Source organism: Arctopsyche grandis, chromosome 6, assembly GCF_051622035.1.
Source record: "Arctopsyche grandis isolate Sample6627 chromosome 6, ASM5162203v2, whole genome shotgun sequence".
NCBI lineage: Eukaryota > Metazoa > Arthropoda > Insecta > Trichoptera > Hydropsychidae > Arctopsyche > Arctopsyche grandis.
In genome coordinates, this window is record NC_135360.1 from 12,303,646 (window position 1) to 12,440,689 (window position 137,044).

General features: G+C 34.0%; 10 protein-coding genes across 15 annotated transcripts; 5 read left to right on the forward strand and 5 right to left on the reverse strand.

The window, feature by feature from the left end:
• Positions 1-26,363: 26,363 nt before the first annotated feature.
• LOC143913789 (bifunctional purine biosynthesis protein ATIC) lies at positions 26,364-38,308 on the reverse strand. Of its 4 annotated transcripts, none has more exons than XM_077433786.1 (11): positions 30,539-30,609; positions 29,928-29,987; positions 29,634-29,850; positions 29,285-29,560; positions 29,097-29,209; positions 28,455-28,678; positions 28,132-28,380; positions 27,833-28,054; positions 27,567-27,744; positions 27,322-27,482; positions 26,364-27,239 (listed from the first exon to the last, which is right to left on the reverse strand). In XM_077433786.1, exons 2-11 carry the CDS (start codon positions 29,941-29,943, stop codon positions 27,120-27,122), a joined length of 1,776 nt encoding a protein of 591 aa, XP_077289912.1. In that variant the 5' UTR covers positions 29,944-29,987; positions 30,539-30,609; the 3' UTR covers positions 26,364-27,119. The 4 variants fall into 4 exon arrangements, with proteins under 4 accessions (XP_077289912.1, XP_077289914.1, XP_077289913.1 ...); XM_077433788.1 differs by having other exon boundaries at positions 26,918-27,239; positions 30,398-30,585; XM_077433787.1 differs by having other exon boundaries at positions 26,918-27,239; positions 30,339-30,580.
• LOC143913787 (gamma-tubulin complex component 3-like) lies at positions 35,381-41,578 on the reverse strand. 2 transcript variants are annotated; one of them, XM_077433784.1, is made up of 18 exons: positions 41,452-41,578; positions 40,394-40,484; positions 40,149-40,324; positions 39,889-40,074; positions 39,678-39,810; positions 39,410-39,601; positions 39,253-39,335; positions 39,055-39,181; positions 38,853-38,984; positions 38,684-38,774; positions 38,434-38,585; positions 38,163-38,355; positions 37,928-38,073; positions 37,654-37,848; positions 37,359-37,576; positions 37,138-37,279; positions 36,941-37,055; positions 35,381-36,865 (listed from the first exon to the last, which is right to left on the reverse strand). In XM_077433784.1, exons 2-18 carry the CDS (start codon positions 40,476-40,478, stop codon positions 36,601-36,603), a joined length of 2,631 nt encoding a protein of 876 aa, XP_077289910.1. In that variant the 5' UTR covers positions 40,479-40,484; positions 41,452-41,578; the 3' UTR covers positions 35,381-36,600. The 2 variants fall into 2 exon arrangements, with proteins under 2 accessions (XP_077289910.1, XP_077289911.1); XM_077433785.1 differs by having other exon boundaries at positions 41,434-41,578.
• Positions 41,579-43,050: 1,472 nt separating this feature from the next.
• Positions 43,051-44,502, reverse strand: LOC143912927 (uncharacterized). The gene is made up of 5 exons (XM_077432388.1): positions 44,395-44,502; positions 44,117-44,225; positions 43,896-44,013; positions 43,680-43,811; positions 43,051-43,601 (listed from the first exon to the last, which is right to left on the reverse strand). The coding sequence occupies exons 2-5, from the start codon at positions 44,212-44,214 to the stop codon at positions 43,194-43,196; spliced, it is 756 nt and encodes a 251-aa protein (XP_077288514.1). The 5' UTR covers positions 44,215-44,225; positions 44,395-44,502; the 3' UTR covers positions 43,051-43,193.
• A 667-nt stretch (positions 44,503-45,169) lies between these two features.
• On the forward strand, positions 45,170-48,604 carry MetRS-m (Methionyl-tRNA synthetase, mitochondrial). The gene is made up of 9 exons (XM_077433790.1): positions 45,170-45,318; positions 45,875-46,155; positions 46,229-46,348; positions 46,426-46,531; positions 46,615-46,730; positions 46,811-46,959; positions 47,046-47,251; positions 47,318-47,512; positions 47,593-48,604. The coding sequence occupies exons 1-9, from the start codon at positions 45,249-45,251 to the stop codon at positions 47,985-47,987; spliced, it is 1,638 nt and encodes a 545-aa protein (XP_077289916.1). The 5' UTR covers positions 45,170-45,248; the 3' UTR covers positions 47,988-48,604.
• Adi1 (acireductone dioxygenase 1) lies at positions 48,187-49,520 on the reverse strand. The gene is made up of 3 exons (XM_077433791.1): positions 49,288-49,520; positions 48,861-49,160; positions 48,187-48,792 (listed from the first exon to the last, which is right to left on the reverse strand). Exons 1-3 carry the CDS (start codon positions 49,414-49,416, stop codon positions 48,670-48,672), a joined length of 552 nt encoding a protein of 183 aa, XP_077289917.1. The 5' UTR covers positions 49,417-49,520; the 3' UTR covers positions 48,187-48,669.
• A 4,900-nt stretch (positions 49,521-54,420) lies between these two features.
• LOC143912594 (filamin-B-like) lies at positions 54,421-74,536 on the forward strand. The gene is made up of 19 exons (XM_077431886.1): positions 54,421-54,661; positions 66,699-67,035; positions 67,950-68,133; positions 70,408-70,507; positions 70,586-70,728; positions 70,810-71,033; positions 71,108-71,249; positions 71,329-71,492; positions 71,572-71,860; positions 71,938-72,101; positions 72,174-72,416; positions 72,494-72,620; positions 72,696-73,083; positions 73,162-73,334; positions 73,405-73,522; positions 73,594-73,828; positions 73,903-74,093; positions 74,164-74,267; positions 74,352-74,536. The coding sequence occupies exons 2-19, from the start codon at positions 66,811-66,813 to the stop codon at positions 74,534-74,536; spliced, it is 3,399 nt and encodes a 1,132-aa protein (XP_077288012.1). The 5' UTR covers positions 54,421-54,661; positions 66,699-66,810.
• On the forward strand, positions 74,170-100,284 carry jbug (filamin-type immunoglobulin domains fbug). Its single transcript, XM_077433792.1, has 31 exons — positions 74,170-74,267; positions 74,352-74,519; positions 89,244-89,410; positions 89,664-89,789; positions 90,169-90,289; positions 90,367-90,597; positions 90,669-90,877; positions 91,136-91,336; positions 91,408-91,482; positions 91,559-91,715; positions 93,965-94,113; positions 94,190-94,262; positions 94,335-94,502; positions 94,577-94,848; positions 94,928-95,069; positions 95,149-95,661; positions 95,735-96,037; positions 96,119-96,376; positions 96,447-96,801; positions 96,881-96,951; positions 97,037-97,165; positions 97,255-97,416; positions 97,506-97,672; positions 97,756-97,938; positions 98,012-98,162; positions 98,250-98,483; positions 98,551-98,727; positions 98,808-98,963; positions 99,043-99,215; positions 99,294-99,473; positions 99,545-100,284. The coding sequence occupies exons 3-31, from the start codon at positions 89,267-89,269 to the stop codon at positions 99,686-99,688; spliced, it is 5,424 nt and encodes a 1,807-aa protein (XP_077289918.1). The 5' UTR covers positions 74,170-74,267; positions 74,352-74,519; positions 89,244-89,266; the 3' UTR covers positions 99,689-100,284.
• Positions 100,285-100,355: 71 nt separating this feature from the next.
• On the reverse strand, positions 100,356-107,037 carry Gen (XPG-like endonuclease). The gene is made up of 11 exons (XM_077431887.1): positions 106,914-107,037; positions 106,738-106,832; positions 106,440-106,635; positions 106,277-106,366; positions 105,999-106,152; positions 105,797-105,932; positions 105,558-105,725; positions 105,307-105,475; positions 105,042-105,234; positions 104,876-104,953; positions 100,356-101,386 (listed from the first exon to the last, which is right to left on the reverse strand). The coding sequence occupies exons 1-11, from the start codon at positions 106,974-106,976 to the stop codon at positions 100,356-100,358; spliced, it is 2,373 nt and encodes a 790-aa protein (XP_077288013.1). The 5' UTR covers positions 106,977-107,037.
• A 1,107-nt stretch (positions 107,038-108,144) lies between these two features.
• Positions 108,145-109,895, forward strand: LOC143912783 (decapping and exoribonuclease protein-like). Of its 2 annotated transcripts, none has more exons than XM_077432157.1 (5): positions 108,145-108,191; positions 108,311-108,851; positions 108,950-109,211; positions 109,290-109,428; positions 109,508-109,895. In XM_077432157.1, the coding sequence occupies exons 2-5, from the start codon at positions 108,362-108,364 to the stop codon at positions 109,766-109,768; spliced, it is 1,152 nt and encodes a 383-aa protein (XP_077288283.1). In that variant the 5' UTR covers positions 108,145-108,191; positions 108,311-108,361; the 3' UTR covers positions 109,769-109,895. The 2 variants fall into 2 exon arrangements, with proteins under 2 accessions (XP_077288283.1, XP_077288282.1); XM_077432156.1 differs by having other exon boundaries at positions 108,172-108,231.
• Positions 109,896-120,822: 10,927 nt separating this feature from the next.
• LOC143912596 (protein Wnt-11b-like) lies at positions 120,823-123,920 on the forward strand. Its single transcript, XM_077431888.1, has 3 exons — positions 120,823-121,090; positions 121,757-122,304; positions 123,648-123,920. Exons 1-3 carry the CDS (start codon positions 120,823-120,825, stop codon positions 123,918-123,920), a joined length of 1,089 nt encoding a protein of 362 aa, XP_077288014.1.
• Positions 123,921-137,044: the final 13,124 nt, after the last annotated feature.

The following is a 137,044-nucleotide window of genomic DNA, read 5'->3' on the forward strand; positions in this document are numbered from 1 at the left end:
CCTCCCCTCCCCCCGTCCACCCCACAGGACCGGACCCCGCGTGCAAAAGTCACCGCAATGTATTATCATAACGAGTTTCCACGGACGCCAACAGGTATCATAGTGGGCCCTGCGGCCAACATTTATCAAGAGGGAGGTGGTAGGTCCGTCTGGGTAGGTCATCTGGCGAGGGCCGAGCGAATGAAACGGCAACGTAAGGGATGCGAAAAGAAGCAAAGTAAACAAAGCTCAATCAAAAATTAGTTTTAGTATTTCTTTAATAATTTTAATACATAAAAATCAATTGTTGTCTTTCTGTCACGTATGCGTTCCTATACCATTCAACCGATTGCGATGAAACTTACATGAGTTATTGTGTGCATGCCCGCGATGGTTTCTGTAAAAAAATCGCCCAAAACCGGGAACGGGAATGGGAAAACAGGAATGAGTGGCATTGCAACGCAATAATTTGAAATGTTTTCGCGTCGCCACCTGCGTTGTTAGGGTAAAATAAAAAAAGTATTAATTTGAAACTGAAACATTCACTTATCGAAACACATCGAGAAACGGGAACGGGAACGGACACAGGAACGGGATCGGGAACGGGAATTGCATGTTTTATTGTGTCATTGCAACGCATGCCGGGTTCAGCTAGTTTTAATATAAAAATGATGGATATAAACAAATTGATAGAAATCTTACTATTTAATAATTATAAGTTTAATAATTAAAGTTTATAAAATTTCACTTCTAATATTTAAATCCCCTCAACAGGATCCTTCAAATTATCGAAAATCTCAAACAAGCCCGCAAAAACTATTTTTGGCCGACCCCAAACTACTTAAATCTAGAATTATATATAATTGGCAAAAAAAGCCAAGAGAGAGTAATGGGCAGGATGACGCGATCCGGCGTATATAGTGAACACGGCGAGCCAGTCTGACATGTTGCTACTTCAGCTCGAAGGTGAGGCTTATCCCTCGGAGCCAATTGTATCGCTTCAAATTAGACGCAATACCTCGTGAGGGACGAAGGTTCACCCTCCACCACCCACCACCTCCTCGTCGGCAAAAAACCCCGTGCAGATTACCAAGGTAAGGGACAGATGAGATAAAAACGGTCTCAGTGACGGCGAGCGCAGTAATCCCCTTTGTTATCTTCTTGTTTGTAAGGATATAAGGATACGAGTACTACCACCACCACCCCCACCACCCACTATTGGCCCCATCCTGCTCACCGCGTAAAACTATCCACGTGAAGGTCCGGAAGGAAGCCACTGCTGCGCTCGCAGGAAATTCGGAAATATTTATTGCCGAAAGCAGATTCCACTAAAAATAACGACTTTGCGTCGACAATTCGACATGTGATTGTGTGTTGGAAAAATTGGCGACTTTTGTGCGTATGACGTGTGACGTATTGTTGTTGATTATAAGTTCTCTTCTGGGTATGTGCCTGGGGGTGAAAAACACCCTGACAAAACCATTACACACACGAAATATGTCGGACTGGACTCTCTCTCTCACCGGCCAGGGGAATTAATCTCTCGGCCGGAACACGGAAGGCCCCCAGCTGCCATTGATCCGGGGGCCCTAATTGGAGAGATGCCTCGACATGATGCACTCACGACTATTGTGCACTTTCGCATTCGAAAAGTACTAACACCTTACTTCGCACAAGACCATCAAAATATGTATTTACCCAACCTTTATAACACATTCAAATTTAATTATAATAGTCAGAAATAAAATAGAAATCTTAACAAATATGTACATATCAGTAAGTGACAACTTTTTTTTTCACAAAAGTTTTTTGCTATAGTGAAAAATACAACACAAAATATCATAATAAATAATACTTATTCTTTTACATAAAGCGTTACTATTATATCTGTAACACTTCACTCACAATCAATAAGTAGAAAAAGGAGAATTGGAAACCAGCGTACTGGATTAGAAGCAATCAAAACTTACCCTCACAGTTTTTCCTATACATTACGTTCATTCACGGAAGATTAACAATCGATCCCGAACGGAGTGACAGCCGTAAAGCCCCAAACAAAACAACGGAAATAAATGTAAACAATCACATTTATACCTGAATCGAAAAACAAAATTAAATTCGATCCAATTACATACAAAGAGTTTCCTTATCGAGGACATACCTACACTATTCCCAGTCGTTCAGATTACATCCTGATATATTATATGTATATGTATATGTACATACATACGAACGGACAAAAACGGAAATGGAGAGGCAACGGCGTGCGTCTGCACGGGAATATAACGTTGGCAGACAGGTAACGTTGTTGGCCGACGCTTAACGGCTTGGCAGCCGATTGCCACCGGTGTAAACGAACCTACGTGATCGGAAACCGAGAAAAATTTAGTTCTCCCCTCTATGCAACTATACTGGTATTCTTTGCCAAACCCATAGCGGCACATAGTGCATGACATCAATCCGAACAGAAAATGTAAATATGTCGTACAAAAATAATATAAACATAATCAATACATATAGTGTGTATATCATATTGTAAACTTAAATGTAAAAAACTATGTATATTTCCATAAAATCTGCAATTTTCAGTAAGTATATTTACACGAAGTCCACAATTTTTTCTGTAAAAGAAACGCATGCGGCTCCAAAGCCACAGATTCTCGATCGTTGACGTAGACGTATGTACATATGTATGTATGCACTCCCCAAGAGACCATACCAGTATTGCAATGTACTGAATACATAGGTGTGTACATTGCACGTGTACGTATATAAAGTGTCAGACATCACAAAGCGGTCACAAGAGAGCCGGCCGTAGGTGTAAAGTTTAATTTAATCTCGGGGAGCAATTCCCACTCTGGACGAGCACTTCAGGTGAACCCCACCACACCCGCCCCCCCTACAATTCAGGGTTTTCAGCAGTGCGTGAAAATATTTGCCTGCCTCAGGGTTGACCGAAATCTATGATCATATAACTCATAATTAATAATTTCATAAAGTATTATTTTTTTTATATGTACGTACTAATAAGTTAGGTCACTTGAAACTGTTGAAAATTCACCCTAATGCGTGGTGGTGGTGGAGGAGGTAGTCACAATGGGGTGGAGATACGTAGCGGAACAATTACGGGGGACAAACGGGTAAGTTTTTGCTAGGTAAACTGGACCCGATGTATGTAAATGACATTCAAATCCAGACGAGCGCTTCGTTTGTGTGTTGATAATGCGAATTGCGTCTCCAGGTAGTTATGTAAATGGTTTTTGCGATTAAGTGTCTAACCCGAGGAGCAGCGACCAGGATAAAGGACCACGGTCCACCCGGGTCCCCCGTGGACGCAGGATTTCATTAGAAATTACTATTCGCACTCGTGTTTTCGCTCCGGGGATTTGAACCGGGACCAAATTGCACCGGGCGGTCTCCTTTTTAATTAAGTTTCGAGACGCAATGGTGGACGTCCATTAATACGAATAAATAATGCATAATTAACAGAATCTTATCAACGAAACACCAAAACGAGTCAAAAATAACGTACTTTAAATTTGACATTTCTTCATTTTTCTCAAATCTAACCCACTTACCTAGATTCTGATGAAAAAAACATATATCCAATCTATTTCGATTACAGTTACTTCCATGTCATGTTTTTACGAGTCATGTAATAAATACCGATGTGTAAATGTTTCCCTTTGCATTTTGGAAATTTTAATTAGATAAAATAAAATAATTAAGTTGATTTCTTATTATATTATAATAACGTGGTCTACATATGTATATGTATATATGTATATAATAATTATATATATATATATATATATATATATATATATATACATATATATATATATATATATATATATATATATATATATACACATATGTATATATGTATATATTTTTTTTTTCTTCTGTTTATGTATTTTTCATGTATTTATAATTCATGTATTTTCTCTTATGTTCTTAATCTGTTTAGAACACTCGTCGCTTTGGAGCAATCTGTTAGGTGAGTGTGCATGATTAATTGATATATTGTATAATAAAATAAAATAAATATGTATACATACATATATAATATATGTAATAGTTCCACGAAAATCCCTTCAGAACTAAACTGCCTAAAAGGGTAAATAAAAAGCATTGAAACGGAATTTCGGAACTAATGCATTCTTTCAAAATATAGAGACATAGCAGTGGTTGCGGTTAGCAATTTCACAAAGGAAATGACCCTCTGTGAGGGCGCGATTCACCTGCCCCGTAAAGGTAGACTCGCACGTAAGTACGGTGGGGACCTTCCAGCTCTTTTATGGGCCGTTGGCAATTCAAACAATAAGTTGACGGCAGGGACCTAAAGTTGCTTTATGGCCCCTACCATCGGGGTGGACGGACAACCTCACCCTCATCCCACCATACAGCTGAAATAAATCCCGACTGGGAAAATGGATGAGTGTGAGAGCATTGCACCATATTCCAGAATTTAATCCCAAATAATTAAATAGGACAAAATTCACACCACAGAATATAAAATGCAAACATACATACAGCAAAGTTCAAAATGAATGTCTATTCATTAGCGTTATGTTTATGCGTCGACTTTTCGGGGTTGGTTTCATTTTCCGAGATGGTTGGCGCGGTTTTTGCCGCTGATCAGGGGTCGAGTCCCACGGTCCCTAAGCGAATTTGAATCACACACGCTTTGCTTAGCACACTATAACCTTTTAACCGGGACCGGTTCCAAAATACACTTTATGGTCGTTCCGGCGAAAGGTACTCGAATTTTCCCGGTTATCATAAACAAATTTCAATACGTCCCATGAGAATCTAAAACTGAATTTTTTACCTACGTACGTACATACATACATATATAAAATACATAAATACACATATGTAAATTTATGTACGATATAAAACGCGTATATGTAATTCAAATGAAAAAATATACATAAATACATTAATATACTGACAAAAAAATCAAAGCGAGATTATATCGTCGAGTTGAATCGTAAGAATTCAAAGGGCTTTTCTTCTCCCTGACCGAGCTTTCTCTCTTGACGGAGAAGCTTTTCACCTTTAGGGGTCAGACACTCTATTCTATGAAAAATCGTAGGTGCACTTTCAAACGACAAACGTCAAACAATTCGTCTCAATATACTGCAGGTATATTGAGACGACTCATTTTGATTGCAAGAATACTTAACCCATTTTATTTAATATGAACTATTTTCTATATGTATGACAAACTAACCTTTGATATTGCAGCATTTAAGTCAATTTATTAACAAAAAATAAATTTGACATTTACCTGAAACAAAAAAGAAAAAATATTAATAATAGTAATAATTTAAATATTTCAGGTGGTACTGAATCAATCTGGGATGTACATATAATTAAAATTAAAAATTATTAAGTGTCCTAACATGCAATTTTAAGGATCAATATTTGAAGAAAGTATATGAGTTTTAACGTTTGCTGATACCTTCGGTTCCATTAAAAAAAATTAAGACGATTTTCCATCAAAAAATATCATTCATTACATGAAATAAATATTCTAATTTAAGCATTTGTGACAACTGACAATAAGTATCATCAAATAAACGAATTAATCGATTAATCATTTTTCCACAAAATCACATCACATATATGTACATACACATACATACATACAAACATACATATAACATACAAACCAGCATACAGTAGAGTACCATTTGAAAATCGTTTAATATCGGCAAACGTGGCACGGCTCTCTCTTCTCTCCTTCCCAATCCATTCATCCATAAATACCATAAATATCGCCTTTAAGAATACCTGACCGAGAACGGAGCCGAGGGTGAGGCCGAGGAGACCACCACCCTTAAGTCGCCCAAGCCGCACGACGTCTCCCCATATAAAAAACACGTTTGAATTACGAGATTGTGTTTTTATCGGCGGATTATATAGCGAACGCTGCATTATTCTTTTGTTGTTGTTGGAATTCGCGAGACAGCCTACTTGATTAATATGACCCTTTATACCTTTGAGCCCGTGATATAGTGGGAGAATTGCCTACGAGAGCGTCTCTGCAAAACCATACTCTTTTTTTTGTATATGCAACGCATATTTATATGACAAAATATCGCGGATACCTACGACAACGGGGGAGAAAGGGAGGGGGTGGGGTTGAAATGGATCGGTATCCGTAGTAGCGTCGATCTAGTGCAGTTTCTCAATAAATAAGCGCCGATTTCGAGAATAAGAAGATGATGTATACGTGTGATTGATTTATTGTGACGTTGATGGATCGCTTCGAGTTAACCTGCCCTCCTGCCTCGATAGTCGCCTACCCTTCTCTCGTTCCATTTTCGGCGGCAATGCTTCGGAAAATTACCTTCTCAGTCGATATAGGTGAGAAAGGAGAACATCGGTATGATCGAAAGACCCCGACAAGAGGAATATTGCCCCCCCTTTGCGATCGATAGCATTCGAATGGTGTAATATACAAAACAAATTATTATACTCGCATAGAATTATTATTCTTTCGTTCAATACGAACATTTCAAATTTCGTTTTGGACATGCTTGGGTAAAATTAATTCCCTTGAACTTCGGAGAAACTTCTCATTGATTCGTATTATTCTCCAGCTTTTTCGTGGTAATACGTCATGCCCTTCGTTGCTGGAACAGTTGAGACTATGTCCCTAATAATTATGTGCGTGGTAGACATCATCATTTGATGGTTATACCTCCTTCCCGCACAATCCGATTATTTAATGATATCGTTGATGCCGAGCCTGAATGTGATATTTTCAACCTCATTGAGCGTAGGTCATCGCTGATTATTTGTCTAGTAGCCTGCGATCATAATTATTTTCATAATTGGATATGATGTAAGAGTGAATTTTGATCTTCTCTCTCCCATTCGGGTCTCACGGGAATGTTTTGTATTCACGGCGGATTCTTCTACAATTTTTCAATTATTTAACTATTGTTTTGTGACTATTTCTATTATTGTTTTTTTATGTAGATATAGTAAATATCTTTTACTTTATTCCCATCGAATTGATGATATTAACAAATATGTAGTCATGAGAAGCATTTCATTTACATATAAAAAGATAATTTACTTCACAATGATAATACAAAAAATAGTTCATTTACATAACAAAATAAAAAGAAAGAAAACATTATTTTAAGAAATAATGAAGAAAAAGACAATTTATCAAATCAATCATTCATTTGTTTTTCGGTTTACCTTCATTAAAAATAGCAGATAAACGGTATTATGAAAGGTAATCAACCTTTAACATTCCATGGAACAAATCCTAATTTTTGTGTCCAGAAAATAATAATAATTAATGTGCATTTATTATGACGCATGGTATCATATAATAAATTATTTCAATAAACGGACTTCACAATAAAGCAGTAAATACAACAGTCGCTTAAGAAACAGAAGAAATATGAGGAATTTGAGACCACATATGTATGTATATACATATGTACGTATAGAATTTATAATACATAGATTTTTACCAGAACACATTAGTAGACATATTAAATATGTATAATATCAACAATTCGCAGACTAAAAATAAAACATCTCATACTCTAGAACAGGTCTGGGCAAATTTTGGTGCGGCCCGCGAGCGAAATTCAAAAAAAGTTTACTTTTTTCTGATCTAAAAAAAATTTGTCGATTTGTTAAATGTTTTATTATTTCTGACATAAGATACAATTCGAATTTGGGCCAAACTACATAGAACTTTAATGAGCAATTATCATCAATATTAAAATCGATCACACGGTACTCGATAGCTCTCGACGAAAGTAATGATCGAAAAGATACCGCACACTTATTAATTTTCATACGCGGATGTAACTCTAAATTTGAAATTATTGAAGAGCTTTTGTCATTGGAATCACTTAAAGATCAAACAACAGGAGCTGATATTTTTGAAAAAATTGTTAATTCATTTTAAAAATATAATTTAAAATGAAACAAATTGGTAAGCATAACAACTCACGGAGCACAAAGTTTGACCATTAAAAAAAATTCAGGATAAAATTTGCGAAAATTATCCTGATTACATTTTAATTATAATTCATTGTATTATACATCAACAAGTATTGTATGTACAAAAATGTGTTAAAAGTTGAACATGTGACATCTTATATTATTAAACTTGTAAATTTAATACGATCGAGTGGCTTGAAACACAGACAATTCATTGCTTTTCTTCAAGATATTGAATCTGAGTTCACAGATATTATTTATCATAATCATATTCGATGGCTTAGCCTAGGAAAAATACTTCGGCGAGTATGGGATACAAAGGAAGAAATCGTTCTATTTTTAAAAATGAAAAATATTATCGACTTTTCCGAATTAACTGATAATGACTGGCTGTGTGATTTTGAATTTACTTGGGACATCGTGACACATTTAAATACTTTCAACACAGTGTTCCAATGGGAAAATTTATATGTCCATGATATGGTGAAAAGTTTGAATGGATTTGAATTAAAACTACGACTGTTTCATCACCATTTATTTATTAAACGGGTAGACTACTTTTCAACCATGAAATTGCTGAAGATACCAGAAAATAAATTTGTAGAATATGGTGAAATTATCAACGATTTAAGTGGTGAGTTTCCATAAAGATTTGGCGACTTCCGAAAAATTGAGATTACACCGTTATGAAGAAATTTGAAAAATTTTACAAGGCCCTTAATACGGAAAAATTCGACAAACTTAGAGATTTTGCTCAAAAAATGCTGGTGGTTTTTTGATCAACCTACATACATATGTAAACAAGCATTTTCAATCATGAATATCAATAAAAATTCTCTACAATCAAGCATCAAAGATGAAAATTTACAAGCAGTATTAAGAAACTACAAAATTTTCTCCTGAAATTAAAAAAACTGTTAAAGATGTAAAACAGTTTCATTCGTCAAATAAAATTATTTTTTTGTATGAAATTTTAAAAAAAATTATGTTTTAATTCCTTTCACGATAGTAAATAATGTATATCTAAAATAGTATTTTACTTGCGGCCCGCCGCTCATTTTTAATTTCTAATGTGGCCCTTCATCCAATAAGTTTGCCCAGGCCTGCCCTAGAACCACACTCATATATGTATGTTCATTTGAAACGCTTTCAATCACCACAAACCATAAATCCAACATCCAAAAAAAAATAGCACCAGAAGAGTGCCAACGTTACATTGTCGTTCACACCTTCGCGAAGAGCGTCCCAGAAACGACAATGTGCAACAAGTTCCCTGCAAAATTTGCGGCTGCCAAGCGGTCAAGTCCGCAACGATCGAGACATCAAAGCGGCCACAGTTTGTCACCCGAACGATGATGATTTACAAGCGGGGCCATTCATCGCCGCAAGATACCCATCTAAATCCGGTGTCGCGCGAAACATACACACACACCCACCTGAAGATTGATGTGGGCTATACTCACCTCACCGTCGAACGGTCGGAGAGTCGCTTTGATCCCGAGTCGGCCTTTATTAATTATTGCGTCACGTAAGACACCTCGCCGCGAGCGATAATTGCGTCTGGCGTCAGCGTCAGGTGAGACCAATGAGACGAAAAGCGACTCGCTCGCTCTATTTGCACACTTCTCGGAATTCGCATTGAAATCTGATCGAAAGCCGATCGACGAATTCCGATCCATAAACATTTTTTTTCTTTCATATTAAACCGCATAATTTTAGAGGTCTCAATGTTATTACGTAATAAAGAAGTATGACTAATCAAAGTATCACCCACTGGATATATTAAAGAGACAAAGATCGACTAATAAATGTTTAAACCAATTCGCCGATTCGTCTTTTGAGATTACAACTCAATTTAAGTAGACCTTATTTGGTTATTTTTACATTCATACATATGTATGTGTACATACATATGTGCCATGATGGGAATTACCTCAAGGCGACACATTAATTGTTTTAACGTTTTAATTACATATTACATACAAATTTAATTACATATTACATACAAATTTAATTACATATTACATACAAATTTAATTACATACAAATTTAATTACATACAAATTTAATTACATAATAATTAATTTTGTACATTAATACGAACAATTTTTATTTATTTTATGTAGTTAGCGTTTATAAGATTCAACAAATTCGAGACGATAATAGCTCGAATTTACGAGAAACTGAGTGGGAGGATACCGATTTATTTGATACATCACAACAATTCAGCTAGAAAAATCGGGAAAATTCTAACAGGAGACAGTTGACCTGTGTTTTTTAATAACTACAAGACATAACCAGTAGCGAATTTGGCCGGGACTTGAACCCAGAACCTATCTACTGGTATGCAATAATACTACCAGTGCATAGCGCTGGTGGCTTATATTATACTTTTTGTACGGCGGGCATTATGCATTTTCCGCAAGACGGTATATACAGAAAGTGACAGATGTCACTTTCACAAAAAAAATCGTTTGATTGATACGATACTTCATGTACGTTTCCAATATTATATACAATAACGACAACCAGAACCATACCAAGGCATTGGCAACGGGACATTTGCCAAGGGCGAAAAATCTGAAGGGTGCTCGAAGCGTGAAGCAAAACTTTCTTAACGACGAAAAATACCATATGAACAATATATACATTAATGGTATACGCAATTATGTAAATTTTGCGCACATCCAATTGGATTTTCGTGCAAAAATGATCAATGATCTTGCAAATTGTTAAATTGAGATTTTTAAACAAACGTCAATCGAAATGATTTCGAACCCACATTATACATATATCACATTCATATATTGACAACATTCGGTATGAATGAACTTTGATAATCGCTTTCACTGCATTCGACAGACTACGAAAGACTTCTATTTTTTGTTCGGGAAAAGCTTAATTCATTATCAATATAAGAATTAGAAGAAAAGGGACATCTACTGTCGGTGGCATACCCAGAAATAGACAAAGTTACTAAATGAACTGAAATTTTTTAAATACCTAATAAAAAAAAATTAGAAAATAAAGATCCGAGCACTATTTATGTATAGGTATTATATGGATATTTTGAATGTACTGAGCGAGTGTAATTTACAAGAATCTTCTTCAAATATTATACTAGTTATGTATACGCATATTTCTAACAATGCCAGCGGCAATAGCCACGACCGAAAGAAGTTTCAGCAAATTAAAAATAATCTAAATCTAAAATTAATAATCTAAAATTATTTGAGATCTGTAAAGTAGTCAAGATCGCCTTTTATCAAAAGAACATAAATTAGTGAGTGATTTAAAATTTGACGAAATCATTAACGAGTAAAAAATAATAAAAGCGAGAAAAATAAAACCATAGATGCGTTCTTTTATCAAAATTTTAAGTATGAATAGTAACTATTCGTACTTAAAATTTAGATAAAAAAAAATTGTACCACAAATAAATATGTATAATGTTTTATTATAAATTTATGTTTTACATTTTTTATTGTTTTAAATAAAGCTTGATTTTGTATAATGTAATTAAAATAATACAGTAAATACTTTTCATAATAAAATTACTTCTTTAAGTATATTTTTGCCATTTACTTATTAAAAAACAGTCATAAAGGGGCGCTAATTTACCCAGGGCGCCAAAATCATTGGTTCAGCTCTGACGACAATACACATTTACACTTGAAATCTTACCAACAACCTACGTATTTATTATACATTAGATTTAAATATTTTTTCCGAATGTATTAAGGTATATTCGTATCGAAATCATACCCATATACAAAGTCTTCTATAGCCGATAGTAATTAATAAAATATTATAGGTATACAGATAGGTATGTAGTTGTACCGACCGAGAAAGTAATAACGATCGAACGTGTGTGATAATATTTTTATACGTGAGGGGATATATCGGGTGAAGTGGCCGTCTATTTCCGATATACGCAGACGGCGAATAAACACAATAGCGAAGAAGAAGTCAACGGTGCAAAGAGACGCTGACGATGACGATGACGACGACGACGACGACGACGACAACGCCGACGCGTCGCCTAGGTGACCGACGGTGTTAATAGAAAATTTCCCTGGACAATCGGCCAGCTCTCGCAGGAGGGCGGCGAGACGCCCCCGCACATATAAACTTAATTACTACATCGACATCATAACTCCCTCGCACATAATATATAAAACCTCAAATTGTATTATACATATACATACATATATAGGTACAAAGAAAAGGTATATAAACGAAATCCATCAAAACGAAAGATCACCCATTTAGACTTGTACAGTATCGGCCGAAGTGATCTCAAAAGCATTTGTGAATTTAAATGCGTATGGCTGGATTCAGATATGTATAATTACAATTTATCGACATAAAAGCGCTGATTGAATGGCCCAGTCGGTAACTTCAAACTACATACGTATAGGTTCTTTCCTTTCCTTTTACAAGAATTTTATTATTTTTAAATTTGCCTGTAAGCAGGCTAGCAGGTATCAAACAAGAACTCTCACCTAGCCCAAAATTTACGGCGATTAATAATATTACAACATGAAATATACAATATGCATGTGTACGAACTCGAACAAAACAAATACAGAGTGTGTCACGTTGAGCTCCAAGTCCACGTCGCCGTATAAACTTAATTACAAGAGGGCCATTTGCTCTAAATAGCCGGGGCTATTTTACCTCCGGACCTCTCACTCAAAATCCAATCCGACGCAGACTCCTCAGCCGCTATGTCCCCGAGATAATCAGGTGAGGGGGAGGTGTGAGTGTGTATTTATGCATGTGTGTGTGCGAATAGATACGAACATACATACTACCTATGTATTTATATACACAGTATGTATGTACCTACATGAGAGAGCGTCAGACATTGGCGTCAGGGCGGCGGGGTGGTCGCCTACCGAAAGGGGGGGGAAACGCCGCCCCTCACTCTTGAATCAACCGATGTGTTTATGTTTATCTTAATATGCTGGCGAAAAGGTATGTTTCCATTTACAGTATATTCACATAAACACGAGCACGAGATGTGCACATACACCTATAGATGTGTCGAACGTTTGTGAGTATATATTATATCTGATAGGATCAATTCTAGAATTAAGCGCATCGATCCTCCTGGGATAGTCGTGGCAAGTCTTGGACTTTCCATGGCAGGGGGACACAAGTACGTCCACTCTCTCCTTGGGTAATTGAATTACTGTAAAGATCACCGGCAGACATCTGCCATCAATACCTCGTCCGAATACAAACTTCAAAAGGGGAAATTCAAGGAATAATTTCTATATATGTATATAGTACAATTGTAACAAGAATTTATACTAAATTTTTTTTTTTTTGTAAATACTTAAATTCACACAATATTATGGTTATCAAAATATGTACAAGTCTTGTTGGTTGGATTCTTCATGCAAAGCGTCCATACAAAATTAAATTTATGTACCTACATATGTACATATTTACAAATATAGCTCACGTGAACGTTCATCAAATTCGAAACAAATGACTCGTATATACATACATATGAAGATTAATATAATATATTATAGCTGTTATGAAAGTTTATTTACCGTGCTACTATCAGACAATAGTATTATATTTATTGGAAAGATTATAAGTGAATGAGAACACTGATAGTTCTGCGATGATATATCAATTCCTTGGGAGAATGGAGGTGAATTGAATTATAGGAATAGTTCCCATTGTGATGATACCTGCCTCTAGCGACTTCTCCGCGGGGTGGTTATGAAGGGGGATCGTGTCCAGAGTGGTCAAGGCAAAAGAGAGGCGAAATTGTGTGGACGGGGAAAATCGGGGGGGGGGGAGAGTGGCGATAGAAGGGGAAAAACCGGTTCCGGAAGCGCGCCTACCACGTCGTTAGACTCCGGATAGAACCCCGGTCACCAAGACGCCGTTGTACCGACAAAGTCCTATACATAATGTTTGTGTAATACATATATTAGAAATAATATTGAATTTATTAAATTTAAAAAAAATATCTTCATATAAATAAACAAGTAAAAATTTAACAAACATTCAAACTTATACTTATCCATAAGGTACATTATATTAATATGTTCATACAACAATGTACAGGACTTGATATTGAGTACCTATACATTATATGAAATTAAATATCAGCAAAATCATCCCCTACCCACCCTTTTAGTAGAAACTCAATCCTAAACGGGGCAAACGTTACCCTCCATGATCTAGTCATTTTTATACAGCATCCATTTGAATTAACACTATTAACTACATGTGTACGTATTATAGAAAATTTAATAATAATAATCAATATTGTACAATGTAGTATAAGTTTGCATTGTATAAAAAAAGAATTACCAAGTAGCGCCAAATATTTTATTAAAATATTCATAAACTACTGAAAACATACATACTATTATTATTACACTATTTTTAGTATATATGTATGTATGTACATATGTATGTATGTGTGTGTGTGTGTGTATACCATAAATTAAAGCTTATTAGACATTTATATGTAATCAAAGACCCACTTCTGCCTACACTCTACAGCAAAGCTTATAAATTAATTATACGCAAAAAAAAATGAAAATCCCAGTTTACTTGCTTCGCCGAAAATATTTCGGCGACAACAAGCATCTGAAAAGGGCGGTAGAGGAACGTGACAACCCTGACGATTGAGGTTGGCGACCCTCCATCTCCGGTTCAACAGGAAATAGTCGTTTATCCAAGGTAAACTCGCGAAACATCAAACGCTAAACGCTGGCTTCGTGTCACACAATGTTGCCGAAGAGTTTCCTTGTTGTGAGCGTCTTACCAACAATTTTCTTATTAATAAACACAAACTCGAGCTATAAACTCTTCAACCTCACTCGACATTCCACACATACAAAATCGTTCGACAAAACAATATTTCAGATATACACACACACACACATACCATTTTATAAATTATATCGCACCTCTTATCAGGTGCATATCGCCAATCTCACACCGCACAAAAATAAGATATTGTGAACATAATTATTCATATTACAAGGTGTTCTTTGTTCGCAATGAAAGCGCGGGGGGCCTCGTACATTGTACATACATATGTATGTACATAGGTACAATTTCAAAAAGTGATTCTTTATTGAGGTTTGCGTCATCCAAACATTTTGCTCGAGTCTCCTGACGAATCAAAGTGTTAATAAACGAACTATACGATATCTCCAATTGAGGCAATGATTCAGCGCCTCATATTACAATAAACAATTGCTCGCCATAGGTGATAAATCGTCGTCGTGATAAGTATGTGGCACACCTACAGATGTATACACATAGTTGAAACTTTTTCTCATTTTGTCAGACGTTACATTGTCACAGGTACATTCATGTGCATATATTACATGTAAGTTTGTAGATCGTTCACTTAATGTTCTTGGAACTTTGCGAAGATGTTGCTCTAACTTCACACGTGTACTTACTTTTGCGCAACTAAAGTTGCAGTTGAAATGCAAAAGAGATGCACCGTTCTTGGAGCGTGCATTTGCAAGAGGTCGACTGCACACGCCGTCGTAATTATTTCATAAACACTCCAGGGTAATTAGGAAGAAAATTCCAGGGGACACTCGTTGCTGGAGTGAAAATTTAATTAATAAATAAAACAATAATTCTCAGTGGCTTCCATTTTTAAATATCACAGTGCAATATTGGCAAGTCTATAGAAATCAATCTCAATAAAAATCACGAAAATAATTGTACATATACTCAGATTTTTATCAAATATATTCATACATACATATGTACATCCGAAATTATTATATTTCAAATAAATCTTCTCCAAACACTTATGACAAAGTATAAGAATATGTGTCACGGTGATTTGACAATAATCACAATCAAATGTATGTATGTGTTTATGTATGTAGAATGTCAATTAACTATGCTTGAAATAAATATCGAGATTTCTTTATTGCCTACCGTCTCACGATCAACTATAAGAAGAAATATGACAACGATAGAAGGATATTCGACGATTTTATTATGAAATTGAGAGAGCGTAGCGTGGCGTACCACCACTGCTTTGAGCATTCGAGAATCACCTCACGGTGGGTGAAGAAGGTAAGAAGTGTCACTGGCAGCCTCCGGGCGAGGGAAACAAGGGAGGTTAGAGCAGAAGAAAGGATGGAAAAGCAGAACGAGGGAGAGGAGAGAACTGCCGTCGGCAAAAGACACTCAATTAATTACACTTTTAATTAGGCATACCACTCAGCTACACACATCGACCGGTAGCCATCGGGAAAAGCGAATCGTTTAATTTCACTTTTTTTATCATCGACGATAAACCCTGTGTTCGAAATTGCATTCGCAAGTATATTCTTCGCGTTATATGTACAGTAAAACTGATAACGACCGTGAATGTAAAAACGAACGATTCTCTAATTAGTCGATTATCATTTCTGCACATCGTATTCGTTGCGAGCGATAACCTTCCTCAACTGGAATGCGAGATTATGATTCTACAATATATGTACATATGTACGTAGGTATACTGCGTCAATCGGCCACCAATCGACAACCATGTGTTAACATCATGTTTTTATTTGATACATATTAGATTTGCATTAAACCAAATGAGTCTTCATTTTAAATGAAAAATTACATATGATCACTTCTGTATTTACTTGAGTATTACCCGATTTACAATTTCAAAATAGCACTAAGTATTTTTGCATGTTTTTCAAAGATCTTTGTTACCCTAAAAGTTTGTTAAAGATTTAACAAACCTTAGAATTAAAATTTTGGCAAAAACCGTGTATGTACACATGTATACAATATGTATATCAAGTCTGTCATCATCTTCCTGCCTTTTTTTATTATAGAGTAATCAGCGCCCTAAAATTATATCTTGAAACTATTGTACCTACATACATACATATGTATATATAAAAAAAATCCAATACGCTGACTAAAACTACATAAAGTTGGTCTTCCAAGTTGTCTATTAAACATACAGATATGTATAAAAAAATTCATCATAGATATGTATATACTTGATTCAATTAAAATTTATAACTATAATACTTGCAATACTGTTTTGCAGAAGTACATATTTTCATTTTTCCCCCAATTCATTGAATTTAAGTGCTTCAATTTTAATTAAATTGCGAACTATTCAAAGTTGATTGCGATTACAAAATTTCACTCATAAAAAATGATACATAAAAGATCCCGCATCGCTCTTTCGTGACCTGCTGTGCTCCGGCAACAGACAGTGGGTGGGGTGAACAACCTTTAATTAATGATTTCAACAAAGAAACCATTATATCCTTTGTTCGCCGGATGTGCAGCCAACTACTTACCACTAGCCACCTTTACTAGTATCCGTAAATCACTCAAAATTAAATATTTTCAAATGGGTACGTGTATAGTACAGCAATCAAATTTGTACATAAGTAAATTTTGTGAAACTTGATCAACACGTAAATTCTACCACTCAATGTAGAAATATTTTTTTTATTGAAATTAAACACCGTAATAATCCAACGAGAAGAACGTACGCGTTATCAAAGTCAAAACAATAAAGAATCGTTCCCTAGCTGCAAAGGAATGTGTTTGTTCCATTTATCTCATCAACAGGTACCAAAGAACTCACAACCCACTCGTGATATGCCACCAAGGTTGAACCAATCAAACTAAGTGGTCATCCGGTGACGGTAGAAGATCACCTGTACAATCTCACCAATCGAAAACATGATTGCGACGAAAATTCTCTCTTGATACACGCCTAAAAAATATACATACACACACACATACGTGTGTGTACATACATCCACCCAGTAGAATTCTTAGAATTTCACTGTTGATCGCTCTCAAGTGCTGCAATGAAGTTCACCTTTCTGTTTAGATAAATGTTCTCAAAGACGTCGAAAATCGCCATAAATCAAACATTAATGCCGTTTGCGGTGCGGAAGATACGCTCTTTGAGTCCAATTGAAACCGAACCAGTGGCAGAGAGGTGCCTTCAGGTCGGCCACAGACGTCATACGAAATAGCGCGCAATGAAAAAGTGAACCAAGTCTCCGAGAAAAATGTTACAGACAAAAATTGGCATCGACCAAACGACGACGAAATAATTAGCAATTCGCTCAATAAAAAGACGACTAACGAGAAAAGCGATCGTTTTAAGCGAGCGAAAATGTCCGCAGACCGGAAAATAAAACCGTTGACTTGAGAGGAGGGAAATTTTCAGGTTCGTTTTTAACGAGCCAGGTGTTCCGGACTAGGGGAACGGTGGGAGGTTACTCCTGCCGGACCGGGAACAGGGAATTTCGGGCCATAACCGTAAAAACCATGGCGGGAGTGTAGCATACCGTGGCAAATGCTTTCTAAAAATACCTGAGAATTATCAGGCAAATGCCCGGCACTGAAGAATTCCACAAGGGAGAACTGAAAAAAAAAATGAATGCCACTACGCAGATGCACCCACCGATCTACGCGGGTTCATTACATCTATACTCCACAAAGATATTCTATGCTAAAATATCATAAATACATATATGCAGTGGTGTAGTGCTAAATAAAAAACCAGGTCGGTGTTTAATTTTTTACGACAACCCCCCCACCCCAGCTTTTTCCTTACTAAAAAAATTTGTATCATAATATTGGTAGTTCAAATATTTTTTTAAAAAAACCAAATAATAATTAAAAAATATTCTTACTTGTTGAAATTATGATGTATTTTTTATATTTTATAAAAACTTCCATAATTCGTGTTTGTGTGTCAACAGTAACATTTGCTTTTAGCAATGCTAAAACCATGTATGTACATATTTATAGGTACATACATATATTGTACATACATACATATGTCAAAAAACTATCAAATTTTAACATGTGAATTAAGAGATGACTATTCATTTAAGCTGAGTTCCCTCATTTTATCTATCCTCAAGTGCATATGATAAATACGGGTCTACCTCACGGGCCGGAATGTGAAATTACCGAAAACGCAAATATCGGAAGGCAAAGATCGAAAATCGAAAGATCTTAAGTCGAAAGATAAAAAAGGGTGCATGGTAAACGGTAAATACTCACATAATTTGCGCGAGCAGGATACAACAGGAACAAGAGGAACAGGCTTTTCCTCCCGTATTCTGCGCGCGCATATTAATATCAATAAAAGTGCCAGTCTAGTAAAAGTGCTAGTTCAAAAAGAAGTACCAGGGCGGTGACCTGGCCCCACTACACCACTGCATATATATAAAAGACCTATAAAAGATTCCAAGTAACAAGTGAAAAACTTAATTTCAATCGATTTCCCCTTTTGTTATAAAAAGGTAAACAAGAAACTTGAAGCAATGATAAAATATTTATAAGATTGAAAATTAGCATCAATTTCATACGAGCAATAAATATTTCCATTAGCTTACATATGTATATGTACATAAATATGTATAATAGGTTAAGAAACATCCCATACCCATTAAGAAACTTCCCTGTTCCCGGTGACTCAGTTCGCCCCTGAAAAAACATACTCTTCTATGATATGACGAAGCGCAAAAACACAATTTATGTTTGACTTAATTCACAAATTGGGGTCCACCTTACGACACAAACTCCGAGTTAATGAAGACTCAAAAAACCTAATTAAAAAATCACCAATTCTCTCCATAAACTTTGATCATGAGCATGGCAAAGTGCTCAATCTGCCATAGCGAGAGTGGGCGAAAAGGACAAAAACGATCAAAACAGTGTGGACGATAGACGTCACCGTGAATGAAGATGCAGTATTTTCAAACGTGTCTATTACGATTATTTTTCACCATGGTAATGGCGGACGTCATTTCCACTTATATTGATGACCAAACCGAGCAAAATGGTAAAATTTGGAAACGTTCGGATAAGAACCCAAACTTCGTCAGACGACAAAGTCGATTCTGAACTAAGAAGAAGTTAGAAGTTAGCCAAATTTTTTAGTGAATTGTAATCGTAAGGCGAAATAAGACGAGGTATGTAAAAATGAACTCGTACCAAAGCACTCAAATTATTATCACTTCTTTCAAATTCAATATATCCAGAATCTCGAAAAGGCAGAATAAACGTATTACAGGCCACCAGTATTTTTAAATATTGTTTAACGCAAAATATTATATTGAATGTTTTTCAAAATATTTCTCGAAATGAAGAAAAGTGGACTGATGCCACTTTCAAATATAACGGCTCATATGTATGTACATTGTATATTATCATATATTATGTACCTGCCATATTCACAGATACCTAAAAGCACCAATTTGGAATTGTTTCAAATTCCGACTGGAAAAAATATCATAGATTACACAAATACCACAAAAAAGAAACAAATTGTCGTAACGTCCTGCCCTTGTCTGAGATGAGTTCATTGCGCAAAATAGCTCTAGGTACGCACGTACACGGCCATAATGGCTAAATTTACCTTCGCTAATGTGCTCAAGTGTCTCTGACACGGCTCAGTCGTAAACAACTGGCGGTCCCCGGACCGTTTCCGACTCACCTGCGACGTCGAACAAAAATAAATAAATGATAATGCAAACAAACGCAAGGCGCGAAGAAGCGAAAGTGGCGAGACGGACATACGGACGCGATGAAAAGTTAAAAGTTCCCGATTAAAAGGAGACCGACGCCCATAAATAATCGCCGAACTGAACCGCTCCGACAGAACGGCTTGTTTCGACCGATATTTCCGAGTACAAATAGTCATGCGTGTTGAGATATTTACGACCGATCCCCGTGAAAATTAATGCTTGCAAATGCGTAGGAAATGTATAATGTGCGTGTAATATTACGGGCAAATAGAGAGTTCGACGCTCGCCGGGTAATAATAAAATAAGACTGCGTGTGATATCTATTTGAAGAGTTAAAAATAATAATAATAAAAAAAGACTAAATACACACACGTGTAAATAAATAGCTCTGTGAGAGTCACTGGCGACCGTGACCGTGACAGCTTCCAGATGCATTCGAATTAGAAGGGAGACCCACTCGGTCGTCCGAGTAACGAAAGGGAGTGAAAAATTCGTAGAAACTTTTAAAAAAAAATAATAAAACCAACATTGCAACGAGTGCGATTTGCGTTTCGTTATTTATATAATTACATATTAAAATAAAAAAAATGCACATAAACATAGAACGATAATTGATATGCCATGACAGGAAACTTATTGGCGACGGTTCAAGTGGTCCGTGACCCAACCGCGAAATCCGGTCACGACACGTTGAAAACATTAGACGTAAACATTGCATACGTACATACATATGTACATATGTACATATGTGCGTGTGATTTATTTAATTAAATAAAACGTGTATAGAAAACATTATCATATTGTATAAGTACATCCTATACGATTGCAAACAAAACAATCACCTACACAAGTACTAAATACATACAGGGCTGACGAGTGGGGGGTGGGGGAAGCCGGGGTAAAGATCCAGGGCCCGGACTACTCTAGGGGCCCCGTATCGGGACATCCAACTGCCCGATCTGGATATTTTATATTATTATACATAAAAATACATGTATTTAATGATTGCTAAATATTTATTACTTTTCGATCCACGTATTTTTTGTGTCCATGAGAAATCGTACCTGTTTTATCATTTCTTATTCAATTATTTAAAAAAAAATAACAACCAACATATAGGTGTTTTTCTAATAGTTCTGATAGATTTTTCACATATGTATCAATAAGACATTTTTTTTTTGGTTTGCCATAGGGCCCGGAATTATTTTTTCCCAGGGCCCGAGATTCCCCTCGGCGGCCCTGCATATATAAATATGTATTTATGTACATATAATAGATGGTATAGATGAAAACTTACCAAATATGTTTTAAACAATCAATGAAAAAAAAAAAGCCCAAAAACTATGAAATATTTTTAATACCATTCAGATGGTACAAAGGAAGTACTCATAATATGCTTAGACATCTAAAATGTAAAAATTGCGCAAATATTTTTTCTAAAATTTCAAGTTCCGAATATAATTTACATACATATTATGGGTATATGTAATGAAAGAAAGCTTCAAAACGTCAAAAATCCTTTTATTGAGAAATCGATTTTTCCGAAAATCAAGAAGTTCGACGCTCTCTATTTTGTGACCTAAATCATTATTCATGTTTTGACTTCATTAATTAAAACATTAATTCAAAACATCCAATTTTGAATTAACGTTTTCTGCTAGTATACCGACGATATATGTATGTAAGTATATTCAGATCAAATGAAAATGTGATCGAATTTTCTCGCATTTACAAATGCCATTGATATTTCCAACATACGTACATAGATAAAAGTAATAAAAAAAAAACTGGACGCTTTTCAAACTTTCGGTGACTTCAAATCCCATACGCTATGATAATGCGTCACAAAACTTCCAATACATACGTAACATACTCGTATATACACACACACACACACACAAGCATTGCATCGTCGCAACGTCGCATCGTTAAAACGAAAACGTTCGAATTGAATCCATCATTCCTCCAAATATGTACTACATACATACATACGCGGACAATTTTCAAATTGTACAAAATGGGAAAATTCAAAACAACAACGTACATTGTAAATACATACACCTGAAAAGACACACACACACGCGTACACACGAGCAAAGAACGTTCAATGTGTACGATCGGGAAAAACAGAGGGAAAAGTCAGGCAGAGGCACACGTGGCGCCCGGGAAACGTCAAACGCGCGAGTGACGTCGACGTCGTTCCCACGTGGAATAAACGGGAAGACGGGTGGGTGGGCGGGGGAGGAGTGGCAGTGGGAGCACGTGGCAGTAGACGTCAAAGGTGTGTTGGGGTGATGGGGTGGTCACCTGATTTCCGCTGCGGCAGAGGCTGCTTCCGGCGCTGCAGTCGCTGATGGGTCCTCATGGCCCCGGCGTCGGTGGCGGCACTGACAGCTCCCGTCGCGGTCACAACAAAGCGGGGGGGGCGGAGCTTGGCTCCGCCCGGCCACCGCCATTGGTCACCTGCCCGCTTGCCACCTGCCCGCTCCTCGCGGCACTCCCACCTGTGCCGGCAGGTGGCCAAGCCCAGATCCTAAGGCACCCAAGCCACGTGACGATTTCCCGCCCGTTTTTCCGCTCGCAGGCTACCACTTTTCCCAAGTTGGAAAACTCCTCGATGACTTTTGCGCAAAATGGTAGCCCTCGTCGGGCTTTTGCCATCGTCCGCCATGTCGACGCCTTTCCGACCGCTTCAATCTTGCATTTAATTTGCGTAAACTTCTCTGCTCTGTCAACGTTGCCAAAACTTTTGTAAATATGCCCACTTTAAAACAAAATTTATGATTGTGTCGCGAGACGTGATTTTACAACATTCAACGCGCTGAGAATTTTTTTCTCTGATGGTGCAAATTTTGCAATAAATAATTCGTATTGAATAATGAAAAATTATTTTTTTAATTTTTGTAGTATAATATGTATGAATTATCAACAACATGCATCCAAAAAAAATTTCATTATGTTATGCTATAAATGTCCACTATACAAATCTACAGAATTTATTTTTGTACCACCATATTTGATATATATATATATCATCTAAAAACTATTATATATTAATTAATTAATTATTATGTACTATTGGTTTAACCCAGCTTCGCTCGGTATTTGTAATAAAAACCGCTGAAAAATGGCTAATCTAATGTTTTTTTATTAAATTTATTTAAATAAAAAATATATTTAACGACAATCAATCAGAGATTGCATACACAACGAATGGTTTTTTTTACATATATGGGAACCGGAACTGAAAAAATAGTCCTGAACCGGAATTTAAAACGAAATCCGGATCCGCAATTGAAACAGGAATCTGGATCCGGAACTGAAACAGGACTCCGGAACTGGAAATGAAAAATGAAACCGGATTCGGAACTGAAAAAGGAATCCGGATCTGAAAATTAAAAAGGAATCCAGAACTGTAACTGTAAAAGGAATCCGGAACCGGAACACAAAAAGAAATCCGTAACCGGAAATGAAAAATAATTCGGAAATAAATCCGTAACTGGAACTAAATAAGGAATACGGACTCGGAATTGAAATCAGAACCACGAGTCGGATCTGAAATCGGAAGCGGAACTGCAAAGAGAATCCGGATACGGAACTGCAAAGAGAATCCGGATACGGAACTGATCAAATAATCCCGAACAGGAGCTGAAACGGAACTCGAAATCGAAAACGGAATCAAAATTGATATCGATATCGTCGTCATATAAAATTAGTTTTTTTCGATAACGCCACGGATTCTACCAACCAAACCTTATATACATTAAACCTTACAAAGTCTCTTTCGAAATTATATATTAGATACTCAGACTGTAAAAGAAATTTCATGAAATTCGACAATAGACATACTCAGGACCGAGGAGAGGGGACGGTGAGACGGTATAAATTACCGGCTACTTTTAACCCTTTGCCTGCAGCAACTTTCGCGGTACTTGTTTAGCGAATTTTCAACCAAATATGTATGTCAATTTAAACTTGCAGTATTTTGTTAACACAGTAAATCACGCTATTCTCGCTGCTGGCATTTTACACATGACTTCTATAGCGGTCATCCGCGGGTAAAGGCTTAAGGGACTGGTCCGAAATGGTAAGCGATGTAAGCGAAACCTGCAAATTTCCGTCTGCCCAGCGTTGATGCATTCGGCGAAAAAGTTTGCCATTAACAATCAAATATTTATTTAAACCACATTTTTTTCTTTTTAATCACTTTATTTTGACACCCCACTAAATTTTCCCCCGGACCCGAATTTTCTCTCTTGTTTTGCATATGCATACTCCTATGCACTTATCCTGAAGTCTTTAAGCATAATTACACTCAGGGTTGGTTCATCCCACAGGCACAATCCGTGAAGACCCCCAATCCGTGAGGGCCTCCAAAAGACCCCAAAAACTATAGTAAATTCCTACAACTTTTTTTAATTTAGTAAATATCTTTGAATTTCAGAAAAAACATGACATTATCGATTTAAGGGGGGGGGGGGACAAAATAAAATTGCAGCTATGGCCCCCAATCGAGTTAATCCACTTCTGATTATACTGTAAAATACTATAAGTTTGAATTTAGCTGAGCGATCAGGAAAATAAGCCGAAACAAATTTAAAAGGAACACTGGCCCACAATTTGATAAATATAATGAAATAATCTATTCCTATATATAAACAGAATTTTGGTGCTCAAAAACTTGCAAATGTAAATTTTATATATTTTATTTAAATTTATAACAGTTGATTTAGTGAAACTTACATTTTACCCAGAATGGAAATTTTGGTCATTTTCACTTTAATTTTTGTCATAATTTTTAAGTCGTGACCTTGAGCTGTTAGAAAATAATCATCATCAACATTACAAACTGTTGACTGATTGACGAATAGTCATCATCATCATCATCCTTTAAGAAATTGCACAATTTTGTTAATACGTAACTATTAAACAGGTTACTTAATACGTAACTATTAAATGGTTTAATTGAATATTCAAAATAATAATACTAATTAAAAATTATTAAATTACCACATAATCTTTAAATTTAACGATATTACTTATTAATTTTTTAAACCATTCAAAAATTATATGAAACAAACGAAATGATTTCTTAATTTAATCAAGGAAAATATATTCAAAATTATATTTTTTTTGATCCAAAATTAAAAGTATTAAAAACTTATTTATATTTTGAAAAGCGTCAATATCAAGCAATAAAAATGTCATCAATTTGTCTCGCATAACGAACGACCGAAACATCATACTTAATAATTATTCGTATATAATATGTATGTATGTATATGTATGCAACTATTATGTAAGTAAACTTTTAGAAAAAATGTAATTTTTAGATATATATCTGAGTTCAAATTTAGACATCGGTCACTAGTTTAAAAATATAAATATATTCCTATAATCTTCAAACGATTTAAAAAAAACTTCTTTTGTTTAATTTTTTCTAACCAATATTTTCTACGTGGTATGAATTTTGAGTAAACACATATTTACATTTTGGCAGATAAGCACTCACGAATTGAAACTTGTATCGATGTTTAAATTGCACTTTTATTCACACTTTATTGCACTTTTAATTTGATTGCACTTTTAACTCACGACCGGAAGCGTATCGTAAAAAATATGGTAAGTATGTATATGCGTTTACAATTAATACCATATCGAATCACAAGAACACAACACTATTGAAAAGAATTTTCAAATTTCATTCCAATAATCACTGACTTTATGTACGTCTCTACAATATTAAACGAAAAACACAACCGAACGCGATCGACATTAAACTTGGCAAAAAACTGATAAATAAAAAAAAAGAAAAATTTTCACTGAATATTTTCTTTTGTTTTAAACTGAAAAACTTGATTATTTGAAAATAACACCTGTATTCAATTTATAATTTTATTATCAATGATAAATAGATATAAAGTACACCCTTACATACTCGTAACTAGATTTATGTACGTACATAAAATTGAAAAAAATATGGATCACTTATTAAATCTATAAACTAAAACATTCTCTATATAATATTAGTTCTAAATATTCTATAAATTGAGTTCTCATCTAACCAACAATATTCATATTCTGGTATTTCTTTATATAGACATCTATTGTTATTTTGTAATAGTTTTATAAAAAATATGTTTCAAGGTTTAAGTATGTGATATTTAAGCGCCAATATTGAAAAGTTTACTAGCATAATTTCTTCTTTCGACTTTCTTCGCAGAAGTGAAAATCTAATGAAAACGTTTCTAATTAGTAACTAAAAATATTAAGATCTGTTCCAAGAATATCCTGAATTCAAAAACTAAAATCCATTTGATTAGTGGCTGCATTACAAATTATGTAAATCTGACAATTTCAAAAATACTTATCTCTATCAACCTGTTTAACAACCTAAGTTGTTTAAAAAAACAATATGTGAGAAATTTTAAATGAGAACCATTTTAATATGAATATATTTATTAACAAAAATAAGGAATGATAATTCTAAAAAAATACTATAAATGTATAAAGTTACAAAAATTCATCATAAATTTAAACCAAATTGTACTTATACAGATCTATTTATAAATGTTATATCTGCCTATATAAAGTAAAAATAGATGCCAGAAATTCTTCATATTAATGATGGAATAATCTCAAATTGGTGAATGCCAATGTTATGTTATGTTCGTTGCAAGATTTAACAATGTCTTCATCGTTGTTTGATCCTGACGGACTTCCAATATACTCAACACCATACTATAAAATAAAAATTAAATATTTTTGTAAACATTTTTGAAGAAAGAAATATGTACATATATATTAATCTATTCATAATTACTTGAACGGCTCTATCGATATTGTCTCGGAAGGGGAAAAATGCATCAGATGCAAGTGCGACTTTATCCAACTTTGAAAGCCATTTCGAACGATCTTCATCAGTCATGAAAGGCGGTGGACTTTCGACTGAAGCTTCCCACTCTGATAAAGGCAAATCAGAACCTAAAATAATAAACCGTTACATTTTAATAAAACATAAAAGTATTTATCTAGTCAAAATTAATATTTATTACAAATTAAATTTACCAATCGTTCCGTTGACATAATTATCAATTATGTTCGATATATTTGCACGCATCACATTTGATTTAAATTTCATATTTTGTACATTGGGATGCTGACGAATCCACCAATTTTCGGCCTTTTTACCGGCTAATCTGGTGCAATGGATTCGCGATTGTTGGCCGGCACCGATACCTATAACCTAATAAAAATAAAATTTAATTTATATCTTAATACAAAAACTATAAAAAATTATAAAAACTTAAACAACCAATTTATGAGATTTGTACCTGCCCATCCCTGGCATAACAAACGGCATTACTCTGCGTATATTTCAAAGCAATGGTAGCAACAATTAAATCTCTGATTGCAGAATCGGGGAGGCTTTTATTTTTCGTTGCGACATTTTGAAATAATTTTGAATCAATAATGGCATCGTTCCTTTTCTGCTCCATAGTTATGCCGAACAAAGTTTTGCGCTCAGATTCAGTAGGCGTATAATCAGCTTCAATCTGTAATAAAAAATCAATACTCAATACTACAAATATATTAAAAATAATTAACTGTTGAATTAAAAATATTTTTATACCTGTATAATACAATATTTTCCTCCTTTCTTTTTCTTCAGTATGGCAAGAGCATCGGCAGAATATCCAGGCGCAATTATTCCATCTGAAACTTCCCTAGATATAATCTTTGCAGTGACAGCATCACATTCATCAGAGAGAGAAATGAAATCTCCAAAAGAACTCATCCTATCAGCTCCTCTAGCACGAGCGTATGCATTCGCTAATGGTGTCAGTTGTTTGTGCAAATCTGATACCATACAAAGGGATGCCTAAAATACATTAAAAACAATTATGCATTCTGTAAAATAAAGCTTACCATAAAAAAAAACTGTGATAAAATTACTTGAATTTCATTTAAAGGTAGACCGATGGCTGCACCTGCTGGTGAGACATGCTTGAAACTGGTTGCAGCAGGCAAACCTAAAGCCTGCTTCAATTCCTTAACCAACTGCCAACCGTTTAAGGCATCACAGAAATTTATGAAACCTGGTGATCCATTCAAAACTACGAATGGAAGCTTTGCTTCAGTTGTAAATACTTGCGCTGGATTTTGATGGGGATTAATACCTAAAAAAAAATCAATCACATACATAAAATATACAATTTATTAATCACGATGGCGGCCGCTGAATCATATTTGTATCATGTTGGGTGCACAACGCTTAGTGGCCGCTGTTACATATATGATTTACGACTGCGCGAACTGTATCAGTCCGCTGATATATTTTTGTATCACGTTTGCGTCAATCGTTTGTAGCCGATGATAAAATTTTGTATCACGTTTTAGTTTATGACGAAAACGAGATACAAATATATATCAGCGGACTGAAAACTATGTATATTCTGTACGAAAAATATATTCGCGCAGTCATGAATCATATATGTATCAGCGGCCAGTAAGCGTCGTGTACCCAACATGTTACAAATATGAGTCAGCGGCCACCATAATGTTAATATTAAATTCGTATTGTTTATCATAACATACCATATCTCAGAGTCAGTTGAGATTTTCCAGCCGAATACTGTTTCCGGAAATAATCTGATATGGCAAGATCATATTCCGATGTGTGTGTGAAAGCCTTCAAAGCAAGTTCTTGTCTAGAATTAATAATAAATAAAATTATAATCTTTTAAACTTTCATATAGCATATTAGGATAACATTGAATAAATACCTAGTTTCCTTAGAAACATCCTTATTTTTGGAATTACCCATTTCATTGATAATCTTATCATAATCATCAGGATCACACAATACAGTCACTCTTTCATGATTTTTAGCAGCAGCCCGTAGAAGTGTAACACCCCCGATATCAATATTTTCAACAGCCTCTTCGACCGTAACATTATCCTTCGATACAGTTTTAACAAACGGATAGAGATTACAGACGACTACGCTAACCATTGAGTAGTTTTGTTTGGACATGTCATTTTGATCTGATGGTGTGAGTCTGACAATCAATGTAGATATATATTTTAGAGAATTTTCAAGATTTGAAAAATTTACATTAAAAGATATTATACCTTGCTAAAATACCAGCATGTACAGCTGGATGCAAAGTTTTAACACGTCCTTGAAGCAGTTCAGGTGCTCCAGTTATATCTGATACATCTAAAATGGTAAGACCAGCTAGCCTTAAAGTCGATGCCGTTCCCCCGCTGCCGACTAACTTTAATCCGCATGCTGATAAATGTTTTGCCAACGGGATTAATCCTCTTTTATCAGACACGCTCAGTATTGCTGTTAAAAAAGTTGTACAAATTATTATAGAAATCAGAAAAAATTGTGAATAAATTTATTATATGCATGTAATATACCAAGATTTCCAGACATCGCTAGTAGTTTTATGATCTATGTTACTTCTTCGAAATGACAAACTGAAATAACAAATTTATCAATAAATTGAATGCATAAGAATTATAGAAAATATATCGATACATAAAATTAAGTGAACCAAATCGAAAGGTCAACATAATACTGATTAAAGCACACAATATGTTGTAAATATTTATATAAAATTAAAACAACTTGTTTACTTCAATAAGGAAAATAGTTTTTTACGACCATATATGGTAAGAATACAACACTTAATAATAATATGTAGTTAGAAATAACATGTTTATAGGTTGAGTATATGTACATGTCATTATCAACTGGTATCAAATGTGGGCAATTTCTGGTTGGAGATAATTCAAAGTTAATTTTTAATTCTAATAAGAAACCCATACTCGTGTAAAATTGGGAACAGTTATTTGACAGACGTTGATTGAGTACTTCCTGCACTAACTTTGTAAACTGATTCCACACTCTTAAATTCGATTAAGGATTCTTTTATTTTGTGGAAAAAACTACACAAATATAAATTCTTGATTAAGATCCATTGAAATGAGAAAACAAATAAAACTTATGTTAAATGATAATTTCTTACGAGCATTCACACATGGGACGACTCGCGCTACAGAACCATGTGGACCCAATTGTCATAACATGATAATTTCCAACCATTATCAAATGAATATGATACTTTGGTAAACGGACTATTTCGCACATTGCGATCGCGCGCAGGACAATCGTTGCCACAAAAATCGCGAATACGGAATATCTGACGTGTGCGAAATCACTTTTTGCGGAATTATCACCGAACCGATAATTTTTTTTTTTGCTTCAAACTAAATAATGCTGTCATATATACTTAATTTAAAATTGGAAATAATAAATTATAACATGTAGGCGGGGTACGATGTATTGACCGTATCCCGGCCTACATTGGTGACCCCGACGTGATCTACGCAACCTTCTGATCATCCAACAGCGCTGTCAACACACTTACCTACCCCGCCTACATTGGTGACCCCATCTTTGAACCACACAACAGTGTTTCGTTAGGCCGGGATACGGTCAACACATCGTACCCCGCCTACATTGGTGACCCCGACGTGATCTACGCAACCTTCTGATCATTCAACAGCGCTGTCAACACATCGCTACCCCGCCTACATTGGTGACCCCATCTTTGAACCACACAACAGTGTTTCGTTAGGCCGGGATACGGTCAATACATCGTACCCCGCCTACATTGGTGACCCCGACGTGATCTACGCAACCTTCTGATCATCCAACAGCGCTGTCAACACACTTACCTACCCCGCCTACATTGGTGACCCCATCTTTGAACCACACAACAGTGTTTCGTTAGGCCGGGATACGGTCAACACATCGTACCCCGCCTACATTGGTGACCCCATCTTTGAACTACGCAGCCTTCATAGCAGTCAACAGCGCAGTCAACACGGCAGCCCACAGTGCAGCCTCCACAACAACCAACAGCCGCCACGACAGCAGTCAACAGCGCAGCCTACATAGCAGCCCACATCGCAGCCTACATAGCAGCCCACAGCGCAGCCTACATAGCAGCCCACATCGCAGCCTACATAGCAGCCCACATCGCAGCCTACATAGCAGCCCACAGCGCAGCCTACAAAGCAGCCAACAAACGCCACGACAAGGCAACAGCCAGAAGCCTTCACGCAACCGCAAGCTTCGAACAACCAACGTTCTTCACGCAAGATCCGCTGTCGAGACAACTAACTCCAGCACAACCAACGAAGACCAGCACTCGACGCACTTCGTCAACCAACGTTCTTCACGCAAGATCCGCTGTCGAGACAACTAACTCCAGCACAACCAACGAAGACCAGCACTCAACGCACTTCGTCAACCAACGTTCTTCACGCAAGATCCGCTGTCGAGACAAATAACTCCAGCACAACCAACGAAGACCAGCACTCAACGCACTTCGTCAACCAACGTTCTTCACGCAAGATCCGCTGTCGAGACAACTAACTCCAGCACAACCAACGAAGACCAGCACTCAACGCACTTCGTCAACCAACGTTCTTCACGCAAGATCCGCTGTCGAGACAACTAACTCCAGCACAACCAACGAAGACCAGCACTCAACGCACTTCGTCAACCAACGTTCTTCACGCAAGATCCGCTGTCGAGACAACTAACTCCAGCACAACCAACGAAGACCAGCACTCAACGCACTTCGTAAACCAACGTTCTTCACGCAAGATCCGCTGTCGAGACAACTAACTCCAGCACAACCAACGAAGACCAGCACTCAATGCACTTCGTCAACCAACGTTCTTCACGCAAGATCCGCTGTCGAGACAACTAACTCCAGCACAACCAACGAAGACCAGCACTCAACGCACTTCGTCAACCAACGTTCTTCACGCAAGATCCGCTGTCGAGACAACTAACTCCAGCACAACCAACGAAGACCAGCACTCAACGCACTTCTTCAACCAACGTTCTTCACGCAAGACACGATGCCGAGACAACTAACTCCAGCACAACCAGCAAAACAGTCACGCGAATGACTCCACGCAGAACACAACAGCCTGCACAACAGCACCATCCAAGCCATCACAAACCTTCACTACCAACGCAGCTCGCCCAAAATAAGCAACCTGGTAGAGAACAAGACTTGGACCGGCATGCAACACAAGACCCGCTGTCGAGACAACTTTCTCCAGCACAACCGGACAAACAACGACGCCATCGAGTCAATAGACTCCAACACATCAAGATTCCCACAAAATCACACACATCGTTAACACTCACCGGAGAGCCATGTAGGAATCTCGTCGTCGTCATCGTCATCGAAACCTTCGAGAATATTCCGCAACAACAAACTACATTCCCGAAACCCAGACGACATGCACCTGCAGTCATTATATTAAACTCAGGCGGAACGCCCCTACCAGTCGAGTGGAACCAAAACGGTCGAAACACGCCGCCACCATTAAAATACATCGAGCGGAAAGGCGCCAAGCATTCCAGAAAATTCGACGCCTCGACGAAAACAAAATTCCTCTCGTACGCGTCAATAACCACTTCCATCAAGCATTCCAGAAAATTCGACGCCTCGACGAAAACAAAATTCCTCTCGTACGCGTCAATAACCACTTCCATCAAGCATTCCAGAAAATTCGACGCCTCGACGAAAACAAAATTCCTTTCGTACGCGTCAATAACCACTTCCACCAAGCATTCCAAAAACACTATAAAAGGAGGTACAACCCAAACAACGCCAGTCGACCCACAACAGCAAGCGTCGACACACAGCACCAGACCAGTCGACCCACAGCAGCAAGCGTCGACACACAACAGCAGACCAGTCAACATACAGCTCCTGACCAGCCACCACTACACTACGCGGACTTGGAAGATCAACCAGCCGGACGAGCCAGCAACACACTGCCGTATCCAGAGACCTTCCGTACATAGCTGAATGCTGAGCCAGCGACACTCTACCATATCCAGAGACCGCTGAACGACATACTTTTGCCCACAAATACCATACCTTTGTACAACCATAGGCAAACAATAAAACTTTATAAAACTAGCACAACAGTGTTTCGTTAGGCCGGGATACGGTCAACACACATGTAACCCGCCTACATTGGTACTACTCCGACGTGATCTACGCAACCTTCTGATCATTCAACAGCGCTGTCAACACATCGCTACCCCGCCTACATTGGTGACCCCATCTTTGAACCACACAACAGTGTTTCGTTAGGCCGGGATACGGTCAATACATCGTACCCCGCCTACAAACATATTTAAATATTTTTTATATATACATATATAATAGTTTTATTATTGCAAAATTTGAAATGACTACATGTTGAAAATATTTTTTACAAAAATGCATTTTTTTAAAGCAAATCATTATCTCAGAGATAGAAGGGAAACCAAATTAATTGATTTAAACTACATTTATTAGCCAATTGCGTTTTAAAGTTGAATATATTTAGTAATATATATGGAAACCGTATGTGCTGCAGAGATTAATCGGGCTGTAGTATTTTATTGACGGGTCTACCTCACGGGCCCGAATTTAAAAAGCTTGAAAACGCAAATATCGGAAGGCAAAGATCGAAAATCAAAAGATCTTAAGTCGAAAGATCAAAAAAAAAAGGGTGCATGGTAAACGGTACATACTCACTTAATTTGCGCGAGCAGGATACAACAGGAACAAGAGGAACAGGCTTTTCCTCCCGTATTCTGCGCGCGCACATTAATACGGGAGGAAAAGCCTGTTCCTCTTGTTCCTGTTGTATCCTGCTCACGCAAATTAAGTGAGTATGTACCGTTTACCATGCACCCTTTTTTTTGATCTTTCGACTTAAGATCTTTCGATTTTCGATCTTTGCCTTCCGATATTTGCGGTTTCGGGCGTTTCACATTCGGGCTCGTCACGGAGACCGCTTATTGACCATACTGTTGATCAAATGCAGACAAAATGAATTGTAATAGTAAGTGAAATGTAAAGAAGGTTTGAAAAAAATAGCATGCATATGTACTATACTGGATGCTGTAGCCCTGCAGCCCATATGGACGGCAAAAATAGCATGAATTTGTACTATACTGGGAGGTCTGAAGCTCCGCAGCCCATATAGACGAGCCGCCACTGGTTTTTACTAATTAAAAGCAATACATATATATATTTTTCAAATCAAATGGTTGTCAATTTAATGACCTTTACTTGCATTTTCCTCTAAAAAATATACACATGTACATATATAAGGGCTGCCATAATTGTGAAGATGTCGACCAGGACGTTAAGAAAGTGATAGAAGGTACATATGTAGAATTGAAAAACTCATGATTTCAACTACAATCAACAAATTTCTTAGCTTTTTTTCCATATTCTTATCTCGTGAGTTATGAGACTAAGCATCTAAGGTTTACAGATATGAGATCTATAAACTGGGACATGTCTCAGTATACCAGGACGTATCGCAGCCCTAATATACATATGTATATGTACATATATTTACTAAACTCATTTGAGTGAAACATTTTTCATATATCCCATTAATCTATTAAGCTCACAATTCAGCAATCACTACTTTGCAAATGATCATCCCATTTTACCATTTCAGTATTTGGTTGCAGACATATAATATCGCTGACTCAATGCCAAAACCATGCGTGTGCCGAATGGACTATTATCGATAATATTATTAACTAAAGATGATTATGAACAAATCTAGGTTTTCTTCATTTAAAACCACAAGATTTGGTATACTATGTAGTATATCGTGATATTTTAACTTACACTGAACTGTAATATTTTCAGAAGAGGTTCCGTTTTTTACTTTTTTTCCAAACTTTACCAGTATGAGCAAACCTAGGCAATTTGACTGGTTCATAAATAAAAATAATAAGCTTTTTTTTCATTGTTTTTATTAATAAATGAATATAATTTTGTTAATTTCACTACAATAATTAATCAAATGCATCTTTCATATTGTTAACAGTTTCAATAAACATGTGTAAATATTTGTGATTAAAAAGTGCCAGAAACTTAAAAATGAAAAAATTAATCTGTTAATAAAATGACAAGAAATTTTATTAATCGTGAAACTATGTGTTTTATTCAATGTATATATCCGTTCTACAATAAAATTGATTGCACAATAACAACGAACTCTTGTTTTTTCGATAACATGCATTATAAATTCTATATTACATATTGGAAAAACAAATTATCAACTACACACAACACGACATAGGAGATGCTGTTTTTGCAATTATCTTTTGAGACCTACACCAAATATATTCCAATTATTTACAATCACACACAATAACAATTAAATACATGGAAAGACAGATTTCAGTCTACATTCATAATACATATATGTACATATAAAAATTTCACAAACACAACATACATCTGCAGTTCTTATTTTTAAAATTTATACAAACATGAGCAAGATTTATCGGAACACGGTTTTAAGCGCACTAAAATTGTATTTCAAAATATAAAATTGATATTGAATTGACGTTACGAACTTATAAACAGGATATGTTTTCCAATATACACATTTTATGAGTTTTTGTTAAGTTATGGCTAATTAATTAATTAAATAATTTATCGATGTTACAAACAAAAAGTATGTTAATATTTGGCAACACCATGTTCACCTAACTGGGAACTTAAACATACTAGATGAAAATTAAACTGCTACATTTTTTATTTAAATAGTGCTATCCAATAAAATGGCACAACTTCATTAAACTAAATGTTATGTGCAGATAAAAAAAAAAAAACAAAAAATATATGAGTAACAATAAGCGTATCAATTACGAGAAAACGTGAATCATGCATTTTAAAATGCAATACAATATTTGCACATATATACATACATTTGTAAATTGAGTAAAACTTTTGTATAATTTAAATTTAATAGTGACATGTAAGTAAGTATTTACCAATATTATTAGTATTGTCTTTAATACATTTTAATACATATTATATTTTCATTGACATTCTGATTTTACTTTCCAACTGCAAAAAATTAAATTCAACCAGTACAATGATGAACTCCTACTTTCTTTATCGTTGTTCAATTTTAACAGTTCACTCTTTTCGGTGACATTGTTCGAAGTTATATTATAGGCTTCTTGTCACTTGGGCTTTCTCACTTTCTCTTGCAATGTTTCCTTCGATTTCTCTATGAACGCCTGCTCATTTTTACGGCCGATTCCGTTTAACTTATGAGTGTGTCTAAGACCTATTTCACTCAATCTTTTATGTTGATATGTTAATGGCTCGTGAAGCTTTGAATCGCCTCGCTTATAAAAGTCGTTATAATCCAATCGGAACAACAAAAATTGAAGGTTGACTTCACTCTGCAAAGCGAGTTTCAGCAAAAATGTCTCAACGTGACCTCTGAAATAATAAATGCAATTAAATATTTCAATGGATAAATTTATAATTAACTACAAATGTAGGTTATATGTATACCTGTATGCTCTTGATAAAACATTGAAATCAGCCTTCTTTTCAACTAGATATTGGATAAATATTTTTCTATCTTTCTCATTTTTTTGTTCTTCAACTGTAGTAATTCCATATTCACCTGATTTATATAATAAAAAGTTGAGTTGAATATATGTACATTGAATAAACAATTGTAATAAAAGATCAAAATATGTATTTGCCTTTTTTACTCCTTTCCACTTTGAGCTTTTCTATATTTTTCCGACGGTCTGATTCTTCTGATATTTTCGCATACAAATTGGTCTCAAAATGCCTCAACGATAAAATTTCATCATATACATTGCCTAAATACGTTTGCAGTTGCTATAAAAAATGAGAATTTATATTGTACACCCATGCTACGTATTTATCTTTATTTTTTATTAAAAAAAGAAAAAAAAACCTTTGTTTTTTCATCTAATAATGCACCCGCGGTAACAGCTGCCAAAAATTGACGATGAGCAGTCAATAATTCATCTAGAGCGTGTGAACGGCGTGCACCTGTTGATAATCCTTGCCAAGCACATTCAATTACTACAAACAGAGCATACTGTAATTCTTTTACAAGATGCAGCATTTCAGAGCGCAAAGCGTGAAGTCGTCGTAACAATGGCATAACTTCTGTAAACAAATTATATAAAAATAAAATACATTTCTAAGACGGAAATAAAAATTTCAATCCGAAAAAGTTAATTGACCTGGCATTTTAGAGAATGTTTTATACTCTATAGTGTGCTGTTTCCACATTTGAGCAAGAGTATACTCCATACGTTTAGCTCTCCAAAGATGTGTAAATAGTGTTCTATAACTAGCTGCAGCTTCAGGTTCTAATACAGTACCTAATGGTCCTTCAACTCTATAGAAAAGGGAAAAAACGTCCCATCCATTGTCCTCTGAAAACAAAACAATCATTTATACAGGGTAAAATATTGGATATATACACACATACATATTTATGCATATAATATTTACGGGCTGATGGAGGAAATAGGTTGACATATAGTCTATTTAGAATTTCTGCATCTTCGTATTGAGCATTTGTAGCTCGCACAGCAGACTCCAAAATACACGTCAAATTATGAACATATAATTGATTGGCATTTTTGTTTAGTTCAGGTCTAAAAATAAAACAAATGAAATATAGAAAATGGAACTGAAAATAAAATAGATGTTTAATATATTTTCATGGTTGATAAAAATTACTAACTCAAGTAAAATCATTAGCATTTGAATAAAATCCCCCTGTCCCAATAATAAATATCCACGCAATGCTTGTAAATGTTGCAGTAGTTTGTGAGGACCTAATAAAGTATCTAACAGTCTTCTTGATACACCTAAATAGGCAGAAGACATCACAGCATGCAATTTTGTTTCAGAGCCACCAGAAAATAATAGCTCCACTGAAAGACAAAAATAATAATTTTCAATACAACAAACATAGGAATTTTATCGATTTATAAATAAAATAAAAATTTTACCACTACTATTATCCAAAACTCTTTTCAAAGTTTCTCGTTCAGCTAGTTGACCTCTATCTCCACATACTTCTCTCAAAAATGTCACACTTTTACCTGTCGCCAATATTTGTTGAGCTTGTTGTTTGCTAATGAAGGCTGGTAACATAGCTTCTCTGAAATACAAATTAGAAAAAGTAAGTACTTAAGTACTTGCTGCACGACTATATATATATATATATATATATAAAAAAAATCAAATGATACAACACACCTCACTCTATATTTATCATGCCATAACCTTTCAGTTGATACACTACCCCTGGCATCAATAAAAAATTCATTATGCCTATCGTCTATTTCGCCTGCAAAATTAAACAAGTAATTATAAACGAAACTTAATATGTATTCCAAGCTATGAATAAAAAAACCACTTAACATACCGTCTAGAAGCCATCTACATAGCATTATGTAAATTGGATGGCAAACTGACACTAATAGTTGATGTACAAGAGACGTAACTCTAGGATCACCGTGAGCTAAAAACTTGTGAACACATGAAGCCAACTCTCCCCCTATAGTGGAATAATTATAAATGTATAACAGTTTAATATAAAATACATTGCATTTTAGAGAAAAATATACCTTTTTTATTTTGACTGGCATGGCCTATAATGGCTAACCATTTTAATCTATGTAACGGTTCCAAAGACCAAACCAAGAGACGCCGCAAAGTAAGAGAACCAACTTGATCCGGAGATGAAGAATTCAACTGAAAATCAATTTGATACTAATAAATTAACTCCAAGATAAACATTGAACTACATAAAAAAAAATAGATACCTGAGATTGTAAAATTGCTAAAGATCTGTAATATTCTGTCAATTCGTTGCGGAATGCAGATACTAAGCCTTCACCGACAAGACCTTTAAATAAACGTATATTCTAGTAAAAAATTATAATCTAGATAAAATTTATAAGATTCAACAAATGTATGTACCTATAGGCATGCAACCAGACGAGGTGTCCATGTGATAGCAAATTTTATCATGCAAAAAACCCAACTCCGCTATTCTCGTAACTAATCCTGCACGCCCATGTACACTGCGCCCCAAGCTATCAGGTTTTTTCACACCCTGTGCAATGTAGAGCACTTCTTGGATCATTTCTCGTTCTGATATAAGACATTCATCTGGAATAATACTATGCTTCAAAAAATATACCATGAACAACTTATGAAACAATAATAAAATAAACAGTATTCAAACCTGGAATTTTGTTTTTATATTTCATATTGTTTTGCGATAAATGAGCCGAGTCTTTATTTATAGTCGAAATTATAGGAGTTGAGCGAAAGCTTCCAAATATGGGATCGAACGAATTAATTGCAGATCCTGATTTCTGAAATAAAAAGATAACATTTTATTTTATCTTTCTGTTTGCATTCAAACTCAAATCAATTTCGGAATTTTGTCATACTTGTTGTTTCTGATGACTGTTCACAAAATTGTCACCACCCATCGGCAAAGAAAGTGACGATACGAGATTTCGAGCTCTTGAAAGTTGAGAGAGAACATTTTTATCTTGAGATTCTTTTCCTTGCTGATCTGTCGGACTCAATGAATATAACAATTCTAATATAGCCGGTCGGTTTTTCAATATCAACTGCAAATAAAACAATGATCGTTAAAATGAAAAGAATAAATCTATCTATGCGACTCATCGTTGATTTATCATACTGAAGTTTTAAGTTGCTGATAATATTCGGTGAATTTATCTACGTGCTGAGCTGATCGAGTGACGAGAATGTGTTCTTGAATCCGACTACAAATGACATCCTCCATAGTGTGACTGCGTGTATTACACATATCAGCCATCGATGTTACGGCCATGCGATATGCTATTTTTGTCATCTCTAAAATAGCAAACGATTCAATTAAAAAAAACATTCACAAAAATATAAATGAGATGTCAATATAATTACCTTTATTCGGACATATTTTAACACAAAGTTTTTTAAGGCAATCAGTGATCTCGTTAGAGTTGCCATCGCTGCTTCTATCGCTCATAATATTCTACAAAAGAATCAAACAATACGGCTATTAGTCACGCTTCAATTAAGGACAAGGGTGTGGCAGGAAAACATGGTTACTGAAGCACAAATCAGGATGTAAGTAAGTGGATGTAAATGTTTCACAAAAACGATGTTTTTTTTTTTAGAATTTAATTGTGCAACTGAAGGATTAATTAACAATTTAATATAAAGATCGACAATTGAAAAGAGATATGGATCAATTCATTGACTATATATGATTTTAAAGGTTTTTTAACTCAATGTACTTTTTATTTCATTTTCATGTTGATACACCAATTCCTCGCTTCTATAATATACATATATATAATTTTTCTATAATTGTGTCGATTTGTATAGAAATAAATGATTTTTTACGATGCATTTCACTTCAAGGCTAATACTTCTTGGACGTTTATATATTGTATATTGGCTATAAACAAGGTATTGGTACAAAAGCAATAGAAATAATTTGGTCATTATTTCGCTTTAAACATATTTTTTTGAATCAATGATTATTAATGTGTTTTTTTCGTAAGTTTTCGAGATTAGATTTATCATAAAATTATTTTCAATAAAATTGGGCAACATCTCATTTTCCAACTATGTACATGCTTCAATGCAAGCGTATTTTAATTGAAGAGTCATTCGCGTAATTTGTCTCTGTTCAACACATACATACTACAGTTAGAAAGAGACAAGGCTAGATCAATTAAAAAACACAATCGGCGATAATGAATTGAAATGAAATTTGGCATGTATTATGAGAATCGTCTTATCGTGCTGAAGTTGGCAAGCCCTAACATTGACAGGTGCATTTTGGCGGTTTATATTTACGAGGCTGGCAGGCATTTGTTGACGTATGATCGAGCGTTTTGGGTGGGTCACACTTGCTGATTGCACTTTGCAACGGCGATTTTGACAAATGCGCGGATATAAAGTTGGGTACAAACGGAAAGTAAAAGACACACGAGAGAGAGAGAGCGGTGGCGTGGGATGGAGCGAGTCAAAGCCGCGGCTGTCGATCGCCGCCCGCCGCTTCAAATCGCGATGACAGCCGCTGCCGCTGCCACTTTTGGCCAAAACACATTCAACTATGCCTTACACAATGCTATCTGAAAAATCTTAAAATGCATTGCACATTCTAAATTACTGAGTAGACTAAAACACGAATATTGTTTTTATAAAACTACGAAAAATCATACGATATACAAAATCAAACGAGTTTGATAAAATCGATATTAATTTGGTGGCATTCTGCAAATTTTGAGTAAAGAATATCACGATGGCATTTTGAAAGAAATGAAAACTAGCATTTTATCCTGTTTTGTGAATTGAATATTGGCAAGTAGCACACAGCTCACAAAAACATCAAATTGTCATTTCATTGATGTTGATGCAAACATACTTAATCTGCGTAATTTAATTTTAAATTTATGTTCATGGTAGTATTTTTTTATTACACTAGTTGTTTTAAGGTACTATCCTATCCAGCACGACCCGAATCCTGCAAGTACGGACAGTATTCTTTAGTACATTCTATATGGACGCGCATGAATGCGTAAATGCGCATGCGCGAATGGAGTATGAATACGTGGTAATTGGACTATTCGTCACATTGGGGTGGTCACAAAGACAAATTTTGCCATGAAAATCGCGAATACACAATATTTGGCACTCAAGTTCTCGTTACTATGATAGTTATCGTTAGTATGATGGACTTTTCGACTGCCAGATGTTCCGTTATAGAGATTTTAGTGACTTTGTGCCGAGTAATTTGTGACCAGTAATCACCGAAACGAATACGTCCATATAATGTACCAAAGAATACTATCCGCACTGCAGGATACGGGTCGTGCTGGATAGGTATGAACAGACCTTTACCCGGCTTCGCTCAGTATTTCTAATATAAACAGTGTAAACATGGCACATCTAAAGCAAATATTCATTTGTTAATTAATTATATTTATTTGAATCGATTGAACCAATTGAATTGTCGTCATAGAAACTTTGTTTTGTTTACGAAGTTCCCAACCAAAGATACTTACATACATACAAAGTCTCTTTCGAAATTATATATTAGATTATAATCTAATAAATTATTATGGTTAACTTGAATTAAGGGTTAAGGGAAACACCCCAGTCGTTGACCACTTGTATTATCGAGTAAATAAAGCTGTCGGATCGAGTTTGGGTCGCCATCCTGCTTTTTTAAACAGTTTGTTTTAAGTCAGAAGTGAAGCACAATTAGTCCAAGATATAATGTTATTTAATGTTTCTTGAATTAAATTGAATGTAATATAAGGGGAAAACCATTATTAAATGTCTAAAATATTTCAAAACTCTTGTCTTTTTAAATAAAAAATTACATAAAAAAAATGGCAAAGTTTCAAAACGATTGGAAGACTAGGAATTCTAGCTCAACCGTTTGCAAAGGGAAACATAAAAGAGCTTTGTAGAAATAAAGCTTTGCGGTGCGAAATAAAATTTCCACTATCCACCACTAACATAAAAATATGCAAATATGCACTGAATATGCAATAAAGGAGGTATGTAATAAAAAACAAAACAATGTTAAAATGTAAAAAATATCATTTTAAGTATCTAAAATTAATATACATATGTCTATTAGTTATTCTATTACAATACATATGCATCTTATCAGAAATTGTATAGAAAAAACAGCAAATAATAGAAATTATATGCTAAAAAATTAAATTGATTTTAAGAAAAGATTCAGTGGACCATTTTTCCGTGGAGTGTTTGGAGATGAAGTGCAAGCAATTTTACACAATCCTGCAAACTTATCTCTATGCCTTTTCTTCTTAGCGATGGCGTTTGTATTGTTCACCTTAGGTGAAGCTTTTTCTTCCAATTGTTTATCTGGGGTTTGATAAAATAGCTTAGTGAGATTTTTATCTTTTGAATACATTTTCTTATTACGCATTTCTGATGGAGTATTTGAATTTTTAGACGTAACTGAAGACCCAGATGCAACCTTTTTTTTTACATTTACGGGTGTGTTTGTAATATTTAAACTTTCTGACAGTCTCTTTTTAGCTATTTTACGTTTTTCACAAAATAATTCTGTAAATTTATTACATACACAACATTGAATTCTCTAAAAAAAAAATACAAACATTTTATATTTTTATTAAAGTAATTATAAAATACATGATAATAATTCTATCATACTTACATATATGTCACTATTTAAAATTTTACTGACTTTCTCAATTGCATCTTGACTATTTTTTCCACTTTTGTTACGTTTGATTTTTTTGTACCTTTTTTTTGCAGATACTGTTAATTTTTTCTTTAAAACATTTATCTGTAATTATTTAAACACAATATGAAACATAATCTTCAATACTTGATATTATGTAAAACAGAAAGTAAATACATAGACAAACACCTTTTGAAACGTTTTGTTAGCATACCAAGATGTAAAACAATTGGAACAACGAACATTGGATCCGAAGACTTTATTTGGCAATTTGAATTTATAAGTAGAAATCTCTGCACAATGTGCTCTAAAAGTATTAGAACAATTATTTAGATAGGGAACTATTATTTAAATAGAGTGAACACATTAAATACACTGTTATTTAAACTAAAATTTTCTATCGTTCTTACAATAGATACGATTTCAATAGAATTGATGGTGGATCTGAGGTTTCGATAATGGAAGTGAGTGCCAATAAATGTTTGGTATTTACTTCTTCTTCGTCCATAGTTTATTATCCTGAAATAAATATAAAATATTTTCAAACTAAATGTGGACAGAAACAATTTATTTTTAAGATGTCAAACAAACAGACTTTAAATCTGCATAAAATACACATTGATCTAATAAAATGTTACGGTAAATACTAATAAAAATAAAATTTGGTTTTGACAGTTAAAATAATTACCTAAATTGATCAAAGATGAACCCGTTGAAATTATAACAAAATCACCTCCGTGAATGACTTATCGCCATGTGCTTTTGACAGCAGTACAAAGACAAGAAAAATCGACCATTATAAATTTTTCTTTTATAAAACAACACAATTTATACATTACATAGTTATATAATAATATATCGAAACTATAATATTATTCATAATTTAAATGGTAAACACCAAGAATAACATCCCCTGGCGTTTACATACATTTACATACACAAAACGTTGAGTATGTAATTCACTATCATTTGTATCCACAAAGTTGTCTTGGTGAATCACAAACGAATGCATTTATATTCCATTGTGAAACGGTAGCTGAAACGTCAATTCGGCACAAGTTGCTGATTATTTACAACGTACTTGCAAGAATTTGTTTTTATTGGAAATTCATTTCGCACCTCCACCAATGCGTTTAGAGTATTTCTGACGGTAATTGCAGAGAATTACACAATACAGGTACCATGTTGGATATTACGTCAAATGCCAGGCGACGCTATTCTTGGTGTTTACCATTTAAATAATATTCATTCTAAAATTTTAAATTCAAGATAACATATAAAATTTTCTGATATAAAATCTTCGATTGACGACATTCGAGGAAAACAAATACGTGGCAGAATTATGCTGTATGATGCATTCTAGAACGCTATTGTGTGCATATAAATATCTATGTATATATTTTTAGATTATTGAGAGTTTTGTATGTTGATGGTAAGATATGGCCATTATTTGATATCTGTTTGATGCACGTAACTGTCAATTCGCACTTGTCAGAACGAGAACAGTCTTAACCGGTCTGTGATTAGAGTGGGTTGTGTGTGATGTTGTCTCGTCTATCAGCGGCTGCCAGGCCGCTCTATGTCACCACGCCTATTTTTTACGTGAATGCACGTAAGATATCTGCAATTTAATTCACCTTGAGCAAAAACTGTTACATGTAATCAATGCCGAAACACTTCAATACATAATCGATTTGTTTTCGTATTTTTTGCTCTTGAACCAGACACTCAATCAAAAACAATTACCTATTCATTGGGAGACTATATATATACATTTATGTGTATACGAATGACCTTTAGCCGTTTCTCAATTATTCAATCTGATTTGAAAAAACGTTGTTATTTTATATATGTATATAAATTGTTATTCTATGTATGTATAAATATATGTACAATTAGACAAAATTTTTTTTATTCCAAAAAGATTTCTATCCCAAATCGTTTTGAAAGAAATTGTTCATTGCCCAAATCGTCTTGAAATAAATTGTTTATACTCCAAACATAACAGGTTTTGTTATGTAAAGATAACGCACGATTGTACTTTAAATCATTATTATTTATGGTGTAATTATCATCCATTAAATAATTGAAAAATAAATTCTTATTTTACGTTTCTACTGCATGTATGTAACAATAAGATTCTAATTAGAAAATTTATGTATTTTCAGCACCACACATTGGCCACTTGTATTCTGCGGTTATTGCCGATTCAGTTCAAAGATTTAGAAAATTACTCGATCCTGCTACTCCTATAATTTTCAGCACAGGTACAGATGAACACGGGACGAAAGTTCAACAAGCCGCTTTGAAAAAGAAAGTCTCACTAGACAAATATTGTACGTCAGTTTCTGATGAATATAAGAAGCTCTTTGAAGATTGTGGTGTCGAATTTACAGACTTTGTACGGACGACTGAAGACAGACACAAGACTGCCGTTCAACATTTTTGGGTTTATTTCAATTTGAGTTGATTTTTATTTATTTATTTGTGAAAATTTCAATAGCAACAATGTAAAATTCCAGAGTGAATTGAAAAATAGAGATTTTATATATTCATCAAAGTATTCTGGTTGGTATTGTATCAACGATGAAACTTTTCTAACTGAATCTCATCTGCGCAAAGATACGAGAGATGGCAAAGAGGTAAAAAATGATAAAATATAAATGTATTTACAATAATTAATGTGCAATGGAGATAATAAAGATTAATTAAATTGTAGGTGTTGGTTTCCATAGATTCGGGTCATTCAGTTGAATGGACAGAAGAACAAAATTATATGTTTAGGCTTAGCAGTTTCAAATCAGATTTAGAAAATTGGTTCAAAAGTAATATACATATCTACATAAGTTATTTTCTTAAATTTTTTATTCTGTGTGTATGAATAATATAAATGTGAATTATTATCCAGAGGATGTCATCACCCCAAGAAAATACCAAGATATAATAATGCATTCAATGATAGACTCGTCTTTTTCTGATATATCAGTTAGTAGACCCTCAGATCGTGTTCATTGGGCCATTAAAGTTTGTAATACAATACCCTGTGTATAATATTTCATAGAAGTGATTTTAATAACAACTTATATATGTATGTATAATGTTAGGTCCCCGATGATCCCTCCCAAAGTGTCTATGTATGGTTGGATGCATTGATAAACTATCTTACTGTTGTTGGTTATCCAAATGAAATTGATATGACAATCAATAGTAGTTGGCCTGTCGATTTGCATGTCATCGGCAAAGATATATTGAAGTATGTGTCTTATTTAATATGCATATATATCTACACATATACCATATTAAATTAATGTATTTACTTAAAAATCTATTTGTTGGAAGATTTCATGCAATTTATTGGCCTGCATTTTTGATGGCTGTTGGATTAGAACCGCCTAGGAAAATTTTATGTCATGGACATTGGACTGTCAATGGGAAAAAAATGTCAAAATCGTTGAATAATATTGTCAATCCTTATGAAACAGTAACTAAATTGGAAGCCTTAAGATACTTCCTTTTGCGGGAGGGGACAATGCATAGTGATGCAAGTAAGGAGTCTAAATATTTTTCGATTTATTAATTTAATGTGAATTTTATTTGAAACTATTTTTCAGACTATAGTGAACTGAAAATGAGTCAAATATTAAATTCGGAACTGGCTGACACATTGGGAAATTTACTTAATAGATGTACAAGTACGTTGCTTAATCCTAGACAGGAATTTCCTCAATTGCATTATGATGAGTTCAGAAAAATGAAAGAAAACGAAGCTACGCATAAATTGATCTCACTAGTTGAAAACCTTTCTGGTATTACAGTATATATTTTCAACTAATTTTTAAATTCATAATGTACAACTTATAATCATTGACTTTATGTGAAATTCTAGAAACCTGTTTCCGGCATTACGACAACTATGATTTCTATAAAGTGGTCGATTGTGTTATTGCTGCATTGCATTCGGCCAATTTGTTTTTCTCGGAGTACAAGCCTTGGGAACTCAGGAAATCTTTAGAGACACAAAAGGATCTCGATGTTGTATTGCATTTAACATTAGAAACTATCAGAATATGTTCCATAATATTGTTGCCTATCATACCGAACATGTCAACAAAACTATTAGACAAACTGCTCATACCTGAAGAATATAGGACATGGTATTTCACCGAGTACATTAGTTGGCAGAATGATATGATATTAGAAACCAGAAATATTTCTTCTAAAAAATTATTATTATTTCAAAAAATTGCATTAGATATTCAGAAAGAAGTAACAGTATCTTAAAATTCTTGTTTTTCAATTGATATATTTTGTTAAAAATAAATTTGAACTATGAGTGGAATGTGTGTAAAGTTGTAGGCCAATGTAAAATTATTATGTTTTTAGAAATATTAAAATCGTTTTGCTGCTGTATATAATAGATTTTTTATAAAATTAAATTATTTGTATAAAAATGTGATTTAAATAAAAAAAAATCTAAATTAAAAATGATCAATATTAACAAATCTTCACATCCTACTATACTGATTAAACAAATATTCGAGTCAAAGGTTATTTGCATTGATATGCACCTATCACGAACATGAATAATAACATGGCAACAAAAGTCACAAAAAAATTGGAATCTGATTGATTAATAGTAAGGAGAAATTGTGTAAATAAATTTGTTTAAATTCAGCAATTTATTTATTATAGAGTAACATAACGTGTTATGAAAGATTAGTTTGATTATGTTGACATTTACTTATTGACCTCTTGGGTAGTAATAACATTATGATATTGAGAAATATTTATTGTATAAAAAAACGTGTACAGTATAAAATTTTTAACTTATTGACTTAACTCAATTTTACAAAAAAAACTAGTCTAATTTTATGAAATATTTTAATATCAGTTTGATTAAAAAATATAAAATATTTATTTGAAGGATTCAATAACAGCCATATTTTTTAACAATTATGATTTATTAAGCAAATCCTGCCTTCAGCTTATTTAAATAGTTAAGTCTACATTCCATATTATCTACCGGTCGGTTGTACGGCAACCACACCGGTTCCCCAATGAAAAATCTTTTTGCACGGATAAAATTCTGAAAAAAAAAACAACTTAGACTTAAAACAATACAAAATTCATACTGAATAAAAAAAATCAGCTTACGTTTGTATCCAACGTGAAGCGATGATATATCCCACTAGGTATAACTATCATATCACCAGCTATGACTTCAATTCTTATCCAATTATCTTCCTTATCCCGCACATCAAAATAACCAGAACCTTCCAAAACCAAACGAATTTCCTCATCGGTGTGTAAATGTTCTTCGTAAAACGACTTTAATTTCTCTTCGTAATTCTGCAAACATTCTTTGGAACATGTAATATCATCTTCGTACGTGTATCCTCGTTCTTTTTTTATCTTATCCAAAATCCCGTCTGTTTTATAAGTATCACAATTGATCTAAAAACCGAAATAGAAATTTGAATTATAATACCTGAAGATCTCCATGGTAATTTTTGTAAATAAATCAAATTATAAATAACAGTAATATTCAATTGGGTTAGGATTCAAGTTATCAGTACAATACCTGGAAGTATTCGACTCCTGTGGTCCTCTTGAGCATCGGTAGAGACAGAGGACACGGAGGATCCCTCTGTTGAGGTAATCGCTGGTCTGTTCCAGCATCAGCTTTGCACATATACCACGCACGTACCATCGTAATCGCTTGAACCAACTGTCAACTGTCACTGATTAAATGTCACTGTGTTGCTAATGTCAGTTATCAAGCTAGCTTATTGCGCACTAATTTTCTGCCACTACGAAGCATTAAGCAATAAACTAATTTATAGGCTGTTTATTTATCTATAGATGATTGGTATGATATATATTTGCTTAGTTAAGTTTTAGTTTCAACTTTCATCTGATTTCATTTTAGATCGCACAAAATTATTATTACTATTTTTATTATTACTAGATGTAGGACAGCCAAGGGGCTGCTCATTGTTCCAATGTTGTAAATCCTTTGTAAAAAAGGTTCGGCAAACCTTTAACAATGCATTTACAACATTTGAACAATACGCGCCACCTTCTGGGTCCGGGCATTAATTATTACATACCTCCTTTAGGATTACAATTCAGGAAAAAGTTTGCCTCTGTGGCGGCTCGCTTATACGACATGGTCGAGTTTGGTTGCCTTCCTGCGAGTGGGAACCAACTCGGCTGGGTTCGGAGAGCTGCTACTCACTCTGTCTTCAGCTGTGATATAATAAACACGTGCATTAACATGCCAGTCGTCTCATTCGTTCATCCCCCATACTGGTGACCCCCGACATCGAGCCACGCAGCCTCGATCAATTTCAACATGCCGCTCATCCCTGCCTCGCCGAGCCAGGCGGGAGAGCTACCCGCCGCGCCCCCATCGCCATCAACACAGCACGCCGCGGCCCGCGGGTGACAATAAACGAGCAGACACGGCTACCTACCTACCTACCTACCTACCGACGTCCAGCCACAACGTCGATGACAGGTGCTTTAAAAAATGGGGGAGCGAATGAGACGACGATCTTGACAGCTGGATGTGGAGTCATGCGCGATCCACTACACACAGAACGGTCATCCAGCACCACAAGACATACACCACCTCAGCACCATCATCATCATCAAGGCCCCGTCCGTCCCCACGAGCGTCGTCACGCCGAGACGGGCGGTAGCGCTACAACACCTCCACGAGCCACAACGACTCACAGTCCAGCTCGGAGTATCATCAACCACATCGATGCCCCTGCCGCCCCCGCCGCCCCACCAACCGACATCAGCCTCGGAAGAGCGGCGCCGCCGCAGCATCGCATCGCATCGACGCGACCATCGGACCACCCACCGTCCTGCTCGCGACGTCACCGCCCTCGAATCTACCGACCATTCAGGGCGGTACACCTATGTACACAGCGGATGACCCACGTCAACATTTTTTTTCTCCCCACTCAATAATTTTTTTTTCTCTTTGTGTAACAATAATTTTTTTCTTTGTAATTTTGGTATCGCTGATGCTGGGGGGGGAGTGATGTGGCGGCTCGCTTATACGACATGGTCGAGTTTGGTTGCCTTCCTGCGAGTGGGAACCAACTCGGCTGGGTTCGGAGAGCTGCTACTCACTCTGTCTTCAGCTGTGATATAATAAACACGTGCATTAACATGCCAGTCGTCTCATTCGTTCATCCCCCATACCTCTTATCCGATCGTTTTCATACTTTGCCATATTGCTCATTTTGGTCATCAATATAAGTAAATGGAGCCTCCGACATTACGATAGAGATAAAATATCGTATAAGAAGCATTTCAGGTCCGAAGATTTTTAATCTCGGTGACAGTTGGTAGTCATTAATTTTATACATAGATGGCGGTAGTAAAAAAAATATATTGGTGTTTTTATTCAAAATAAAATTTTTTATTACGCTTATCCAAGTGATCAAACTGCTATAAAACGAGCTTATGAACTTGTTACTCTTCTATTTATAATGAATTACTTATTTCTAATTGTCAAATTTCAATACCTTAAATTAAATTATACTACAATTTAAATTAGAATAGGTGACTCGTAAATTGTACAATGTACGTACACATTTACAGATATAAATTATAGCGATAATTCTTCGTTTTTAAATATTTTCTAGATATAATTGTTCATTTCGAGTGTCTTTTGAACTAAAATTTATTTGTAACTAGCTGAACCCGGCATGTGTTATAATGCCACAATAATGCATGCAATTCCCGTTCCCGTTTCTCGATGTGTTTCAATAAGTAAATGTTTCTGTTTAAAATTAACACTTAATAGTCAAATTAAATTACAGTAATGCTAATTTGTCGGAAAAACGCAGTCGGCGAACACATTTGAAATTATTCAATTATTTGTTTATTTTACCTTAACAAAGCAGGTGGCAACGTGAACACATTTGAAATTATTGCGTTGCAATGCCACTCATTCCTGTTTTCCTTTCGCCGTTCCCGATTTTGGGTGATTTTTTTTACAGAAACCATCGCCGGCATGCACACTATAACTCGTGTAAGTTTCATCGCAATCGGTTGAATGGTATAGGAACGCATACGAGACAGACAGACAAACATTGATTTTTATATATGTACATACATACATACATATATAGATAATTCATTTATTCTATTATTTTGTACCCGCATACTTCATTTTCGTCAAGTTCAAAAATCTCATTAATCCCTATAAAATTTCTATATCAACTTATGTTTTCCTATCTTTATTAAAGATAAAGTCCTATACAAAATTTAATTTGTTGAGGTCAAAGCTGTTCGTTATTTTTTATTAAAGAAATTGCCATAATGGTTATTATAGGTTTACTAAAATAATTTATACACCAGCATCGATCAGCATGAATAATATTTTGCTATAAGTTGATATTAAAAAAATATACATATGTCATAAACAGCATTTTTTGGATATGTAAATCGTAAAACTTTTATCAGATCGGAGCATTATTGCAAACAAGTCGGTCAAGTATACAAACGAGTCTGAAACTAAGCTGTATGGATCTGGCCTATTTATCTATCGTTTATTTTTAATTGAAAGGACACACTCAAAAGTACGGCACGGAATGCTTACATAGATTCCAGCTGTGGTAGTTGTGTCTTCATCATTTTAAATTTGTACGATCTTATTATTTCGACAAGTTGTTCCTATATTTCTTCAAATATGGGAATCTTCGTTATAGACCACTGTTAAACCAAGGTTAAAATATCACCGAAAATACTCCAGGGGATGAGTTATCTACAGGGCCACACCTAGAAATTCGGCCGCCTGTGTACAAACTTAAATCGGCCGCTCTTTAATTTTATCAGCATTTGTATAAATCATATTAATGAAAAAAATGAAGTGCTTGCGAGTAGTGCAAAAATCTATCCTTGTGAGAAATATAATGTTGAAAATTTTAATCACAATAGATTAACCAGAAAAACAGACAGAAAACTAAAACGTTTAGTTTTGAACAGGACCAGACGACAAGAGAGACTGAACATTTTCAAGTTCATTCATGAAAATATAGTGTTTTTACCCCCACCCCACATCTAGAACATTGTTCTTTTCATGACCAACCAATACTCAACATCCTTGAAGAAATACATCTGCAAAAATAATAGAACATAAAAGACCTGGCTCAATGTGGACCGAAGCTATACCTACTACCCCGTTATATCCCCGAATTATAGTTTGAGTGTGTTACAAGTTGTAACTCAATATCTGTAATCCACAAGTATATAACAAGAAAACCTAAATGCATTTTAAAAAGTACGATGTCTAGTTTCGTATTTTTAAATGAATATAATTTTTTCGACTCTCATTTCTTTCGGCCGCCTTTATATTTCGGCTGCCTGTGTGCGTTGCACACATTTGTACATATATTAGGCGCGGCCCTGGCTATGGGATAGATCACGACGGAACAGACTAGGCATGCTAACGTATATTTTGCATGTGCAAAACTATCTAAAAAAAAACACGTGTCTACCAAAGATCGGCGTTGGGACAATGCTTTTAGCACATGCTTTTTTATTCTCTTGCTTTGTTAGCTAATGGAGCGGCCTATTGTTATTTGAAAAGCACCAAGCCAACGCCTAAAGGTCTGACCGCACTCAGCACATCAGAGTTGGTACAAAAGGCAACTCTAAACACGGTGCACGTGGCACGTGGTTTTTTTTAGATACTTTTAAACATTTTAAAAAAATGGGCCTCGCCTCGCACATATTCATGGAACGCCCAGCACGCCCGCCCAAAATGACCCTCTGGGGTGTTTTCGGTAAAATTGTATCTTTGTATTTATCCTTTCTTGACAGTGATCGATAACGGTGTATCCTATATTTGAACAAATGTAGGAGACCACCCACAGCGGGGAGCCATGCACACGATGTGCCGTTCATCGCTGTATGTTTTCGCCATAAAGGTCTGACCGCACTATGCAACAACCGAACGATCCGACACTTCACAACAGTACGGGACCAAATATTGTTTGTGTGAAATTGTATGAGACATAACGCACTACGCGACAGCCGCATGACGTAGAACGACACCGTGCGACCAACTTTGATGCAAGGTGTCGTTCGCAACGTGACGCAGTGTCGTCGGAGTGCGGGTTGCCTTGCGAAAATTATTAAGTTCAAAAGTAAATTAAGCTTCCTTAAACCGTGGCAAAAGTTTATGGTATTCTCCTTCTTCATATCGTGACTTTAAAATAGCATGTAGCCATAATATTTTGGTTTTTCTCAACTGTTCTTCTTCCTCGCATATCAAAGATACTATAATAGCATCCGTTTCGTCCATCTTGCTCCGAAGTACCGAATGAATGATTGACATAATTTACTGCGTAGTGTCGCATCGCTGTCGGTCAAGTGCAGTTTACCTAATATTGTCGCACACTGTTGTGTCGGGTCGTATCGTTCGGTTAACGCATAGTGCGGTCAGACCTTAAGTCTAGTTTGCACCTTAAACACCTCGATTTCGTGAAGCCAAGCGTCCCTCATATCAATTGCTTTTAAATAAACAAACTGATCTTACTCTACATACATTTCAATATTATGTGAGACGTAGTGATTTTTTTGTCGATATATACCTGTGGACAAATCCAGCTTCCATTTTCAAATATCAACAGGCGGCAATGCGTTGGCCACACCGGCTTGTTTTTTACCGCACCAAATGACCGTGTTTGGAAGTAGTGAGAGAAGTCAGAAGAGGCAGGTGTTTGAAGTCTACGCAGAGTTGGTGTGGCCGTCGAACGGTGAGGACGGGCTTCGCGTTGTGCTCCGTCCCTCCACTTGTACACGTGCTTTTTGCACAATCCCTCTCTTTCGCGAAATTGGGCATAGGCGTTCAACACGCCGTTGCGACCTGCGATAATCGCGACACTCTTCTCCCTCGACAGAATTTGGCGGCAAATTTGAATTCAAACGTAAGTTTGACAAACGTCTATCGCCAACTCGCTGTTTGTTATTGTGTTATTTACTTTTAGTCGTTCGCGAACTTTTTTCCCTGTATCGTTTGCGTGGTGATGCTCTGTTGTATGTCTTTTTTTTTCTTATTTAACATGCATGAAAGTTTCGTGTGCGCAGAGCACGACCTGCATTCAAAAAATTATGACAGAGGCGCACCCAGGGCGATGGCCTTTGAGCCCGGACCTCTCAAAAATGAGGTAATGTTTTGAATCGTGAAAATTAATAATTTAATCGAGCAAAATCTTTGTTATATGATAGTAATTTGGACGTAAATCGACTATACGTACCTATACTATATTTTATATATTTTGGTTCACAATTTTTTGAATCAACTGAAGCTTTTGATGATTTGTTTAGTTAAAATATTGCAATTATGGTAGTTGAATGTTCAAAATAAGACTCAAAACTATCATCAAATAGGAAAATGCGTGAAAATCGTAAAATTTATTTTGATAATCGTTCAAAAATTAAATTCTGACATTTACTTTGAGATTTTTTTTAAGAATATCTATTCAAATTGCTATTATTTGCTAAATTTTCAATTGTATGAAATTCGTAATTTAGAAAAAAAAACAAAACGTTCGCGGTTAACGCGTTCGTGTCAAATTCGCTTTTTAATTGGTGCTTAATCGTCTCTCGCTTTATTCACCATGATTGATAGTTTCTCATGATAAATCGCAAAATTTTCTCACTCTCTCGAGAGAGTGTCGGTTCAGTTGGCTTTCGCGTCAATATTTGACGAAAAGTTCATTTCACTGTGTACATACATATTTTCATTTTTATGTCTAATAATAATTTTGAATATGGTCGTTCGTTTTCCGCTCAAAAATGTGCTATCATTAATAGACTGGTGCGCTTTGTCATTAGCTGGGTAAGATTCAATTACGACTGCGTTAATTAACTATTGATTTTAATACGCAAACTTTACTTTCTATTCATAATTAAAACGAAATCACCCAACTGTGCCGAAAAGAACCGAATCTAATCAAATTTACTCAAAAAATATTCACTCGATTCATTATTAACGGTGTGATTGTAGAATTTCTATTATTGGCAGATAACAGAATGTCGACTATTCTTAGATTTCTTCGCTGATATTATTATAATTGTATATTATTACCTCATTTTTCATAATTATGTACATTGAAATATATGAATTGATAATAAGTTACAAATAAATTTTTAAATTACACATTACGTAAATTTTATATCAGGTACTGCATAATCGATCTTACATACATATCGGATATTCCAAAATCGCTTATGCATATTGTGAAATTGCATAATGGGATTTCGAATAGCTCTTCAGATTGTACAATATTTTTAAATTGATAGTTCGGTAACATACATGTGTGTACTTTTCATCTGAATTAGTCATGTGGGAAATTTAAATTCGATTTCACGTTTTTTTATCGATACTAAAATCTATCGAAAATACAATATACATATGACATTTTCAGTTTTCAATGTAAAATATTTTATAATTATTGAACTTTTTTTATCGCCCATATTTCTGCCGCACTATTGATCGTTGAAAAGTACATATAGGGCTTTTTTGCATAATTAGAATTTAAAAGATACTCATTAGTTTGAATGGATTTCAATGAAAATACCACCTTCGATCGTTTTCATTGATCGCAGCCGTATATGTATTTTATTATCCATCTCTATGTAAGCCATTCTCATACATGGCACGTACGATTGTCCTTTAGTGCCATTTATTGCGTACGTTACGGACGTTCACATCTGACACAACAATGCTCAACACTTAATCAAACAATAGTATGATGATGTTATTTTTCGGCAAAAATTCACGTTCAACACATTGCGACCGGTCGATCGCTAATGATGCGTCTGTTATTTAAATCTGTTTTTAAAAAGTCAGCGACCGGAAGAGTGAATCGTTGCAAATTTCGATTAAACGAATCGCGTATTCTTTCAAATTAACGGTCATTATTTGAATTGTACCATTCGGCTTCTATACAGCGTATGTAATAATTTTTATTTTATTTTTCATCGCACAATAGGCAGGTGATTTGTGCTCGGACACAGCGTTGAAAAACTCCGTGATCGCTCGGTCCATCATCATTTTTTTATGGTTTATCTAATTCGTTTCGCTTTTTTTCTTGTCAGGCGAAGGTTCTATATATCGTTAAGTATGTAACAAATGACGTAAACTACTTACTTTGAACGTATCCGTTACTTAAGCAGAGAATACCTGATGTTTTAACAAATTTTTGTTCTCTTGAATCATTAAAAGCTCTATTTTTCATTGAAACGTATCGTTTATTGGGCTAGTAATTTCTATAATGAATATATTGATTTTTTTGCGTGTACATACACACTTAATATACTACATAACTGTGATTTCAATTATAAATTTTTATATATACAGATACATTTATATTTAGGATGAGTATGAAGTGCTATGTTGAATGAACAATTTCGATATATCCACGCTTGACGTGCTACATTTCCGGTTTTATATATTGTGTTATGTTTCAAAGTCCATGTGGGATTCTCCTTTTTCCTGTCATTATTCAATACTACTTGTTTCAAAAATAGTGTAGTAAGATAAAAAATATACATACGTATATCCGTAGGTTTTGCCGCTGAAGGAATGTCGAAACTACATATAGCCGCAATGAATATTGTTAAATGACAGGTGGGAGGATTACGTCGGCTAGTACGCCCATTCCAAGACTCATCTGAGGCGTGCTGGAGCAGCTTGAACAGAAAAAGAATCATAAATATATTATAGTATTATGTAAAGTTTCCAAAAAATATCTTGTTCCACTCGCACACGTGACGCAAATAAGTTAGATTAGAAAGTTAAAATGAATTGAGGCAAAAGTGACATGTGCATACAAAAACGTACAATATTGAATATTTGAATCAGAGGAATCTTTCAAACTGGCATTATATGGAAAATTTCATACCACACAATACTTAGATCGATAACCGATTCCGCGTTCTTACGTGAAATATATGCCAAAAGCTAAGAGTGGAGGAAAAAGTTTAATAGCATTTGTATAAACACGTCCATCAACAGCTGTTACAGTTGATAAAAATCTAATGATAATTTCAAATTTCTTATTTACCCACGCCTCACAATCAACAATAGGATTTTACTCATATTTTATGTTAATTCGGCAAATACAACAAAATTGTATTTTTATAAATAAAGAAGTTATACTTCGTTTCCATAGTTAGATGTGATGAACGATTTTGTTGGCGTTTGACCTTCTTCGACTTCGCCATTGTTTTTTTCATCGGTTTTAAATATTATTCAAATACGATAAACCCTCCATTGTGGATTATAGCAATTCGATCTTAGCAGTATAGTCAAAATTATAAAACATTTTGAAATATGGAGAAAAACTATCGACTCCAACGAGCGTTGGAAATATCTGGGGTATCTTCGTAAATAGTCGTCCCCTTTTTATTGCGAAATTCTAACTATGGTCATTCGTATGGTACTATGGTATACGCACTACTTTCTCTATTTTTGATATGCGTGGTACAGAATCGAAAAGTGCCATAGTTATGTAATTGTTGCCGGTTTGATCTAGAAAGTCCTAGCTGGTCCAGAGTGGGTGGCCGAATATGGTAGCGATAGGCGATTGTGTCTTGGCACAAAGTGCTGTTCTTATTTGTATGTAACTTTATTGTGATAAGTATTATAGCTTGAGATAAAGGAAAAAGTGGGCGTTCATCAATATTTAATAAAATCAAGTACGTGATAAAATCTTTATGAAGAATAATACATATAATTGTTTATCAGAGTGAACTTTGCCATACTTGCAGTGTGTTCTTTGTAACATACTTTCAGTTCAGTTTTTTATGGGTTTTATTTTTAGGAAACTTAGTAATAGATTTGAAATTTGGAAAATGTTGTTTTGTTATTTTATATACATAGGGTACGGCGAGATGCATCATTAATTTGTGGGTCAAAAGTTCAAATTTGACCGGTTTCTACTACAAAACACTAAATATACCAACTCTTACGTGTGCCCATAAATACTTATAAGGGAATTTTATTCGGTTTCTCAGTACATAGATACTATTGGGGGCTTGGTTTGAACTGTCGGAAGTGTGTCAATATTTTGTCATTCGCTGTTTCTCCAGGAAGATGATTCAATCTTTGCATTCATGGCTTACCGTGCTCGGTTGCTTTATTCACTACTCGCGTGGAATATTAAATGTTGATAATAATAATAGATTATGTCTAAAATATGCGTGAAATTACTTTTACGGCGGACTATTTTCGCGAGATTCTTCCAAACCAGTCACGAAGGTGAGATTTTACTGTCATCGTTGAAGAAGTGGAATAAGAAGAAGCGATTGATGAAGATAACATTGGAAGATTTTCAAGGTTAACCGCATTTGCTCTCATGCCGTCATCGTTGGTTTTTTTATTTTAATTTTTTAATTCACATGTGCAGGTTTGTGTTTGCGTACGTGTATGAAATAATAATATGTATTTGCCATATTTTTATTGATGTTTAATTGAATTATGGTTTCTTAGGCATTGCATATGTTCCTCTTTTGAATAGAAGCTATTGACGTATTGAGATCGTAATGTAGTTTTCTCTATTCGATCAGAAGATTTTAATTAACGTGTGATTGTAAAGTTCGTATTGCCAATGTGTTAATTGTGCAAATATTGAACCATACACTTCGTGTATTCAAGTATCCAAATCGTGTATTCAAAATGTATCGTATATATTAAAAATACTACTCTGTAAACGAATTTTCTATCATGATGATTATTTTCCAAGAAAATTTGTATGAATTTGTTTCGCCTTAAAAAAATTTCTCAATTCAAAAATATTGTGTCGAATATTTTAAATGTTAACAAAATAAGAAGATGTGTATTGAAGTCTTATAAATTGCAAGGAATTCAAATCCACCTTGACATCTGATCTCTTCATTGAAAGAAAATCTGCACGATGTGTAAAGTACGTATGTTTACTAATGGACAAGAACCATATATTCGGTTTTCATTATATTATAGAGAAGTTAGAAGTTGGAAAACAAATAAAAAATTCAGCTTTTTCATAAGCATAGTGTATACATATGTACATAGAAGCCTTGAGAATAATGAGGGCCTTGGAAATTGGGCTACCTTGAGATAGTATACCAAATTTGGTGACCATAAGTCGAAAACTGTGGCCGAGATTCGGTGGCGTAGCGAGGGTAAAAGGTGCCCGGGGCAAGTATTTTTTATTGCCCCCCCCCCCCCAATTTTCATATTTGTCGACTTATAAAATTTGCTAAAATACAAGCACATAATACATAATATACGTTGACGATGTCCACATGGTTTGACGATCTCCTCTTGGCTAACGACGACGAAATTATATATGTTATATATATAACTTAAAATACAGTAAATAACAAGAACAACCTTATTTTTACTAACACGACATATATTGTCAACATTGTACATAAGTATTGTTCAAGGCCAATTACAAACATCTATCATCATAGAGGCATCTGTGGACAAATTTTTGTAGCATTTTTAAATATCAACAAATTAAGAAATGTTATAAACTCAAATTTTGTGAGAAATAGGACAGGATTTCCGATTTGTTGGAACCATTTTCAATAAAATCAGATAAATTGTCAAACTCTGAAAGGAAATGATCGATCTTGGAGTCACATATCCAAGGTCTGGCCAGCAACCAAATCAGGGATAGAACCCGTGACCACACAAACCGATCTACGTATGTACATATGTGTGTTGCTGGTTAGTATGTACATAAATATAGAGATGTAATGCTTCAACAGATTTTATTGTATTTTCATCATATTTGTAGTTGCATTGAATTCAGCAGTCATTTTCTTAGTCCTTATAGTATGATTATAAGTTTTAAATTTTATTTTTACCGTGATGTCATTACGGGATTTCACAAGGTGACACCTATGGAAAATTTTGTACATATGTACTATACGTAGGTATATAAATTTATAGTGTTATTATGAATTTTAAAATTAAATTCAAATAATGGTGACAAATGAAGGTAGGTGGCCAATCTGGTAGGAAACGTTTTAACAATGATATCAGATAAATTGGCAAACTCTGATAGGAAACGGTCGTCCTGGAGTTACATACATATATCCGAGATCTGGCCAGCAACACTAGATCAGGGCTCGAACCCGTGAACTATCATTTGTTAGCATTATACGCTAAGCACTAAGCTATCTATCATATATATGAAAGGGGTCTACCTCACGGGCCGGAATGTGAAATGCCGGAAAACGCAAATATCGGAAGGCAAAGATCGAAAATTGAAAGATCTTAAGTTGAAAGATCAAAAAAAGGGTGCATGGTAAACGGTACATACTCACGTACATACTTAATTTGCGCGAGCAGGATACAACAGGAACAAGAGGAACAGGCTTTTTTTCCGTATTAATGTGCGCGCGCAGAATACGGGAGGAAAAGCCTGTTCCTCTTGTTCCTGTTGTATCCTGCTCGCGCAAATTAAGTGAGTATGTACCGTTTACCATGCACCCTTTTTTTATCTTTCGACTTAAGATCTTTCGATTTTCGATCTTTGCCTTCCGATATTTGCGTTTTCGGTAATTTCACATTCCGGCCTGTCACGGAGACCGATATGAAAGATAGATTTTCATCAACTTCACACATGAAAATTCTTGATTTTTCTCCGACTCGATCCGCCTCCACGTACTTGATAGATAAGCGAAGTTTACACGCTTCGATTCTTCCATACAACGCGTCTACAATAATGCAACACGTATTTACGCAAATTGAATGGCGAACATATTCGTATATTTCGACGGATTGTGGCGTTTATGAAATGCATACGTGAAAAATGACTTTCTCCTCTCCGAGGCGATTTTGACAGGAGAGAGAACTGTACCGGAAAATACAAACAGTGTACATATGCCTCATATGCATACACGGTTGATGAGTTACACCGAACGATGGTACGTATGTATCTCGACGTGTTAACGGCGCATTCCCAACAACAAACAACATTCGAAGCCGAAGAATGGCCACACAACCATCGGTTTCCCACCCGAGGATTACGCCATTTTTTGTCCGAAGGCTGAGCCATTAGACGCGTGCGTGCCCCATACGATGGTGTTTGTGTACATTTGTTGTTAGTGTTTCGATCGCGGATATGTACAGGCAAATTCGAATAAAACGTAACCTGTCGAGATCGTCGTCACTTCGGGAGTGTACGTTGAGCCGACAGCTCGTTTATTTCCTGTCCGATTCTCGGTCTATTCGCGATTTTGCACGCGCCGAAGTGCGTAATTTTTACGCAGGAGAATCAAAACGGGTGTCGTTGACCGGAAATTTGGTCTCGTAAAGCTCGTGATCGCTCCACCATACCGTGTCTGCCTAATTGATATAATGTGATAGTCATTTAGTTTTTACTTCGAATTATTGTGGTTGCTGTTTCTTTTTTTTACGGTGCGTTTGTCTGTTTGTGTGCCGCAAACAGTGGCGTTCGGTGTGAACTGTGCCTATTGTTGGTCGTTTTGCGGATAGACAGACCTAATTATATGTGCATAGTTTCGAAGGTCATTGTGACGTTTTTCTTTTTTCCGTTGCATTTTTTAAATTTTCGGTTATTTTTTTTGTCATAAAATTTGCATTTATAAACTGTTCGGCGCCGTTGTTGTGTAACTTCATCGTCTGTTGATGGTTTTATTGAACCCTCTAAAGTTTAAGGGATGTTAAATACATACATATGTACATAAAAAATGACATCTATATTTATTGGGATTGGATTAAATGGAAAGCGGATTATTCAGGACAATTTAAATCATCACTAAAGGTCGGATGGTGATTAGGACATGAAAGAAAAAATCAGCCACTTCAGAGGCCTTACTGGGCATTTGCTTTATATTTTTCAAGGAATTATTATAATTTATAAAATTTAAATTATTTTTTACAAGAAGTAACGATAACATTGATTAAAATTGCACTGAGCAACAAAAAATCACGTTTTTTATTTATGGGAGCGGAGACCAATCAATCTTTACTAAGTTTTACCCATTGAAATCGAATAGAACAATGATTTTTGTAATATGCAATTTTTCAAGACTTTCGGTTTTTGCAAACTTTAACTTTAAATCTAGTATTGCTGTGTCAAAAGTAAGTATTGTAATTTTTCATTGCTTTATACTAATAATTTATTATGTAGCGAATTTTAAAAGTCAAAAATACAATTTTTTACACATTTAACTATTGATTTCGACACTCACTTTTGACACAGCTATACTAGATTTTGAGCTAAAGACTGTAAAAGCCAAAAATCTTGAACATTTGCACATTTTATTAAGCGTTCATGACTCATACACGAGAAAAGAAACCAACAAAAATCATTGTCATATTTGAATTCAGTGGATCTAATTTAGTATAATAATCGACTAGTCTCCGCTCTGGTATTTTTTTGATGCTCATTGTTATTAGTACTAAATCAATGAAAATTTAATAATAACGTTGAATATTATTTTAGAACCGCGAGGACCAAAATTCTCCCTCCGACTAATAAAAAAAATGCATGCACCAAGGACATTTTTAGGTTTATAATGGAAGAATAAAACGTTGTTTATTATATTCCCTTAAACCTTTAGATACTATTTAATTAAAATAATGTGTTAACAAAAAAGCCCATTGGTGACTTGCCCGGCCCAAAAAGATATTGCCCTGGTCAAAATCCGATCCCTAGTCGACTACATATTATATTTTTGTAAATACATACATATGTTTGTATTTATTGGCATATTATATGAAATGAAGGTTATATACATATGTACGCTGAATCTATTTGTCAAATGAAATTCAAAAGCTTTTCGATTATAATCTCAATAAATACACATCATAATAGTACTCGCATGCTATTTTTTGTATGAACGATTCGTCATTGTAATACTGGATGATTTTGTCTCTATGCGAGTTGTAATGTGTATGATTCTGTCATGACTATCTTTAAAACCATAATTTGTGGTTCAATAAAGCTAAACGTTTTGGATAAATAAAAAGTTAACGACACTCGTTTCATTTCTAATTTATTTCGAACACTCAACTGGGTTATACCCATCTAAATTTTCACTGCGGTTCATACGAAAAAAAACTTATTTACATGATTTCATATTAAAGGTACTTATATCAATACTTGACTCAGTGTGAGATTACCATATAAACCGGTGTGCTCACATTCAACGTCACTAAAAAATCTCCAGTGCAATACCGACGAATTTATAATCAGCAAAACATAAAACGGACGCCGCGTGAATTTGGAATTAGTTCACTCCGGTACTACAGTGTTACCACATCTCAAGACGAAGAAAACAAAAAACCGACAATTTAAAGAGAAATTTTGGTGTATGGACGTTTTGTCGTCAGTCTGAGATGGACGGAGGTTCTTTGACCGGTATGTTCTTTTTGATCGCGTCCCAAATCACCCTGGACCACGAGAGGAAGGCCAAAAGGGCGAAATTGCAACGAGCCAAATACATCGTGACCTTCAGAAAACCGGTGGTCAAAAGGCGGTTCTGACCAACAGGTATGAGACAAAATCAGGTTCAGGTGTGTCGCGATCTCGGCCAGTAGTGTGAGCCCTCGACAGTCCCGGCTTTCGGGTCGTTCTTATGTTAAAGTGTAGTTTCAAATGTGTTTGCTGAAACAGTTGGCCACTTTCAAACTGGAACGATGAGTAATTACCGGCTGCCGTATCTTATTTTTTAATTGCTCGCATTTTAACCCGATTTACTTCGTGAAAAATTGCGAACGGATTTAATTTCAGCACGCGTACCCACTTACAAAGTGGCGAAAATTGAGCTGCATTTACAATGGTGTGAATTAAATATTTTCAACATGAAGAGTATATTTTTTGATAGCTGCATATATCATGGCTGTCGGGCTTTTTATCGTTAGGCTTTTCACTCGCGGAATACTTATAATTGTTTTTCGTCTGTACAATGAGATACAAGATCGAAATTTTTAGTTGGTCAACTTCTTTATATAGTCCTATATAATCGTTTTTGAAATGCTGTTGATTCGGATTTTTTTTGTATAAAATACTCTGTTTTTTTTTAGCTTCAGTCTGTTAATTCAATGATATTGCTGCACGTCAAAAAAATATCATCTGATTTTGAACCACTTCCACTCTTCAGGTCGTTTTGATATCAGACCGATATACAGGGATTAGCTAACATTTTAGAATTTTTTTTATTTTTTTTTAATCAATCAATCAATTTACACTCGTCATTATAGATCGCTCCAATGCGACGAGTGTACTATAGACATCAAGAAATTATATATATATATATATATATATATATATATATATATATATATATATATATATATATATATTTTTTTTTTTTTTTAATACATAATCATTACATAATTCGAAACCATACATGACATCTATGGTCAGACATCGTATACAATACGATCAATAAACATCGAATACATACGTTATTTTTTAATAAACATTTTTATACAACAATACGAATTTATACAATAAACATCCACAGATACATCTATGGAAAGAAACCCAGTGAATCCTGAGATATAACAATAACTCAAGATTTCGCGGGAGAAATGGGTAGGGAAAGCCAATTTTGCAGAAATCGTTTCAATGAAAATCAGAAAAATTGGCAAACTCTGATAAGAAACGACCGACCTGGTGAAAAACCAAGTCTGGCCAGCAGCAAGCAGTGTGACTCGAACTCATAACCAAACTGACCATAGCAAGATATGCTGCTGGTTAACAAATAAGCTAATGTGTCCGACATAAAGTTAGAGAAGTTTAATCATTAGCGAACTCATTAAAATTTACATTGGAATCTTGTGTTAGATCAGAGCGATGACATCTAGCTGTCCATATGCGGCTTTCTACCACCCCTTTGCAACTCAATGCAAACAGTGGTTAAGTCACTTTTTTCTATCTCGTTTTTTTATATTCCAAAACGTTAAATATAATTAAATGCAAGAGATAACGAATTTCGCAGTATTATATGATTGAAATATTGAGAAGAGATATAATGAAAAACACACATTTCAAACAAACGTCATCCACGTCGTACTCTTCATATTTTCTTAACTCATAAATAAGTTCTTTTACAATTTCCCGCGGTGAAATATGCGTCGGTGAACAGACAGAGGATAAAAAGTTCAGGCGCCATACATCATAGCACCTTATGCGGTAAATACCGTCTGGGTCGCTTCGTTGTAAGAACGAAATAACAATTACCGGATGGTTGACGGGTTACTCACGCCTCTCTTGCTAAAGAACTGTTTCGTGACGTCATTGTTGACGATGACGTCATCCAAAGGCGTGGGCTTCATCCTCAGCAGGCCTCTATAAGGAGAAGAGTAGGCTCTCATTGCTCACTCCCGTGACACAAAAGTGTGAATTCGCACCTTTCCAACGGGTCGTTGACGGGTTAGATGAACTATTTCTATTTAAGATATTGTTTTTAATTACACTATTATAATTAGCCTTTCACGGTAGTTGCATTGCGAATAAACGTTGGTTCCCCAGCCTCTGGAAATAATTATGCACTTTTCGAATTACATACAAAGCTCGACCAGAAGTTGATCAGATGAATTAATTGCTTATTCTTATCTGCGAGAAAATCTATGCATCGCAAATATCAATGTTCTATTGAAAATCAAAAAGAAAAATTAATAATTAACGAAAGAAGCATTGAATAGTTGAACGAATATACTGTTAACGAATTATATGAAACATAATTGAACGCACAAGATCTCCTTTATATCGTTACCTGTGAATTTTCTTGTCTCCTACGCCACCCACTTCATTATATTGTATATATTTTTATCAATAGATTTATGTAATTTGTATAACTTAACACAATAAATATATGCATGTATGTATGCTAAGTGTCCACACTCGCACGCACCTTGACGATACAATAATTCTTCATCTGATTTAAATGTGAATACAATTATATAACTACATTGTTTTAAATTTCCAGATACCACCCAACGGAAGAGGATAGTAAAATGAGTAGTTAGTCGTAATATAATTAAAATCTTGGAAGTGCGGAGCGATCGTGGTGTGATTGCGCAAAAGAAGAATTATACAAGATGGCCGAATCGCCTATGGGTCGTATGACCCATCAAGGAATCAAAGCGCACACGTCTGATGGCTCTGCGGACAGGATCACCCAGGCTGGGCTGGTCGCCAGAAGTCCTGAGGGTACGGCGGCTAAAGCCATGCACATCAAGGGCAACGAAGACCTGTGGGTCGAAATCCAAGCGAACACCTTCAGAAACTGGGTCAACGAACATCTGAAACCAGCAAACATGAAGGTAATGTTAGTCCAAATCCCAAAAGTGGATTTCACTTTTTGTGCAATAAGTATGAAAAATTTTCGAGTGATATCCCAATCAGGATTCATTCATTAGATTGACCTTAAGTGTCGACCTCAGCCTTCACACTTACTTGCATTTAAGTTTATTCATAAATATGTACTATATGTACTGTGGTTCTCCACACAACTCTCCTATGTCATAAATATATTTTATTCTTTAATATTTTAGCTTGCTTTGAATTTTAAAATCCTGAAATGAACCAATCACAAAAGCAGACATACATATGTATGTAGATGTTATGTAGATTCTTAAAAAATACCTGAAGAACATTATTTTCAATTTTATTTGTCAAACATTATACAAATCCAATCTAATATTCATTCTTACATGGCAATATCGCTCTATTCCTCTTTAGGGCGAAATCACACAGCGGTGAATGTGGCACGTGGTTTATTTTAGATACTTTTAAACAAGCGCAAAAAATGAGACGATGCACAGATTGTATGCTTGTATTTATCTTTGCTTGACAGTGATCGATAACGGTGTATCCCATATTTGAAGAAATGTAGGAGACCACCCACGACGAGGAGCCATGCACACGATGTGCCATTCATCGCTGTTTGTTTTCGCCCTTACATTTAGAGCAGTGGTTCTTAACCTTGTTGGAGGTACTGACCCCCACCAGTTTCACATGCGCATTCACCGAACCCTTCTTAATTGGCACCCGAATCATATGAGTCGGGTGTGTGTCTTGACCTTCGCCGAACCCTTGAGACTGACTCACCGAACCCAGGTTAAGAACCACTGATTTAGAAGAATTGGTGAAATCAGTAATTAAGAATGAGAAGTTAAAAGTATGCTTTAAAAATATGTCGACAAACACGTGTTATAATTGAACTTTATGATTTCAGGTCGTCGATTTAGCTGAAGATTTGAAAGCTGGAACTCATCTGTGCGCTTTGGTTGAAAAACTTCAAGGGAAACCTTTGAAACCTTCATGGCATCAACGTCCGGCCAGCAGACATCACAGTTTGGAAAACGTCACCGCAGCCTTGAGGGCCATCGAAGCCGATGGTGTAAAATTGGTTAACATAGGTGGGCTAAAAACCTTTAAAGGCACTGTTTTAAACACAAACAACTTTTAATTCACAAAAAACAATGGGCATGTGCGACGTATTTGCAGCGTTGGAACACCAGACGCCGTATGGTCGAAAAGACCTTAACCCAGTTTTGCACACCGCGGACATGAGACCTCTGGACAGTTCGCTACAATACTGCCAGTCTTATTCACAATGAGATGCTTTTATTTTTTAGTATAAATAATATTAAAGTTGATAGCATCGTTACAGTTCGTACGTAGGCTTTAATTGAAATCGTGACCGATCCGATCTGCTTGTTATATCAAGTTCGCTTCTTTCACAATGTGCTTCAGCTACTGTTGTTCAACAGGGGGAAATGTTGATTATTTGTTTCTTCATGATGTATGTACAACGTGTGGGGACGAATGCGTGCAAATAATTGCGAGGCAAGCGAGCAGATTGTTAATTATGGAAAACGGTGATCTTCGACTTCCATGGAGTTGGAAACAAGAGCACGTGTTCCCACGCTGTTTTCAGACGCGTCTCTCCAATAACAATGCATCGATTCATACGCTTCGACGGGTTAAATGACTGTGATAATTTAATAACATCTTAAAATTTCAATTTATTCAGCGCCAATCTGATCACTTTCAATTTGAATAGAGAGACACTAGCTTCAGAGTGGTCATTATCATCATTTTTGGCCTGGCAAACCAAACTAAACCTTGGCCACTTTCAAAAATCTCTTTCATCTTCTACTATCTTGCAAATGTGTCCCAACATTGTATGCACGAGTCATCTTAACATATCTGATAACACAGTCTTGTCACCGTAATATTCTAATTGAAACTGTGTAGGTATATCTAATAATACCGAACCAAATTTGATGAAAGGTTCTTTTAACATGTAGCATTTACATACATATATGTATGCATAATTTTCAAGTAAAGCTTAATCTCACGTACAGACTTAACATAAATGTTTAATATGATGTGGTTTCCTCTAAGTTCAGACTTAAGAGGGCTGGACCCCAGCGGCTTGTCCATACAAACGTATTAGACTTCTCCCTTCCTCAATTATGGCACTAGAGAAACTATTTTTTTAATATGCTAGTTATATTCACCATAGGCATGGTTCTATTTTTTTGATTAATCAAAAAATCAAATTAATCAAAAATCTAAAAAATAGAACCATGCCTATGGTGGATATCCATAGCATATTAAAAAATAATTTATCTAGTGCCATAATTGGAGAAGTCTAATACGTTTGTATGGACAAGGCGCTGGGGTTCAGCCCTCTTAATAACTATTAAAAAGAATTTCGTTCAAGTGTGAACTCGTTCATTTTGTACAATTGGTTTAAACGGCAGGTAGTTTAGCAGAAGCTTTGTAACAGCTGTTACATTTTAAGATACTTAGCACCTATTGCGATTTGTTGACGGTGGACATGGAGGAAATCGCAATCGAAGGTCTCAAATACCCAGCAGATGTGTGTTTTCGACCACACCGTGGGCAGAGAACAACCGAGAATGTCGATGTCGTGGGACGCTGACCTTATCCAATATTTATGTCAATCGAGCTCCTGCATTCTAATTCTGCGTAACATCTGTAACGTGCATCACGGCAATTATCGCCGATGCAATCTTCGCAGCTCGTCCATGCCCATGACACAAGTAGCGTGTCCTCATAGAAGGTCGATATGTCACAGTTTCAATCCGGCATCGATGTCGAGAATTAATACGCAAATAGCTCACATATGCGACGACGAGTTACCAAAATTGGAGACAGCCAAAAACCAAAAACCAAAAAAATAAGAAACATCGCAATGTTTTCAATAGAAGTACTCTCCAAAAAAGTTTTCGCAATTCGACGACATTTTTTTTAAAATAGAATATTTTTGCTATTGTACATTGTAGTGCATGCTCATAAAAAACAATTTAGATAAAGGAAACATGCACCATGAAAGTGATGAATATTGCTTTTGCCGATTATGCACGTACATACGCCAGGTAGACTATAATGGACGTCATGGTCTGTTCCAGAAGACGTCACATTAGTTGATAAGCAGTTCTGACAATGACACAACACAGTTTGAACTTTACGATTGTTGTAATCACATTTTCAACCAACTGTGAACACGCAGTAAAATTACTATGGTTATTCAAAATAAAGTATTCTATGGTCGCCCTTTTGCTCAACTGCAGAACGTTTTTCACCGGAAGCGTTGTTTAATAACGTTATAATGATTACATCATTACATAATACTGATGTTGTGTACATTTTCGTTACAGGAAATGTGGACATTGTTAACGGGAATCTTAAGCTGATCCTTGGATTGATATGGTCCCTTATCGTCAGATATCAAATCGGACGCAGTAAATTCCCTCCAAGGTGAACTATCTTCACTTCTAGACACACTTTTATCATATTTACGGATAAATTTATAATGTGAAATTGTGTAAATTTCAGAAAGTTGATGTTAGCTTGGCTACAAGCAGTATTACCTGAATGCAGAGTGACCAATCTCACTACTGATTGGAATAATGGTGTTTTACTCAGTGCCCTTGTGGATTATTGCAAACCTGGAATGTTCCCACATTGGAGATCACTCAGTGAGTATTTGTCTTTAAGTTTGTATATGTATGCCATTCTTTAAATGCTAAAAGTGTATATTAATCATTTTTGTGTTTCAGATCCAAATGATTCAATCGAAAACTGTTCGCATGCGATGAACATCGCTCAGCGTGAATTCAACATTCCGCGTGTACTCGAGCCTGAATATTTGGCTTCTCCATGGCTAGACGAATTGTCTGGTATGACTTATTTGTCCTATTTCATGAAGCCTGACTCTCCTGGTTTTCACGCTACTCTTAGGTGGGTGAATTCTCGTTTGGAGAGGAACGTTAAGAATTTCACAGTAAGTCATTCACATTCCATATATTTTATTTTTTGATAACTATTCATACTAAAAAGTTAACTTAAATAATTCAGACTGATTGGAATGATGGAAAAGCAGCTTGTGAGGTGATCAGAAGTCTTGGAGGCTCAGCTCCTGCGCCTGAAAAATTAAAATCTGATCCATCGTATTGGGAGAGTAATCTCCAACAAGCAATCGATGCTGGTAAAAAATTCGGTGTGTACAATTATTTTATTAATTTATTGTTGCAATTCCAATGAAAGAACTGTGTATAATGTACTTTAATAAATAACAGGTGTACAGCCGGTGTTATCCGCCAAAGATATGTCACATCGTGAAGTCGAGCATTTGGGCGTGATGGCATATGCAGCTCATTTTCAATGGATTAAGCCTCGACCTCCTCTTAGTGACATGATACAAGTGCATTTAGAATCAACATCAGGAAGAGTAGACGAGCCGGTGATTTAATTTGCATGCTCATTAAAAACACATTGAAATCATAAAAATTACTAATTAATCGTAATATTTTGTATTGCAGATGAATTTCCGCGTGGAATTACTTTCCAAAGAATTAAATTACTCTCAAATAAAAGCATACGTAGTCACACCTGCAGAACAAATGCATCGCGTTAAATTGCAAAATCGTGGCGAAGGAGTTTTTGTGCCCGATAAAGTGGGAATGCACGAGATTGTGTTGGACGTTGATGATATTAGAGTTGAGAATAGATTCTTCTTTAGAGTGCTACCAAGATTTGTAACAGTTGCTCCACCTGGTATGGCACCTTGTGCCCTTGGAAGTCTTGTAGAAGTTCTTGTTAATGCTACTGGTATGACAAAATATCACATTATCAATAAACAAATATAGCAATATAATTTAATTTATATATTTATTTTAAAAAAATAGGTGCACCTAAGAGAGAAGACATCCTTGTTACTGCATACAGTCCATCGGGACGTCCATTACATTGTCCGCTCCAACATGTCGACGATACGAGCAGTGCCATATTTAAACCAGATGAACCAGGAACATGGGAAATTGCTATCACTTATCAAGGAAAAAATATTCAAGTAAAATTATAAGAATTTTGCGTAATGACACAGTTTATTTATAGCCATGTCTAATTTATGGGTAAATTTTAGGGAGGACCGTTCACTTGTGATGTCTTTGATCCAGCTGGCATAACGGTGTCTGGTTTGGAGGGTGCAACTGCACACAAAGCGCATTATTTCAACGTTGATACAAGTGGATGCGGTATGGGAATAAAAGGAGAGTTAAATGTTGACATTGTGCATGACAAAAGAAGTGTCATGTGCGCCGTTGAGAAATTAGATCAACATACATACAGAGTATCTTTCATGCCGAAAGATAATGGAAAGCATAGAGTATGCATGTGCATATGTAAGCTTTTAAATTTCTTTACAAGTGGATTATATTTTATGTAAACTAATTTGTCTTTTAGATATATGTTTACTTCAACGGCTATGATGTAAAAGGATCGCCATTTATGATGCGGGTTGGTTCACACAAAAGTAAATTTTCTTCTTCTTCTAAAACGAGAGAAAGTCCGATAAGAATGAACAGTCCTGGTAAATATTGAAATTAATAAATAAATTAAATACTAAAATTATCTTTATTTTTAATAAAATATTGTTTGTTTTTAGTTGGAAGATATAGAGAAAGTAGTCCTTTCGATACGTCAAATAATAACAACGATTATTTAAAATCTAAAACTTACGACAGCAAATACGAGGATTCGAATGCTTACAAATCGTCGTATAATGACGATTATAATGTACAAAAATCATCGAGCTTTGATATCACAGATTCCGGATATGTGTCATCTAGAATGACGAAAACCCAAGAAATAAATTCAACTAATAAATATAGATCGGAAAGTCCTCGAAATACAACTTCGAGTCCCATAACGAGTAAATATTTAGGAGATCATCGAACAGATTTGAATAGAACTAGCAGTCCTATTTACAGAACGGCGAGTCCAATCGGTAGGACCGCGAGTCCTGTTGGAAGAACTGCTAGTCCAATTAATAGGCAAGTATTAATTATATGTATATTTTTCTTAGCAATATAAATTAATATGATGCTAAAATTTTATTTGTAAATTTTTAGAAATGCAAGTCCTGTATATAATTCGAACAAATTTGGAAGAGATAGTCCATCAATGACCACAAGAGTTGTGGAGAAATCAAATTACAGAATGCATACTTCTTTCAATTCCAGTCAAGATGATGAGAGGAAAGCATCAATAGCAATTGATAGACCTTTCCGAAATGATAGTCCAAGTAAATTGAAAAATCGATAATTTTCATAAATAGATTTGTTTCATTTTTATTTAATTTAAATTATTTATAGGTGACAATCAAGGAGGTGTTGATCACAGTTCAAATATTAGAGTATCTGCTGCAAAAGGATCAAGACGTGATTCTTGGGATGCCATAGCCAAAACAAGGCATTTAATGAGTGCAAATAGGTATGAAAGTTCGTTCATAATGCTAAAAAAAAAATTGTTTTGTTAAGTTACAATCTTCCATTTCTTTTTAGTTTGGAATCTTTGGCAAATCTTGCTGATACACAACTCAATACAGACCTGTCATATGGTCGTAGTACAACTCAACAGGATTCAGAAACCAGACGAAATACACAGTTGAATAAATTTGCCGGTTTCACCGAGGACAGTTTCAATAGTCAATTGGATAACTTGGCCGGAGGGTATAAAGACTTGGATTTGAAACCAAAAATTATCTCAAAAGATGAAGCTGACACTGAAGGATACTATGTACTTATTTTTTACCCATATTTGCTTATTCAAAAATACTTAATGGATAATAATATTGTTGTTATAATTTATAGGGCAAAGAATATCATTCGTCACAAAGCCAATTAATCAACTCCTCAACATCTTATACTAGAAGGGATGCAACTGAGGATGGTGCTTTTACCTATAATCAACATTCTTTTTTATCAAATAGGCCTCCTCGGGAAAGCGGGGGGGCGTTAAACAGTAATTACAATGAGACAGACGCAACTCATCATAGATTTAGGTAAATATTGAAAATAAAATTATTTTAAATCAAGTTTTGAACTACCTAATAAGATACCTATAATTTTCAGAACTTCACAAACAACTAATTTGCATGCAGAAAAAGGTGGAGCAAATTCTGTACATGTACAAAATATACCCAATGGTCTCGTCGGAAAACCAGTAGAATTTGAAAGTAGGTTGCTTTGCACGTGAAATTATATTATATTTGAATATATTTTTGTTTATGATTAAAAATTATTAAATATTTATAAAACAGTTGATGGCTCGCGCGCTGGATCTGGAAATTTAGAAATTCTGGTGAATGGTGGAAGAGTGACTTCGTCAGTACGAGCGCTCGGTGGACAAAGATTCCTCGCTGCTTTTACACCACACCAGCCAGCTGATCATACAGTACAAATAACGTTTAACGGTGACATAGTGCCTGGTGAGTTTGTTCAGTGAATAATCATACTAACAAAATTATGTCACGTTCTTTAAAATTTTTATACAAACTGGTTTGTTGTACATATACATACATATCTATTCGTACATTGACTTGTCTCGTTTCTAATAACTATGTGTGTCTTGAATTCTTAAGAGAACATTGAGTGTGTTCTCATTTTATACTGGTTTTATTGTAATTGATTTGAAAAGACATTATTGAGTATTTTATTATTGGAAGTTGTAATCACCGAGGCAAATATTATAGAATTGAAATAAGTTTATTGTTCGTTTTATATGCGACTCATTTAGGTATTGGAGACTAACTATTAAATTTTAACATATCAATTTATTAATTACACTGAACAACAAAAAAATCACGTTTTTTACTTACCGGAGCGAAGATTTATCAATCTCTTCTAAATTTGACCCACTGAATTCGAATATGACAATAATTTTTATTGGTTTCTTCCATTGATGTATAATATACTGGATGGGCCCTGACGTGTGATTTTGGTCGGAGATCTTGTCTTAAGATCTTGTCTTAACTGAGGGGTGCGGGGGGTTTAACTAGCGGGGAAGTTGGGAAAAAAAAAGGTTTTTTCCCTACGACGCAGCGGTACCTACCTACCTACTGAGAGAAACTGTGCATGCGCCAAAAGGGAGACCAGTATAAAGCGTGAGGGCGGATCTATGTGTATTATATATCTATGGTTTCTTCTCGTTTATGAGATATGTACTATATGAGCGCTTAAAAAAATGCGCGATTTTTCCAGATTTTTGGCTTTCACAGTCTTTAACTCAAAATCTGTGTCAAAAGTGAGTATGTTAATCAATAATCAGATGCTTTCTCTATTGATTGTGATTTTTTTTATTGGTTTAAAATACGTATAATTAATTTTCTAGCGAATTTTTAAAACTCAAAACTATTTTTCCCCATAATATTATGAGCTTATTTCGTTAAATTTTCACTTAACTACGTTATTAATTGAATGAAGTAGTGAAATATTTTCTTGTACTTTACTATGATTTACATTATTTACTACTATGCAGTTGTTTTACCCGTCTTCGCTCAGTATATGTAGTATAAACAGCTTAAACATGGCGAATTTAATAGTAAATATTAATTTGTTTTTTTATTAAATTTATTTGAATTGAAAAAAATATATATCGAATCGTCATATAAACTGTTTTGTTTACGAAGTTCTCGTCTGGCGAATGCCCCCGGCGCCCCCCGGGCCTTCACCCCCGGGCCTTCACCCCCGTCCCCCGTCCCCATGTTGTTCATTGAAATTTTGACTTGTTTTCGAAGTACCCAACCAGAGCCGTAGCGAAGTTTTTTGCGCCATTGGCAAATATCAAATTTGTCGCCCTTTTAATATTTTTTCATTAGATTTAAAGAATTTTTTTATTTAAAAATACATATTTATTGAAATATTTAAATTAACCATTAAAAAAACAGGGTATTATTTATGGTTCGGTGATTATTGTTGGTCACAAAGCGTTCGCCCAAAAGTCACTAAAATCTCTATAACGGAACATCTGGCAGCCGAAAAGTCCATCATACTAACGAGAACTCGAGTGCTAAATATTCCATATTCGCGATTTTCATGGCAAAAATTGTCTTTTGGGCGATCGCAATATGATTAATAATCCGATTACCATTATTTATATTATAAATGTCCCACATTTTTATAATTTAAATTAGTGCAATTTTCAGTAACTTTCAGTAACAAAAATTTCATCTAAACTATTTTCTCGAAACTCCCTAAAATCATTATCGAACCCCTGAATTAATAACGATGATCTATAAATATCCTGTTCTTTCTGCTGAAGTGCAGTGTTAACCTTATTCCATTTAGTAAGTATGAGATTCCAAAAATTCAAGAAACTTATAATTATACATTTGAAAGTATAATGGTTTCGCAAGTGAATGTGAATTAGAAAATTATGATCGAATTTTATGATGTTTAAAACTGAAAGTACATACATATGTATGTCCTCATATTGATTGTGAACTGCTTCCACTGCTTTCGATTTTGAACACCATCTCGTATCCGACTGTTTTTACAAGCTAATTATGATGAACGATTTTTACCATCTGTTACCAAGTGTTTGTAATGTTCCGAAAATTTCGTTTGATCGGTCAATTTCTCAGAACTCAAAAGTATTAAAAGTAAAACATGCATAACGCTCCCTCGAACATTTGTACTATGCATAACATGCATAACACTCCCTCGAAGTATGTACACAATTGAAACATAATATGTACGAACATATGTATGTACATGTAGTATGTATGTATGTACATATATATACAAATGGATATTTCTAAAACACATCGAATTCTTCTTAAATTTTAGATTATTCATTAGGCGAGGGGCGCCTTTGGCGCCCCTCGCGTCGAGCGCCCTTGGCACTCGCTCAATTGCCATAGCCTCGCTGCGGCACTATACCCAACCATTATCCATCCAACAATACTTACAAAGTCTTTTTCGAAATTATATATTAGATAATGTAAGTAGTTACTTACATTTATAACTTTTCTTTTTAATACTTCATCAATAGAAGAAATGCTCATGTAAATATCTCGAATGTGGCCTCAATGATCAATTATTTAAAGAAATGTCCCACTCTGGAATGTTTTGTAATTGCGCGCATTAAAAACTTGTACATATAAGCATGGAACCGGTATTTGAAAACAACCCACTTTTATATGTTAAGTGACCCATTCTTCGAATTTTCTCATTGTTCAGCTCGACCTTCTGTGTCTCGATAATAACAAAGATCAACATTTCGGATAGTCGATTGGTATACGATAATAGTGCGCGGTGTATGGATTTTTTTCCGCACCTATCATTACTCTCCCAAGACAATCCAGTTGTAGGTCAATCGAAAAAGCGAAAGCAACTCGACGAGAAAATCGTTTGTTTGCTCCAAGCCATATGGGTGAGTCTGGAATTCCATCAGATCCAAATGCCAATTGCATACTTCATTCCGTAACTAACCGGCATCCGCAGCTCCGTTCCTAGCCATTACATCTAACGCCCGTTAAAAACAACGATAATAACTTTCTAAATACTCCGATTACAATATGTACCTACGCAAAGGATAACAAACATTGTAAACCAGAAGTCCGATGAATTCCATACAATCCAGTTTGAGTCGACCGTTAGTTGAAATCGCTACGTTCCCAACTAACAACCGTTAGTTGAATTCTTTCATATTTATTTTTCATATATTACGTAGTAAACGTTCCAAAACTAAGAATACTATTTTGTATTCAGAAACTATTCATTATTACATTTAAATGTACTTTTATGCTCGCCAGCGCAGAGTAAAAGTTGACCCGTTATAACTTTAAATTGACCCGCTATCTATGTAGATTCGTATGCACAATACGCTCGTCTTCCGAATTAGAAGCATACGGATAATTTCTCACGAGATTCGTATCAGCTTCGAATATATTATAATTTTTTATGAGCAGCGTATTGTTGTTAAAGTTTTGTTGTTGTTTTCTTCTTCGAAATGAGTACAACGAAAAATAATTGCAATTAATTATATTAAAATTACAGTGCTGTTTCTAGTAATTTTAAAATGTTAAAAGTATGCATTTTAAATACCGGTCGTGTTAGATAATCGAAACGATCGATGACTCAATAGCGAAACAATCGACTCCGCTAATTGCGTGTCCAACTTCGTCAATGTCAATACGCGACGCCACTGCTTACAGCATATTTTAAATATTTATCGCAATTATAAATAATCATATTACACGTGTGAATGGATGATTAATTGCAGCTTGTTGGCATAAGTGTAATGTTTTCTGAACATAAAATAAACTCATGTAGTCACCTGTTATGTATATAGACACAAATACATAAGCACATATGTATGTACGTACATAATCTGTATTTTATACCACTCTTTCATGGCCGTTGTCGAATTTTAATTTAGATACATTTGTTTAACTGTCAAATTAAATCTCTCGAGAAAGTTGCTATCTATAAGGAGAGAGTATGTATAAAAAAATCTAACTGGATAGTTTAGTGGACACGTAACGAACGTGTTAGACGAAAAACAATTTTTTTCATTCGAATATTTATTCGGCTTGCGAGTACAATGCCCTTCCGCAGATATGTACATCCATACATACATATGTAATTACTGCTCAGTTACTATCTAGTTACTAGATTCTAGTTAATGAGTTTTGGTCTAAGGGCTGCATTTACATATATATGATTAATATATGTATATAGGTACATTTGTATATGAATGAACTTTTTATGGGCTTGGGCTTCAATAGAATTTGAGAGCTACATGGATTGTCATTGTAGGGATGTAATTTTGAATCCTTATTTGAGCTGAATACACTAGGATCCCAAATATTCGTCGACTTCAACTATTCGAATATCGAATATTAAATCAAGAGCTTTTCGAATATTCGAATATATTCGAAAATTAAAAAAATGTAATTACATATGTACCAAGCATAAATTTGAATGAATCTTGAATTAATCGTCTTATCATAGTTGTCATTGAATTCCACCTCGTTTTTACAGCCAATAATGACTTCAATTTTTTATTTTCTTTTTTCATTATGATTTCTTGTAAAAATGTATATTTCGCCGGTGACTTTTTAAATATTCGTATTATTTTTCCGATGTTTTCTAAAATTTCGTAGAGATTATAATCGATCGAAAAGTGATTTTCTTCAAACATTTCCGTATTTAATGAATAAAAATCCGTTTCATCACATGTAGACATTTCATCTTCTTCATTATCTTCATTTTTATCACAATTATCCCCATTATATATTTCATTTTCTTCATAATCTTCGGCTTTTCATGTTGATTTTGTGTATTTAGTTTATAAAAAAAATATATATACGAATAATATTCGAATAGTTGATGAAATATTCGAATAACGAATGGCTGAAAAATCAGACGAATAATCGAATACTTGGATTGGGATCCCTAGAATACACTCAAAGGTAACACAATTATCACTATGTTGAAAATGATCTTTTTGTTTTGCATGTGAATATGCAATTACTTCTACATATCTACATATGTATATAGGAATGTCTACCGGCCGTTACGTTTCCTATCGACGTCATTGCCCTTCCGAAAGCACTAAAACCGTGATTATCAATTTTTATTAAATAATTGTTGAAAGTTGATTGTAGTGGGCGTCGTCAGCACGATTAGATCAAATCGCTTCAGGTGCATTCCACCGTGAAACGACTATTGCTGCAGTTACGTAAACACACCCGTGCAACTAAATAGTGGTAATAAATTTAACGATACACGCGTGTGCGCTTCTTAATTTGCATATACGTATGTATTTTCACACACTACATATATATACATATTACTATGTATTCGAAATACATACTACTAATAAAAAAAACTAAAAAAAAAATGGTTTGTAAATGGGTTTCGCGCTTCTCCACTCGTTCGTGTCTCCATTCTTCTTCTTTTACATATCTTGTGTACTCACGCGTAAAATACAGGTGTCTCTTTCTCGCCGGAGTGGTGCGAGCGAGACGAAAAATGCTCGGAGTTTTCCCACTATGCGTTCTCGAAATTCAGCAGAGTCGCACCTTTTGTTCGCGAACTAACCCAAATTCGGGAAAATATTAAAAATCGTGCTCATTCGCAAAGTGTCGAATTTCGGTCGTCGCGTCTCGAATTTCGTCATTCTTGTAAAACAAAATCAAAACAAACCACAAAAGACTCGTTTGACCCGTCTTGTTTGTTTCCGTTGCGAATTTTGCGACGCGAAAATAAATTTAAATAATATTTGCATTGTTATATTATATCTACTTGTGTATTAGTTTGTACATAATATCCATGTACATAGATACGTACATACATACATACATATATACGCGTACAGATCTCGTTTACGCACCTACGCTTTGAGATTTACATACAAAGGATTTATGAGGTGATACCAAGTTAAAGTACTTACATAGTCTATAAATATTGTTCACCTCTTATTTATTGCTGTTTATACTGGTTTATGGTGTTACTGATTTATCAAATACATGCTGTATATATGTATCTACATACATACATACAAGTAATATTATTTTAATTCGACATAATTAACATATTGTAAGTAGTATTGTCTTAATTCGACATAAATATTTATTTTATCGTAAAAAATATTTTGTTTACCTTCTTGACATAGGAAATTAGTTATTTTATAAATCAATTACCGTTAAAATGCGTTAGGTCTTTTTAGAACATCGTAATTTATAAAGCTTTTAAATCGATTTTTTGAAAGTATATACGTACATACATACCAGTGGAATGCCGGAATATCACCCTGTCTTTACTGATGTACGTGTGCGTGAGCGGGATACAAAGGGGACTAGGTATGATGTAACCTTATCCCCTTGTATCCTGCTTGTACACTTGTAAGTAAGGCTATGCGACAAAAACAAGGACATTTTTACGGCACGCCACTGATACATACATATAAAAATATACATATAATATATCTATAGCTAATTTTATTTGTAATTTGTATTATTATGGATACTTACGTAGATATTGTTTTTGTAATGTGACAAGCTGAACCCTACATGCGTTGCAATGACACAATAACGCATGCAATTCCCGTTCCCATTTCTCGATGTGTTTCGATAAGTAAATGTTTCAGTTTCAAATTAATACTTAATAATTAAATTAAATTAAAGTAATGATAATTTGTCGGAAAAACGCAGGCGGCGAACACAAGTGAATTAATTCAATTTTTTTTTTACCCGAACAACGCAGGTGGCGACGCGAACACATTTGAAATTATTGCGTTGCATTCTATTCCTATTTTCCTTTTCCCGTTCCTGTTTTTGGGTGATTTTTTACAGAAACAATCGCGGTTATACACACAATAACTCATGTAAGTTTTATCGCAACCGGTTGAATGGTATATGAACGCATACGCAACAGATAGACAAACATTGATTTTTATATATATACCAGGAAGGCCTTACAGGTAAACCCCAATGCGCCTTCCTGGCCAATTACAATGCAGCATTTTTATTACAAGTCGTTGAATTACGAGACACTGAATATATGGGTGCACCTCACGGTGTTAAAAATTAAGATTTATCACACTGTAAAGTTTGATTAATCTCTATATGTATATATTATATATATTCAGGGTATACCCCACGGGATCGAATTAGAAATGCACGAAAAACCAAATATCGGAAGGCAAAGATCGAAAATCGAAAGATCTTAAGTCGAAAGATCAAAAAAAAGGGTGCATGGTAAACGGTACATACTCATTTAATTTGCGTGAGCAGGATACAACAGGAACAAGAGGAACAGGCTTTTCCTCCCGTATTCTGCGCGCGCACATTAATATGGGAGGAAAAGAATTCGTCTTGTTCCTGTTGTATCCTGCTCGCGCAAATTAAGTGAGTATGTACCGTTTACCATGCACCCTTTTTTTTGATCTTTCGACTTAAGATCTTTCGATTTTCGATCTTTGCCTTCCGATATTTGGTTTTTCGTGCATTTCTAATTCGATCCCGTGGGGTATACCCTGAATATATATAATATATACATATAGAGATTAATCAAACTTTACAGTGTGATAAATCTTAATTTTTAACACCTACCGATTTGAAACGTATTTTCTTTGCTAACTCCACTTTGCCAAATGTTCAAAAATTCAAACTACTTCAGTCTGTATCCCAACCTTCGCAACGTCATCACTCGTTGCCTAAGTTTATCCAGGTGTGTCTATGATTTATACCACTGTGTAACATTTGACTTTATGGGCTATTCGTCGACGCCGTGAACCTTATATGGGGACCGTGAATCTTTCGTTTGTTACATGGGCGAATGCAAATTATTTTCGAGTATGAGTCAGCGTCGTCGCGAACCGCATGTTGGCGGCCACTGACGTTCGTACTCACCTGCGATCCAAGCAGTGCCTCACCGGCGATCGCGTCGTTCTCACCTGTCGGAGTCGGAGGGCGACAACACGGGCCGCCGACCCTCTCCACATCACATCACTGATTGCTGATGCACTGATTCAACCCTGCACCACCTAATTTACATCAAGTGCGTGAATTTGTGTATCCTTAAAGTGCACGAGACAAAACTCCCCCGCGGTCTCTTTTTTTGCGGTCGACGAAACAATTGCCTTTGGCGTTTCTTCTAAGGTGAAATTCGTAGGCGGGAATTCGAAAGCAGACACAGAAGGTGGACAATCTCGTTTCTTTTTATACATCGAATACGTTTACCTACCGAACACCTTTCGTACGTGTGCGTGTGTTTTGTGTATTTAAAATGCAATATCCCCCCTCGTAAGAGATACCCGTAAGCGCTTCCAAATGTCAAACGAAAGGGAACGGGGTCGTCGACTTACCTGTGTAGAAACGTTCTGAACCTCAAAACGGTACATCGAATCATCGTCGGCTGGGTATGAGACGACCCACAAGGATCCTCGTGACTGTTGAAAGGATTACGTCCGAAGATAGGAATGCAGAAACGATTTTAAATATTGAATAATAGAATGTTTGTGTTCAAAATTACTGTACGTGGCGTGTTTGCCCTTAGCAATTCCATTTAGAAAGTTGATCTGTGAGTCCTTGATCAACGCTCGAAAGCTGCCCCGTCTAGTCCAGTCCATTTTCTCGACTTGTATTGACATACTGTCTCTTGCGTTGATATATGTATGTAGGTGATTCTTCCTTGTGGGTTACATTGGCGCCAAATTAAAACTTTATCTTAAATAAATTTCATAGAGGGGTTGAATCTTGCCTATGCAATCACTCAAAATGTCTGATTTTAACGACTTCGTTTTATAACCGTGTTTTCATTTGAATATCTTTCGTTTAAGCACGTATCCTAACCACTTCGATCTTACACATCCATACATAAAATAGTTAGTAATACTAAACTTCAAAATTCGACCTACATACATATGTATGCCAACAGCTGACTCAATTTTATTTTCAACTATACTTGTTCATTATACGAATATTTATAAAAATGGAAAACATTAGTAATTTTACATTTTCCTGTTTAAATCACGTTAAATATGACGTTATGTATATATGTATGTATGTCGATACTACAGCCAATGATTCTGTCTAAGCGTGTTGAATTTTATAATGGTGGTAGGTTAATACTTGAGTTCTGATTAAAATTTGAAATTTAGGGCATCTGTTCATAAAAACTCGTGTGTATTCTATTCAATATTGTATGAATACTAGGTTTTGTCGTGAGAAAAATTCGTTATGAATTTTGAATTCCAAGTTTTCAATTTTATTTCTGCGTAAATAATTGTTCTAATTCCATGTATGTACATCCTCTCTTTAACCTACATATGTATTTTTTATGTAAAAAATATGATATGAAATATATGATTTACGTTCCGTAAAATAAAATTAAGTTCTAGTAGGAATCGAATCTGAGTAAGAATTTATTTGACATAAATATTTTATATTTCCTAGTGAGTATAATTATGTCAACAAAAACCGAAACAAATTCAAATTAATCGCAACATTGTCTATTTTGTACACCATTTCGCAACTCGAACGTTAATAATTGATAACAATATACAACAACAGCTCAGCATTTATATTACCTTTCAATAATATCATATTTAGCAATATTTGTTTAATCAAAAAGTTTACGGTCGAGTACAAATGAACGATGCCCCAGAAAAGCATAGGATGTTGATTTGTACACTTGATTGTCAGTGATAAGCATAAGATTTGACACAAACTTCCATTGTTCTTCGAAGTCGGAATCGATCTATTATGTATATTGTTTAATCGCTCGTGGTGTGTATGTATTATTTATTCCGCAATCTTAACAAATAAGTCAAGAGCATTTCCGAGACTGATGATTTGATTAGCATACAACTAATATAATTTTATATCGGATTTTATTAAAATTACTGGCCTTGGATTAATTACCTTTACATATGTACGTTTCTAATGCATATATTGGAATCTGATCCATCGATCGTAATGATCTTATCTGAAATAGCGTGATATTAAATCATTTATTTTTAATGGCTTATATGCCGATCGTAATTTTCATATTAGAAATCGAACTAAATTATTTTTGTGAAAATACAGTAACGCATGCAAAAGTGTTAATGTATATTTTAAGTGTATCTTCCAGTTGTAATATATTTTGACTAGTTGGAATATATTCCATCTAACCTGGTACCAACTACCATTATATTTGAAGTTGTAATATACATATTTAGACTAGTTGGAATATACATATTCCGTCCAACCTACGTAAGTTGATTCATGTAGCGAATTACACTCGCAACTGGTCAATATATGTATATTATAACTGAAAATACAAACAATTCAACTATTATATAAGTTGGTACCAGGTTAAATGGAAAGGTTAGGTTTTCATGAAAACGTCACGTCATTCTTAGAGCTATCCTTATACATTACTCATTACTAAAGCCCGGACCCTGAGGGGGCCGTTTATTGTTCAAATATTGTAAATGCATTGTTAAAGGTTTGCCGAACCTTTTTTACAAAGAATTTACAACAATTGAACAATAAACGGCACGCTTTCGGTCCTACCTCTACTCATTACCTTTATTTGTAATACCTAGCAGATATTAACGCATTGCTGAATTCTAAACCATTCGTTAAAATATCAGAGCTGTCAAAACTCAACCTTTATATTATAACTGGGGTACATTATTGAAATTATATTTGCGCTTGTAGAGATATAATTTACTAGTTGAATTGTATTCGAATATGAATGACCTAAAACGCCAGTTGGAATATATATTATATCTATTACAACTAAAAAAAAACTTCGACTGTAACATATACAATTTAACAGTATGCAGTCTACCATTGATTTTTTTGCAGAGTGAGTTATGCAGATTCTTGACAGGCTCAATGATCATATTGGTGAATTATACATAATTATGTTTTATATGTATGATACGGTTTTTAAGCAATATTTACGTTACATTTGTATTTAAAATTATATTCGTTGTAAACACGTGTTTATTTTCATATGTTGAGTAACAAAATAAATTAAATTGAAATGCAACAGTTACTATAATATTTGTGTTCAAATCCAAATACCGGACAACAAATCATTGTGAAGCAATGGTAGACCGCATACAAAGAAAATACTATTTCAAAGTCAATTTTTTAAACAAAAGTGTAATTTTCAATGTTTGTTTACTTAAATTTCATTTTTGATGGATTTTTATCATTTTTACAAGGCATTATACATTGATACATTTTTATCATTTTTCTATGTTTTACTTCGCAAACGATTGAGCTAAATTTCTTAAAGTCTTCCGATCGTTTTGAAACTTTGCCATTTTGCGCGGTTTGGTCAACGATGGAAATTTCAATCGATTTTAACTAACCTCTTCTTACTTTTTATAGTTCGATGGTGAAAAATAATCGTAATAGACGCTTCTAAATTTTTGAAGACGGTGATGTTTATTTGTGACCAAACTTTGAGATAAACGTATCAATTCGTTCGACACGCTTGGCGATTTTTAAACGAAAGTATGACACGAAATGATTTTTAATTATTGCGAATTGATAATTTGCGGGCGAAAGCGACACACTAGAAAGTGTAATCATTCGTTGAAAATTATCACACGATATGTCAATTGTGATTTTCACACATACACTCATAAAAGGAAAATTATAGCTACGTATGAGTGCATTTGGTAACTGGCATTGTATTGAATTATTTTCTATTCGATACAATTTTAAATAATTGGAACCCCAGATCCGGAAGGGGCTCGCGTTTATCCGTTGACACTTATTCTGTCGAGATCCTTGTCGAGTGTACATACATACATTGTATGTAGGTACGTTTATCTACATACTCGTATATGTAACACCGATATAGAAGAAACTAGTTTTGAATCCGTTGCCGCGTTCGATGTAATGCACGCGTTTTATTTTTTCTGTGGGGATTTGTACAGTTAAGTCGCGTGCATGTTGACCGTCATTCAAAGATGCAAATTGCCGGGAAACTGAAAGAATTTCAACCAGTCAGATCAATACGCATTGCGGAGCATTCGTTGCTCTCCTTCCTCGTTGCCAATTTTAAACAGTTTGAAAGTTCACCGTCGATTCTGATCAATAAAATTCTTTCGAAACGTTGAAATACGAGTCTTTCACCTCACTCGAAACGTGACTTTGCCATTTTGTCATGTTTGAACTTATTTTTAACGTACACTTGGATGTAATCTATTATCCTATGTGCGCACGCAACAGTATTTACTAGCAATACTTAAAATATTTTCCGTATCCAGTTCCGGAATAACAACCACAAGTTGCTATATAGGAACTGGATATGGAAAATATTGTTAGTAAATACTGTTGGTGTCGACGGCCCCATATACATACATAAAAATATTCGTCAAGAATCAATTAGATACAAAAATAAGTTAAACTTCCCTGAAAATATTATATTAAATAAAAAGTGGTATTTCGACTTTCATTTAGTCTTATTGTTGATTGATTCACAATTACCGTCAATCATTTTCTAATGGGTATCATATCAAATTCTTTCAACATATTTAAACCTTAATGATGAATAGTTTGTATTATACATAGTTTTAAATTTTCAAATTGACCGGATTTTGACTATTTTCACAAAACTTTCATTGAGAATTGCAACAGAATCTCGAAGTAGTTTTATGGTTAATTTAAGTCTCCTAACGTTTTTATACGTCGAAACCAATTACATTTATAATATACTAGTTTCACCATAAGAATAGACAAATTTATGGTCTCTGTCTTGATTTGATGACAAAATTACTGTTTACGTGTTGTCTTACAAGTGTACATATATACATATACCTATGTTACAGTCGAAGTGTATTTTCAGTTGTAATATATTCCAACTGGCATTTTAGGACATTAATATTTGAATACAATTCAACTAGTAAATTATATATCTACAAGCGCAAATACACTTTCAACAATGCGCGCCAGTTTTCATTTTATTTTATTTATATATTTATACCAAGAAGATAGGTAAATCCAATGCGCCTTCCTGGCCAATTATAATATAACAAACATTTAGTCGTAATATAACAGTTGAGTTTTGACAGCTCTGATGTTTTTATGACTGCTTAAGAATTCAATAATGTGATAATATTTACTATTCGTATTAAGATTACTCTAAGAATGTGTTCAAAAGAAAAATGTGACTTTCCAACTAAATTTACTAGTCGAGTGACGTTTTCACGAAAACCTAGCCTTTCCATCTAACCGGGTGCCAACTTATAGTTGAATTGTATGTATTTTGACCAGTTGGAATGTACATAATTCGCCATATGAATCAATTTAAGTGGGTTAGACGGAATATATTCCAACTAGTCAAAATATATTATGTTCAACTGAAAAGGCACTTCAACTATAATGGTAGTTGGTACCAAGATAGATGGAATATGTATATTCCAACTAGTCAAAATATATTACAACTGGAAGATATACTTCAACTGCAACATATACGTACATACATATGGATTTATAAATTAACGCGTAAAAAAAAAACTAAACTGCATGATACTTCATAAAATCAAATCCAATGGAAAGTTTATTTAACGTCATACTGTTTGTACTGAGATGATAGATGAGCATTCGTTTGCGGTTCTTAGATCGTGATGATGATGTTCAAATTCATTTATTTATGCTCATGCATTCCATTTGTTACCTACAATAAGTAAAAGTAATACAAAAAAAAAACGATTAGATCGGTTTAGAAATATGATATTAGAATTGCTGTATCACTACTTTGCGCGTTGCTAGTCATAACTCATTATATATTTTTAATTTTTTTTCTCAAGTCGTTAGTGATAAATAGCGCATTCCAATTTAGTCAATTGACGCCGAATATTTCACGACCTGAAGAATCTCTGGGTCGTCTCGATCGTGGGTGAAGCTGAGCCCAATGACGCTTACTCTCGTCGTTACCCCACTTTGTTGATCGAAACTGAGTTGAATTACCGTTAACTACGCTGGCAAACAATCATACATGAGACTTTCTTCAATCCGCACCCAAACGCGCACGCATGGTATTTAGGGTATGCGCTACGAAGATGTGACCAAACGTTTGATAATATAATCTATCAATGGTTTTAAAACTTAATTCGCAGCTTCCGATACAACGGAACGACTAGATTTGAATAGTAGACGTCCTGTTGACACAGTATCAACATATTGAGACTATTCTATTCAATATTAGAGTGATAATTCAGTAGATATGTATGTCATTTGGTGACTGATGGGTCCATAGTTTATTTTATTTGTCATGTACCTACATACATATTTGATGATAAGGTTTCCTTTATATTGGATTAAAGCAACATTGACATCATCAAATGTCCGCTATACATTTTCTTGGAAGATTTATTCATTTATATGTACATAGGTGTCATTTCCAAGCTTGAAATCATCCGTGTGTTATATTGTATGTGTTTGTACATCGTAAACGGATTATTTCGCACATTGCGATCGCGCACACGACAATCGTTGCCACGAATACGGAATATTTGGCACTCGAGTTCTCGTTAGTATGATAGTTCGCGTGTGTTACTCTCGATGGATGGACTTTTCGGGTGCCAGATGTTCCGTGATAGATATTTTAGAGACTTTTGCGAGATCGTTTTGTGCGGAATTATCACCGAACCGTTTGTATATATGTAATTGATTTTTTTTTTTAATATTCAGGTTCCCCTTGGCTAGTGTCAGTAATGTCTGCGGGTAGCTCAGGAGGTTCTGCCAGCTCCACAGGCGCCTCCATAGTGGGAGAATCCACTAGATTAGTAGCTGCAAGATTGCCAGCAGTCTTTGAAGTTCTCACAGCTCCTGGAAGCGCTCCATTCACCAAAAGTGAGGTGTGTAAATACATTTGTCATTTCGTAACCAAAAAATACTGACCTTCCGCGTCGGTAACCTTCGACGTGACATTTGGTACTGTGTGTGTGTGTCACTATTGTTGCCTACCGGTATGACGGCAATTATGTGCACGCATTCCGCAATTACCGGTTTTGACGACCTTTGTTTTAATACTTTTGTTATTATTCAAGTTTGTCTCAAAGTTAGCTGAAAAACTATCAATCACCGTGACCATGAAATGTATTTTTTCAGATTGGTGTGAATGTAATAGCTCCGTCCAAGCGACTAGTGCCATCCAGAATCTTAGATACTCCTGGAAAACCGAGTGCTTTTAAAATTGAATTTGTACCTGATGAAGTTGGCACACACGTTATCGAGGTTTGTATTTATGTAGTATTATTAGCTTTTCACTATCCACCTCTGAATGAAGGTCTTTCCAATATTTTATTCGCTTTCTTTTACATCAATGTTCTATTATATAATTCTAAAATGTTAATTCTCTATCTGCCATTCAATTATATTACCATTTTATTTATTTAGTATTAGTATTTATCAAAACTGATTGATTTATATTGGTGTGAGTTAAACCTAAAAAAAATTGTTACTCCTTCTTCAAATAAGCTAAATAATAATCAGTGCTATTTACATGTACATACTCGTATATACATATTTATACTTTACAAATGTAATGAAAATCTGTTTATAATTTATGAAATTATTGATCAAAGTCTAATTGGTGGTGTCGATGTACTTTTAGGTGTCGATAGCTGGAAGCAAATTACCAGCTGGACCATTAATCGCCAAGGTTTATGACTCCAGTCTTATACAAGTGAATGATGTCAGCAGTGGAGTCGTCGGACAACCGTGCCAATTTAGAGGTTTGCCGATCATTCATTGATATTGTACTTAAATTTTAGCCGATTCAAAGTCTAACACGTGATATAAATGTCTTTAGTCGATGCTAGCGCTGCAGGTGAAGGACAGCTAGAAATTTCAATCAACGAAGGAGAAGTACCTAATCATGTCCAGGTTGTCGGTGGTGGCCGGTGTCTAGTCTCATTCACACCAGATCAAGCCAAACCTCATTACATCGATATCAAATTCAATGGAGAAACAGTGATAGGCTGCCCATTCGTATGTAACATTGCCGACACGAGCCGCGTCTCTCTCAATTTGAGCAATCTAGGTACTTGAATTGCTTGTTATTGTGAATGTATTATAACAATATAAATTTATAACGTGTGTTTATTTGTATAGAATTAATATCGGTTGGTACTGCGAGCACTTTTCAATTGAGCGTGAGAGGAGGCGGAGCGGCTGAGTTGGCCGTCGCTGTCCGAGGTCCTCGTGGTGAACTTCCAGTGAGAGTTATGGGTGATGCTCATTCAGGTTTCACTGCTGAATTCACTCCCCATGCTGTAGGACCGCATACAATTACCGTAGACTATAATGGACATCCCGTTCAGGTTTGATAATCTTATAATTCTTTTTTTCTTGAAACATTATACGTTTTTAAGGGTGTAATTCATAATCCTTATATAATAGTAGAATTTAAAGAGTGTAGTAGGGAATCTCGCTTTTTCTACTTAAAAGAGCTAAGACCACTCTATCTATTCTTTAATTTAATCTTCTCAACATATTGGCAGTGGTATTGATATTTTCACTGCCAATTAAATGTTGAGATGTTTTATATTCGTGATTTTAATTGTATGTTGTTTATTTAGGGCACGCCATTTGTTGCAAAAGCTTATGATGCTCGTCTTGTCGCTGTCGGTGGGGTCTCTGGAGGAGGAGGAGTATCAGGTGGTGGTGTCGTCGGAGGCACTGCTCACTTCACCGTTGATGCGTCACAAGCGGGTGAAGGCAATTTAGAAATTACTATATCCGCAAGAGGATTAAATATACCTACCCAAGTTCATCCACAGGTATGTCGTTTTTAGAAGTGTATATTTAAAATAATAAATTCTAAACAATAATAAAAATTGATTTCTTTCAGGGCAATGCTAGATTTTCTGTTAGTTTTGTTCCTGCGGAAGCTTGCGACCATATTGTTAATGTATCCTTCAATAAGGTAAAATTCTTATTTTACTAATTATTTAGTAACTTTATATATGAAATATATTCTAAAACGGTTGATGTTGTTTTAGATGATCGTCCCTGGTTGTCCCATAATAGTACCTGTGTCTGGCGGTTTAGGAGGTCCTCAAGTCTCTTTGCCAGGTCCGGGTCCTGTAATGCAATCCACAACGCTTATAATTAATCATCCTGGTGGTAGATTAGAAGATGTTGAAGTTAATGTTGAAGGTAAGACATTGAAAATGTTTTCTGTGTATATTTTAAGCTCACATTGACATGTTAAAATAAGTTGAATCTTGTGTGATGTAATGCACATGTTACCAATTACTCAACCCATCTCTTATCCTATGTACTTCTTCCAGTATATTTTTCATGGTTACTAATTTTTCTACATTTTGCACACTGCAACCAACTTTTTGCAATATTTCAATTGTTAATTTTTGCACTCTGGGCTCTTTTTGGAGTTGGTCTTTGAGGTGAAGTTTTTAATTTTATGTTATAGTTTGGTTAACTGTGTTTCAATACTAGGACACATTTAATTTTTGTTAAATTTGACAAAAATTAAATCGTTTTTGTTGTAAATAATGGTAAACTTAGATTTTATAATTCTCTATAAAAATTTCAGGTGTTATTTATTATTTTAAAATAGAAAGTTGTATTATATTATATTTTATTTGGGGATACTATTTTTTTTTTAATAAGTTTCTTTGTATGCAACAATCTCTGTACATATATATATATATATTTTATGAATGTAAAAATAATTTCAGCGCATTTTCGTACTTCGTGTCTATTAAGATCTAATAATGACAAAAATTCTCGTCATCACAAATATTTGGTACACGAAATTCAAAAGGACACTGAATAATTTTCGCCCCAACTTTACATTTGAATGAAACTGGAAGAAGTAAAAAGATACTGCGTTCAATCATAATTATCTTTTTTCCTTTCTCTATCGTTACAGGGCGACGTCGACTATTATACTAAGACGTACTTATATTCATACTAAAACGATTTTTTTTGTCAATGATGACATCTCGTGGCATGTAAATTATTGCCAAATCGTTAAAGGTCAACACTTGTCTAGACTGACATGACGATGCCTACAAGTTTGGCTGAACAACTGACTGACACGTAACAGTCAATCTGTTATGGCTAATATTTAAACATGCACACACAAGTATCCATCTTTACATTCATGCGTGTGCATGTTTATGATTTTGCTTTTGAAAAATGTTTTCAATCCTTATTAAGTATGTATGTACATTGTAAAAGCCAATAAGTTATTTATTTTAAAAACAAGGATTGAAGGCATAATATAACAATAATTTATTTTAAATTAATAGCGCATGGCTTTATTATTTACGATGGTGATGGAGGAAATCACCTATATTATTTATTAATTTTTATTCTCACTCGGGCAGTTGGTATGATAATGCTTTTACACGATTTATTTTCCTAATGCTTACACTCTTATTTTATTTTTACATGTAATATATTTTAAGATTATTTTTTTACTAATGCACTATTTATAATTTAAATATGGGAATTTTATCATTAATATTACATATTTTTCGGGTTGGGGCTGTGCCCCTTTGGAAGGATTCTTTAGTCCTTTTATTACTCAATATTTTTTGTATCTAATATTTACATCTCTCATTCATTAATTGAAGATTACTATTATTGTTTTTTTTTTATTTCGGCAACAGTGCACCATTAATTAATAACCTACATACAGAGAAATGTTATGCCATTTCTCTGCCTACATATATGTTTTTAAGATGTATTTTATTTTTAATTAAGTACATACATATATAGTCAGTACTAAACTGTTTAATTAACAGTTTGGAAGTAAATAATTTAATTGTCTATGTTTTTCTTGAATAAGTCGGTATAAAGTATAATAAAATAATTAGTCAATATTTAAAATAATTAATAGCTGTACTCTGAAATTATTTCATTATTATTATATTTCACAAACATTCAAGTAGGAATTTTCCCTAGGAGTGATTATTTAGAGGCAATTCATTTATTTTAATTTTTAATTTTTATATGAAATTTGATATATTTCAATAGTTAGATAAAGATTTAGCAATAAACTTCAAATTTCTTTGAATATAAAGAAGTTTTTTTGTTTGTAGTTTTTCGCTTAGGACCAATGCTGTCTTTGATTGAAATATGTTAAGATGAATGGAGTGATTCTAATTATACGCTTATCAATCGTTCATAATGCTTTTTATAGTCATAAAATCAAATGAAAGGTTATGGTTTACTTATTAATAATAATTAAAATAAAAAAGTCAATGTTCTGCAATTTAACACCTTTCATAACATAATGAACAGTATCTGACACTGTCAGCTTTGACCGATGACATTATTAGTTCAAATCAGTTAGAATGGACTTAAAAAAATACAGACAAATTGACATTGAGTGCCCTTGAAACAAACATAACAGTTGGATTAATGGTCCGTTAAAGGTCCTAATGGATCCAGTGTGCCGGCTACCGTACAACAAACTGGTGATGGACTATTCAAAGCAGAATTTGTACCAAGAATAGTTGGGGAACATCGCATCAATGTTATGATACAAGGACAGGCAACACCAGGAAGCCCATTCGCAGCTAAGGTATTATTCAAAAAATGTTTGAATTCTGTAATATAATGAAACTTATATGCAGTGAAAGAATTTCTGTCTGTTTTAGGTATACGATGTAAACGCTATAAGAGTAAAGGAAGTTACAAATGGAACTGTCGGTAAACCTGTCACATTTTTAGGTAAGGGTTTCATTTTTTTTATTTATTTGTTTTTAACAAATTTGTTGTATATGAGTATGACTTTTCCTGTAGTTGAAACATCTCAAGCCGGACCGGGAAATCTTGAAGTGACAGTAAACGGTGGACGTGTTCCTACGTCTGCTCAAGCTCAAGGTCAACACACATATGCCATATCTTTCACACCTCGTGATCCTACACCTCACACCGTCGACTTGAGATTCAATGGTCAAGACGTACCTGGTAATTCTAGATACTTCTATGCTATAATTAATTAATCGAAATATTTACGATTATAATTTTTATTTAAATTATAGGAAGTCCTTTCCAATGTCACATTTCATCACCGGCTCGAGTCGTAGATGTCGAATCACTTGAAAAAGTTTCTGTTGGTTCGTCTTGCGAATTCTTCGTAGAAAGTGCTACCACTCCAATCATCGAAATTTTGGGACCAGCACGTAGACCTGTAGGAGCTCAAGTTATACCAACTGACGAAGTCGAAGAAGATCAATTTGGAACCGCTAATATATCAAATCAAAAGTACAAAATAAGGTTTACTCCAATTGATGTCGGTGATCACAGTATCGAGGTACATATATATACTACATTAATATTATTCTTTTAATTTTATTTATGCATCAAAATATTTCTATTAATAAATATTGCAGGTACGTCTTCCTCAAGGCGGTCACGTCGAAGGTAGTCCGTTCTTACTTAAAGCCTATTCTGCTGAACGAGTATCAGTGACTGATATTACTCCAGGAACAGTTGGAAAACCTGTATGCTTCACTATTAATGCATCCCAAGCTGGTAAGTTACAAATTTAACTGCAAATATGAAAGTAATTTCAAAATAAATTTGATATTTTTATACAATATCATTATTACAGGTGCCGGAAATTTAGAAATAATAGTCGCCGTTGCCGGTCGCAATGTTCCAAACTACGTGCAAAGCGAAGGGAATGCAAGATTCAAAGTAAACTTCAAGCCTACGGAAGCAGCTCCGCATTCATTATCTGTCAGATTTAATGGCCGAGCGGTGCCTGGATCACCGTTCACTTGCATTGTTGGTCCGTCTGGTGGAAGTGCACCTCCCAATGCACGTGCTCGCGGTCCAACACTGCGCTCTGCTCCACGAGGACAAAATGCCGAAGTTCAACTGTCAGGTTTCTCCGGAGTTGATCCTCAAGTATCGGTATCTGCACCGGGTGGCGTTGTAATCAAAGCACGTGTTGTCCAAGGAACTTCATCTGATACTTGGTTAGCCAAATGGCTTCCAGAGCAAGTGGGTCGACATCAGATCTCCATCACTGCAGGTCCTTCTCACCATGTGCAAGGATCTCCTTTCACGTGTAACGTATATGATGTCGATAAAGTCAGAGTCACTGGATTAGGCGCGGGAGGTGAATTATAAGTTTCAATAATATATAAATTACTTTTGTTTTTAAATTGAATTAATTGTATGTTTACTTATAGGACTAGAAGGAATGGTTGAAGGTTTAAGTTTGGGCGAATCTATTCAAGGGGAAGTGGGAAAACCTGTCACTTTCAGTGTAGATGCAGCCAATGCCGGAGAAGGCACTTTGGAGCTTGTAGTTTCGACAGCACAATCTACTGTTAAGGCTGAAGTTGTCGCTTGCGCTCGAGGTCTTTACGACGTCACGTTTGTACCTCAAACGTGTGAACCACATTTTGTAAATATAACGTTTAATGAAGCCGCTGTTCCAGGAAGTCCATTCCAATGTGACGTACATGAAACCGTCAATCATGTTCAAATCGGTATGATTTAATTTACATAAATACAAATTTTCTCTTTGGATATAATACAAAGCCAATATTAATATAAACTATTTTCAATAGGTGGAAATGCTACAGTCGATCTTCCGACGTCTACTCATTCAATCGAAATAATCGGACCGGATGATAAAAACGTTCAATATGTTACCAATCATGGCATTGCAGAATTTAAAACAGATCAAATCGGACTGTACAATGTAAAAATCCTTAATTCGTCCGGCTCCATTATATCAGCAAAGAGTGTCAACGTTTTTGACACCAGTTTGATCAAAGTATTATCTATAGGAGATGCATATTGTCACAGACCTGCTATCATCACAGGTTGATATTTAATGTGATAATTTTATACATGTAATAAGTTGCGTATTAATTCAAATATAATTTTAAATAGTATCGGTTGCCGATGTCGGAGCTGGAGTTTTGACGGCTTTGGTGAGATGTGGCGGTGCTAGTGTTCCGCATTCAGTACGATCGCAAGGCAGTCGTCACGAGCTGGTGTATCATCCAAGCAGAGCTGCTCCGCATACTGTTATGCTTTTCTACAATGGTGTGCCTGTATCTCGCCGTCCTTTGAGACCCAACGTTCTGCCACCGGCAGTTGGACAAGAGGTGACGGCTTCTGGACTCGGTTTGTATCAAACGAAAGTCAGCCAAGTTAGCACATTCAGTATTGATACTTTGGGGCAACCCGCGAGAGAATTTGACGTTGTCGTTTCCGGCCCTGGAGGAATAGCTTTACCCGTCAGGTGATGAATTAAAACTTAATGATTTTTGATTGAGTTTGTATGAAAAATTTATTTAACATATAACGTTGTTTTATTTTAGATGTTACCAAACTAAATCTGGACAGCTTCAAGCTGAATTTACAGTATCACAAGTCGGACAGTGTACTATAGGTGTGCATAGTTTTAAAAAAATTACAATATATACGAATTGTTTTTAGTTTTTTTTTATATATATTTATTGCATTTAAAATTTCAGAGGTATTACATTTATCAAAACCAGTATCAGGAAGTCCTTTCACATGTCATTCTTTTGATCCTGCTAAAGTTTCTCTATCGAACATTCCTCAAGGCAACGTTAGCGTTCACACGCCAATTGCATTCACAGGTTTGAAACATGTTCATGTTTGAAACATAATCATCTACATATATTCAACATCTAAAATCAAATGATTTTTTATTTTATGTATTTTACAGTGAATCACACAGATGCAGGTTTAGCAGAATTAGATGTAACGGCAACAAGTCCTCTCGGTCATAGTCTTCCTTTAGATATAACAGCACAAGGAGAAGGAATTCATCACGTTCAATTATTGCCAACAATTCCAGGACATTACAGATTGTACATAACATATGGAGGTAATTTTATTATTCACATTAAATACATAAATGAAGGTTATTTTCCCCCGTTTTGAACAAATTTAATGCGACAATGATTGGTTAAACAGGAGTCGGAGTGGCTGGAAGTCCTCTTTCACTCGGAGTCATAGGTGGAGGTGTTGGTACTACATCTGCATCAGCAGCTAGAGCTGTAGGTCCTGGCTTGCAAGCTGCTCATGTAGGTAAAGAAGCTGCTTTCACGGTCATATCACACGATGCCCAACCACATATTCAGGTATTGGTTACATGTGAAATACATATGTATGTATATATGGACTTGCATAGTAGAGATGCTAATGAATATATAAACATTTTTAGATTGAAAAGCTATCTTCGCCTGAAGAACAAGGTAGTCCAGGTCAGTTGTTGGATTGTGTTGTAGCACAGGGCACTAACGGAGAATGGCGTTGTACTTACATACCATTATATGTCGGACTGTACGAAATAAGGATAAGTTGTCCACGTCAAGGTCCATTAGCTGGCAGCCCATGGGAACTGAAAGTGTGTAGATTTAATTTGAAACAATTATACGAATCAAATTTTTAGCATTCGTAGTAATATAATAAATTTACAGGTTATTGATACATCACAAGTATCACTCGTCGGAGGTTGGGCACTTCATCTCGATGATGCCGGTAGGGTAAAAGTTCCAGCTAAGCTTGTGTTCGATACTTCCAATGCTGGTCCTGGTCAATTGGAGTGTTTATTGAGTGGAAGAAGTGTCTGTAAGTGTTATTATATTATTGAAATATAAAAATAGTTACAGTAATAATATTAATACATTGATTAAACATGAACTATTCTTGTATTAGCTGTTGAAACGGTTAATAGTAGAGCGGTCGTTTCTTTATCATCGATGGAAGGATCGTCAGAAGATATGTCTCTCGAGCTTACGTATAGTGGAGCTGTAGTAGGTGGTGCTCCGAAAGCTGCTTATGCTGCTGGTGGAAGCGGTGGCTCTGTTACTGGTCCTGCTGAACGGGTTCTTCTTGCCGGGCGTGGCTTAGCTACAGCCCATACCGGGGAAGTGGCGCACTTTACAATTGGTTAGTCTTACGAATCTACATAGATCTGCGTTGTAGTAAACGAATCTAATAAAAATTTTAATTACAGATGGATCTCAAGCTGGTGGTGGACAACCTGAAGTATTATTACAGTCGAGATCACTTTCAAGAGCTGTTGGTGTCGCTTTAACACGTACGGGTCCTGCACTTTGGCGAGCTTCATATACCGCTCCATCCCCGGGTCATTATTTGTTACGAGTCACTTGGGATAATCGTTTAGTCAAAGGTATTTTTTGAACTACATATGTATTTACATACATTGTATATTTATAAAAAAATATAAACTTTTATTATTAATTTTTACAGGATGTCCTTTATCGGTCGTCGTATCAGGAGGAGCTGATGCATCTTTAGTCACATGCTCAGGTGTTGGATTATCGCAAGGTGTAGTTGGAAAGGAAATTCGTTCATGGATCGATACTCGAAGAGCTGGACCAGGAGAGCTGACAGCTCATTGTACAGGTATACTTTGAAAATATGATAATTTTAATCAATTAATTCGGGTATCAATATTTTTTTATGTACACATGTAATATTATAGGTCCACACAAAGTAGCTTATTGTGAATTGTACGAACACGGTGACGCTACGTTTACTTTGAATGTAAAACCACAAGAGGCTGGAAGACACCAATTAACAGTGAAATATGCAGGAGAGCATGTACCTGGGTCACCATTCCAATTGAGGGTAGCGGGAGCACCCGATGCTTCAAAGGTGATATAAATAAATATGTAATACTACTAATCTACAAAATATAGTGTGAAATTATACTCATATTATTTAAATTTACAGGTTCGAGTATATGGACCGGGAGTAGAAGCCGGTGTATTGGCCACATTCCAATCAAGGTTTATTTGCGATACACGAGGAGCTGGTGCAGGCCAGTTGACGGTTCGCGTACGTGGTCCAAAAGGCGCATTCCGTGTTGAAATGCAGCGAGAGAGTCAAAAGGATCGAACTATACTTTGCAAGGTAAGACAAATATTATATTTTATTTTTTATAATATAATTATTGTATTGTTAACCATTTGTGCTTGTTGTAGTTTGATCCTACTGAGCCTGGGGATTACCGAGTGGAAGTAAAATGGGCTGGTAAATTAGTACCTGGATCACCGTTCCCTGTTATGATATTTGATACCCAAGAGGAACTTCGTAGATACCTACAAACCGGTCAAGTGCATACATAAAGTGTGCATGTGTACATGACTAACATTTGAATAGAATAATATATGTTTCCACAATTGCCATAAGTAGTATTGCAAATATTTCAATATTTTATTGTATGTTTGGATGAATGTCAGAATTTATGTATATATTGATTGTGACTGTGTATTTCCATATACAAAGTTATTTTTTTTGTATTTTTTAATTAAATCGAATGTTGAATTTGTAACACTTCACAGTTAAAATGTACTTCATTTTTACACTGAATTTTACAATTTTAAAATAAATTGTATTTATGTAAAAAGATACTGAAATTATTTTTGTAAAAGAAAAAAAAACAGAATTTTTTTCTTTATAATTTTCAGGTAGTTATAAATATTTTATTATTTTTATACAAAAACAATGTCAATAAAACATAATTCTAATGAAATATTTAAATAATTTAACAAAAAACAGCACAGTGATTGATATTATAGAATTGCGAATTTTACGGGAAGTATAACTCTAATAAATTTATATATTTTTGATATACATATGTATATGCATATTTTGTACATAATATATTAATTTTATAAAATAATTTAACATAACTGTTGCTTGAAATACAAATAAATTGATTAAAAATAAATATATCGTTGTTTGACTTCCAAATGAAATTGATTAATAATTTAAATACAAATTTATTCCATTTTAATGATTGCTTTCTTTCAATCTTCTTATTCGTTCTAACAATGGCGTGTAATTAAGTATATTTTCTTGGGAATTTTGGAGTTTTTCGTTTTTGGACAAATGTAACGTTTTGTAATGATTTTTCCACGATTTTTTCATCGAATGAATTTGAGATGAATTGCGTTTATGGCTTTCATTTTGGTAATTCTTTAAATCGAGAGACTTTTCAAATGCATCATCAACCTCATTCAAATCTCCAAAAAAGTGACTCATTCGTCCAGTGTTTGAACATAAAGGAGTACTACTACACTGATTTTGTATAAATATTTTTTTAGATTCAATATGTGGTGTCATTTTATTAAATGATGAAATATTTTGAATTTCTTTAAGTGGAGTTGAGCAGTTTCCATCAAATATATTATCATAAAAATTATCCTTCCTCTCCAATATACCATCAATAATATGTGATAGTTCGCTGTTGTCAATGTCATCATTTGTGGAATCAAGATCAAATGGATTTAAAGATGTATCAGTAGTTTCAAGTTTATTTTGAAAACGACTTATATGATTTTTGACACTTAAGAGGCTACATGAATTCATATCTACAACATCCATTTTGCTTTCCTTTTGACACGAATCTTTATCAAATAAATTTTTGTTTACCTTGCTCTGTTGGATTTTTAAAAATGAATCAATCTTTCTTTGGCTTGTATTATTATTTTCTAAACCTTTTCTTTTATATTTTCGAGGTTTGGTTTTAAAACTTACTTCAGATACCCCTTTCCGTTTTCTAATATTTTTCATTGCGTTATTTTTTATACTGAGATTTTTCATACTCACATTAAGATGTTCTAATTCTACATTAACAACATTGTCATTGCAATTGTCCATATTTTTAGATTCACATTTTTTACTTTTAGCAACCTTTTTGGTGACTTTAGGTTTCTTTTTATTTTTTTTTAAAGACATAAACGTCTCTATTATTTCAGGATAGGCAATTTCTACTAAATATTGTTGTTCAACAGTTGTCCACAAATCCTCTTCACTTTTCTCTATAATAAAATAAAAGTGTTATGTCAATATTGTTATACAGTATAATACTAACACGCAGGATACCGTGCGCACAAATTTGTGCGTTTGAAAAACTTCCTCTGGCTACCGTGCGCACAAATTTGTGCGTTGCGTCACTCCTACTTCATATAAAGAAAAAACACGTTGAACCTCGTATTTCTTGTAATTTATTCATATCGGGGCTTAGTAAAAGATGTCGTTGGTGATATTTAACTAAAATAATTTAAAAATAGTCGATACTGAAAAATCCAGAAGGTTAGAAACTGGACTATAGCAAATGTACCAAATATTTCTTTAAATTTACAAAATATTTCTTTGGTTATGCCGAAGATGTCTCAAATTTTATTTTATTTAACTAAAGCGTATAGGAGGCTTGTAAAAATAATAGAACAGATCGTCATCGACCTTTTCAGAGGTTCGAAACCAGCGAAAGCTCACATATGTTCACATATGCATAACAGATTTTTTTTCTATTGACATATTTACTAATTCGTAGAAAAGATATAGGTAGAAAAAAATAAGGGTGCTATATTTTCAGAAAGGTCGAGATCATTTCAGTCCTTTTCTGACCGTGACGAGGAAACGTTTATCGATAAATATACGCGTTATTTTTTAGATTTCGTGTTCTATTTGATATCTTTGACTATTTTGATTTTCGATGCTTTTTGGATTCTATTTTTTGGATTTTGTGTTTTTGTGAAACTCTTTTGGATTATATTGTGAAATTTCGTGTTTTCTGTTGTGTTATTGTTATAAATGGATTTTGTGTTTTTGTGACTATTTTATAAAACTCTGATTTTATTGTGAAATTTCGTGTTTTCTGTTTTGTGTTATCGTTATAAAATGGCTGAGAGAGAAGATTCATTTTTTGACGAGACTTTCGAAGACCAACTTTCTCAACCTCCTAGCGAAGGTGAAGAAGACATCGATGAGGCTTATGTCCAAGAAAGTGGAGATTCTGAGTCAGAAACTTCAGAACCACGTGTCAACCAGTCAGAATCTGAAAATTCTTCAGAAGAAGGTATCCCTGATGTGACATTGGATTGGTCCGAATTTGATCCTCCTAGAAATCTCAACAGCTTTGAAGGACTACCAGGATTGAACATTTTTCCTGATAATCCATCTAACGTGGGAGACGTGACTTCACTCTTCATTGGAGATGATTTATTTGGTATTATAGCCGAGGAGACAAACCGATATTATGCCAAAAATAATATCAAATATCCAACTTCCACACACTCGCGAAAATGGAGAGATGTTCTCGTTCCCGAGCTAAAAAAATGGTTCGGATTAGTTCTGATAATGGCTATTGTCAGAAAAAATTCCATCAGCGACTATTGGAGCACCAATCCTCTTATCGAAACTCCATATTTTCGAAAGACGATGAGCAGAAATAGATTTCAGCAGATTTTAAGGTATCTCCACTTTTCTGACAATGAGAAGATTCCGACCGGCAGTCCAAATCGCCTAATTAAAATTCAAAACATAATAGACTACTTCACGAAAAAGTTTCAAGAGACGTACACACCGACGCAAAACCTGTCTTTGGACGAAGGCATGATACCGTGGAGGGGGCGCCTCAAATGCAAGGTGTATAACCCTATGAAGATCGTTAAGTACGGGATTCTAAATAGGATGATATGTGAAGCAAAAAGTGGCTATATTTGTAATTTCAAATTGTATTCGGGTGTAGGTACTTCTTTGAATAACACTATCACCGATTTGTTATCTCCGTACTTAAATAAATGGTACGATGTCTACGCTGATAATTATTACAATAGCGTTAATTTAGCTACCAATTTATTGGGAGCTAAAACAAGAATATGCGGAACTATTAGAAAAAATCGTGGCTTACCGCAAATTTTGAAAAACGCCCGCTTACAAATTCATGAATCAATACATCGAAGAAAGGGGGATATATTGATTCAAATTTGGAAGACAAACAAAAAACGAGACGTCAGAATTATTTCAACCATCCATCAGGCGCAAATTGTAGAAACTGGCAAAATCGACAGGAAAACAAATCAACCCATCAAGAAGCCAATCAGCATCATGGACTATAATAAATTTATGGGTGGAGTCGATCTCGCGGATCAGTACCTATCGTACAACCCCGTTTCACGGAAAACCATCAAGTGGACGAAGAAAGCCGCAATGTATCTGATGCATTGCGGAATTTTGAACGCTTATCATATCCACAAAAAGTTGAATGGGACGAATTGGAAATTCCAAGAGTTTATGCTGAAAGTCGCAGAGGCATGGCTTCAGAGTAACATTTCCAATACACCAGGTACATCAGACACACATTCCAATATACCTTCAACTTCTGTCATGACGAGGACTCCCAGCATTGATCCGAACGAAAGACTACGTGGTTTCATAAAAGATCATGAATTAGTGAAAATAACTAATGAAAAAACGAATAAATTAGTGAGACGTAATTGTCGAGTGTGTGCAAAACTAAAAATTCGTAAACTGAGTGCTTTTATGTGTAAACAATGTAAAATTCCACTACATGTTGGAAAGTGTTATCAAGACTACCATACAAAAAAAAAATATTAGATATAAAATTTCATCAGTGTACGAATTTCATATTGTGTTTAAATAACGTGTGTGTGTGTAAATAATAAAAATATACATAAAGTGAGTTTATCGATAATATATTATAATATAAAGGAAACTTTTAAATAAATATTGTGTAAATATCTACCAATCAATCAAATGTGAATATCTACATAAGGGGTGCAGTTTGCTGGGTGAGTGCTTTTTTTGTGTTTTTAGTTGAATAAATATGTTTGATTTTTTTTATATTCATGTTCTGAAGAAAATATCACCATTGTTTACTATGTGCCCTTTTATATTTCTTCGGTAATTTATTGCCTACACTTGACTCCTGGTTACTAACCACTGCACTAGGTAATAAACACATTTTGGGGGGACCTTTTTTTTTTCTCACATCTGTTTTATGTTCCTCTTAGATTTTGCCGATGTCCTAAAATTCTCTCACTGATATTGTTATTTATGACGAAAGAGGATTAACCTTGTTGGATGTCGGCAATTCCAAAGCGCATATGGAATTGCATCTGACTGCATTGTATTTATAGGTTTCAAATAACGACATTTGTTGTTTTTGTTACACAAAGGTTCACTGCTGCTAGATTTTTTTTGTTTATTTATAAAATATGTATATTTGCCATATTTATACACATTTTAATTATTTATTTTATTAGTACGCGACTCACAGTTTGACTTTTACTGATTTTACAATTACGAAATTTTAAGATAGTCCATACGAAACTGCATTTCAAATTTCACTTTTATACGTTTACTGGTAAAAGAGATATGACATTTTAAACAGTTACAGTTTTATGCAAAGATTAGCGCAAATTCTCCCCGCCGCACGCCTGTTTCTTTAGCAATAGCCCGTGGTATCCTATGTGCTAATATAATTTAAATACTAATAAATTCACCTTCAAATTGATCATCAGATATTAATCCTTCGTAATGACCATCTGAATCTTTCCACACTATTTCATAACAAGCAACTCCTAGAAGAAAATTAAATTAAATATATTATACATGCGTATTATGATGTCATCAAAAAGGATTTAAGTATATATTATAAAAGTTAATTACCTTTAGGGTTTCTACATTTCTTTATAAACAGTGGTTTTATCCAAAGATGATTATTACAATCATTGACATATACAAAAATATCTGTCGAATTGTTGTTCTTAGCTTTACACATGAGTTGCCATTTTGTTATAAGTGGCAAAAACTTTTCAACGCAATATATTTCTTTCCAGTCCAAAGATTGTGACATCAATTTCTAAAATTTTAATTTATATATCATAATACAACTAAATTATCATAAAATTATTGCTTGCGTAATACTACTAACGACAAATTTGATCAGATCTGGTGATCGCCAACAGGATTTAAAATTTTCTGGAGTGACCTCTTTGTCAATCAAATATTCATCAATCAGATCTCTACTTGGAAAATCAGATGGATTCTTAAGAATTTTATTGCGAATTGACGATTCAATTTTTAATTGCTGAAGACGATCCCTAAAATATTAAAACAATAAATAAGCAACCATACAATCTAAATAAACATTTCAATAAAACTTTGCAAATGCGATTAATATACTTGTAGTCTGTTACACTGCAACCAATCGAAGTTTTACAATAATTACAACCGTGGCGGGTATGTGAGCGAATATTACCATGATGACCACAACCAGAGCAAAGATTTGGATTGTCTATTGATTTTGAAATATTGTCATATACATGTGGTTCAGAAACCCAGGATGAAAGTCTAAGATAATAAAAAAGTCGAATATTTAATTCAGAAATAGTAATATATGTATCATATATATATTTTTATACTTGTTAAGTACTGTTTCATTCGAACAGGTTTTTAAAAAGTTTATTGCATTCGTGATTCCAACTCCTTCAATTCCACTTCCATTATAATCAGACCCACAGAGTAGAGCCAAAGCAACCATTTTGTTCCTGCCAAAATCTGTCAAAATCAATCGCAACATTAAATAATAAATATTGTTTTAGTTAAGAACAACATTTAACTTACCGAGAGTATTTCTGATTTTGTTCAAATCATACACATCAACAGAGCCAGAATTAGCGGCACTAGTTCCAGAATTGGATATAGAAAAGTTTCTGTATACTCGTGTTGCACCGTATACAAAACAATCTGAATCTTGAGATATTACGGCAGAGACTACCTAGTAAAATACAAAAATTGAATTTTAACACATTGTATGGTGAATTATATACTGCAATTAAAGATCAACATATTATAAGAGTTTAAAGTCTAAAAAATAAGTAATTAATAAACGTCAAGCAAACCCCAGTAGCATTGAGATGAGCACACATAGCCTCAGCTTCACCAAAACCTCGGACACATTCCAAACCCATACTATTCAAAAGTTTTTCACACTAAAACCATTTCAAAACAATCAATACAAATCTCCACAAAAATTAACATATTTTAAACTATTTAAAACCATACTTGTGTTAATACACTTTTAAAGCGGGTTCTTTTAGTACATGGCTTTCGTAGTCTTTTTGCATTTGGATGATTTTGAAATTGTATCAAATTTCGATTTGCCATAGTATTTTGCTTTAATTTAGGAGCCTCTCCTTCTAATACGAATATAGGAGTAATGCCATTCATTACAAGATAGCTTGCACGAAAATATAAATTTCTGAAAATGTTTCAAATTTAGTGTAATTCAAATTAAATAAAAATAAAATAAGTTATGCACTAGTCACGAATATTTTATCATAAATCGTGGAATAATAACTACCTTAGATATAAGCGTGGTTGAACAAATTGGTCAGCTACATTTTGGCTGTCGCAAACCCACCCTGATAGATCTATAGCGACTTTTTCACCTCGAAGCTGCGACATCAAAATTAATAACATATAATTTTAAAATTAAAAGATTAAAATACGTGAAAGTAATTTTTAATAATAAAATACTTGGTATAATGGTTGTGTTTGAGCATATGGTGCTAATAGATTCCAAAGACCTTTCACTCCCATTTTAAATCTCGAAAAGTACAGTAAACAACTTGCACATGACAGCTCTTAAACGTCAATATTCGCGCCATAATATATTCACTTAAATCTTTGGAAATCTGGCCATGTCTTTCTAGCAATATTTTTCAAACGTTTTTTCCGACAATAAATTATATAAGAGTAAAAAAGCCCCATTTTGGACACTCATATATTGTTGGATTAGTTGGTATATATAACAAGAACACTATTAAAGAAACAAAAGATACTCAGAAATTTCGCAGAGATCTTATTTCTTAAGGTCTTTCTTCAAATTGGGCCAACATAACGGTTCTGTCATCCATTGGGGCATATTACACTATCAATATTATCACAAGATTCACGATTATCGTGATCCGTATTGATAGTGTAATAGGTCAGTATTGTAATAATCAGTAGCGACTCCGGGCTATTTTGAAATTCACAATACTAGAATCACGATCCATAGTGTAATATGCGGCATATTATACTATCACACACTAACCTATCACATTGTGTGTTGGTATTCTATTCCTATAATCTGTAATGTATATATGCGCCTTTTCTCGTCAAAAACGTTACCATAACAAAGTAGCAAAAAAAGTGTATTCGGTTCTAATAGTCCCTGTACTTTTAACCCTCTGAGCTCGTCAAATCCCCCCGACGTATGGAATGTTTTAGATCAACAATATTCTATGGAAGGGTATATTTATAAAGCAGAATGCCAATGTGCGATGAATAACAGCACCGTAATGTTGAGCCAACGTGTAGAGAGAGCATTAACTTTAAATTGAAGTCAATAACTTTGTACCTCCTCTTCAAGTTGGACTAATACTACCCTTGGCTTCCTATTTCCACATTTGTGGTGGGAGCAAAATGCCAACATGCAATTAATAGCAGTACCATGTTGTTAGGCCAGTGTAAACTTCTGGGCTTCTTCAATACATGTTGTGAAGAGGGGGAATTAGCATTGTAGCATTGATTATTGTTTCCACTACTTTTTGTGCCCTTGTGCGCTCCTGTAAATTATCGTAAATTGGTGTGAATAAATTATTTAAATTCAATTGGCCAAAAATTGTCGCATGGCCAATGACTTCCATTTTTATTCTGAGGTCCAGTTTATCGATTGAATACTTTTCGTAATATTTTTTGCAGATTATTTGTTATGTTCCGTTTTAGTGTTTAGGTTGGCTACCTTGATTGTTTGACAGCTTCGCTTCTTTGGTTAGTGTTTGTTTATTTCATTTTAATACGTATAGTATTTGTATGCGCTTTTTACCTTTTTTTACCTTTCAATTGAATATATTTGTATATTTTTGTATACTTACGAATTCAATTTTCAGATATCATTTCATATATACGTGCTACGTTTCGAAACCACGGTAAACATTATAATGGAATTACATACAATACAGAGAAACTACACAGGAGAATGGCCAGAAACAAAATCACCAAGTGTAGTTGGTTTTTTTAGCGTCGATGCCAAAGGGACACCTTATGTTAGTACCGAGCAATTGGGATACCTACGATGGCAGAGATTTTACAGAAAGAAAATCAAATTGGATCTCACCATAGGTGAAAATGAATCGGAAAAACGGACTGAAAATCACCATTTTACCTTTTATCGACATCTAAGCTCTCATCCGTCGTTGGCCGAAAAGTTTTCATCTGAGACCTTTGACGGCGTTGGCTTTATTTGCAATCGACAAGTACTAAGAAAGCTTGCCAATCTACCTTATCAAGACAGAGATCCGGAATTGTATTCAGCATGCTTGTTTCAAGGAAACATCTATCTCGCGTTCTTAAAGGGAGAAGAAATGTCGAATGAACGAATGCAGCGTTGCTCTCGTTGGGGATACAAGTTTGAGCAACATTTACTTTCAAGTATAACAATTTAACTATGTAAATTCATTAATATTAGCAGTATCTGATCAATTTTGTCGTAGTCTATTAATTACTCATATGATGTAATTATTTTTTAGAAACGCCAGATTCAGAACCGGACACAGATTCACAAGTGATAGAAGGCGAAGAATTTGGATGTATATTTGAAAATAAACTTGGTAGTCATCGTTTATTATATGCTGCTGAAATGGATGGTATTATGATTGAGTGCGGTGATGAATTATCACCAGTATCTGATATCAATGACAGTTCTGAAGAAAAAATCATTGACGAGCTTAATCAGAAAAAATTTGTCGAACTTAAAACGAGTGCATATGATGACGCGCACAGAAATTTTAGGTATGAAATCAACATACACTTTTATGACTATTCTTGTACTACAATATTGTAGAATATAATTTATTAAATTATTTTTAGGAGATTTAAATCAAGGGAAATTTGGACTCAGAGCTATTTTTCAGGGCTGAAAAGCATTGTGATCGGCATCAGAAATTTTGATGGCGTCATAAATGATTTACGTAGATATGATATATCAGACATGGTTGATATAGGCGAAGTAAAACATTGAAATCGATAAAAAAATTGTTGAAATATTTCAAATAATTGTTCTGTATCTAATTTTATGATGATTTTAGGGTTACTGGTCACCTGATGTTTGTTTAAATTTTCTTGATAGTTTCTTGTCGTTCGTCAAAAATTGTATCGCTAAAGAGCTTTCAAAAGTACCTGATTGGACACCAGATATGGATATCAAGAAAATTCCCATGATTGAAATATTTTTTGAAAGAAAATTACGATCACCGGTGGTTGTGAGTAAGAAAGAGCGTGATGAAATAAGACCATATAAATTCAGTTGGTTTATTGATGGAATCACCGAAAAAATGAATTCAAAATGACAATATGTAGTCTTAAATAAAACCATTTTAAGTCTACATAAAATTTGACTTTTAAATTTACATTTTAATGTAACTACATACTGCTATATACATACATATGTATTATATTTTATAAATAAATGTGTTAAAAAAAAAAAAAGAATTGTTTTTATATCCACCCATTTTACATGCAATATTTAAATTAAGGCTAGCAAGCTAATATCGTGAGTGTGTACGAAGTACTCACTCATAATAATAATATTTTTATTTATGAATACTTATATGAAACAGATTTATCAAATATTATGGCTTTCCTTTTGACCTAAAAATGATCTGTATACATTGGGTATTTTTGAGTCACTCTCAGTTAGTATGTGATTTAATATTCATATTAAGCTCTCAATTAGTCGGGCGCAGACTATCCGTGCTTGAAAAATATTAATTAATTTTTTTTTATTATATGATAATGAGACGCGCCGATTAATTGCAACCGTAAACACGCGTGTTATTTGAAACAAATTATTGCCATATTATATTAATCGCCATAGTTCTTTATCAACTCAAAATAAAATAAAATTATATCGCGCGCTCATATTACCATTATTAACCTATGCTTCACCTGTATGGAATAACGCCTCGAATACTAACCTTTCCAAGCACCCATATATACTAACTTGAAAAAACTGCATGCCCTATATAATATTCCGTTTGTTACATACATTACTTACAAACTAACCAGTAGATTCTATGACAGAATCACTAATAACCATACTAACACACTTGTGAAGAGTCTCGGTGATTACAACAAAATGTCTATACCCTTCAGGTATAAACACAGATTACCTAAACACAATCTGCTTTAGGTCATCGACTTAAGAGAGTCTTTAATTAATATTATGTATTAGATGTATTATGAGTATAAGGATTGTAAATAGGTTTTTGAGCTCTTTTTCCTATTATGCTGTAGATTAACATTAGAATAATATAATACTATGATTACTAACCAAATTAAATTAAATTGTAAAATAGAAAATGATCAGTAGATCAGTAGCTATTAAAATAGATATAAGATGTATTGTGAACATAATTTCGTAATAATAAAAAGCATTTAAAAATCAAATCAAACAAATTATGTCACAGTTTTTCGTTCCCTTTTTATCATAAATATCTTTTACTCAGTGCCGGCCTTACACCCAATGGCGCCCTCGGGCAATATTTTTTAAACACCCTTTGAAAAAAATTATAAAAAACTGGATTACCATCCTCCTTTTTCCCCGACCTTAGGACCTTGCTACAGTTTCAGGCAGTGTCAGCAAAAGCATAGAAACCCAAATGTTTGGATATAATTCTTGTAAATTGTGCTGTTTTATAAAATTTAATACAATGAGTGAAAGGCTTTTAAATTGATAAATTCATTGCTAATAATATCAGATTTTGAATTCGCGGTGAGCTTAATTTGAAGATTGGCTTTTTCCTGTAGATTGTTTGAATAGAATTTGCCGAGTACAAATGTAGGGTCTTTGGCGCTCTAATTTTAATTTTAAAGCGCTTTTGGCGCATCGAGCGGCGCCCTAACTTATTTAGCGCGCTCGGGCACCGCCCGACCCAGCCCCTCCCTAAAGCCGGCACTGCTTTTACTATTGTGTTAATTACACTGTCCGACAAATGACGACTTTTTTTTGGTTCAGAGACGAGATATGACTTTTATTATAGATCTATGCCCAGTGAACACGAATCTGATAATAAAACATTTTGATTGGCTCGAGATTCGGAGATATATGTGTTTTTTAAATCACGCGATTTTTCTATATCTTGGTGTTATTCGGTCGATGTCTCAAAATCTATCAATTTCCTGTTCAAAATGAATCACCATTATCTGATATCAAAGTTATATCGATACAATAAACGAATTTTCAAAACAAAAATTCGTTTATTTTATCGAGGTAAGGTTATCAATAGAATTTTTGTTATTAATCCACAAGAATAGTCGAAATATGATTTTTCTAAGTGAAATTTTATTTAATTCTCATATAAAAACAATTCAATATATTATCCCTATTAATTCAATTCAGATTCGTGTAAATACTAGTACGAGCTTTTAGCTCGCAATTTTACCGATTTAAAATTCAGCACTCTTCCAATTAACCCTTATAAACGAAAACAAAAAATAGTGTGGCCAGAATACTACTACGACTATTAGAGAGATTCAAAAGCTGAAAAGTACTACAAATGAAAGATAAAATACCCGACTATAGATTTCAATATTCATTTTGAACAGGAAATTGACAGATTTTGAGACATCGACCGAACAACACCAAGGTATAGAAAAATCGCGCGATTTAAAAAACACTTATATCTCCGAATCTCGAGCCAATCAACAGTCATATCTCGTCATATATAAGACATATATATATATATATCCGCTCCTGGACATAAATCGTCCAAAGAAAGGATAACTATCACGTGTTGCCGAAACGCATAGGAACTCATGAAATGAAACTTTTGATGATTGGGAAAGCAAAGAAACCTTGATCTAAGATTAAAAAAAGGGATTGCCATAGAAAGCAGTATTGTTATTAGATAATGCTCCTTCTCATCAAATGATGGACTTATGGTTACAAAATTTTTGCTCCCTAATATGACATCTTTAAGTGTTATATCATCAATGAAACGTCTTTATCGTCAGTCTTCTGAAAACTCTTGTTGAGGAACGTGACAACCTGATCAATTTCTGGAAAAAAATGACGATATTGGATTCTATACACGGAATAACACAATTTTTGTCAAAATTAAAGCCAGTAGCACTTGTTTGATCATGGAGAAAGTTTTTTCCTGACATGGAAACAGATTAAGTGGATTCTGAGGAGAATGAAGCAAATGATATATCTGAAATATGTGGATTATTGGAAAATTTAAAATGTTTTGAAAACTTGGATAAGGAAAACATCGAGGAGTGGCTCAACCATGATTTAAGTGATCCAGGTTTTAAACGCATGAATGATGCAGATATCGTTTCTTTTGTTTCTTAAGAGGAAGAAGATGAGAGTGACACTACATATGTGCAAGTGAAGAAGATACCAGTGGTTACATTAATCATAAAACGGTGCAACACTAGTACTAACTACTAACGGCCACTAATCTGCTTAACTATGAGCGTTTTTCTTAATAAATAATGAGTATTAAAATTATGAAACAAAAATTTGTGTTGTAAATATGATATTATATTCGAAACCAAGTCAAAATTTGATGATTCGGATTATCCGTGACCTTTCACCCAGCATTAGCCCGGGTAATCGAGAGTGTACTGTATGTACATTATTAATCAGAACGTAAATGCTATTTAAATGCAAAATCAGATACGGAGTCGCTCGAGTTTTTAAGGTTTCCGACTCCATAGTTCTAACTCCGACATTAGCACTGTCATATAGCCAGAGCCTAAAAATCCCTAAAATCATTATCGAATCCCTGAATTAATAACGATGATCTACATACATATAAATATCCTGTTCTTTCTGCTGATGTGCAGTGTTAACCTTATTCCATTTATCAAGTATTCCAAAGATTTAAAAATTCAAGAAACTTATAATTGTACATTTGAAAGTATAATGGTTTCGCAAGTGAATGTGAATTTAGCAAAATTATTATCGTATTTTATGATGTTTAAAACTGAAAGTATATATGTATGTCCTCATATTGATCGTGATCTGCTTCCATTGCTTTCGATTTTGAACACCATCTCGTATCCGAATATTTTTACTAGCTAATTATGATTCCGTCTATTTAAGTTTGTAAGATTCCGAAAATTTCGCTTTTTCGGTCAATTTCTCAGAATTCAAAAGTATTAAAAGTAAAACATGCATAAGGCTCCCTCGACCAAAGTATATAATTGAAGCATACATAATATGTACGAACATACATGTAGTACCTATGTATGTACACACGTATATACAAATGGATATTTCAAAAACACATCGAATTCTTCTTAAATTTTAGATTATTTATTAAAAAAATAAAAATAAAATAGGCGAGGGGCGCTCTTGGCCCCCCTCGCATCGAGCGCCCTCGGCACTCACTCATTTGCCTTAGCCTCGCTATGGAACTGCATATAGCAAATATATATACATATACATACATATGTACAATGTAGTTACACACCGTGTCCTTAAAATACAAAAAAAAACCTCACGAAACCTAGTTTAGGGCAGCGTTTTAAAGATTGCAGTTTGGATTGAATATTAATCAGTTTGGATTGAATATGAAACTGATCATTACAAGCTTTTTTATTAAATTGTTCGTAATTTATTCCAATTCACTATATTTCGATAGTACATGCATACATATGTATGTTCCTTTAACTAATATTATACAAATTCTCTACAGGTGTTTTGCCAATTGATATTTCACGAGTGGTTTTGGAAAGGAATTGATGTGTGATTTGTAATTGAAATTGATAAGGTATTAATATGTGCTGCGATATGAAATATGAAAACAGGAACAAAATTACATACATTAATAACACGACTAAACTAAATGCACACTTAATACACAATATGTATATACGAGTATCCCTAATGCTTTTATTGAAGTATTATGTATATTTTATATGAAATGTATATTTATATCTTATTTTCATTGAAAAATTAACCTTGAGATCATGTTTGATGTAAAGATTTCGGCGTCGGTTGCCACCAAATCTCCTTTATATTAGTTTGCATGTGGAGTTAGTGGTGGATTAAGTGAGAAAGGCATCCAACTCGCCCTCGCTTGGTTCTCATTACAGAGGATTACCTACTACCACCTTGTAGCACCACTTGACCGATGGTTTATAATAGCCAATATTACACACTACACCGCATATTACGCTATCGTAAATTATTTATATCCTACAATATATGTATGTGTAAAACAAAACTCAAACATACTATACTGTTATATAAACACTAACACTAAAATATGTCAAACTTGGATCAACTAAAACCAGTAAATACATCAATAACACTGAGCAACAAAATATCACGTTTTTTAGTTATCATAGCGGAGACTAAACAATCTTTACTAAGTTTGGTCCATTGAATTCGAATATGATAATGACTTTTGTTGATTTTCTCGTGGAAAAAAAATGTGTAAAAAAAAATAATATTTTTGACTTCTATGTATTATTTCTTTTATTTTATTTTATTTTAATACACATACATATACCACATTGTCTTCACAGGTTACCCTAATATGACACTGTCGCCAGATAATACACAAACAACACACATTTTATATAAACATACATACATATAAAATATATAAAAATACATAGCGTTGGTGGTGCAAGCGAGATGGTAAGCGAGAGTCCGCCACTTACGCGCGTAAGCCGCGCAAAACACATGGGAACTGAACGAAAGTCTTTCTAACGCAATTACCGCTTGAGTTAGTACGTTTTGATAAAAAAAATATAATGAGATAGAAAACCAATCTTTATGAACGTGGTGAAATAAAAATTTGGCCAAATACACGTAAAATAGCACGGAGAAAAAAAATTTGTAAAAAAATATATTTTTGACTTTTACGATTCGCTAGACAATTAACTATAAGTATTTTAAAAGAATAAAAAATCACAATTAATAGAAAAAACATCTGACTATTGATTCCAACACTCACTTTGAGCACACCAATACTAGATTTTGAGTTAAAGATTGCAAAAGCGAAAAAACTATAAAAATCGAGCGTTTTTTTTAACGCTCATGTGTCGTAAACGATCACTTACCAACAAAAATCATAATCATATTCGAATTCAGTGGGTCAAACTTAGTAAAGATTGGTTAGTCTCCGCTCTGGTAACTCAAAAACGTGATTTTTTGTTGCTCAGTGTAATCAATGAGGCGAGATGGAACCCATAACTTCATTAATTTATTTTTATTAGTATTGTAAAACAATAAAAAAATCCATGGCATTATTCATATAATTATATAAAATTTGCCGATTTTATTTTAGGAAATTGTTCCATATGATATTGTAACCATAAAATATTCATCCCCTTACGAAATCATCATCCTTTATGCATTTCATTCTGCCCTTTTGAGAAGATTTTTCATAAATTAAAAAAATATATAAGATAATAGAAATAAGAAAAATAAAAAAATAAATCATTAGAAAAAAAACCTTTCTATAACGCTACCTGTAATAATAATACATTTATTTATTATTTTTCTTTTTTTTACTAGCGTCTTCTCCCTTTTTTCAAACTCAAATTGAGGTAGGTATTTTGAGTTTAGTGTGCAGTTATTTTATTTCTATTTCATTTATTTCCAAATTATAATCAAAGTTTTTCGGGGGTTTCGGGTTAAAGTTACGGGACTGGTTTGGGTTAAAGTTGTGCTTCTGAAGAATCTACTCTGTCGGATCAAAACGGGCTCATTAGTTATCCGGACGCAACCGGGTTCAGTCGTACATTCACTATCTGGCCCTTTAATTCACATATAATTCAATTATAAATCGTAATATGCATGAATAGTCCTACTCTATATAAACGTAATAAATCATATTAAACTAAACACAATGCTAAATTATTAACGATTTTGCAAAAGATGTAAAATCGAGTCATTGGCACGATGCGTTTTTATCTGTACGAGAAAAGTGTATTTCGTCTAATTATTTTATATTGGATTATTTGGACTTTTCAGTCCAAAGAAGGATACGTCGAAGGCATCAAGTGGCTGTAAGTTTGTTATTTATTTTGTCTTATTAATTTCAGTCTCAATTTTCAGCTGCATTTTCATACGCACGCGTGAACTTTAACATTATTTTTATGGAATCGATAAGTTCTCATGCAATGTTGTATGCCTAATTTGTTTCTATTTATATATATTTTTATATTGTAATATTTATGCCAAGATTAACATGCTGATGTATACACGAAATATTTTAACCTGTAGTTTGGTTGTAAATCCTATGAATATTTTATGAACTTTATTATTATTAATTTTAAATTCACATTATTCTATATTTTTCGCCTACATACATATATAATTTTACACACTAATAAGATATTATTTATTAAAATAAAAATATACGCAAAAAAATTTGCATATGTTGGTTTCCAAAATAAATTGGTATTGAATGGATTCATATAATATATATGTATTTTGAAATTAAAAATTACAGTTTTTACATATGTAAATGCTAGTATTTTTTGTTTAATTACATATTTTATTAATATTTATTTACTATCTATATATTTATATAAAAGATAAGAATCGAACCCCCATCGCTTAAAATAAATATTATTATTAATCTTAACTTTCACTAACCACCCCCCCCCCCCCCACCCAGCGTTTTTCAAGCGGTGAATGTTGGAAAAAATTAAGCTTTTTAGAAAATTGTGATATGTACACAGGCCCGGCCCGAGGGTACATACATATATGGCGTCCCTAGGCAGATGGGTTTTCAGCAACCTCTTCCTTATTTTTTTTATAAAATAAATTTTACGTTTAAAGGTACATACATGTTGAAAAAAAAATATATTAAGAAAAAAAATTAAATTAAATTTACAAATTTGTATTTAAAAACGTACGTTTTATTTTCAATATACATATATAATATTAATAAAAATGAATAAAATTTTCATTTCATTGAATAAAATGTTATTGTGGAACATTTATATTTTAAAAAATAAACTAAATTTAGAAACTATCTTTCATTGCATTTTATTTTGAGTTTTTAACTTTTACAATATAATATAATATTTACGTAGTAATATACTTATATAACAATAAAATTTTTCAAAACTATTTATTTAAAAAAAAAGTTTTTCTAGTTTTGCTTATGCAAAACTTGTAATCAATTCTTCCATTTATTAAAATACAATTCGAAGCTACCACTTGTACCAACGGCATTTAATTGTTTGACAAGTTTTATTCGCGAGTCGTTGATATTTTACAGCCGACTTCTTGCGTTCCTCGTAAATTATAATATTTTACAATCAGTATTGATACTTCGAGTAGAAATATTAAGTTGACGAAAAAATATTTTATAAGTTCAAAGAAAGCCAATGATTTTGTTTTCAATTTTATAATAAAAAAAATCACGGCATTTCATGGCGCCCCTAGGAACGTGTCTAGTTTGCTGCCCCTTTGAGCCGGTCCTGTATGTACATATGTACATACATATATGCATGTAGTATTCCAAAGTTGATATATTTGGAATTTGTAATATGTATGTATGTAAATAGAAAATAAGAATATGAAATTTATTTTCAATCATAATTTATACAACGGTGGTTATTGTTATTTTCGTATTGAATAAAGTTGTCTCAAAATTTTGTCTTAATGTATATGTATTGAAAAACTATAACAATTTTAATAGCACAAAGATGATGTAATGTAATTTTTTAAATAATTATTTTGTAAATGAGAAAAGATATGCTATTATAAATGTACATATGCATATGTAAAATCATATAAAATCTTTGTGAAATTTACTCTAAATTATACAGTGGGGTCAGATGACGCTCATTAAAACACAAACTCCCAACAATTATAAACGTTTTGCCAAATGGTATCAAATTTCAATTAGTACATTATGTACGTACATATTATACGGGGGTAATACTCACGTGTGCTTTCACAGCAGTCATGAACCTTTTCATATAACGAATATTTATTTTTAATTTTTAAATCAACAAAGCGTAACATTTAACCGTTCTAGTTTCGGTACATGAACCGAAAGTTCGGTAGCTCTGACCGGCTTGGCGAGGAAAGCGATCCATCAAAAAACGCTCGATCATCATTAAATGTAGATCTGCGGAGACTTTTTTGCAACACCAGCTGTTGCAGTCGAGGATGCAACGACCATACGGTTCTCCCGCTCCAGTTCGTCCAACTTCTGTCATTATCACGTCGAAAGGGGGGGATCCCGAGGGATTCGCAAGAGGGACATTTACCCTTCCTCCGCTTTCAAAACCGCAATTTTAACCCTTGATTTCTCGGAAAATTAAACTGCAATTGTATCTCGGGACGCATCGAACCCTTGTTTTCGTATGAAAATTAGGGTACACTGAATTTTAGCACATTTGACACTAGTAATTAATAGCATAACTACATACATACATACATATATTCAAGTATTGGTATAAGCAAAACAATTAATGCGATGCACATATTGTTGAAATTGCTTCTAACAACCCATCATTTGCAGCAACCCTAGTCGGTTCAATATACGTACATATGTATCTATGTATGTATTTTACTTTACGAATATTTGGTTGGGATGATACTAGTCTATGTCTAGTTATAAATTTCATCTTTTACCTAGGTAGAGGTTTTAAAATAAATCAGTACTCATCACCTTTGGAATAAAAATAATCATCATATAATATAAGTTTTTGTGATCAATTTTGTAATGTACTTGAAATTATTAAAATGTTATTTGAATTTAATGCTAGGGTTTTGTAGACTCGTAGTGCAGTGTTTCTCAACATGTTAAGTAAAGCTAACATTGATTGCCGTTAATTAATTGCTAACATTAATTAATTAATTGGTAACATTAATTTAGGTGGAGAGTGGCCATAAAACTATGAAGATTGTCCAATAAGTTTTTCTCAAAAAAAAAAAAATAGATGGTAAAGATGTGAAAGAAATTCCACTAAGCAATAATATTGTTAGTAATAGAATATATGAGATAGCTAAAGATGCAGAAAGATAACTTAATGAAAAGTTGAGATCAAGAAAATCCTCAATACAGGTGGATGAACCTGTATTGATGGCTTTACATATGTTGGATTATGATGGCTGTATTAATGGCATATGACCTCATTTATTTATAGAATTTGGCGAGCTATATAATTTTGATAGGTGGGGAGAGCATGGATATTGTTGAGGCATTGAAATGGGCAGTGGTGTCACCCTAATTTTGGAACAACGGGTTTCCAATTTTTTTTCAATAAAATTATTTTGAAAATATATATGTACATTGTACATATATACATTTTTTGCACTATTACATGAAAGTTCATTAAATTTTCAAGATTTGTCTAGTTTTTGATAAAAAGTATATGAATTTTTAGATTAAATAACGGGTTTCCGGAAACTTTTGATTTTTAACAACGGGTTTCCGGAAACCCATGGAAACCATTAGGGTGACACCACTGGTCAAATGGGGCATGGCACAAAAAAGGTTGGGAAACACTGGTTTAATGCTTGTGAAACATTATTATTATGAATACACATTTGACAAACACTTCCCAATTTAAAGTCAAATGAATAGATATAATTTGATAAAAAAATACACTATCAAAAACATTTCAAAATTGAATGTGTCTCATTTGGATTGAAATTTCTCGATAAGTCGCGTATCAATATCTAAATATCTAAAGCATGTAATATACCTACACTTGAATTGATGATAGAAAAACGGATTATATATTATTCCTAATGATCGGGTACTTTTATTTAAAAGTCTAAAATTAAGAATAAATTTAAAAAAAATAATACAGACCTAAATGTATCAATTAAATAAAAAAATACTACATAGATAAATGATACACTAGTTAACTACATATATACATATATAAATGAGATTTTAGTGTTTAATTTATTTCAATCATATATAACGCCATGCATTAATAGGCAAGTATAGAGTGAAAATTTTATAGTGAATCTATACCTTCATCGTCGGTTGAAATCTGTAACCAAGGCAACGCCTTTAATAGAAGATAGTTGATTGCACTTGATAATTTTATTGATCGGAATGTAAATTATGTTAATTGTGATATGATTAGGGTGTATATGTAATAGACGCCTACCCCTCAAGGCGTTTAGCATTTAGTGAGCTAAGATTTTTGACCGTTAGGACAGTGCTGCCAGACTGGAATCCAATTTCCAACTGCCCACAAGTTTCCACATTCTGAAACCTGAAAAAGTCGCGCATTGTAGGGATTAGGGCGAGGTTTGACCATAAATCTTATCAAAGTGCACTCTTGTCACAGAACAGAACAGGTGTGGCTTTCACCGATTGTTCACTGCTTTAAGTAGTGGGCGAGACTTCCACAGGTGTTTATTCGAGGAATTTAAATATTTATGCACGTATGTATGTACAGCAGTGTGGATGTTTTTAGAGCGCTAAAAGAGGAGGACGTAGTCGGTGGCGCTGAAGATCCTGGTGATGAGCTGGTTTCGGATGAAGGTGCTAGTTGTGGACGTGCACGCGCATTGGGGGTGCATCCCTGTGCTGCATTGGTGCATGTAGCACGTGCAGCAACCCTTGCCAAGGATACGTGCAAAACCGCACACGCGAGCAGTCGTTGGAATTGTTCGTCGATTGATTTGGCTCCAGATTTTACTCCTGAATTGTTGCTCGGTCAGTATATAGAATTTAAATGTTGCTTGTGAATACATTTTAATTATTTTTAATCTTTCTTTTGCTAATACTGAGCAAGAGAATGGGTCGCATTACATTCTACTGTATGAGCATTTCTCTTCGGTGATTGTTAAGTTTAGAATGTAGCGAAATACAATGTAAAACATACATATAATGTAGTTGTATAATATATAGCATTTGCAAGTTACAATTTCGCTCTTTATCATTGTCATCGCATTGTATAAATCCGGATGCAATTTTGTTCTTCATTTCCTCTTGTTTCATTTCGCTTCAATATATATATACATGTATAAAAAAAATAAAATACGTGGTCGATTGCACTCCATCAAAGGATCGGCTGAATTGATATTGAAATCGAAACGTTTCGTCTGACTTTTGAACTGTGATTGCTCGATTTAGAGAAATGTACATCAATCATTCTCTTTCCCCGGCGAAGTCGTCGTCAATCATGATAAGGAAATAGTCAACCCTCCCAATGTAATCGGTCGACTCAAATACTTATTTTCATTAGCTCTATGGAATCAAAATCTGATTTGGATATTATTTGGGATTGAAAATGTTAAAATATCTATGTACCATCCATTTAATATTATTCTCAATTCAACTATTCACTATCGCGATTTTTACTTTATTTTTATTGTGCAGGTACAAAAGAGCAGTCTTTCGTCTATGCTTTAAGTTCAGCTGCTTTGACGTATACAATGGCGAAGGCTTGTTCCTCGGGAGCACTTTTCTCGTGCACTTGTGCCCAACCTCCACGAGAACGACCCAATGGCAATTTTAAATGGGGAGGCTGTTCCGACAACTTGAAGTGGGCGAGTCGATTTGTGAGACAATTTGCAGAAAATGGCAAAAAGAACAGAGGTCCCAAGACGACGCCTAGTCCGGAAGAAGAAAAAAAGGAGTTTCACGTTCTATTTACCACAGAGCATTCGCTAAAAGAACTAATTCCCAAATTGAACGAATCTGAGGTAGACATTGGTTCTTCTGAGACTAAATTTCGGCTTGCTCACGAAGTGGCCACGCTCGTAAAGAGGGATGTGATTGAACATGGGAATACGTACAAGAATGGAGTGCGACAAATCACAAAGCGTACCAAAGTTTTAAATAAAGCATTACTGGACAAAAAACTACAAAAGTTGCAACCTTACATCGACGTAGTTAACGTGCAGAACAGTAGAGCTGGTAGAAAAGTTAGTACTTTTAAAACTGTGTTAATCAAGATAGGGGGGGGGGAGAGGGAAATGGACATTTTATTATTAAATAGCCAGCAGCATGGCTCGGTAGTTGCGTTAGTGCTAAGCACCGAGAGTCGCCGGGTTCAATCCCGTGAGTTGACCTTGATTGAAAATTATTTATTCTGAGTAAAATCTGTAGTGCTGCTGGTCAGACTTGCATATTTGTAACTCCAAGTCGATTATTTCTTATCGGAGTTTGCCAATTTATCTGATTTCATTGTTGAAACGGTTCCTCCATCAAATGGGCAAAAACCAACCATGTCACCACTATTTGATTATAATTGAAAAATTTATATAATCCATAAATTTATATATGTATATATAAAAGTTTAATACCATAGATGTCGGTCAGACGGCAAACCCATATTGACATAATGGAAAAATATAAATTTAATTAATAATTAATAAATAATAATAGAAAATAAGTGTCTCTGTAAAAAATAATTATTGCACGGCAGATTGTCATTTCACTACATAAATAGAAAATGCCCGGCAAACTGCAACGCCAAAAAAGAAATTGTTAGTAAAAAAATGAAATTCAGAAGGAAAACTTAAAAATAGCGTTAGTATCGACTTTCTAACAGGAAATTGTAAAAAAAATTGAAGTGATCACTGCATTATAGCATTCCGTAAAATTTTCTTGATCTTCATTTAATTCTCATTTTAACGTCAGAAAACAAAAGTGAAAAGTGTCAAGCGTGGCTTGGCAGAACTACGAAAAGGACAAAGTTGCCAGTACTCAAAAATTTGTCGAGCAAAGACGGTTTTTGTCCTGCGTATGATATTTTGGTTCGGTGATTATTCCGCACAAAGCAATCGCGCGTACGTCACTAAAATCTCGAACGCGGAAGGAAGAACGAAAATTACATTAATCGAGAGTTAGCCACGTGAACTATCATACTAACGAGAATTCGAATTCCAGATATTCCGTATTCGCGGTCTTCATGACAACGATTGTCAACAATGTGCGAAATAATCCATTTACTGATATTTTAATGTCGTGAATATGACTTTTTGCTGCCGTGCACCATTTGTCGGGCAAGTAGCCAATTCTGACGTGCAAAATATACATATCATCCCGTAAAGAAATATAATTTTTTGTTTAGCAAACGCAATTAGGAATCGACGTAATCCCGAAAGTTAGAAATTACAATTCATTTATCGAAAATTTTAAATTCAACAAAGAATATGACATACTATTTTTGATTCAACTTCAGCCTGAGAATTACAATTGGTCGCCTTTGACTTGTTTCTGGTTTTTGACATATGTATGTAAAACGACATTGTTTGTGTTTCAGCTAATGGAGCGTTGGTTGTCCGTACAGTGCAAGTGCCACGGGGTTTCAGGTTCTTGCAGCGTTCGAACATGTTGGAGAGCTCTCAGGCCCATGGAGGGGGCGGCGACAAGACTAAGGGCGGCAGCCGGAAGGGCGGCTCGCCTACCCAGGACTCCACCACCCCTTGCTCCCCCATTGCTATCTCACCGAACTGTCCTTTTATACGTTGCTCCCAGTCCAGACTTCTGCACAAGCAACCCGTCCACTGGAAGTTTCGGAACTCGTGGCAGGTAATGCACTTTTTTTTAATTCGTCCAGCACTAGGAAATATACATTTTCATAAAGTTTTCATGGGGAGGGAGATGAGTGTGTCAGTGATGCGGCACCCGAGGCTGTACCTTATCGGCACGCACTCGCCATTAACACCAGTGGGCTGGTCGCGTCCTTATAAATTATACCCCAAATTCTCGCCTCGGACACCTCTTCAAATCACCTCGTAATTTCAGGGGGCGTGTTAGGAACTGAACAGGAATCCACAAACTTTGGATCAGGTAAAAAAAATAATTTTAATACGAAAATATGTATGTTTTGGTGTTCGGGTGCAACCAATATTGTTTTCAAAAAGGGAAGAGATGACATGACATTCTATACAATAAGTAATATTCTCGTATATTGATGTCAATATGTAGTACAAAATGTAATTCTTAATTCAATTTGAAGCAAAAATTATCTAGGCTTATTTTTATTAGCTTCTATGATTTTAGTGTTAGGATATTGAGGGCTCATGTACTGAATATTAAGGTACAAAAAAATGATGAAATTCCAAATTAATTTTATTTCAATAACTGATTTATCAAATTTGGCTATTAAAAAAACAGGATGTTGATTATGTTTTCTAAACCCATCCCATAATAATACACATATATTTAGATACATACTTTATACATTGGAAATGTGTTATATTTTATAACTATTTTTTTAATAAATTTTAGTTAAACAAAAATAGTATTGATTATAATTTTATCGTTTTGTCTTTCGAAATTGTATTTTTATTTATTTATTTATTAATAATACGTATATGCCGTTTTATATTGATAGTTGAGAATTTCTGACTCTATACAGATCTCATAAATTAAACTGTAATATTTTTTTTCTTTATTTCAGAATTCTCTTGTGTAATATTACCTGGCAATTAAGAATGCCAGGCTAGCTTACTGCACGCCATGGTCATAATCTATTTTGATAAAGTCTTTTTATTTCTTTCCCAAAATATGTGAACCTACCTCGATACGCATTGCATAATACATTTATGTGATTATATAAGGTAGCAACATTTTCAAAAATTAAAGGATATGCATAGAAAAATAATTCTTCAACCTCTTAGTTTTCATTAAGTTATATTCTAATAAATTTAACTTTATTTTGAATTAATGTACATATGTATTTAAGATTACGATCAAAGGAGGACAAACGAAATACGAAAATTTATTATGTACATATGTATGTATGTTACAGTCCAAGTGCTCACTCCGGTTCATTCATGAACAACTACATAGTGTGTTCATACACGAACTATTAGTTTTAGTTTTAGTGCTAACAGTCAAAATCTATCTTCAAATAGACTTAATAGGTGTCGCATGAAACTTTTAGCTGTCAAAACCTTTGATATGATAAAACGCCAAGTATTTAAAAAGGAAATACTGTGGAAACCACATTACAACGTTGCTGGAATTCCCGTTTCGACTAGTTTTTAAAATATTGCAACCCAGGGCTAGCATAAATATGTATGTACATAGAGGATGGGACAATTGAGAATACTTAACTTATGCCAAAAAGTTTTTGCATGAACAGCAGGGGCGTCATTTCAGCTTTTCCCAGGGGTGGGGGGATTTTTTGACCTGTAAGAAATGATTTTCTAAAGGGGGGGGGACCTGTTTCTGAGATAAGCTAGAACAGTAATAGAAAGGAAGATTCTATTCGTACGATAAACGAGTTTTACAAATATCTTTCATAGAAAGACAAACAACAAAACAAAATTTATTTGGGAGTTAATATTTATTTTCTGGGAAAAATCGACGTGTTTATACTTAAGTGTTTTAAAGAATTTAAATATTCTACTTTTGTTGGTTTAGTATTTCAATTCAAATTAATAATAATAGATTAAATAACATGGATAGTCCCGTTCATATCTAGGGGGGGCCGCTGCCCACTCCAGCCCCCTTCCCCCCCAAAATGACGCCCCTGATGAACAGACTAGTTGGTTTGTTAATTTTTTTTTGTGTACACTATAACTGGCCAAATTGGATGAGAAAACTAGTATGTTCATGAACGAACGAAATGTACATTTGCAAATAATATTGCAGTGTTAATAAACACAGTGTGGATAATGTTTCTTAAGTTGAAATATACATCTTTATTGGAAACCTACGTCTTACATACATATGTATGTAATAATTGTAATCGTAAGTGAAACGTAAAGGATGTTTTTAATAAAGTGAGAATAAAAGATAATTTGTATTTGATTAGATATTTTATTGCGTGAATCGTTTTTATTTATAAAGTTCATGTATTTCGATTGATATAATATAAAAAGGATAAAATTCATATCAAAACGTTTAAGAAATATGAAAATAGTTTCATATACTGTACTAGCTGAACCCGACATGCGTTGCAGTGCCATATAAACGCATGTGATTCCTGTTCCCGTTCCCTTGCTCATTCCCGTTCCCGTACCCGTTCCCATTTGTCGGAAAAATGCAGGCAGCGAACATATTTGAAATAATTCAATTGTTTGTATATTTTACCATAACAACGCAGGTCACGCATTCCCGATTTTCCCGTTTTTGGGTGATTTTTAATCTTCCCGAAATCTTCCCGGTGATGCATACAACAAATCCTGAAAGTTCCATCGTAATCGATCGAGTGGTTTAGGAGTCTATACGAGACAGGCAGACAGACAGACAAACAGACATTCAATTTTATATATCATATATAGATTAGTAACATTGCAAAAATACATAAAACTACTTAAACAACAGAAAATTAGGGCTATTCATAGTGAAATATTATATTATACTCATTATAAACACATACAAATGTACTTAATAATACCATGGTAAAATAATATGAAGTAGAAAAAGTTCGGTTATAATTTCGCACAATGCGATCTCGCACACGTAAGTAAAATGTCGATCACGGAACATCTGGTGCCTCAAAATCTATTCATCGAAAGTCATATACGCGTATGATATTCCGTATTCGCGATTTTCGTGGCGACGATTGTCGTGTGCGCGATCGCAATGTGCTAAATAATCCGTTTACCAGTAGAAAAATTTTACATTTATTGAACATTTAACATTTATTTTTTATTTAGATGGTGTAATGCGACTTCTCGCGCTGGTGAATCGAGTTGTAGAAATTTATGCTGTGGTAGAGGATACAGGACAACAGTCAGTGAAAAACTAGAACGCTGCAATTGCCGATACATTTGGTGCTGCAAAGTAGAATGCGATATTTGTAAAACTATTACAGAAAGTCACTATTGTAATTGAATTTATTTATTTTTAAAGCTAAAATATAATAAGTAAAAAGCGGACCCAGGGCGCGCTGTTCATTGTTCACATGTTGTAAATGCATTGTTAAAGGTTTGCTGAACCTTGAACAACAATTGAACAATGAGCGGCACGTTATGGGTCCGTACTCTAATAATAAGTATGTAAAAAAATATCTGCACTCATTGCAAATCTCAAATTTAGAAAAATTTCCACAACAAATCAAATACAAACAATGTTGAATTGAAACTGATTTTTTTGAAGTTACCCATGTAAAATTTTCAAAACCAACTAACCATATGTATATATGTTTATACATATGTATATACATATATATGTATATACATATGGTTAGTTGGTTTTGAAAAATTTCTATTCCATTTAAAGAGTCACTGGATCAAAATTTGGAATTCGTCAGTAAACCAACTCAAATTCACAGAATCAAAATAGCAGTTGTTGCTTTATTAAATTTAGAAATTTAAGCTTTTTAAAATAATTTAATTGAACTTCATATAAATTATATACAATAACTATAAATAACTTATTCATATATGTATGTCTACTTATTAAGCAACACATAAAATAAAATGTATTCAATGTATGTATGTGTGTATGTACTAGATAGTCTCATGTTGATATCTCATTATATGGCAATAAAAATATTTAATATTTCAAATAAAATTTTCACGAATTATTTTTTAGAACATGTATTATCTAGATTATTTTTTAGAATATGTATTCCAAGAAAAAGTAGCCTTCATATAATACATATTCTAAAAAACAATTAGTGAAAATTTTATTTTAAATATTAAATATTTTTATTACAATAATTAATATAATCTCAAAACGAAATAAATGTGACTTACTCTACATAGTTTCATTACTAATAGGCAATAACAGTTGAAACATAATACATACATAACTGAAAGCATGGTGTATGTTGTCTAGGTTTTTTTTGTATATGGGCTATTTTGACAGGTTACTTTATATACTATGTGCTAGGGTTACCCAAACTTTTTCTGCAATGGAACACTTGGCAAACCCGGAAATTTTAGCGGAACACTTAGCTTATTTTTTAGGTTGGGTAATTCCCAGGGCCGCTGAGAAGAATCCCAGGCCCTGAAAAAATAATTTTGGGCCCTATGACAAACTAAAAATAGATATAGGTATTTTTAATATGCGGAAAATATATCAAAACTATTAGAAAAATACCTATGAACATAAAAATATGAATAAATAAAGCACTTTATGACTTTGATGATTTAAGTCCTTGAATTGCATATCTTCTTTATATCAGGCACAATATTGGTAAGTTGCATTCTACATAATATCGGTGTGGCGTCGAGCCTGTCCCTGCACTTTGATTTCGTTGCAGCATAATAAGAAAATCCCGCTTCGCATAAATATTTTGTAGAAAAAGGAAGTAAAACAATAATGGCTTGTTTTGAAAAATTGGGGTACACTTCTGACAAACTCATCCAGAAATCATTTAAAGGCTGATCTTTGTATTTTTTGTTCAACTTTGTATTTGTAATCAATTATTATGTATTCATTACTTTGTATTCAAATGTTAACAATTATATATGTATTCAGTCACTAATTAAATTAATTAGATTAGATCACGAAAAATAAATTCCGAACTCAAGAATCATTCTTACTAGCTTTCGGAAAATAATTCAAGAGTTGTTTTCAAGTTATGACATACATACATAGGTGAGAATTTAATTCTTTCAAACATTCATGTAAGGCAGGAAAAGTATCAAAATTATTAGATTAAACTAGACGAAATCCAAAATTGTATTTTGTTATCAAAAGATGTAATTTTATCCCTTGTATTAAAGATAAGAGATATACAAAATTACCACTAACACGAAAACCATGTGAACTGTATAAGAGGTATGTAAAAATTGTAAGACTTTTTCCTTGTAATGATAAATGAACTTCATTGTACTTGGTAACAATATCTGACAGATATGCAAGTTTTATCAACCATGAAGGATTTGATAAAACTTCAACAAAATTTTGTCCTGAATTATTTTGTTTTGTTGAATTATTCAATATGAAGTATAAGATCTTTAAATGTGTTGTAATGTATAAAGCCTTTCCAAATTGTCGCGGAACACCTATTCAGGATCAGCGGAACACTGGTGTTCCGCGGAACATACATAGTTTGGGAAACCCTGCTATACGCTATAGTTTTATGTAGATGCTATGAGTATGTATGTACGTTTTATAATTTAAGAGATTTTTCTTGTGTATTTCAGTGTCGTGGAAATGTGGCTTCAAATTAATTCAAGCTAATTTCATAATTGTTACACTTACATTATTAAGATACGTATGGAATAATTAAGTATGTATTATGGAAAATAGTATTTATAAAGTATCGTGTGCATAAAATTTAAAATATAAGTCTAAAAGTATTAAATTACTGAAATATGCTGAAAGCGTGCATATGAAATTTTGTGAATCTAATAATAACACTGTTCGACACGAAAAATGGTTCAGAGACGAGATATGACTTTTCTTATAGATCCCAGTAAATACGAATCTGGTAATAAAAAATGTTGATTGGCTCGAGATTTTGAGATATATGTGTTTTTTAAATCACGCGGTTTTTCTATATTTTGGTGTTGTTCGGTCGATGTCTCAAAATTTGTCAATTTCCTGTTCAAAATGAATATTGGAATCTATAGTCAGGTATTTTATCTTTCATTTCGGTCTCCGTGGCGAGACAGAATGTTAAATTACAGAAAACGCAAATATCGGAAGGCAAAGATCGAAAATCGAAAGATCTTAAGTCGAAAGATCAAAAAAATTTGGTGCATGGTAAACGGTACATACTAACGTACATACTCACTTAATTTGCGCGAGCAGGATAAAACAGGAACAAGAGGAACAGGCTTTTCCTCCCGTATTAATGTGCGCGCGCAGAATACGGGAGGAAAAGCATGTTCCTCTTGTTCCTGTTGTATCCTGCTCGCGCAAATTAAGTAAGTATGTACGTGAGTATGTACCGTTTACCATGCACCATTTTTTTTTGATCTTTCGACTTAAGATCTTTCGATTTTCGATCTTTGCCTTCCGATATTTGTGTTTTCTATAATTTAACATTCTGTCTCGTCACGTAGACCCCTTTCATTTGTAGTACTTTTCAGTTTTCAAATCTCTCCAAGTAGTCGTCCAGTTCAAATCAAAAGTCAAAAGTACTTATTTTCACTTGGGACTTTTTCCCACTGTTAATACTATTTTATATTGAGTATTTTCTGTTGAAACATGTTTATTGGGATAGTGTTCTAGCCACATTATTTTTTGTTTTCGTTTAAAAGGGTTAATTGGAAGTGTGCTGAATTTTAAATCGGTAAAATTGCGAGTTAACATCTCGTACTATTATTTACTCGTATTAACACGAATCTGAATTGAAATAATTGGGATAATATATTAAATTATCTTTATATGAGAATTAAATAAAATTCCACTTAGAAAAATCATATTTCGACTATTCTTCAAAAATTCTATTGATAACTGGCTTACCTCGAATCCACAAGAATAGTCGAAATATGATTTTTCTAAGTGGAATTTTATTTAATTCTCATATTAGTACAATTTAGTGAAAATACGTATTTTTGACTTTTGATTTGAACTGGACGACTACTTACGAGAGATTTGAAAGCTGAAAAGTACTACAAATAAAAGATGAAATACCCGACTATAGATTCCAATATTCATTTTGAACAGAAAATTGACAGATTTTGATACATCGACCGAACAACACCAAGATATAGAAAAATCGCACGATTTAAAAAACATATATCTACGAATCTCGAGCCAATCGACATTTTTTATTACCATATTCGTGTTCACTGGGCATAGATCTATAAGAAAAGTCATATCTCGTCTCTGAACCAAAAAAAAAGTCGTCATTTGTCGAAGTGTAATTGTAGGAATTTTCATTATTTATTTGTAAAAAAATCTTTTAATGTACTTTCAGTAAGAAATTACACCATCCATATGTTCATCAGTGAAAAGAAAGTTTAATATAAAAAACACAAGCTATTTAAATATAAAAAAACCAAGAATGTTGAAATATTCTCATGGAATAATACATCACTATATATGTATGTACTCCATTTTAATTTTAAAAAATCAGAATTAAATAAGAAAAATGAGTTATAAAATATTAATGAGTTATTATTGATGCATTTTTGTAACCATGAAATCAAAAAAGAAAATAATATAATTCATAATTATCATTTACAAAATCGCCAACTTCAATTTTCAATTTAGCAAACGCTATCACGCTGTTTACTGTAGCATCAATATGGCAATCTATATATTCCACAATCCAAGAGGTAGAAACATAGTTTAAACCATCTGATATTTTACCAAAAAGCCACACCATGCCATCGACAAGCAACTCTGCAGGATTTATGGCCAAGAAAATTGCGGTTACAACATGGACAACTGGGTGCGAATTTTTTATGGAATCCAACGTTTGTTTGATTATTACACTTTGAAGAGCATTTTTAATATTGGCACTATATTTATGAATGATATTCTTTATCCAGTCAAAAACATACGCAGCACATTTTAATGTAAACGCGATCATGATGATCAAGTATGTGTATGCAATGATGTGTGAGGGCATGCATGTTTCCAATAAAATATGGAATTGATAAAATTGCAATATCTTATCTTAAAGTCGATGCTTTTTTCTTACTAATTTTATACAAATAAATAAGTATCAGTGCTACTCAAACTTTTTCAGTTGGCGGACCACCATATATTTTTCAGTAATTTTCACGGACCAGCATCATATTTTTAAATGAAAAGGTTATAAATATAAGTATATGAATGAAAACTTGTATAACAAATAAAAATAATATTAAATATAAGTAGTAAAATTTATTTTATTGAATTCAAAGAAATGCAATATTTATATACTTACACAACGATGAAAATAGAAAAAAAAAACTAATGAGACATGAGCTTGTTTGTTATTAGATAACTCATCCAGTCGTGGTTCTATCGAAGACAATGCCACACGTAATGGATCATGAATACTCACACTATGGACCATGAATACTCATGGTTGAGAAACCAGTCTCGCAAAGGTAAGTTGATGCAAACGGTAAAAGAGTTTTCCAGTGCAAGTTTTGAAAGATCTGGGAATTCTGCTTTCAATTTAATCCAAAAGGACGCAAGTGAAGTTGTGGTTTCAAAACACTTTTTTTAATTCTTGATTTGTAGTCAAATCAATTAGTTTATCTTCCAAATTTAACTAATATATCATTCCATGGCAAAAACGGATTTCTCATCCATCCTTTTCCCTTTTGTGGATCGCCATCTGGTGGGAAATACAAATCGAATCCCTCTGATATGTTTGTTAAATGACAACTGATTACATCGCGCAAATACGTCACATCATATTAAGCTCCTCTCCTCCTTCGTGAATAATATCAGCCAAATTGTGAAACATATCATAGCAATCTTTTGAAACACGAATCTTCCGTGCTTTTAGTTTTCGTTTCAACCCATCTGTATTGTAAAAGAAGAAGACAATCTGCCTTGCATGGATAAGTTAAGGTCATTCAAAATGCAAAAAATATCTGTCAAATAAGCTAGCTGGGCTATCCAATTTATGTTTTGACATAGTTCTGACATAGGTTGTTGGTTTTGTTGGAGACGTATAGCGATCTCATCCTTGAACTGAAATACTCTTTTCAGCACTTTACCCCTTGACAACCAATGTATGGCAGCATGCGATAATAGTTGTTTATATTCAGCGCCCATATCTTGGCATAGTATTCTTAATAATCTCGGGCTTGTATTTATATAGTTAATATAATGGATGAGATGATGCAACGTTATCACTGGCTACTGCTGGAGCACGGACCAGTACTGCGACACGTACCAGCGTTTTAGTAGCACTGGCATAGTATGGTTAAAAAAAGAATTTATAAAAATCATCAACGAAAATTTGAAATTATTCTTTGACAAAAAAATTGTTAATCAAATAATTTACTGCCATTCGCGCACCTAAGTTTCAAAAGCAGTCGAATTAATATACGTACAAAAAAGATAAACCTTGTAAAAATAAAAGCCAAGAATGAATCTTGAGTGATTGGTGTTCATCGATGGTCATTTTCAAGCGAATCAGATTTGTCAAAAAATTTGAGAAATTAATACTATATATAAAAACGGACTGTCGCTAAATATATATATTTGTATATATGTGACGGACGATCCTTGGGCTTTGACTCCTTAGCTTCACGTAGAAAAAATCATCTTGGTAAGCTTTTTCTAAAAATTCTAAGGGGTGAATGTCATCTTCCTGAAGTTCTGTGTAATCTTAAACTTACCTGAGAAACTGAGAGAATCTCGCTCCAGAACTCTATTCCTGCCTATTCGGGCCAGAACTAATGTGCTTGATGACTCACCCCTTTCAAGAGCCATTCGACTATTTAACCTGCTTTCTGGGAGCCTTGATGTTTTTACTTCATCATACAGTTCTGTCAGGCAGCATATTTTAAATGACTTCTAGCTACATACATATTTACACATGTTGTTTTTCATTTTGTAATTTTATTATTTAGCATAATGTGTATGTATGTTGGTTTTATCTTTATTTATGTGTTTGTGTGTATATGCATGTATAATGTTTGTATGTTTATGGATGTATGTAATGTATGTGTATATGTATATGTGTATGTGTATGTGAATATATATATATATATATATATATATATATATATATATATATATATATATATATATATATGTGTAGGTGTGTATGTATGTATATGTATATATGTGTATTTTTATATTTATGAATGTATATATGTGTATTTTTATATTTATGAATGTATGTATGTGTATTTGTGTATATATGGATGGTGTACATATATGTTTATATAATTGTCTTTGGCCAGGAAGGTGCATTGGGTTTACCTGTTAGGCCTTCTTGGTGTAAATTAAATAAAAAATAAATAAAATAACCGTCAACCAGTATGGGGGAACAAATTTTTTTTTTTTCATATTTTTAATTTTTTCAGTTTTTTCATTTTTTTCATTTTTTCAGTTTTTTCATTTTTTTAGTTTTTTCTTTTTTTCAGTTTTTTAATTTTTTCAGTTTCCCAGTTTCCCAGTTTTTTCAGGCCCCGGGGTGCCGAAGGCATCGGGGGCGCTGGGGGCGCCGGAGGCGTCGGCGATGCACAAAACGTAATTCGTAATCACTTCGTAATTTGTCATTCGTAATTCGTTACTTTATTTTTATTCGAGTTTCAATTCCTTTTCGAAACCACCCGTTGAAATCAACGGGTCCAACACTAGTAAATAATAATATCTGCTACTACCCATCTTCAATCCCAACCAGTTTTGAGGAGTTGTTAAAAAATAGCACGACTCTAACTTTGAAATTTTCCAACAATTCCAACTCCGATATATTATATGAACATATATGTATATATTGACGAAAAAAAATAAACTATTAGGATCTTTAGGATTAAGGCGAATTCAAAATATATTTTTTAAATAAAACAATAAAATTTTTATATCAAAATACATTTACCACAATAAAAGCTTTTGAACAATTTATGTCAATAATAAAAACATATTATATAAATATGTACATTTATATTAATTAGGCCATTTAAAATCTAGAATTTCAAGTTAGAAGGAGAAAACTTATTATTGCGTGGATGTAAAGAGGGGTTTTTAGAGCAGAAGAACGAAGTGAGCAGTATTAACACTTTGTAAGCGGGCGATATTTCAATTGCTCATCGCCTGACAGCGGGCGATTTTGATCGAAAAAATCGTAAACTGAAGAAAATTTCAAAATATTTCAAAAAATATTTTGAAAACTTTTATAAATGTTTTTAAATTGAACATAGCTTTCAAACCTATCAACTGATTCAAATAAAAATCAAATTAAAATTCTAATGATAATTTTGAACCTTATGATCACTCGATTAGTATTTCTAAAAAGGGGTTACCAACCTTTTTTATACAACACATTTTTTTAAGTGAGGAAAAAAATTTAAAATATTCTAATCGTCTTTATGATATAAATTATTTGCAAATTTAAAACATAATAATTTTTGGACAGGGGTAACTAACCTTTTTTTGTACAAAGAGATTTTTTAAGTAAGGAAAAAATCTAAAAATATTCCTACTATCTTTTATTATATAAATTATTGCAAAATTTAAAACATAATAATTTTTGGACAGGAGTGACCAACCTTTTTTTATACAATGATATTTTTAAAGAGAGAAAAAATCTAAAAATATACCCATCATCTTAATCATATAAATTATTGCAAAATTTAAAATATAATAATTTTTGGACAGGGGTAACCAACTTTTTTTTATACAACAAAGTTTTCATAGTGAGGAAAAAATCTAAAAATATTCCCATTGTCTTGATGTAATAAATGGTTGCAAAATTTAAAATATAATAATTTTTGAACAGGGATAACTAATCTTTTTTTATTCAAAGAAATTTTTAATGAGCGGAAAATATCTAAAAATATTACCATCGTCTTTATGTTATAAATGATTGCAAAATTTACATCATAATAATTTTTGGACAGGGGTAGCCAGCATTTTCATACACTAAATTTCCAAAATGAGAATAAAATCTCAAAAAAATTTTATTGTCTTTATTTATTTTTTATTTTATTTATATATATTTTAGCTATCAAGCTAATTTAAAAAAAAATACATCTTAATTATTATACTTAACTCTAAAATTTATAATTAACTTATATGTACTGTCCCTCACAGAGGTGTCTCTTCGCACCTCGCAGGAATGCATCCATGTTTTTAGCAGACCTGACGCACTCAGGGAGGGCATTATACATGAGCACACCCCTGTGAAAAACACCCCCAGCCGTCTTATTCTTTCTTACTCTACTTACAACTAGTTTGTCCTTATTTCTAGTATAAAAACTATGTTTATCTCTATTCCTTATTATATAATCATCAAAATACTTAGGTAATAACTTATGATCTAACTTATAAACAAAAGACAATGTACTAATATTTAGACTAATTCTAATACTCATCCATCCTAATTCATCTAACATACTTCCAATACTCTTAAATCTACTCACATTCAAAATAGCTCTCATAGCTTTATTCTGTATTTTTTGCATTTTTTCTAAATCTTGGCCACTAAACAAATTAAGCACAGTGGCACAATAAACCACATGTGGCAAGACAATTGAATTAAACACTAAAATTTTACTTTTTTTACTTAAAATATTTCTTAATCTACATAATACACCAACTTTTCTAGCCATTTTTTTTATTATATAGTCAGCGTGCATTTTAAAATTTAGTCCTGAATCTATGTATACACCTAAGTATTTTATATTTTCAACTTTTTCAATTAACTTATCATCAATTCTAATTTCATTCAATATATTTTTATTTTTACCATTCAACCACATCATTTTTGTTTTATTCACATTCAACTTTAATTTATTTTCACACAACCAGTCATTCACATAATTTAATTCTATATTTAAAATCTCAGACATTACATCAACATTCTTTCCAATTATATATATCAATGTATCATCTGCAAACAAATGTATTTTACACATCTTAATTACCTTAACAATATCGTTTATATATAATATAAATAATAAGGGTCCCAATTTGGACCCTTGCGGCACTCCATGAGGTGTTACAAATTCAGAGGATAACACCTTATCAATTTTTACTCTTTGCCTTCTATTATTTAAGTATGATTGAAGCCACTTTAATACTATACCATTTATTCCTAACTTATATAATTTTTGTAATAAAATATTCCTATCTACTGTCTCGAACGCTCGCTTAAAATCTAGAAAAACTGCTCCAACA

Bases quoted from the DNA above. Each gene is read 5' to 3' on its own strand.
- LOC143913789 (XM_077433789.1), bottom strand. The intron at 28,679-29,096 runs GTATGTTATGAT...ATTTTTTTTTAG, and splicing joins TCAACTGACTCTGAGATATG to GTATTAATCCCCATCAAAAT. The intron at 28,381-28,454 runs GTAATTTTATCA...AATGTATTTTAG, and splicing joins TACCTTTAAATGAAATTCAA to GCATCCCTTTGTATGGTATC.
- LOC143913787 (XM_077433784.1), bottom strand. From the start codon at position 40,478: ATGAGCGATAGAAGCAGCGATGGCAACTCTAACGAGATCACTGATTGC. The intron at 39,811-39,888 runs GTATGACAAAAT...TTTTTATTTCAG, and splicing joins ACAGTCATCAGAAACAACAA to AAATCAGGATCTGCAATTAA. The intron at 39,182-39,252 runs GTATCTATTTTT...ATTGATTTTCAG, and splicing joins TAGCAATTTTACAATCTCAG to TTGAATTCTTCATCTCCGGA.
- LOC143912927 (XM_077432388.1), bottom strand. From the start codon at position 44,214: ATGGACGAAGAAGAAGTAAATACCAAACATTTATTGGCACTCACTTCC. The intron at 43,812-43,895 runs GTGTTTGTCTAT...AAATAATTACAG, and splicing joins CTAACAAAACGTTTCAAAAG to ATAAATGTTTTAAAGAAAAA. The intron at 43,602-43,679 runs GTAAGTATGATA...TTTTTTTTTTAG, and splicing joins TTTTAAATAGTGACATATAT to AGAATTCAATGTTGTGTATG.
- MetRS-m (XM_077433790.1), top strand. From the start codon at position 45,249: ATGTTGTCTCGTCTATCAGCGGCTGCCAGGCCGCTCTATGTCACCACG. The intron at 45,319-45,874 runs GTAAGATATCTG...ATGTATTTTCAG, and splicing joins TATTTTTTACGTGAATGCAC to CACCACACATTGGCCACTTG. The intron at 46,532-46,614 runs GTAATATACATA...ATTATTATCCAG, and splicing joins TTTAGAAAATTGGTTCAAAA to AGGATGTCATCACCCCAAGA.
- Adi1 (XM_077433791.1), bottom strand. From the start codon at position 49,416: ATGGTACGTGCGTGGTATATGTGCAAAGCTGATGCTGGAACAGACCAG. The intron at 49,161-49,287 runs GTATTGTACTGA...TTCGGTTTTTAG, and splicing joins CAGGAGTCGAATACTTCCAG to ATCAATTGTGATACTTATAA. The intron at 48,793-48,860 runs GTAAGCTGATTT...TTTTTTTTTCAG, and splicing joins GCTTCACGTTGGATACAAAC to AATTTTATCCGTGCAAAAAG.
- LOC143912594 (XM_077431886.1), top strand. From the start codon at position 66,811: ATGGCCGAATCGCCTATGGGTCGTATGACCCATCAAGGAATCAAAGCG. The intron at 68,134-70,407 runs GTGGGCTAAAAA...TTTTCGTTACAG, and splicing joins TGTAAAATTGGTTAACATAG to GAAATGTGGACATTGTTAAC. The intron at 73,829-73,902 runs GTACTTATTTTT...TATAATTTATAG, and splicing joins CTGACACTGAAGGATACTAT to GGCAAAGAATATCATTCGTC.
- jbug (XM_077433792.1), top strand. From the start codon at position 89,267: ATGTCTGCGGGTAGCTCAGGAGGTTCTGCCAGCTCCACAGGCGCCTCC. The intron at 94,849-94,927 runs GTACATATATAT...TAAATATTGCAG, and splicing joins TCGGTGATCACAGTATCGAG to GTACGTCTTCCTCAAGGCGG. The intron at 97,417-97,505 runs GTAATTTTATTA...TTGGTTAAACAG, and splicing joins ATTGTACATAACATATGGAG to GAGTCGGAGTGGCTGGAAGT.
- Gen (XM_077431887.1), bottom strand. From the start codon at position 106,976: ATGGGAGTGAAAGGTCTTTGGAATCTATTAGCACCATATGCTCAAACA. The intron at 106,833-106,913 runs GTATTTTATTAT...TTGATGTCGCAG, and splicing joins AAACACAACCATTATACCAA to CTTCGAGGTGAAAAAGTCGC. The intron at 105,476-105,557 runs GTATATTAATCG...TTAATATTTTAG, and splicing joins TGCAGTGTAACAGACTACAA to GGATCGTCTTCAGCAATTAA.
- LOC143912783 (XM_077432157.1), top strand. From the start codon at position 108,362: ATGGAATTACATACAATACAGAGAAACTACACAGGAGAATGGCCAGAA. The intron at 108,852-108,949 runs GTATAACAATTT...ATTATTTTTTAG, and splicing joins TGAGCAACATTTACTTTCAA to AAACGCCAGATTCAGAACCG. The intron at 109,212-109,289 runs GTATGAAATCAA...AATTATTTTTAG, and splicing joins GACGCGCACAGAAATTTTAG to GAGATTTAAATCAAGGGAAA.
- LOC143912596 (XM_077431888.1), top strand. From the start codon at position 120,823: ATGTACAGCAGTGTGGATGTTTTTAGAGCGCTAAAAGAGGAGGACGTA. The intron at 121,091-121,756 runs GTCAGTATATAG...TTTATTGTGCAG, and splicing joins TACTCCTGAATTGTTGCTCG to GTACAAAAGAGCAGTCTTTC. The intron at 122,305-123,647 runs GTTAGTACTTTT...TTTGTGTTTCAG, and splicing joins ACAGTAGAGCTGGTAGAAAA to CTAATGGAGCGTTGGTTGTC.